Below are 115,554 nucleotides of genomic sequence, written 5' to 3' on the forward strand. Positions count from 1 at the left end.
CCGACCCTGTCTGCCTGTGGTGACATGACCATTGGGGAGTGGGCTGAGGCAGGATTCGAGGAGGCCTGTCTTGAGTGGATCCCTTTGGGGACGTGAGAGACTACCTAAGCAGACTGGGGGGGCGGTGTGGGCGGAAGTGATGCCACAGGAGCAGAAGGACCTTTCTCTGCTAGAGCAAGCACCTGAAATTGGAACTTCTAAGCTCTTAAACTGTGAGAAAATAAACTTCTGCTTGTGACAACCACCCATTTGGGGTATTTTTGCTCTAGCCCTACTGGGTAGGTAAGACCCCTTCATATGTGCACGTGTGTACACAGATCCAGAAGCTTGCCCTGCCCCACCCCCATGTCCATTTGCATACCACTGCACATTTGTGGGAAAAAACCCATTATTTTTCCATGAACACTTTGAAGCCCCCCCATCTACAGGGGTCTAAAACTGCATGCACGTGTATGCAGATAGTGTCCGTATTCCCATGCGGACACGGCACTCAGGGCAAATTCAAGGGCTGAGTGCATGGGCGCCCCCTCATACCACGGACGGCGCGTCCACTGGCTCCCACACTCAGGAATTCACTGGTGGACCCTTGGCTTCCAGGACCAGTGGGCTGCCTTCACCTCCTCTGCCTGTCCCTAACCCCCTCCCTGCCTCATGACAGGCAGCTCCTGCTCTTGCCAATTCGTGTCTGCCTTTGGCTTCCCACCCCCCCGGGGGTCCCCAGATCCCTGATTAACCCCCTCGCTAATTGGTCACCAGCCCCTTGACTTTGCTGCAGGCCTTCGCGGGAGCTGGGAGCGAGAGGCTGCAAATTGGCCAAGCAAGATGGGTCTGGGGAATAGTGCGTGTGCGGCAGTGGTGGTGGAGGTGCTGGGAGCCCAGTGCAGTAGCAACATGGCAGGAGCAAGGCAGGGCACCCCTTCGACCAAGTCTGGGGGAACACTCGCATCACATTCTCCTCCAATTCCTGGGTATGGGCACATGAAGCTATCCGTGCACACACACGTGTGGCTGTATTCCACGCCCTCTGCACAATCATGAACAGATGCAGCATGCATACAAATATCCTACACAAATGCTCCTGCCAGATAGGCAGATAGCACTCGTGTGTGCACATCCTCACACGCAAACGCTCATCCGCACACACAAATGCAGTCACGTTTATGCCAACACACACTTGTATCCTATACATGCCTACGAACGTACCCCGAAGTGTATTTGCAGGCATGCACAAACACAGCCACATGGGAACTCCACACAAACATGCACACAACTCACGTTTGTGTACATGCCCCGTTAGACAAGCTACCAGGTGCCTGCAGGCTAGAGAGAACCCCTGCAGACCGCCTCTAGCCGGCTATAATGAAGCTTGAAGTCTGCTCAGCCTGCTGATGGTGGCAGGGAGACCCAGGCAGGTTCCACGGTGCCCTTTCCCAGCCTCCATGCCCAGACTTGTGCCTGGGGCCACCTGGCAGTCCCTCCCAAGCTTTTCGGCAGCCCTGGGGCTCCCAGACAGAAGGGTGGGTGCCCCAACGGTCGTCCTGAAGTACTCTCCCCAGCTCTGGGCCCCAGCCCACAGGGTCCTTGCTCTCTGGTAGGTACCTTCTCTGCTGTCAAGTTGCTGTGTGACCTTGGACAAGTTGCTGTGCCTCTCTGTACCTAGTTTCCTCCTCTATGAAACGGGAATGAAAGGTTTTGCTTGGCTAGTCCTCTCAGGTCTGCCGAGTCCATGGGGGTCACGTACACGCATGTACTTTGCTCAAGCACACACATTCTGGAGAGGTGGGACATCAGAGGGGAGAGGCTCTATGCACCCTCCCATTCAGGTCCTCGTTTAGATGAGAAAACAGAGGGGGCTGGGAGACTTGCCCTCTGACTTAGTGGGAGCTAGCTCCTCTGTACATGTGCATGCGGAGTGTGAGCATGTCTGTGCGCACACTAGTGGATATGTGGGCCAGCTCCTCATGAGCCAAACCCACTGTCAGTGACTTGATAACAGCTCATGGCGTCCCTCTAGGGTTTCTGAAACTATTTGGCTTTATGGGGAGCAGACAGCCTCACCTTTCTCCCAAGGAGCAGCTGGTGGGTTTGAACCACCAACCTTGCAGTTGGCAGGCCAACGCTTTCTTGGCAACACCTCCAGGGCTCCTTTTCTTTGGCAAGGGCAAAGGCCGTGGTGTGCTGATGTGGGAGGTTTCTCACGTAGGCGTCCTGGCCCAAACATTACCTGCCCTCCTGTCTTCATGGTACTGACCACTCTATCTTACCTTATGATTCCTTTGGGCCTTTTAACTTGCTCTTAAATCTTTTAAACACACCCCCCCTCCTTAAAAACAAGTTTCAATTCCAACCCCTGGTGGTCCTGCGTGTCGGGGACCCCCGCTGGGGTTACCACCTACTGGATCACCTGGTGTTTCTCTGAGGTGCCCTGGACTGGGTCTGAGCCACCAACTTTTCAGTTAGCAGCTGACTGCTTTACTACGGGCCCTCCTGGGACTGTAGTCTCCTTTGGACACCCACACTTCCTGGACATGAGGGGCAGCCCATGGGGAGCATGCATCCAGGAGGGAACCGGACAATCGCCCCAGCAGTTTGAGGCCACAGGGTGGCCAGGAGGGGGCAGTGAGGAGCCGACATTGATGCGGTGCTGCAGGGAAGCAAGGGGTGGCTCCGGAGAACTTGGTGTGAGATGTGTGCCTATGATGGTGTGTTGTCACATGGGTTTGCTGTGGCCTTGTCTGCCCAGGACGGGGATCTATGCAGTGTGTGCACCTGTTCCTGGCTCATTTATGCCACTCGTGTCTTTCCTACATACGTGTCTGAGGGTGTGCACCCACGAGTGCATGCATGCGTCTGTGTGAAGCCCCAGCCCCAGCCCACAGCCCGAGCCTGCACTTTGTGCCGAGGCAGCGGAGGGTCTCACACATACTTGTAGTTTTACACGCCGAGGGTACTCATCTGGTCCAGAACCATAGCCCATTCCTCTACAGGTAAAATCAGGCCCCAGGGGGGAGGTATACAACTGTAGGCTTCTAACATGCCCCCTCCCACACGAGACTATGATTCTAGAGCAGTGGTTCTCAACCCTCCTAATGCCGCGACCCTTTCACAGTTCATGTGGTGGTGACCCCCAACCACAACATTATTTTGCTACTTCGTAACTGTCATTTTGATAGTTATGAATCGTCATGTAAATATCTTTCATGTATTTTCATTGTTACAAATTGAACATAATTAAAGCATAGTGATTAATCACAAAATATGTAATCACACAGTGAAATATTTATTTCTAATGACTAAATGAAATTTTGCCTTGAAGCATCGGAAATGTTTTCCGATGTCTTAGGCGACCCCTATGAAAGGATCGTCCAGCCCCAAAGGGGTTGAGACCCACAGGTTGAGAACGGCTGTTCATCTAGATGGAGACTCGCTGGGGTTTCTCGCTGGGGGGAAAGAGCAAGGCCTGTGGCTTGAAACCCATTCAAATGACACCTCTGCCCCGTCGGCTGTGCCATTAGGAGACTGAAGTCTTTTCTCTGGGATCGAGTGTACGCAGGCATTGGCTGGTAGCGGGCGCTCAAGAAGGGCTCATCCTTAGGATCAGGCCAAAGGGGTGACGGGCCTGGCACAGGCTCACAGCTCCAAGTGGCAGAAGGAGAATTCAGCTCTAGCTTTCTGCCTGCCTCTCAGAACCATTCCTTCCCAAGTGAATCCCAGCAAGGGCGGCTCCCCACGCCACCATTTTGTCTTCTTCCAGGGCTGCTGGCTGGCTGTCAGTCACCAGCTTAGAGAGGCCAAGTGCTGACTAAACACAGGCCTAAGGCGGGTGGGGCGGAGGGGCTCAGCCAGGCCAGCCAGCCGGCTCCGCACCCCCCTCCCCTGCATCCCCACCTCCAGCGATGAGCTCAGAGCGGCTGGCGCAGCAGTTGCTGACAATTCAAAACTTCTGCCCCTTCTCCTGGGACGCCAGTGGGTGACTCTGAACAGCAGGCGTGACCAGCAGTCACCAACCCTGCTCCCACCCCTCTCCTGAGGGCCACCCCACTGTGTCTGCTCCGCCCGGAACTGGGTGTCTGTTCATAAATTACCCCGAGGGGCAGTTACCCGCAACAGCTGTGCTCGGAACAACCGCTGCTTCCTGGGTAGGCCATTTTTTTCAGGTCAGGATGTAAACCCAGCCCCTTGGCCTTCCCTAGGCGAGGGGCTTGCAACAGTGTAAATGTTTTCCGGATTCCATTGCAAGTCGTTCTATTTAAGGTAAGTTGCTTGGGTCTGAGAGGCAGCCAGATGTTGGGAGGCAGCATCAGCATTCAGCCTGTGTCCCTCTCCTGTGTGATCTAAGGAGTCACCAGCAGCACGTCAGGACACCCCCGCCCCAACCCCGTGGACCCTAAGGCAGTGCCGTGGGTCTGGGGCTCCAGGCCTCCCCACCTCTCCCTAAGCCCAACGACTTTCATCTCCAGCCCCACCAGCCTACCTTGGACCCACGTCCTGGTCACCACCTGTGACCACCAAGGATGACCCTGCCGCCATGCCGGTGTTTCTCCCACTGAACATAAGACACCGCAAGTGGCCAAGTGGCTAAAAAGGTTTTATCAAATTATTTAAAACGTTGGCATTTAGGTATTCATGTAGACATAGAGAACAGTTACATGGGACCTTAAGAACATTTGGGTACAAACACAGTATACCACGAGCCTGCCAGGAAACTCGCAGGCTCAGAGCCACAGGCTTTTGGGAGAGTTGGGGGTGCTTCTAGAGGCCTGGGGACAGGCGAGAGGAGGGGACAGGCAGTAGGTACGGGGCGCTTTCAGGCTGTAGCCCACTGCATTTGTGCCCACTCCCTACACTCCATGGGGCATCATCAGATGGTCCTGATAAGTATGCTGATTCCAGAGAGAACAAGGCACTTTGGGAGCATGACAGCTCACGCCCCTACCCGTACATCACTCCAGACAGCAAAGTAAAAATCAGTAAGTTTCTCAAGTAAATGAGCTGAATAAAGTTAATACAGTAATGATTGTTCCCTAGCTTTTCTGGACCCCAGCACCAAGCTTGATGCCCACCCAGGAAGCCTGACCTCGGAGTAAAAGTCCCCCTGGCTGGGAGGCAGTCTGAGAGCTGAGAGCCAGGCTGGGACACGGTGGGAATGCTAAGTGCGTCACCAAAGCCAGAGACCTGTGTCCAGGCTGGCACTGCGGAGTGGCGGGCCGGCGCCACAGTGGGATTTCACCTCAGCCCGGACAACAGTGCCTGAGCTCAGCAGTGACATTGACCAGGGTCGTTTCTCGGGGCACTGGAGCTTCCGCTGAGGAGAGCTTCTGGGGTGGGCCAGCTGCTTAGGGCTTCCAGCAATGCTGAGCCCGCCCCTCCTCCTGGCTGTGCCTTTGGAATGTACTCATCTGGAGACCCAAGGGAAGCCACAAGTCACTTCTGAGACTGCAGAGTGGACCAGGGGCCCCTGGGCCACAGGAATGGGGCAGGTCCCCGGGGCTGGCAGACCAGGAAGGGAGGCGGCTTCTTGGCTTCAGCTCCAAAGGTTCTTTATGGGCCATTGTTTCATACTGTCACCAGCACGGGCCCAATTTAAATAATCACTAAACTTTGCATTCTACGATTATAGGATTCTACAAACACAATTAGCTGCATTGGGTCTTTTCTCATCTTAAAGGGCTCTGGGTTTAAAAGGCTGTGTTTTTTGGTGCACATATGCATAAGTAGAGCCCAGAGGGCCTCTTGGCTGACTGGGTCCCAGCCCCCGAGCTGAGCCGGCTCGGCATGGCCGCCTGCTACAAAGCACCGAGCTTGGCTGCATGGATTTTAATGAGCGCGTCAGGCAGAGCTGTGCTGTTGCTCTCCGGGACTTGCAGATCATTACCAAACCAGCTGCAGGAGGAGAACACAGCACATCGGAACCCTGGGAGGTCACCGAGCTAATGATCTAATCCCACCTTCGCAGGCGGCGCGCCCCCCTCCCCAGCCCCTCCTGCCCCCAGCCTCCCTCTCTCCACTGTGGCTGCTGCCCATTCCATACGCAGGCCAACACCACCCCCTTCAAGGTCAGCTCAGAATGATAGAAAGTGGCGCTGGCTGCCTTTTTCCGGAAAGGAGAGGGGGATGGGGTAATTTAGTCAAAGCCATTAGGCCCAAACCCCAGTCTGGCCAGACCCCAGGGCTCCTATTTGGGAGACTCGGTGCCCTCCTTAGGCCTTTTTCTGTCACCACTGGGCGGCAGCCAGAGGGGAGCGCCTCCAGCCACCATGCCAGGGCTGGGGAGCAAGTAGCCCCAGCTTGTGTGTTTGTGGGGGCACATGAGCAGCCTTGTGCCAAAGACACCTGATCTGGGGGTGGGTGATGGGTGGGAGTACACTCTGGAGAGCCACAGCAGGAGGGCAAGCTGGCACCTACAGGCGTAGTCCCCACACCCAAGTTCAGGAACAAAAGCAGAGGGAAGGCCGCATTCAGCAGGGGCCTCGCCGCCATGCCGCGGCCGTGATTACTCTCTTTCCTCCAGCCGAAGGGGTTTACGAGGGCTTTGGCAATGATGACAACCATTTGCTGTGCAGGAGAGACAGAGCCCCGTCTCTTTGTTTCAGGGCTCAGAGAGCTGGAGCAGCAGATTTCTGCAGCAGGGGCTGCACAGCGGTCAGGGCAGTGGAGCAGCAGCCGTGCTGTCAGCCGGCACTGCTCAGTCTCTCCTGGGTGGTAGCACCTGTGTCCACGCTGGAAAGGGAGGGAAGGAGGGCCACCGTGTGCACTTGAGAAGGGGAGCTGGGAGCAAGGCGCAGAGGTCAGCTGCCTTCCCGCCCTCCTCCCTCCTGGCTGCCAGCGCCCCAGGCAGGTCTCTGCAATGGCTGCCACCTTAGGGGCTGAAGTCTCTACAGATGGAGGAGCCTATGGTGAAATTGGGGAATCAGAGAGAGCATTGCAGAGGAATTGAAAACAGCACCTGTCAATGCACCTCCCCCTTCCTTCCTTCACTACATCTGGGGTTCCCAGAAGGGCAGTTCCCAAGGCCATGTGGGTGGCTGGGGAGGGAGAGGAGCTGGGGCCAGCAGAGAATGACAGGAGAGGCTCTGAGAGTCTGAGCAGCAGTGGCAGGGCAGGCACAGGCCCTAAGCTTGGCTGCAGGGACCCCCAGCCTATGGTGAGGTCTGGAGCCCCACCGAGCCAAGACAGCTCTGTCCAGCATCCAGCAGGTGCCCACAATTTGGTCCCAGAAAGCACAGGCAAGTTGGAGGCAGGCCTCTGGGCTCTAGCTCTGTCACCATCCAACTGTATGACCTTGAGCAGGTCACTTCCCATCTCCAGGCCTTCGTATCTGTCGGTGGAAGTGACCAGGAAGTCCCGCCATCTTCCAGTGCTACATTGCTGAGTCTCAAAGCTTGGTTCCCGAAGGCAGGCCGAGGCTGGATCCCTGTGTGTCAGGGCTGGTTTGGTCACCAGTATTAGAGGGTAGAGCTGGGCTGTGGTACCTGAAAGCACCTGGGGAGGGGGGCCTGCGGAGGGAGGGAAGCGAGGCACTTACGGCATCCAGAAACCCCACAGTTCCCAGATGGGAAGTTGACAGGGGGCACCCTGAACAATGTCTTCAGGAAGGCATCATTTCTGGGCTGGGGGAGGGGGTGAGACATTCTTTAGAGGCTAGACACCTCCCCCGGAGAAAAGGCATCTGAGGCATAGAGAGGTGGCATGGTGGAAGGCAGCTGGAAGAGGTGGAAGGAGGTGGCTGGGGCCTGCAGCCTGCTCTGCCCTCTCTGCCCAGGGCACTCATACTGCTGGAGGGCTGGAAGAAGGCTGCCGTCCTGAGAGCAGCCGAGGGCCAGGGCTGTGGAAGAAGACCAGTCTGGAAATTGCCCTTTAGGGGAAGGCGTCGTCTCTAGCTTCAAGCCAATCGAAGGGCTCTGCTTTGAGGTTTGCTTCCCTTCAACAGGGCAGCTGAAGGGAAGAGGAAACAGCTACTCAACCTCAGGAGGCCCCGGCCCAGCTCGAGGGGTGGAGAAGGACAAGCGGATTTGGAGGAAGCACTTGGATACATCTTTGGTTGTTGGGGGAAGGCTTTGGCCCCTTGGAACTCCTCCTCCTCTCTTCCCTTGTGTGGCCCGTGGGTGGAGCACAGAGGAAAGCGGTGGCGGCAGCAAGGCGCACTAATCTGACCAGTCGTCCTCATCAAACTCAGAGGAGTCGTCCTCCGAGTCGCTGTACTCAACAGCAATGCGTCGAGACAAGATGGTGGCCACGTCGTTCCCAACGACATCCCGCTTCTCCTGTTCCCGCTGCTCCTCAACCCTGCGCAGCTGAAAGCCTGGAGGGGGGGGGGGGAGGGAGGAAAAGGGTTGAGCAGGTGTGTCCTCAGCCTCAAAATCCCTCCAGGATGGATGAGGGGGAGTGGCAAGCGATGGGAGGAGCTTTGGAAAGGACAGAGAAAGGAGGCAGTGTGAAAGAGGTGGTCCCTGTGCTAAAAGGCTTCCTCCTAAGGGTGTGTCTAGCAGGTGACCACCACAGCCCATCCAGCAGGCACTCAGTCTGTCCAGGAGCCAGCTGTCTACATGGTCTCTTCTGGACTCGAAGTCCCTTACAGAGCCATACATAGAAACAAACGCTAACCCTGTAGGACCAGCCATGGCCCCTGACGGTGAGGAGAAAGCCTGCTAGAGAAGTACCCCCAGGACGTTGAATCTGGGTTTCCTCCTGGAGCCCAGAGCTCTTTAGAGAACCTGGTGCATCTGCCTTAAAAAAAAAAAATGTCACTTACCCACAGAGCATCCAATCTCACAGAATTCAAAGATCCCAAGGTTAGAACTCTTTAACTTAAAATCAAGGTGGAAAGAATTTCAAATGTCTACCCCCACCCACCCAGGGTAAAGCCTTTCTTCAGGGCAATCGAAGGACTGGTGTCTGCATCTCTTCCCTCTCAATAAAAGCTGCTCTCTGGGAAGGTCCAAGAGCCCCCCCCGCCCCCCACTGGTCAGTCACCCCAGCTGCAGAGACAAGGCCCAGTGGTCCTGAAACACTTCAGGATTTACCTTGACGGATGGCTGAAAGCAGGTCGCTACGAGCGTCGCTCACCGGTGGTAAGGAGGACTTGGCCTTGGTGGCGTCCGGAGGAGGTGGTGGTGGCATGGCAGGTTGGCCATCGGCACCACTGAAAGGTGGAGGAGGGAGTCCGGGGGGAGGTGGGGGTGGGGGAGGTGGAGGGGCGCCTCCTGTGGGCTGGGACAAGGGAGGAGGTGGTAAAGTTGGGTAGTCAGCTGCTGGAGGTGGGGGAGGAGGTGGAGGAGCAGCAAAATCAGGGTGAGGTGGGAAAGATGGGGGTGAAGGTGGTGGTGAGGTCCCTGGAGGCCCGAATCCTACGGGTGGGGGCGGGGGCGGCACACTAGTCATTGGAGGGGGAGGGGGAGGAGCAGGGGGAGGGGCAAACCCAGGCTTGGGGCCTGAGGGAGAACCCAGGGGCGGAGCCGGGGGTGGGTGGCTTGGGCTAACCACACTGGATCTTTTAGGTCCAGTCAAGCCAGACCCCCTCTGGTTGTCTGCGGAGTAACTGAAACACAAAGAGAAAAAGACCCTCCATTACTACAAGGATGCAACCCCCCACTCGGGTGGCTGCACAGCGCTGTCCTGGGTTGTGCTCGCCAGAGGAGGACACCAGAGCGCTCACCAACACTCCTCGCGGCACGTCGCACTCACAGTGCGTACTTGGGGATGCTGCTGACCTACACAACAGGCGACAATACAGTGTACACAGCTTTTATGATAACGGGAAAACCCAATATTGCCGTGACCTGCTTTGTGGCTGACACTGGCTTTGCTGCCGTGGTCTGGGACAGACTCAGCGCGACCTGGGATGTTGGGTGTGTGCGCGCGCGTGGCTATCCCACTTCTCTCTGGTTCTAACAAAAAGAAAAAGCTGGCCACTGTCTGAATAGACAACCCAGTAAGGTAACGAACTCTCCATTGGCAGAAACTGAAGAGAAGCTGCCTGGAAGGTACAGACCTGGGACTTCCTGGTCAGGTCAAGGCTTGCTGCAATCTCCGCTTGGTTATCCAAGGCAGGTACTCACTCTGATAAGCCCTCCCCTCAGTGGCCCTTCTACCCGTGGGTGGCCGTTTCACGTGAGGACGCACACTGGAGTAAGACACTGCTCTCCAGGCTGTGAAGGTGCAAACTCTCCTCTGAGTTCGGGAAGGCAGGTGGAGGGCGCACCTTCAGTTTGTGTGGAAGAGGCTGAGAAATGGGTCTCAACCTGAGGCTCTGTGAAGAGGGGAACGGAGCAGGTTCACCACACTCCTGACCCAGTGGGCGAGAGGATCAGATATGCCCACCTGCAGCTGCAAGGTCTCAGACCACCTAAGAGCCCGAGGGGTTGTTTCTCCACCTGTTGTACCAACAGCCACTCAGCACAGTATCCATCTCGGGATTTTCATAGACTCTCCAGTCACAGCCAAGGACTGGGGGAGTTGGGGTGGGAAGGGATGCGGGTTCTCAACATAATCAGCCTCTAATTAAACAGCAGCCAAAGAGCAAAGCCTACCACCCTTTCACAGCTCTCACTGGTCAGACACCGGAACGGGACAAAAAAGAACCATGAGGCCAACAGTGGGGCCTGGGCAGTCTGCAGGCACATCAGCTACCCTGCCCCCGTCTCTGCCAGGGCTGCTGACCCTACAGACAACGGGCAGGTGACACTTCAGCAGCCTCCTTTTGTTCTGGAGATGCTACCTGGCAGTGGACAGAGCCAGGGGCAATAGGAGAAAGGTGGCTGTCTGCTAGAGCCCTAGGTACCGCACAAGGTGTCTGCTAAATCTTTCATGGGCAGCAGGCTTTATCACTTCAAGTTTGGTTAAAGCTAACTAAACAAAGTAAGGTAAGTAGGTAGCTCAGTTCAGGAGGGCAGAAGAGCCAGTGGTTAGCAACACAGGCTTGCTTTCTAGTCATGGTCCTGGCTCATGCTGGCTGTGTAACCTTAGGGGAGAACAGCAGCCACACCTCGAGAGCACTGAGCATAGTGACAGAAGACCCAGGGAGCTGCAAGAGGACATCACGAACACCATGCATAAAGCAAGCAACAGGCCATGAAGAAGGAAAATAAAGATCATAGTGGATGTCGAAAACTGAAACTTGGCTCTTAATCAGAGAGTAGCTAAGGCCAAGGGAAGAAATGAAGTGAATGAGCTGAGAAGATCATTTCAGAGGAGAGTTTGAGAAGACAAAGCTAGTTCGGTTTGATAGACAGTCGATAAGGTGCGAAGGTAGAAAGTCAAAAAGGAAGACCATGTTCAGCATATCTTACACTAAAGGATGAAAGAAAAACCCAAGCCCTGAGTTTTGATGTTGAAGATTCTCTGGGCGAAATACTGAATGATGCAGAAAGCACCAAAAGAAGCTGCACAGAACACACAGAGTCCCTGAACCAAACAGATGCCGCCGGCATCCAGCCACTTCAAGAGGCACAAGATGAGCAAGAGCCAATGGTACTGACTGAAGAAGTTCAAGCTGCACTGAAGGTATTAACAAGGCTCCAGGAATTGATAGACTACTCACTGGTATGTTTCAACAAATCTATGGAAGCACTTACTCATTATGCCAGGAAATTTGGAAGAGAGATGGTTGGTCAATTGACAAGAAGAGATCCATATTTGCACCCAATCCAAAGAAAGGTGGCCCAACAGAATTCAAATTATAGTACAATATTATTGCTACCACATGCAAGTAAAATGTTGCTGAAAATCAATCAACAACAGCTGCAGCAATACATTGACAAGGAGCTACCAGCAAGTCAAGCCAGATTCCAAAATGGACGTGGAACAATGGCTATCATCGCTGATGTCAGGTGGATCCTGGCTCAAAGTGGGTAATACCAGAAAGATGTTTACTTGTATTTTATTAACTCTGCAAAAGCATTCAGTTGTGTGGACCCTAACAAACTATGGGCAGTTCTGAGATGCGCAGGACTCCCAGGACACTTCATTGTGCTCATGGGAAACCTGTCATGGAGCAAGAAGCAGGTGTGAATGGGCATACTGAGTTAATATAGATGCTGAGCACAAAAATCAGAGAAGCGGGATAAAGGGAGAGAACGTGGCATCCGGATCAGAGTGAGGCTTACATTAACTTGTGCGTGCTTGCTGAAAGTGAGGAGGACTTGAAACACTTGCCGATGACGGTCAAGGACTGCAGCCAGCCTTCAGTCTGGCTTACAACCTAGTGTAAGGAAGACCGAAATCCTCACAACTGGATCAATAGGTAACCACGACAGATGGAGAAAAGATGGAGGTTGTCCAGGATTTTGTCTCACTTGGATCCACAATCAATGCTCATGGAAGCAGCAGTGCAAAGATCAAAAGACGCCTTGCACTGGGTGAACTGGCTGCACCAGACCTCTTTAAATGTGGAAAAGCAAGATTACTTTGAGGACTGAGGTGCGCCCGACCCAAGTCATGGTACTTTCAATCACCTCATGTGCATAAGAAAGTTGGACACCAAGCAAGGAAGACCGAAGCCGAAGCCTCAATGCGTCTAAACGACGGGGCTGGGAAAGCACACGCTACAGCACCTTGGACGGCCAAACGAACAAGTCTGCCTGGGAAGAAGTGCAGCAGAGTGCTCCTTAGAGGCGAGGATGGTGAGACTTCGTCTCATGTACTCTGGACACGTTCCCAGCAGAGACCAGTCCCTGGAGAAGGTACAGTAGCGGGGAGGATAAAAAGAGGAAGGCCCTTGGCAAGATGGACCGGTGCAGGGCTGCAACGATCGCCCCACCACAAGAACCACGCGAGTACAGGGTTACTATGAGTTGGAACCAAGATAAGGGCACCGAACGTCACCTCAAGAGGGCTGCTGTGTCAAGTATAACATAGACAGTGCTCAGCATAATGCCTGGCACATCCCGCATGGCTGATATAAATGATTTCTAGTTTCTAAACAAACTTACCTTAATTTATTTTGTCAGTTCTAGCCTAGATTTCAAATTCTTATATTGTTCTTGAGAATGTCTAAGCCACCTAGAGCGGGGAGAGGAGGTACTACTATTTACCTGAACTCTGCTGGTGGCGGAGGCAAGTTGTCCTCCGAGAAGGAGGGAGAAGGGGGAGAAGCGGAGTCTGACTGTGGTGGTGGCGGTGGGTAGCTGCCTGCATCCACGTTTTCAACAGAGCCGATGCTGCCATTCTGGTACACCAGGCTGGGGGGGTACCTGACAACAAATCCAATGTGGAGACTCATGAAAAGAGCCCAAGTTGTACACTCTTTTATTTTTAAGATACCACAGAAAAGCATTTGATACAAAAACTATTAGGAAGAAAAAAGGAAAACAAAACAACTCGCTGAAAGCATGCATTCTTTGCTCTCCTGAACTGTATGTGCTTTCAATGTTCTATGGTTCGACAGCCGGTTCGGCTGATTGTGATAGTGATGGGATTCAATCCAGATGATCAACACCAGGCTGTTTCTTTCTCAGGGTTGGCTCTTTCAAACACAGAAGTTCTTTTAAATTCTCTCCAGAATGTTCTGTGCAGCCTACACCTAAATCCCAGTCTGTCTTGTGGCAAAGAGTAAAGCCAAGCCCCACAGGCTGGTGAGCAGCACACATGTGATTGGTGCTCAGGCAGGTTTTGAGGTCGGCAAGCCTCTGGAGCGCTCAAAGGCCAAGGAGGCATTTGATTGCGCAACCACGAGGAGGGCAAATAAATGCAGGCTGCCGGGCGGTAGTTAGACCTGGTTACTCAGCCAGGTCACAACGAGCTGCAGATTAAAGTAGAGTGCTTGGGCATGTCTCCTGGAAACCTGCCCCTCCAAGCACTGGGCCTTGGGTGAAGTTGCACTGGGTGAACAGCTACCTTCCAAACAAGCAAAAATACATTTAAGTGTCAGCTAGAAAAGTCTGGCCCGCTCTGCTTCACCTCAACCTTTTCTGAAGAACTAGTCTAAGAGAGGCCCAGGGGGAACCGAGTTGGAAGGGACTAAGTGAACCAAATGCTGCTCCAATGTCGGAAACCCCCCCGCCTGGCCCCCGCAGGCTTAGGGCATTTCTCTAAAAGTTCACCAACAGCATGTCCGAGTGAGACCAGCCCCAAGCCTCCAGCCTCCTGAACAGGAGAATGGGGGTGACGCCCTCATCTTTCCCACCCCACTCCTCTAGAAAATAAACACATCATAGTTGGCATCCTGGACATGCTAGCTTATGACCTTGGAGTAACTGAACCTATGACAAAATGCCTGTCTGAGCACGATGGGAGCCGTAAACAAAATGGCCCTTGTCCTGGCAGGTGAAGAAGGCAGTGACGGTCCCGCAGAGCTGATCTCCCTGGGGAGAGAAAGCTTCCTTTTCTCTTCTCACCACCTTCATCACTCCTTTTTTTTTTTTAAATTTCGTCCTCACTCTTTAAGACAAATATCTGAATCCAAGAACAAGTGTCAGAAGTGTCAAGGTTTTCTTGGAAGAGCTACCCTAAAATCAGGACCAACTCAACCGTCCTTTCGTCACTCCTAGAGCCCAGCAGGGACGGGCAGGCTCTCTGCCGGCCAGGAGGCAATGCATTTCAGGGGAAATCAGGGCAACATTCATGCCAAGCAGTTGTGGTGACTTGGCTTTGAATGTCACATGGGTTGGACACCAGGATAAGCATCAAACCCAGGTTTTAAGATCTCCCCCCACCCCCCGCCCTTTAACTGTTGGTGTAATTTGGTATTGGGAAATGGGGTCAGACTGACATCTACTCTTTCTCCCCACAGGCAAACAGCTTTAATACTGCCGGAGAGCCCTTTCCCACACTCCCTCTGAGGTCTCATTCAGTCCCTTGGCGAGCCTTTCTCCTGAGACTGACACAGGCTGACTGAAAAGTTGCTTTCGTGATGTGCACCCATGACCTGTCTGGTTCTCCCCTCCGCCCTCCACCCCCCAACCGGCCTGGCTCTTAAGCATGGCTTTCAAGCAATGCTCTCGAGGCAAAGGGTCCCCAGACCACTGTTCTTCTAGTTTTTCCTCTGAGGCTCAGACATACAGGTATCTGGCAGAATAATTATGGGTACGAGAAGCCATGGCTGTCTTTTCAAGACCATCTCAGTCACCACATTTAAACTGCTGAGTATCTTGATTTATTTAGCAGTTTGCAAGCACCAGACGGATGTACTTTAAAAGTAGCTGATTAATAGTGGTATTGATTTAAGTCACACAGCCAAACTGGAGGGGTGTGAAAGGCATCATGACAGGCTGTAAGACCTGCCCCCACGCCTCCGGCCCCTTTAAGCACTGGGAGCAAGAGTACAAAAGCATCACTTACCCAGAAGGCCCCAGCTTTTCTTTGGGCTCCACAAATTCTTGTCCCATCTTCATCTTCTCCCACTCTTCCTTCCGCGTCTTGATTTTACGTGGGTTCACGTTCCCTCGATTTGGATTATCCTTCTTCTCTTTCTACAAGGAAAAGGTACAGAAATGCTTTTATAAACTCTTTCCAAAGTTTCTCATGAAAATCCTACCCATCTTCGTGGACATACACCCAGGAGATGATTTTGCCCAGACAACACATTTCAACAACTGCTGGGTGTGGAGAGAGACCGCGGATACCACTGACTCCCAGCCTGTGAGCAACATTTGCTGAGTCTCAGGCTCGGCGCTACAGGAAGTCCCACCACGCTAGGGAGCACATTCACGCTTTTGAACAGCTCAGAGTTTTAGGAACGTAGTCAACAGTGAGCTGTTATTTGCTCTGCCACAAAGTTCAGTCAAGAAAGATGAGAAGCAACGACAGCTACAGATATCTGTGGCTGATAGAAGGAAATAGTTAATTTTAAAAAAAGAAAACAACAATGAATTTTTCAGCATGTGCAGCTGCACTAGCCCCTGGCGGTCTCTCGGGCCTCCCGGTAGCCATGCTAATGGGATTACGAGGTTGTGCTGGTAGGTCACATACGTGCACACACTGCTGGAGGTCTGAAGGGAGAAGCCGACCTCCAGAAACTTGGCATCTCCCCCCCACCCAGGAGCAAAAATGTAAGCCGCCCATTGCCAACCCAACACTGCCAAGCCTCCGACCGATCTTTGAAGAATGAACAGAACTGGCGGGGAAGGGCCCAATCTAGCTCAAGTGTCCAGCAGAGCCAGGTGCAAATTGCAAGAGAAATACATGGTGACTAGAAAAGTCAATTTCTAAACCTCCGCCTGAATATACTCAATTGTTAATGGTACTGGGGGCGGGGCAGGAGGAGAACAAACACATTTTTGTGTGATTTATACTTTCATCTTAGTGTGGACATGATTTTTTTTGCGAGTTTCACCTGGCATCCAGGCAAGCAGCCACTCGGAAGGATTACTTCACACGAGACTGGCTTCCTTTTTATTCCCCTCCACAATCGTGCCTACTGATGTGCAGAACAGACGCCCCTTCCCCTCACCCTGTGCTTTCTCTTCTCTTTCATGATATCCTTGGTATCCTGCACCATCTTCTCCCTCCAAAGATCAAAGAAGTACGAAGGATCTGTGTAGAATTTGAGTGCCTCTTTCCCATCATCCCTGGGATAGAAATGAAGACAAGTAGCTGTCAGTAGACAGATGGGCTCCCAACCAAATCCAATATTCCAAACACTTACCATATAGCGGTTTTACACTGAAGAGTAAGAAGTCATTCTAATCGATGGCATGTTTCCTCTCCACTGCAGCATTCCAATGCCCCTGCACAGCACACCTTAGCTTACCTGGCTTTTTAAGAACCTTGGCTTTCCTTTCCTTCCTGGGAGAGGAATGGGGACTTGGCATGGTCAGGGAAAGATCATGCTTTGGCAGCAGGCGTCCTGATTGTTTCTAAAGATCTGCATGGTCACAAGCACCTCCCTGAGGACATCCAGACATCAGAGGACGTTTCTGGCACTGGCTCCCCTTTCCCCTACTAATTCCCCAGAACTCTCCAGGAAGCAGCAGTAGCTTTCCACCCACCTAAAACCTGTCCATGTGTGTTCAGGTTCCTATTTGTGCATACAAGTACATAGGTGTACACAGGAACATGTATGTGTACACAACTATTATTTCCTGCCAAACATAGCTAACTAACGTTTTCTACCTTCTTGTTCTTTTCCAGACAAGGTCAGCATCTAGTCACCATCCCCCCAACCACAAGGGGGCCCCAGTGAGAACAGAGGCCAACTGTCTAGAGACCACAAGCCCTGACCACACCCAGTGGCTGCAGCAGTAGTACAACACCAGCTACCGAGTGTCCACAGCAGGGTTATCTGTGCCAGACGCCATGGTCCAGGCTGGGATGCTAACCCACACTCACTGTCTAGAAAGCGTGTGCTTAGCGGTGGACATTTGTTTCAACTTACTCTGAATGGAAAGATTCAGGTAAGAGCAGCTAGAAATTTGGGGAGCAAAAGTTGATGCTAATGGAGGAGTGACTCAGAGAGGGTGAGACCAGCTACACAACTTGAACATCATCAAGGTGACTAATCTGTACCCGTAGCAACCGTTGAATTGGTGCAGGTTTTGCTGTGTATATTCTCGACCATTACAACAAAAGACTCAGAAAGGCAATTAGTTCTGTTCCCTGGACTCCAATCCCATCACAACATACAGAAATCATTTTCAAGTCAAACATTTTTACATTCCACTGTGTGCTTCTGTTAAGCCAAGTCCAGATAACTGAGAGGAGACACTAATTTTGATAGGAAAATACTTTTAACTAGAAAATGATATTTTCTCATCACCCTTCCACACAAAACCTTTTATCAAACTCTTTCCAACACTATCAGGTTTTCGATCTCCTTTCCTATAGGCCCCCCGCCCAACCCAGGCTGACTAACTGATGGAGCCCAGAAAGTCAAAACCTCTGTCCAGTGAGGCTGGCGACCCCCTCAGAAAACCAAGGAGCACACTTCGTTTCCACATAGCAATATCGGAAAGAAGCGATGCACTTCGCCCTGTCTGTGCAAGAGGCTACCATCTACCATGCTCGTGTTCCAGGTTCTAAATCAGGCCATAGTCCTTGAATTTCACAAGTACACACAGGATGTGTGTACATCCACACACACAACCACTCACATTCTCTCTACTTAGCAGTGTACCCATGGTCTCACAGATGAGATCTGCCTCCAGCTATCTGTAATTACTTTTTATCTGTTCCAAAGATATTTATGGATGCAAGCAAGATAAATACTCACGTTCTGCCTCTGGTCATTGTTTTTTTGTTTGTTGTCTTTTGCAGCATGACAACACTAACTTAGTCACGAGACTAAGAGGGGCTTCAGAGTGTTTATAAGGCTATCTTCCCTTCCAACTGCAGCCTGGGCAGCATAGCTCCTTTCAGAAGGGAGTGGTGAAGCGTGTACAAAACCAGGCCAGTGGTACTCATCGGGCAAAATGCCAATGAAGTTTTCGAAAGACCCCGCAGGACCCAGAGCAGGCAGTCCACGAGGCTGGCCCTACTAACACACTCAAACATCTGGTGACCTAGTGCTTTCCAAGCAAGTGGGAGCCTTGCTAGAAGGTCGCTCTTGGGATCCATGTTACAGGATGGCCTCGTAACAAAGGCCTTTGGTTCCCCAGTAACTAAATCCCTCGGATGGAGTCCGAGACAGACCTGGGCTGTAACAAACTCTATGGCATGCGATGCTTTAGGCAACTTTCAAGAAACAGTCATTAACTTCAGAAACCAAGTGAGAACTGTCCCTCCGTGCACTTCCTTCAGCCTCTGTTGCCACAAACTACTTTGGTGTAGTTGGTGAGCGGGTTGATACAATCCTCTGATGTAAACATTTTTACGTTAAAAAAATACAGTACTCGTTACATCTAAGAGGGGGTGGGGGTGCAGGGGGGCAGTCACTAAGCCAGTTGATACCTGTAAGGGGAAAGGTTGTTGAGCGGCGGTGGAGTATCACAGGTGTTATATGTTTCAAAGACAGGAACTGGGAGAGAGTTTCTGTCAAAGAGCTTCTGATCTTGAACAGTCGAGCTTCGGAAGGCCTTGCGGGTGTTGATTCCTTGCAGAGACACTGAGAGAAGATGGGAGGCGTCAGAAAATGGACGACAGGCTATGTGAGCAAACACTGAGTCACACCAGTCAGAGAGGCCTCAGCTGCTGCATTTCTTGGCTGCAGCCAGGCTTTTCCTTTTTTCCCTCCCCCTGGGGAAGCCCAACGCTGTCAGCAGCCCAGCCATTTCAAGACTGAACAAAATGAGGCAACACAAAGGTTTACTATGTGGCCAGATCTAGCAGGCCTCTCCTGAGGAGGAAAGAATCTTCCAAGTACTTTTATGGTAGCAAAATATGATTTGGCGAGGGGAAATTAGAGGAAAAGGGAATTGGGGGAACGGGAGAAAGAGAGAACGTGTGGGGTGGGGCAGAGCTAAACAAAACAAAACAAAACTTTTTTCACACCAGCCAGGCATATGTCACTTCAAAGCAGAACTCCACAGGTCTCTGTGATTTCTCCTCTTACTTTTTATAAATCAGGTGAAAAAACTTTCAAGAGTCTGCTCAGCAGAGCCTGCAAATGCTGAGCTCAGCTTCCTCACCTTCTTCTTCCTTGGGATCCAGCTGAGTGACTTTAACTTGTAGGCGGTCGACCCGCTCAGCAAGGGAGCTTACTCGAGAGGCAAAGGTATTTGCCTGAATAAAGAGCTCTCCAAAAATGTCCTCTGCGTATTTACCTGGGAAGAGTAAAGAAATCAAGTCACTCGTGCAGATGGTCAAAGCCACTGGCTACTAAGGACTGTAGGACAGCATGGGCTGTATACAGGTACATACCTTCCAGAGCGTGGTCAACTTACACCTGGTCCATAACTCACAGAGCCTTTTTTGCAAACACTAAACAGTCATGAAACTCAAAACAGGCTACATATGTCTAAAGGTGTTACTACAAACAATGAACCCTGGAAGAGTGGACAGTGGGTCGACATGCTTGCCTCCCCTCTTAGCTGCTCTAAAAAAGCGCCTTGTAAAATGCTTCTAGAAAACAGATTGGACATAAATAAAACCTTTTAGGCATCTACAATTAGCATGCAAAATAAGAAATTATTTCCTTAATGGAGACTCAAAAGTACATTGAACAATGATGAGTTGTCGTATCTTTGAGGCCTTTAACTTACCAACAACCCACAGCAGAGACTTACACCTTCTTCTAAGGAGTGAAAAGGCGATGTTATGCTCTATAACCAACTGCTTCCAGTGTCTTTGCTGTAGGTCATGATCCCAAGGAACAAATGAAAGGCTGAAACCTTCAAGCTCTCCTGGAAAAACTACAGGCCAGTGCTCTCTTTCCCCAATGTCATTCGTTCCTCCCCGCCCCAAGGAAAGAGTTCCTTACTTTCAACCCTGGAACGCACGAGACTTTGCTGGCAGAGAAACAACTGTCATTTAATGCGAACTCCACACTGTCATTCCAAGCCACAAGGCATATTCCTACTAGGAATGACAAATGGTGCACATGAATAAATATACGGTCTGAGCATCTTATGTGCAAGGTAAAGGTAGGCACAAGTGGCCATGCTCAACCAAGAGAATGATTTAAACTAGGAACTACTTCTTGGCTTCTACATTTCAATTATGCTTAGTTCATATTTGAGAAGAAGGGAAAAAAATTGCCCGAGAGGCTAAAACTGTCCCCTTTGGGGTGAACTTTGGCCCACTTTCCTGGTATGGTATTGCCTGGAGAGTAAGGATGAGCACAATCAAATGTAAACCCTGGATGGCTGGTAAGTGTAGTCAACAAGGAGTGTCTAATCAAGGAAACGGGCATGTATACCTGTGTCTGTACCAGCAAGTCCATGCACACAGAATGGTTTTATGATCTGAACAAACTCTGGGGCCCTCCTGGGCTCTAAGGATCAAATCAGTGACTGAGCCCCGCTTCTATGTAGGTGAGGAGTCTGTCTGCTCCCTGTCCATAAAGTTGCTACATTCACATAAAAACCGTGCTTTATCGGGGAACAGGAAGGGAGGGGGGGGGAAATGAGGAGCTGATGCCAGAGGCTTAAGTGGAGAGCAAATGTTGAGAATGATGAGGGCAATGAATGTACAAATGTGTTTTACACAATTCATGTACGTATGTATTGTGATAAGAGTTGTATGAGCTCCTAATAAAATGATTAAAGAAACCAAAAAAAACCATACTTTATCATGCTCAAACAGACAAACATGCAAAATTATGTGTGGGGTATGAACTAGGCTCAAAAATATCTGTTAACCATCCAGCCCTTCTGGAAGAAAAGAAAACCCCAAATCTTACTCTTAGGTCACCAAGTGAACACAAGGACTTCTGGAAGGGGCAGTGATACTTAGGAGTGGTGCTGAGTGCGGCACAGAGCTTTTCAAGATAAAATCCTACAAGAACTCTGGTAACAATGAGAAACCTGTTGTAAGGGGACATTGGCCATAAATAGTATTTCAGACTCTCGAACCATACTGTGACACAGGGAAGGCTTCTAATCAGAAAACCTGAATGTATTAAGTCTTGGCTCTTTCTATTTATACCTGTGTACACATCAGCAAGTCAGAATGTTTCTGCCTCAGTTTCCTCATCTGTAAAACAGGGATACCATGTCTGTCTTAGTAAATTGTCATAAGGATTATATTGGCAAATTCTTCTACATATCAGATGACGTAGGAGAGTACGGACTAGCTATCTAAATAGCCCAAGGCGTAAACTTAAAGGAAATTTTAAATGCTATCCCATCAGTAATCTAGTAGTCCCATTTCTTCAAGTGCTAGAAATTACTTCAACCTCTGCAAATGAAAGTATGACACTTAAATAGGAGAAAATCAAAGTCCTTGTACAGAGTTCAATTTCATCCATTCAGATTGCCAAGGCAGACCCACTATCTATCAACAACGCACATAAACAGATACCACATTTTGCAAATTTTAAAAGCAATTAAACTTTTTTCCCCTTCTCAGTAGAACTCTTCAAATGAACTCTTATGTGAAAGCCGAGTAGGTAAAGCTCATTTTTTGAAAAATGTGAAGCTACTCTTGTTGAAGTCTGAGTGGAGTGCCCCACCCCCACCCCTCATACCTCGCCCCTCTACCCAACATCACAGCGTGATTTCCTAATGGCCCACATGGGACTTCCATTCTCTTAGGTGACCAGGATACCCATCAAAAGTGCTGGCTGGTTGTACTTACATTTCCTAAAATATAGTGACTTAATATGTGAAATGCCAATCTCACTGCATCGAGAGAAAATAAGAATTCTGGATGTGTTATCACAAAGCCAGCTGTGGCTATGGAATGGTGAGTGTTCTGCTTTTCCATTCCAGAATCAGACCTTCCTAACCACTAGACCAAGCAGTTCTGGTTAAAGAACAATGCACAGGAGGCCAAGGGCATGAGCTGGTTTACACTCCTCTCTGCCTCATGAAATTCTAGTCATCTTTCAAGGGCTAGTTCAAATGCAGCCTCTTCAGTGAGGCCTCTTTGCCCCACCCTCTCCTCACCTGTAGTCCCAACTCACCACAGGAAGTTTTCCTTCTTCCCCTGTCTTCTCTGCACCCAAACCAAGGAAGGATACAGAGACTGCCTCATTCTGAACCAACTCACCGTGGACTGGCTCTTAAAGGAAGGCCCGCTCTAGGAAGGGCCGATGGCACAGTGGTTGCCCACTGGAGGCCAGCAGTGGGAACCCTCCTTGGGAGCAACTTAGGCTTTCTACTCTCCAAGAGTAGACAATGCCGAAACCCACGGGGGCAGTTGTAGCCTTTTTACAGGGTCAGAACTGACTCGATGACAGTGAGGTTTGTTCTTAGTTTTCAGAGAGAGAGGAGGCTAGGCAGCATTGTGGGTTAGCAGTTTAAACATGCCAGCTGCTCTCTGGTAGGAAGACGAGACTGGAGAGCAGATGCTTTGAGAACGAGGAGGGCAATGAAGGTACAGATGTGCTTGACACAATGGATGGATGTATGGATTGTGATAAGAGTTGTATGAGCCCCTAATAAACCGTTTAAAAAGAAGAAAAGAAAGATGAGGCTGTCTGCTCCTGTAAAGATTTGTAGTCTCAGATACTCAAAAGAACAGTTCTATCTGTGCTATAGGGTCACTATGAGTTGAAATTGATTCAATAGCAGTGCATTTCAGTTTATACAAGACATATGCCGAGGTTCAAGGATAAACAACACATGGTTTCTACAGTTAGACAACTTTTCATTTTGTGTAAGAGATAGAGATACTTCTAATATAATGTTGTAGGTAACCGTGGAGCTCAGAAGAGGTGATCCTCAGGTGGGCCTTGGAGGACTAGCTACAGGGGGTGGCTAGGCAAACAAGGAGAGCAAGGCTCTCTGGGCAGGGAACGGTTGGAGCACTAGCCTCTCAGATCTACCAGCTGTTAATTCATCCTTCCCTTAAAAGGAGCTCTGGTGGCATCATGGGTATGCCTTGGGCTGCAATCTGAAAGGTCAGTCGTTAAAAATGGAAGAGGAGACTTTTCTACTCCCCAAAGGGGCAGCTCCACTCTGTCCTACAGGGTCGTCAGGAGTCAGAAATGACTCGATGGGAATGGTTTTCATGTAAAGGGAACTTTAAAAAATATTACACCAAATAAGAGAAGAGGGGCTTTAGAGCATGGGACTAGAGAGTAAAGCAGGCCTTGGGAGTCTTTCACCACCAGGCCAAGGAAGCGAAGAGTACTCCATAGTGAGGAACGGGGGAGAGAAATGACTCCAGTTTGCACTTATACTTAAAAGCACAGAAACACACACACTTGGGGGAGTTATAAAAGTTAAAACAGAACTGACTTTTAAAAAGTGGAACAAATTAGAATTTCAAAAGTAAAAAGGGAGATTCACATGTTAGGCAGATCATTCTGGCAAGGAGCTAGAGGCTAGGGCTAAGAGAGACGAGTAAGAAAAAGGGGAGCCAGGGTGAGGGCAGTAGTCTAAGTGAGAACCAGAAAATGTCTAAGTCAGGGAGTGCTGGCAGAGACAGAGAGCAAGGGGAAGAACTGAGCAGCCTTCAGGAAGGCTAGGCTTAAACAATAACTAGGCTGTTTACGAGCCTCCATTTCTTCATCTGTAAAATGGGAACACCATCACCTACCGACATATGGTTACTGAGTGAATTAAATGAGATAATCTATGTCAAGATCCTATCACCACTTGGTATAAAGTAAGCAATCAACAAATATAAGCTCCCTTCTCAGCCTGACCTCATCTCTTAAGAATTATTTTTCTATTCCCTGGTAGATTATGAGCGCCTGAAAGACAGGAACCATTTCGCATTATTGCTGTTATCTCCTTAGCTTCCAGCACATAAAATATGTTCAAAACACATTTAATAGCTGAATAAAGGTCTGTAAGCCCCAGAATGTGAGGAAAGCTGGCTTCCTTTGGCACAAGCTAACTCTGGTCCCCAAATCCCCTTCTTTAGGACAAGAGTGGTCTGATCACAAGTGGGCGACTGGCAGCCATCAACACTACCCTGGAAAAACACCTGAGAGAGAGCATAACTCCTGCTGAGTGAGAATAAGAAGCATCATTAGCTAGATGTCCTTTGTCCTTTGGAGAAGGAACCACTGTGTGATTGACTTCCACCCATTTGGCCTTCTTACGGTGACAGCAGCAGAAATGATGCTTTTCAGCAGCAGCAGCAGCAGCAAGGCCCCTGTGCTTCCTAGTCAGCCGCACTGCTGCTGCACTGCTGTCAATGTCCCTTTGTGTGAGACAGGCACTGGCAGGGTTTCATTTCTTTGTGACGCCCCAGCCAGGCTTCTCTAAGCCCTGGATCAACTAAGCTGCCTGCTGCACTAGGTGAAAGCTTAGGAATCTCAGACCCCATACATCATCTGGTCACAGAGCTCCGTCTCTGTCTCCTCAGGCTCCTGTTCTAAAGGCAGGGCCTATTACTATCTAGGGGAACACAAGCATTCTTGATATCTCACTGCCTTCATGGAGGGCAGTGAGGCAATAGGAGGGGGGAAGTGCCTGAAATGATTCACACCAAGATGCTTTTGCTAAAAAAGATCACTAAAATGGCATTTTGATGGAGGTTCTTTGGGGACCTGGAGTGGCATTAGACAAATGCAAAACCTGCCCAAGCATCTGCCCTTCCCATACCTTAGCTTCAAGCAAACAAAGTCAGCTTGATTCAGAATGAAGTCCAGACCACATGCCTGTACCCCACCCAAGGAAGTCTCATTCATTCTTGCCAATTAAAAAACCCCCCAAAAAACAACCAACCAGAATTACAGTTGAGCTAGCTTTTCCTCAGCTCTAACCCCCACCTTCTTAGAGAAGAATGACTTCAGTCACCATTTGTGTCACTGTGTGTGCACGCAGCTTGCAAAACTTCCAATACCCCAGGGACTGCAAAAGTAATTTGTACCCTGAACTTGGACCTGGGGGCTTGCAGCAGAATTAAATGTGTACCAGGGTGGACAAGTCAGCCAGGATCTCTCTGAGTGCACGTCTGCTTTGACTCCTCTTTGCGAAGCAGGGAGGGCTGGTAGATAAAGACTATTGGCACATTTGAGTCTTCAACAAAGTCAGGCCACGTCGAACAGCTCGTGCAATTAGAGACATGTTCCCCGACCCACCACACTGCTCTGAGAGCCTCCCACTTCACAGAGGATTCTGCTGTCATTCCCTCTGCAGTTTCTGCTGCAGCCCTTCCTGCCACCCGGCCCACAGATGCTTTGGAAGCAGGTGGAGGGGGAAGGGGAGGAAGGAAGCCTACAGGGTTGTGAGAGATGAAGAAAGGGCGTTGAGGGGAGAGTCTGTACCCCAAAGGAGCCTCCCTTTGGGGAAGGAGGTGGGCTACATTTTCGCATTACCTAGGTAAGGCAGATGGGGGAGAAATAGGCACACAGGAGGAGAAGGCAACTAAATAAAGAGCACCAACGACCCCTGAGGGCAAAGCACAGGCTCTCTGAGGCACTCACTCAGGCTGCCCAGCTGTCGGATGACATTTGCCAGGGTGATGTTGGTCTTGCATTCCAGCTCATTTCTAGTGCTAGGCAACGTCTGACGGCACAGGTGCCTTGGCTCGATGTTCCTCGTTACTAACGGCATGGTGGACCTGCTTCAGGCTATGTTCTGAATGATGAAAAACAACCTAAAAAAGAAACAACAGGAAAGTATTACTCAACCACAAATTCCAGGCACACTAAGGTTGTGTCTTTTTTTTGGTTTTGGTTTTGCTCTGATCTAAAACAGCTTTACAAACTCTTTTCTCCCTGACCCATCTTTTCTTTTAAGCCCCTTTTCCTACAGCTCTGCTGTAGGAAGGGTTGCTGGTTACATTTAGAAATTCAGAGCTGATGACTGCTGGATGAGGTACACGGATGGCATAAAAATCTTAAAACAACAACCAGTGCTCCAGCCAACTGGAGTCTCCAGAAGCAAGAAGGCATGGTCAGGGAGCAGCCTGTCAGAAGGCACTGGGTGACAGAGCCCCTTCTTAGGGTGTCAAGCCAGGGCAGATCAGATTCTAGGCCACCAACCGAAAGGAACAGAAAGAAGCTTCTGTCATTTGCTAATCTCAATAAAATGCACCAGTCTGCATCAGGACATACCCTCTGTCCCTTGTCGGGTGACTACTAATGCACAACTCAATACAGGCTGCCAGGGGTTATTAGCACTACTAGAGTTTAGTCAGTAAATTGACAGAATGAAAGAATATCAAAAAAATTTTTTTTACATGTTCAATATGTCAAACAGGATGCTGAACAAACTATGCTGTAAAATTCCCTGGTCTTTCTCTTCTGCCCTGCAGCTCCGTTTCTCCCACCCATCCGGTTCAATACACCTGGGCCAAAGGGCTCTTAAGGCAGCAGGAAGTGTCCGGAGCAGATCCGGATCCTTCCAGTTACTGTTTCTTATCCTGCCAAAGGAGTCCCCTTCCCTAGGAAATCCCCCAGTGCCTCAGCTTCATGCTGAGCTATTGTTTTACCTGAGTCCTAGCTTTATAAGACTAGGAAAAGATTTTAGTCTTAAAAAAATTAACATAACCCAATGCACTGGTCCTGTTTCTCTGGTTGGAGGAGTGAAAGCAATCTACAATGTGCTGGCCAACATGGCAAAGGTGAAGCATAAAGGTAACGTACCTAAACCCCGAATACGGAAAGCTCCTCAAAAACGCAAAGCAGAGGTTTACTTACATCAAATCTTAAAACACCAGCTCATCACCAAAAGTTGATTGTGAAATCAAAATATTTAAACCAAATATAACACCACAACTCTTAAAAACTAACCAACACCTGACTAAAAGGAAAGAAGAAAAAATAGACACCCCAATTCTTCAGGCTAAAACAGGGAATAGAACCCTCTGGAACAGACTACTCCTTGTTATGGACATTTTGATCTACTAAGGGTAAAAATAAAACAGGAAGCCAGCAACTTGGGGAACAAGATTTCCTGTCACCAAGAGCAACAGTCTAAGAACCAAGAGAATCAGCTGTTTGCTAAGAACTTTGAACCTCCCTTTAATAGTGACTGTGTGGCAGCTGTGCCTATCTTTGGGGTGCAGAGGTGTTTCCTGAATATTTGTCTAGTGTCTAAGGAAATAATTTCCATTCTGCTCCTCTGCTAAATTCCCCTTTGACTCAATATCTCTTTCTAATCCAAATCCTGGGCTTTCCCTTCCAGTTTAACCCTTCTTTAACTTAGTGTACACACTAACAGGCTCTAAGATGCCATCCTCAGTAATAATGGTTAAAAGAGAGCTTTAGAAGAGACAAAGGAGATAGAAAGACTCTTTGCCATACATCATCCATCCGTAAATCTGGATGGCCCTAGATTTCCAAATACCAGTTTTTCTGGAAGAACCTGAAATTCAGGAGTGGAGTCAGCTCTGACTAGAAATAAGTAATATTGGCTACCTGTAGACTCAACTAAAGGAAGCAGGCCACCATGAAATTCTGGGTTGAACCTGGCCACTGATAGAGAATGCTGAACAGTTTCTCTGGATAGCTTATGGAAACTGGATTCAAGATGGTTAAGTAAATACCAGATCTGGGGAGGAGTACAATTTCTACCAAATCAAATGGAGTTAGTGATTTACCTGGAACCAAGTTTTCACAAGTTTTTTGGTTTCCTGCTTGCCAAAAAAGACAGTTTCAATTACCAGCTAGAAAGTACTTATGAAATGACAGTGTGTCACTATCAATCAATTTCTAAAACAATTACAAAAGCATATCTACTATAAAATGAAAAATATAATTTGTTTTAAAGCCATGATTTCTTGTTCTAGAGAAATCAATACCTGCATCACTCACTGTTCATTTCCCTTTCAAGATAGTCATGGGTTGGTTGTATTTTGCATAAGAAGTCTGAATAATGTATGATCTAAATCATAAAAGTAGCTTGACCAAGAAAAAGAAAATGTTAGAGAAATCAACATAAACTTAGAACTGGGCAAAGACTTCAAGCTTACTCTCAATTCATCTTCCAGTTGTAGAAAACACATGCTATTAAGAGTTGAGACATACTTGGGTTGGAGTCTTGACTATTAACACCTTACACACCTAGTTGTGTATTCCTAGGGGATGTTCTTGGAGACATTAAATAATTTAACTTTAAATAATAACCATAATATAACATTAAAAATATAACCTTATAAAATGCTCACAACAGTGCATTCATTTTTCAAAAGAAGTTATTTTTACTTCTACAGACCCTGGGCAAATCTATCTTTAGAATCTTTTTAATCACTGATAAATATTTAAGAGATTGTTAACTACAGACTTATTAATGGAATAGTGATATTTTTGAAATTTTAAGATGAAACCCTAGACTTCAATGAAATTTGGTGGTTTGGAAAGTTGCTACCAGCTACGCGATTGCTCATCTGAACCAAAGAACAACCGAGTAAAAGGTGACTATTTCCTCCAAGACTGGGCACGACCATTCTAGATGCCAGAAGAGAGGTTAATCCATTACAGACAGTGGAAGCCTGAAGGGCATTAGGTGGAAGGCACTTCTACAATCAGTAGCATTTCAGTGGAAAGTATGTGGAGCATTGAGGGCTGGTGAACCCCTAAGGGAAGCATGGAAGTGGCACGGGCCAATTTACATTCTAGACAGACTATTCTAAAGGAAGTACAGAAGTTATATTTGGCAAGAGAAGGGCAGTGGCAAGAAGAGCAGTCGGGAAGCTCTTTACAGGCTGAGAGAGACTGTGGTAATGGAGAGGCCACCAGAGCTAGCTAGCACATGTGAACTAAGACACCAGACTGAGACTGCAGGCAAATCCACTGCTTGTTTCAGCAGTTATGTACAGTGTGTTCACAAAATTATAAAATGTATGAATCTTTATAAGAGTGGCAGGAAAAGAGCTAAATTGTTCGTGCCACTGACAGAACTGAAGAAAATTAAGGTAAAACCACATAATTGGAAGTTTTGGGTACATCAAAGAGTGAAATGTCCTGCCTCTATAAAATCAATAAAGGTCTTTGCAGATATACTTTACTTTGGTTAGGGAAATTTCATGTTTTAGTGGTATTTGCTAATTTGGGGATTTAAGAAAGTCTATTTTGGGGATATTACATTGGGAAAAATAAAATTAGAACCAATCTCAGAAGATCAAACATATAGGAAGGTAGATTTCAATTTAGTTAATTTTTAATTAGAGCTGTCCTACATTAGAATAGGCTCTTTTAGAGATTATATTGGTTAATGTTATATGCCAAGATCACTAGGTCATGAATCCCAATATTGTGTGGTCATCCTCCATTTTATGGCATGATGTAATCATCCTCCATTTCACATGTTGTAAATACTAACCTCTATGTGAATGTGGCAAGATTAGTGTGGGGTGTAAAATATATCTTTACTCTGGTATAAGGGGAGTTTCCTGGGGTATATGGCCTGCATCTCTCTCTTTCACACACGTACGCATACACACACATATTTGAGTCCACAGTTTCTGCAGCTTGGTACTGACCTGCTGATTGTGGGTCAATCTCTGCAAGCAGGTGAGTCTAGAGAAATGTCCTGCAGACAGTGTGATGCCTGCAGATTTTGAATTTGCTAGTCTCCACTATGACTTGAATCATTTCCTTGAGCAAGCTTGCTCTCCTCTCTCTCTCTCTCTCTACACACACACACACGCACACACACACACACACACACACCCTCACTGACATCAAGTCAACACTGGCTCATACTGACCTTTATAGGGCAGGGTAGAACTGCCCCAGTGGGTTTCTAAGATTGTAACTATTTATGGAAGTAGAAAAGCCCTATCTTTCTCCCACAGAGCAGTTGGTGGTTTCAAATGGCTGACCATGCAGATGATAGCTGGATTTGTAATCATTACACCACCTGGATTTTACACACACACACACACACACACACACACACACACACGCACACACACACGCACAAAAGGGCTTCAAAAACTTTGTGGAAAATTCCATTTATTTATGAACTTGTTGAAGCCCCTTTATGCATATTCATAAAGGAGAAAACAACTGGGATGGACAGTTCCAGCGGGGACATGGGAGAGGGGTAGGTGGGGGAAAGGAAGTGGGTGTTAACAAATCCAGGGACAAGGGAGCAAGTGATCAAAATAAATGACGAGGGTATAGGAGGCCTGGCAGGGCTTGATCAAGGGCAATGTAACCAAAAAAAATTACTGAAACCAGAATGAAAGCTGAGCATGAGAGTGGGAAGAGTAAAGTAAAAGGAAATAGAGGAAGCAACTAGGAGGCAAAAGGCATCATAGAGGTCTAAATACAGGCATGTACATATGTAAATATATTTATATGATGATGGGGAAATAGGTCTATACATATATTTATAGGTTTAGTAGTAAGGTAGCAGATGGACATTGGGCCTCTACTCAAGTGCAAGAAGACTTTGTTCTTTCTATTACACTGACATTCAATGATGCTCACCTTACCAACATGATCACTGAAGACAAAGCAGGTGCATAAGCAAATATGGTGAAAAAAGCTGATGGTGCCCGGCTATCAAAAGAGAGAACGTCTGGGGTCTTAAAGGCTTGAAGATAAACAAGCGACCCTCTAGCTGAGAAGCAACAAAGTCCACACGGAAGAGCACACCAGCCTGTGTGATCATGAGCTGTTGATAGGATCAAGTATCAGGCATCAAAGAACAAAAAAATCATATCACTGTGAATGAGGGGGAGTGCGGGGTTGGGACCCAAAGCCCATCTGTAGGTAACTGAACATCCCCTTACAGAAGGATCGTGGGGAGGAGATGAGCCAGGCAGAGTGCTGTGTAGCAAAGATGAAACATACAACTTTCCTCTAGTTCCTAGTGCTTCTCCCCACCACTATCATGATCCCAACTCTACCTTACCAATCTGGCTAAACCAGAGGATATACACTGGTACAGACAGCAAATGAAAACACAGGGGATCCAGGACAGATGGACTCTTCAGAGTAAGAGTGGCGATGCCGGGAGGGTGGAGGGAAGGTGGGATAGAAAGGGGAACCGATTACAAGAATCAACATATAACCCCCTCCTTGGGGGAGAGACCACAGGAAAATGGGTGAATGGAGACATTAGTGTAAGACATGACAAAATAATAATAATTTATAAATTATGAAGGGCTCTTGAGGGCAGGGGGAGGGGTTGGGGAGGGTAGGGAAAAATGAGGAGCTGATACCAAGGGTTCAAATAGAAAGCAAATGTTTTGAGAATGACGAGGGCCACAAATGTACAAATGTGCTTGACATAATAGATGTATGTATGTATGTATGGATTGTGATAAGAGTTGTATGAGCCCCCAATGAAATGATTTTTAAAATAAATAATGAATACAGCAAGCCTAGGGACTGTGAAGATAGAGGAGGATCAAGCTCCTTCTCCAGACCTAGAGTCTAGAGTCACTTGATTCCCCAGAACAGTGGGATCTAGAATGGCCTTATCCTAGGAGGTGCCTAGGCAGATCCAGGAGGTGGCGACCTAAAGAAGTCCAAAGGTAAAACTGCCTTTCTGAGCCTTTTCCAGACAGACATTCAGGCCCAACCAAGCAACAATGCCCATCTTCACCCCTCTTTTCAACCCAAAGGGCTTAAGTCCAAGTCCGAGAACAAATACAGAATCTGAAGGTATCACTGCTTGGCTGTGGCCTGGCAGCATACTGACCAGTCTGCACTGGGATCTAAGCTTCTAACTAGAAAGTGGATGCAGAGCTCTGTCAAGTCCCCTTAAATCCTGAGGTTTAAAGTTTATCATGAAATACTGACACATCATACTGTGGAATAATTGGGTGAATGGCTCTACCAGAGCTTGAGGGCAGTGTTAAGTCAAAAGGAGACTTTGGCATTCATTCCGCTCTCTGAACTTTCACAGTCCTGAACCCAGTAGCCTGGGCTGGGTGGAGGGCTAGTAAGTTAGGGAAGAAGATATAAGAAAAGGGTGCTTATGAGAGGGAAGGAGGAAGCACTTTGCCCCCCACACAGAATCCCTGTTATTATTAGGAAAGAGGGCAGATGACTGTTCGTTTTTTGCAATGATGCTTGTATTAGCAATTTACTAAAAATAAACAAACAATGCTTCATTTAGAACCAAGGTAATAAGACTTGCAAATTCTATGGTTACATCCTCAAAGCAAGCTATAGCAATAACCACCACAACAGAAGTGCTTCTCAAGGTAGTTCCTCTTGGAAACACAAGCCCCAGATGCTGATCAGCAGTCGTGGGGCCAGGGACATGTAGGGGAGACGTGGGGGAGATGTGTGCAATTTGGACTTCTGCTTTCACTTCACCATTTCCCACTGTTGTGCAGTTAACAGCACTTTGGATGGGTGTGTGTGAATGGAGGTTTACTTATACAAAGCAGTTTTCTTTCAAGAGGTAGATATCTTTATGTTAAAGCATTCGCATTCCGCAGGTGCTCAAGAATGTCAACTGAAAAGTCAAAACAATCATCTGCAGTCATGACGACAGCAGACACACCGGCTCTCTTCTTACTGTAATCTGTCTACTAAATTGGCAGAAGTATGAATTTATTGTTGCATATAGCAGTCTTCACTACCATGCAGCAGCCACAAGGAGGAATGCCTCATTATAGACTTAAGCACACACCCATTTCCTGTTGAAATACAGGGTGGGGCAAAACCTGCAAATATAACCAGACTCCAAACACAAGGAACTACTGACAAATCAGTTTAGGTCACTAGTGTTTAAAAGAGCTGGCAAGACGGAAATGGAACTCCTGGGGTGGAGAGAGAAAATGCCTGACCGGGAAAACCAAGAAAAGAGCTAACTTTTAATTGAAAACCAGGAGAAGTTTCCAAATTCAAACCAGTTCTGGATCTACATTCCATAAACATACGGCTCCTTCTCATCTTGATTCGATTTGGGACAGCAGCCTAGGTGACAGTTTCTACAGTGCACGCCCTTATTCCTTGAGCACAGCAGCTATCTACCAAGGACCATCCACACCTGGTAGTCCCAGACCTTCCCACCATCTTTTGGGGCAATGCTACCTTTTGCTGTTCTCTAGTCTCTAATCATAGCTTTACTCTCAAAGCTAAAATTGGGGATCACTTTTACCTTCAAAATTGGGTTTCTTCTAGTATCAACTTTTCCATTCAAAACCGCCTTTTAACTGGTTAGGCTTTCTTTGTAGCAGAACCCATCTGGTTGTCCAAAAGAAAATATCCTTAAACTGTGAGCCAGAAACCTACAGTCTAGCTTTTAATCTAATGATGGCTGGCAACCTGGGAAACATTTTCAATTCACCCCTCTCTAGTTCAGCTATGAGCTACACTAAAATCTGCTTGAGAGATGCTGTATGAAATTGAGATTTCTGTTTGCAAAGTATTCTGAGTGCCTAAGAAAAGATTTATTCACTCAAGATAGTTTTTGTATCTCCATCGTGGCCCAAGTGCTCTGTCACAGATTCGCTTAAATTATGCAAGATCTACAATGCTGTCATTCATTATTTTCAGCAATAGAAAGAAGTTCATTTTCACTTTCCCAATCAAATGCCAACTTCTAGGAATACCCAAATTAAAAGGGTATGGTTTGAAATACTTCAAACTACCTATCTAAATGGGCTTACTTTCACTCGGAGTGGATAAATATAAATTTTAAGAGCATGATTTTACTCATAAATGGAGAAATCTTCCCCCTAACATTTCAAGTTCTCAATTTCTTTAAGCAATAAGTCATCAATTGAACATTAAATTCACACAGGGATTTAATGTGAAAACAGCCACCAAGCTGCTCTGAAAAACAAACACCCACACACAAAACCAAATTAAGTATCAAACCTCAACAAATCAGCACAGAAAATTACTAGAAACGTGTCAATAACTCATACATACTCCCAATAAAGTACTTCATTGGCCAATTTTCCCCCTTTGCATGTATAACCAATGGTAGAAGAGTGCTCTCCAGTGGGTGGTGACTAAACATTTAAGAGATAAGAGGGTAGATGTAAATGCATCCTTCTACAAGTACCTCGGCTGAGTCATGTCAGTCACTGGGAGAAATTCAAGGAGTCCTGGTGGCATATTGGGTTAAGTGTTGACGGCTGCTAACTAAAACATCGATGGTTGAAAGTCACTAGGCGCTCTATAGAAGAAAGACGAGGCTGTCTGTTCAATAAAAATTCACAGCCTCAGAAACTCTATGGAGCAGTACTTTAGGGTTGCTATGAGTTGAAATTGACTTCGTAACCGATAGTGGGTTTTGTTTTGGAGAGGAAGGAAGGAAAATCTTGGCATGTGCCCAGTCCAAATACCAAATGTCCAGTATCAGACTGGAATACACAGCTGGTTTTTAGAGTAGGGTCTCTCATCTGGGCCTAGGCTGTCACCTCCCTTTCCTGGTTCAGATTAGATACACAGGTGAGTTTAAAAGCAAAGGAGGAAGGAGTTCGTTAGAGCCAAATCCCTCATCAGGCACAGAAGTAGTCTCATTTCATCCAGCCAGCTGTCTGGCCATTTTAATCTCTCTATGCCTTCACTTTGTATTTCAAGCTTTTCTCTACAGTGGCTGGAATGGAAAGGCCAAAGAAGAAACTGACTTTACACAACCGAGAAAGGCCAGGAGAAAAGAAGGCTGCAAAGCAACAACAAAAAGAAAATTCAGCAAAATGTTGTGCTGACAGCTCAGGGCAATATACAAACACACCATGTGGCCATGGAGAAGCAGCAGCCCTGGGATGTGACTGTTAATACACCAACTTAAGTGAAGAGAGCAACCTACCAATCACAACTACATCTAAGCAACAGGGAGTGGAATTATGGCGCAAACTGCTAAGCAGTTCCCTATCAACTATTCTACCCTGCCAGTTGTAACAAGAATTCATTCCTGAGAAAGTGTCACACACTCATCTGTCACTAACAGCCCAGCTGCCAGAAACTGACTGCAAGTCAGCAGCAAAGGGCAGCTGTACATCTACTTCCTCTCACAAGGCCTAGTCACTGCTCCAAATGGGATTAAAAAAAAAAAAGCCATTGAGCGGAGGGGAAAATAGTACCTATTCGTTACTTCTTAGCCTCAGTTTACTACGTACTTATAAAGCCTTCCAAATCTCATTGACAGCGGGGCAGAGCAGCACGACTGGGCTTTAAGGGACAGAGGTGCAAGTTTCAAGCTAGCACTGCCACTTTATGGCTTTGGGGATGCTGGAAGGCTGAGTCATCTCTCAGTTTCCTCCCCTGTCAAATTAGTATAATGACCCTAGTTTGTAAGGCTGCTGTGTAGAAAAATTAAATAATGCGTTAGGAAATGCTTTAGCACAGTGCCTGGCCCAGACTAGATCATTAAAATGGCAGCAATAGTAGCGGTGGTGGCACCACCAGCAAAAAGACTAATAGCAGGGCTTCGAACAGGTTCATTTTAGTTCAATCCCCTGCTGAAAATTTGCATGTCCATCCCTACGAGCCCCTGCCATCAAGCTCATATAGATTCACAGAGACCCTATAAAACACAACAGAACTGCTCCTGAGTTTCCGGGACATTTTTATGGGAACAGACAGACAGATAGTCTCATCTTTCTTTTGCTGTGGGACGGCTGGTGGGCTTGAACCACCAACCTTTGGTTAGCAGCCCAACACTCTGGTGTGCCACCAGAGTTCCTTACTGAATTACAATCTACATTTTAACAAGAACCCCAGGCGATTCTTATGTTTGCCTGGGCTGTATAAGAATAACTTGGGGGCTTAATAAAATATAGCCTCTTAATAATCCTATCTGGGTTGTCTATCCAAATTCTCAGCAGGTGGTCAAACAGGACCAAATTAGTTCAAAGTGCTGAGTACTATCTAGCATCTATTTAGTATAAACCACCTTGTCCTGGAAGAAGTACAGGCAGAATGGTCTTTTAGGAGAGCGATGGTAAGGTTTTCTCTCACATATTTTGGAGAAGGACATCATTCTTGGCAGGGTAGACAGCAAATGAAAAGAAGATACTCTACGAGATGGATTCACACAGTGGTGGTAATAATGGGCTCAAGCATGGCAAGGATTGGGAGGCTGGCATAGGACTGGGTGGTGTTTGGTTTTGCTGTACACAGGGTCGCTATGAATCAGACTAGACTCTGATTCGACACCTAACAATAACATCTAGCACTTAACTATCTGCCAGGCACTATTGTAGTACATATTTTAGATGTGATTCTCTTAACCATTAAATGAAACAGTCTCTGAATTAAGTTCCAGGTTTATTAGTGGTTAACCACAAATTATAATACTCATCAATTATTCTCTGAATAGTCACTAGAAGACACAAGTATAAAATCCCTCCCTTGACTCGAGCTGTTAATTTAATTTAGACAAAAAAACAGTGAAGTAGCAATATAGTTTTTAAAAGTTCAATATAGAATACAATAGATGTCACAAGACAAAACATGATTATCAAATGAGCAGTACACTCAATAAGAATAAAAAGGGTAAAAAGATAATTGTGAACTAAATGGTCCTGAACAGACTTCTGGGAAGAGAGATCTAAAGTGGGCAGAATTGGGATATAAAGAAAAAAGAGGGGAAGGCCCTCTAGGGGTGTGTATGTGTGGTGGTGGTGGTGGTGAAAACCCAGAAATCTTGAACTCTACCACTAATTACTGATGGAAAAGTCAAAACTCCACTGGGCTTCTATTATTTCACCACGTAAAATAAGCCACTGATTGTAAGAAGCATCACGATGATTCAAGAAATGTTGAAATGTGAAAAAAGTACAACCATAATCAATGAAATATAACATCCCCCCCATACCATGAGGATTGGGCAAGATGGTTTTTAAACATTTTCTTCAATCTTAATATGCTATGTTTAAGTATGTAAAGGAAAACATGAACATACTACTGAGGAGATAGGTACCCAGGCTCTCTCATTTTAATATTTGCCTTCATAAAAGTTTGACTGTTTGCTAAAACTTGAGTAATCTCTTTTCAGCTTCCACGAATGTATTTAGAATAGCTATTGTAATGTCCATGGTTCTGGTTCTATCATTTGAGTCTTTTTTAGCAAATTTTTCCCTCCTCGTTACAGTCCTTATTTTCCAGTGTCAGCATTTCTAGTAACTTTGGGTGCTGGACCTCTGTTAACTTCACACTGTTGGGTATCTGGTATTGTCTTCTAGGATTCTGGCCTTTGTTTAGGTAGTCAGTTATGCTCTTTGTGGTGTAGCTTAGAACATATATGAGGCTTGTTTTTAAATTTTGTGAGGGTGGATCCAGACTATGTAAAATGCTTGGGGCCCACCAAAGAAATTAAGACAGTTTGTTGCCAGTGCAAATATGGTACATAGTACCTTTATGTGGGTTTTGTTGTTGTTGTTAGGTGCCATTGAGTCAGCTCCCACTCACAGAGACCCTATGTATAAGAGAATGAAACACTACCAGGTCCTGTTCCATACACACAATTATTTTGTCTGAGCCCATTTTTTGGTATAGCTCCTTCTTCCACAGAACTGTCATATAGTGTCCAAGTGCCTCAGCCTCTCGAACTATAATCTCTTTTTAGCTCAGCAAGACTACTGTGCTCTTCTTGTGACTCCCTGCCCCACTGTAGTACACAGTGAAGACTGCATCTAAGCAGAAAGTCATGGTTTACTCTTCATTCTTCTTTTGCTCAGGAATAGTAGTCCTGTTCTGTCTGTTCAAGTGAGGACTGATTTCCCTTCTAGTTTTGCAAGGCCTCCAGTAATAAAGAGATATTGTACAACTCAGATTAGTTATTTTTATTATCTTTAATAAGTATATACCATGCAGTAAGAGATAAAATGAGTAATTAATCAGAGAAGCTGGATTATATGCAAACAAATGCAATGCCAGAACTGGAGGAAGGCTTACTAACCATCTGAGATATGTAGATGAAACAACCTTGTGTGTTGAAAGTGAAGAGGACTTGAAGCATTTGCTGATGAAGATGAAGGATTGAAGTCTTCAGTGTGGATTACAAGTAGAAATCAGTGTAAGGAAAACCAAAATCCTCACAACCAGACCAACAGGCAACATTGTGATAGAGAAAGGGTGGAAGATGTCACAATTTCATCTTGCGTGGATCCACAACCAATGCTCATGGAAGCAGCAGTCAAGAGATCAAAAGATGTGTTGCATTGGGTAAATCAGCTGCACAAGATCTCTTTGGAGTCTATGGTAAAGCAAGGGTATTACTTTGAGGACTACGGGGAGCCTCACCCAAGCCATGGTGTTTTCAATTGCCTGAAAGGCATATGAAAATTAAGACATGAATAAAGAAAACCAAATAAACATCAGTGCATTTGAACTATGATGTGGGTTAAGAATATTGAAAAGTATCATGAACTGTCAAAAGAACAAACAGATCTGTCTTGGACAAAGCAGAGCCAGAATGCTCCTAGAGGCAAGTTTGGTGAAACTGCAGCTCATGTAATTTGGACATGTTATCAGGGAAGACTAGACCAGCGGTTCTCAATCTGTGGGTCGCAACCCATTTGGGGGTCAAACAACTCTTTCACAGAGGTTGCCTGATTCATAACAGTAGCAAAATGACAGTTATGAAGTAGTAACGAAAATAATTTGATGGTTGGAGATCACACAACATGAGGAACTGTATTAAAGGGTCATGGCATTGGGAAGGATGAGAATCACTGGACTAGACCCTGGACAAGGACATCGTGCTTGCTGAAGTAGAGGGGCAGAGAAAATGAGGAAGGTCTTTCATGAGATGGACTGACACAGTTGCTGCAACAATGGGCTCAAACATAAGAACAATTATGAGGATGTCGTGGGATCAAATGACGTTTGCTGTGTTGTACATAAGGTCGCTATGAGTAGGAACCAACTCAGCAGCACCTAACAATGATAGCAGCAAGAGGAAAAAGTAGATGCCCTGACAGCAAATGAAAAAGGTACTGCAGCTGCAAACAGGCAGACTGTCAGCACCCGGAGAATACAAAGTGCGTGAGTAACACACAGAATTCATCTTGCATGATCATAATTGATGACAATGACAGAAAGTCTCTCTTTGGTCACTTGTGAGCTAACAGTCCTTTGGGTCCTTACCACACTGAAAAATGTGTGTAGCTTGACTTGGTGAACCAGAGGCATGTTCAAGTCAAGGAGAAGCTAAGGTTCTCTGATTCACTAGCTAAAAGACTTTACGACTGGCTAATTTCTTTGCGTTTCATCTGTAAAATGGGGCAAAGAAAACCTACCATATATACTCGAGTATAAGCCAAGTTTTAGAACATTTTAAATGCCGTTTCTGTGGTAAAATTAGGTGCCTTGGCTGATATTCGTGTAGGCTTATACTCGAGTATGTTCGGTACCTCATAGGCTGATTCTAAGACAAATTGAGACCACCTATGGAAAGCTCCTAGGGGAGTGCCTAGGACCCCGTAGGTACTTGGAAATGGTTCTCATTGTTATGAATTCAAAATAGTCCTGAGATTTTTTTTTTACTCACTTCCCAGTAGTAATAAAATAATCCAGAAGGTAAAGTCAAATTAAACAACATCAAGCATTCCACAAAGGGCTTCCCTAACAGGTCCTTTCTGGTATCAGCGGAAGCTCAAAGAGGAGGTGGGCCTATTAGCTTCTGATACAGGCTCTTTTAGAACGTGGTGAGAAATGCAAAGAAATAAGTGTACACAGGATAGCTCGCATTTATATTATCCCAATTTTTCTTTTAGGATTATGACCAAGAGTTATCAGTCTTCCAAATCATAGCCACTCAAAAGTCAATTCCATAATTTCACTTTATATTCTTTGAAAGCAAAATAGTCTCAAAGGCATTATCTTAAATGTGGTATTTCATTAAGAAACAAACAGATGAGCTAGTCAGGGTGCAGTATAGCACTGATAAAACACACAACTTTCCTCCAGCTCTTTGGTGCTTCCTTCACCCCACTATCATGACCTCAATTCTACCTTACAAATCCGATTAGAACAGAGCATGCACACTGCTACAGATAAGAGCCCCGTAACACAGAGAATCCAGGATAGATAAACCCCTCAGGCCCACCAAGGAGAGTAGAGATACCAGTAGGATTAGGGGATGGTAGGTGGGAGAAAGGGAAAATAAGGCTCAATCTAGAACCCCCTCTCAGGGGGGATAAATAATGGGAAAGTGGGTGAGGGGTGATGGAGGATGATGTAAGATATGAAAATAATAATCTATAACTTATCAAGGGTTCGTGAGGGAGGGAGGGCTAGCGAGGGAGAGGGGGGAAGAAATGGGTAGCTGATATCAGGGACTCAAGTGGGAGGAAAATGCTTTGAAAATGATGATGGTGGCGTATGTACAAATGTGCTTGACACAATGGATGAATGTATGGATTGTGAGAGATATAAGAGCCCCCAATAAAAGTATTTTAAAAAGAAAAAAAAACAATCTTTCATCTTAAAAGCCCAAGGCAAATGTCACTAAAAAGACTCTTTACAGTCTTTTCTCCCTCTCTAAAAAGTGCCAGAGGTTTACTCTTTTATGGCGGCCACTGCATTCTATTTGGTAGCCCCTATTTGTATTTTTGTGTACCACTGAGTACAGGAACTGAACATCCTAACAGAAGTATTAGCAACAGAAGCCTATCTGAGGCCAAGGGTGAGAATCTTAGAATTTCATTGTATCCTATAATCTGCTCAAAGGAGTGTTGAGTTCCTAAAGTGAGATAGCTATTTATTGATTCGCATTTTCTTGAATGGCTCTCCTCCTCAGAAGTCTGATTTCACAGTTGAGAAAATGAAAACTCAGAATTGTTCTATAACTTTTTCAAAGTCACACAGTTAATCAACTTTCAAACCCATCACTTCCCAAAGTTCATGTTCTTTCCATGAAACCACACTGACTCTGCCCATGCGTCTCATCTTCATGCATCATCAAACCTGACTAGTGTCCTCCAGCCCACCCCCAAAAGACGGTGCATGCCAACACAAGAAAGTTCCTGACATATTTACCCTAGAACTGAAACGGTGTTAATGAGGATAACACACTCTCCTCGCTACACCAGTGTTAGTCAGCTGCTCAAGGGGCTTCAGGCCTGACACTTTAAACAACACCAACACTAGCTCATTTAAAGCGCTGCCTTCAGATGCTGTTGCTTTCCAAACAAACCCATTTCGAACAACTGTGCATTTGGGGTTCTGTCTGGCAGGCTACTTTTATCTACCGGTTCCTTGAGAATCACTGTAAGCTTCATTCTCTGCACACTGTTCAGCTCAACAAATCTTGTCAGCAGGGATTTAAAAATATACATCTAATCTTTCATCTACTTTTACAATGAATCAAAATATACTCTTAAGGCTAATTCCTAAATGGTATATGTATATTTTAAAATAATAGTCTTCTGACCTGTTTTTTAAAAAGCACAGTCGTTTTCCTATTTAGCCTAAGTCAAGATAATTCTATCAGAAGTGAGTTTGCCCTCCCCACCCCATCTCTTTTAGCAGATGGGGAATACTGAAAAGTCCTTTTAAAATTATTAAATGTAAGTAGCTCATTAAATATAATCCACTTACTTTAATTGTAAAAAGGAAGTAATTACAATATGTACATGTATTCTTGCCTAGTATATTTAATATCTTAATCTTTTCAGCATTCATATCTTAAATTAACCTCTGACATTAGAAAAATCCAAGAAACTGATGTCTTTTTAAGTACATATACATAAAGCTTTACTTTATGAATCTTTGTTGTGACTTCACCCACAAACAATGTGAGTGAGAACAGTCCCACTCCCACAGGGAGGGTAATTAAATAAATACCACCTGCCCTAACTGAACTGGTATTTCTTGTCTACCATAAATCATGTTAAAGGGTCTGTTGTAATTCTAATGTCACAGGGGCAAAAACTAAGATGAATTCTGTGACATTCCAATCATCACAAAGTTTTACTTGGGAAGACAATGTCAAGACAAAATGTGTTTGAATTATGTTTTAGTATAAACTTCACTTTCCTCTAGTTGATTCTGACTCTAGTGACCCTACAGGACACTAGGTTTCCAAGACTATAGATCTTTCCAGGAGCAGACATATTAATTTTTCTCCCATGTAGTGGTTGGTGTGTTTGCATCACTGACCTTGAGGTTAGGTGGCTAATGCTTAACACAGTGTCACCAGGGCCTACATTTTCTGTTATCTAATTTATAGGGTCGCTATGAGTCAGAATTAACTCGATGGCAGTGTGTGTGTGGTTTTATAATTTCTATTTAGTTACTACAAATCACAGCTTCCTGGGACCATCTCAAAACACTTGCTCTCTTGGTCTCTGACCCCTTAAGATTGCTACTAAATTTCCCCTAGGCAGTCATCTGGTTTTGGGGTTTTACTGTAACTTTCTGGGTGACCAGGGTAAATAAAGTGCATGGTCAAATCTCTATGAACTGCTTTGAAAATGGGTTCTGCCATGGTCTGTGCACTGAAGTTCTATTAAAATGGAGGAAAGCGCCTTACACAGATGAACTAAATTGAGCTTTGTTTTTCTACCTCCTACCAAATTCCAGCAGAGTACTTTATGTTATGACTATGTATTTAGAAAAGTTACAAATATACTTACATAGGCAAAAACACTGTCCAGACTTTAGAACAAGCAAGAATGATAGGAATATTGTACAGGTAAAAACCGGGGCCATGTTTGGACAGAGCCTTCCTTCCAAAACAAAAGGTTCTATTTAAAGTACTGAGAATCCTGTGTTTCCAGTAACTCTCAGGAATTTTGTTGAAATAGATTTTTCCTTTTCAGACCTTGTATTAATGAGCCAAAGGTGTAGCTCTGTCTTGCTCATACTATTTCCCAAAACAAATTAATGAAACAGGTGAAGCTGGCTGTGACTAACTCCTCTGGTCATTCGGCCTGTAGCCATGTTGGAGCAAGCAATTCCCAACCACATAAGCCTGGTTTCTGCTGTCATCAGCTGAACTACGGAAATCTATTCAGTGCTCTTAGCAGATAGTGACATGGGTCGCTGTGGGGTCCCTCATCCCAAACACTGTAATGGGTTCTGAACAGTGACCAAAACTCTGCAACAGCAATAGAGCCCAATACCTGATGATGATCACAGCCCTCCAGAAGGGCAGCCCCGCTAGCAGAACACAAGAAGTAATTCTCAGGTAAAGGGTGCACCGGCAGCTAAAACCGAGTCCTTTTCAAAATTTAAATGATTCAAGTTTCATCTTGAGAACACTGGTATTTTTGTACAAAATATATCTTATTAGGCCAGCCCTTGAAAGTTAAAAAGGTGTCTTTAAATGCCTGCTGGCCTAAAATTGCCATGTTCTACGCTTTAAAGGGATTGATTTTCTGGAAAAGGACAATAAGATGCCAAATTCTGTTCAATGAAGATCAGCATACTCTTTGGTGCACCTATATTCTGCACCTGTGGAGGAAAAAGAATGAGACTGGCTCACACACCCCAGAAGGAAGATGGTATTTATGTGGGCTCTCCCTAGGACCTCTTTGGCAGTGAATGTAAAAAAGTCCTTTTTTTGAGGCTAAGAGGCGGGCTCAGGACTTTCAACTACCCATTCAAGCAGGGTTACTATTCCCCACCTCCATAATTAAGTTCCCTTTCCCACTCTCCACGCATGCATGAATTGCAGTGACCCTGACATGGGGGTCTGACATTAGCCTTTGGAGGTCATTTAAAATCTCCTCCTTCCCAGCTGCCGTAAAAGCAATGCATCATCCAGTCCACAATGCCTGAGTGTGGGGTCTGACTAGCTGGAACTCAACGAGGGTCAACTAATGGAGAAAAGAAAGGCAGCTCCACACTCAGGTATTAGAAAAAGAACCAAGTAAAGAAATCAAAGAGGAGAAAACTTTGTTACTTGAGGGCAAAGAATATACAGATGTGCTTTACACAATTGATGTATGTATGGATTGTGATGAGTTGTGTGAGTCCCTATTGATAAAGGTCGTTCATGATATGGCCCCTTTATTATGGTCAGTCCCACGTGCTGTGACTTACTTCCACACACATAATACTCCCCTCACCTCACTCCACCCCTACTTCTGGTCACTATTCTTCAGCACACTTCCTGCTCATTTGCTTTCATACATTTGCTCAAATTCGCCCCTCCCAACTTCTAAGGTCTTCCAAAATTGTCCTGAACTGAAACATTTCTTGACTCACCTTGCTCCAAACGAGGTTAGGGGCCTTCCTTCCCATTCCTCCAAACACCCTATTGGTCCTCTAAATTTTCACAACAACTTGTGCATACTGATACTACTACACATTTAAATGACTGGTTTCTTTACTTACTCTCTCACTAGACTGAGGTCCTTGAGGCTGGTGGTGACCTCAGCCATCTCTGATCCTTCTGATTACCACTGTGTGAGGCACAGTGAGAATGCTCAGTATTTATTAAATGAATGAAGCCAGATGGTGGCTCTTGTGCTCTGACCCTCATTAAGGTAAGGATACACTAAGGGTAGTGGGTGTGTTGCCTTAATTAATAACCTTTACTTGATAGCTAGGTTCTGATATCCATTGCAAGGGGTATGCAGAACTCACACAACATTCATGATTAAAGGATTTTTTTTATTAAAGGATTTATTAAGGAAGTCAACAAGTTGTGCTGCCAATGAGAATTGCACAGGATTGAGTTGTTTCTCAGGACGTGTTATAAAGTTCTTTCAGGGCTACTAATAAAGGCCCAAAGAGGCAAACCACACCGCTGTTAACCTCAACCTGCTGGTATTGGGCTCAAGCTCCAGGGATCAGCAAACCCAGCTCCCTGAATAAAGTGCCCAGAGACACCCCACTCCAATAGGTCTCAGGCAGAGGGCACTTCAGCTCCACTTTGATGGGCCAGCAAGCCCAACTTACCCAATTAAGTGCCCAGAGATACCCCACTTCAAAAGCTCAGCCCTCCTACACAAAAGCACTCAACTTGACTTGCTCTGGGGGTTGGGAAGTCCTTCCCGCTGCTCCGTGCTCTCGCTCCTGGTTCTGCTGCTGCTCCTCTGATGGCGTAGCTGTCACCTGGATCAAGGAGGCTCACTGAGCAGGGATCTCAGGTCCAGAGGACGTGGTTCACTCCTGGCTCTTGCTGGTAATGAGATCCCTCCTCCTGCTTCTCTGAGGGCTAATTTTATACACACTATTACTCACAGATGAATCTTATCAGTAACTCCCCTCAGTCTTAGCAGCCCCATGCAAGGAAATGTTTGGTGGAAGTAAGAGATTTTGGCTAGAAGAACCACATTAAATAATGCACTGACCCTGCACTGGGCCCCACTAGTTTTTGCACTGCTTCTTGAGGGAAGAGTACCTTGTATGAAAAACCCAAGTTCAACCTCTGCATTAGAACGCCTAGCTGTGTACCAGGGTCACTTATCAAACCCAGGGAAATGATCCAGGGGTCCAATTTGGGACAGAGTAGAATGAAAAGATAAATTTTAAAACCAAAGCCACTCTTGCCCAACTGAGCTGCCTGCCACTGACACTTCCCTTTTATTCATGCACTTTAAACCTCTTACTCCCGACTGTAAAGAGAGGAAATTGATGAGTTATCAGCCAAAGGAGATACATTTCCAAAAAGGCTACAAGTCAGAATAGGGTAAGTCATGAAAATTAGCCCGTCCAAAACTTGAAAGCAATCCAAGCTGTCATTAAAATCTCTAGGCACTTGGCTTAAAAATGTTAATATGTCCCTGAACCATTCCATTTCCTCCAAAATCAGCTTTTATCATCTCTCCCCTTCAGTACTTCTCCCCACTCCTATCTCCCCACTGTCATGCTTCTTTCCTTCAGAGAGGTGAACTCTTTGTGGAAAGCATGCCTACCCTTCTGAGACTTGTGCAACAGTACAGAAAATGGATAGAGCTGGTAAGAAGCGGACCAACAAACTACTTCAAATATACATGAGACTGTATCAAGTTCTAACCTGCTGCTGGTTTGTTCATTCAACAAACCCATGTACTGGGCCCAATGCTACATCCTGTGGCTATAGTTCAACGCTGCCCCTATGGAGCTCACAACCCACTAAAGCAGACTGACAAAGGTTTCCTGGAAGAGATGACACCTGAGCTGTGTCTTTAAAGAGCACATTAAGATTCTGCAGTTTAGAGGAGATGCTCCAGGTACAGGGAGCAGCATGTGCCCAGGCAAACAATGTTCCAGAAACAGCAAATAGAAATGAGCTGTGAGACAGACAAAAGTTTTGTATGCTGAACAGAGAACTTGAAGAGCCTACTAAACAGTATACCAGCCACTGCCAACAAGTGTTTCCAAAGCATCAACCTTTATTATCATTCATACATTTCATACAAAAATGGAGTAGCAAAGACACGAGGGTCATTTGAGGGAGAATTTCTGGCTTTGGACACGTTGCTCTAGTCTCATCCGGGCAGGGCTCTCCCATCAGGTGCAGCAGCTGCACTTGTCCGATGCCCCTTTGCAGGAGTCAGAGCAGCCACAGGAGCCACCAGCGGCACAGGAGCAGTTGGGGTCCATTAGGAGGGAGATGAGGCTGGCGGCCCCACGTCAAGTGTGAAAGCAAATGCTAGCAGGTGGAAGGCTTCAGCTGAAACTCTTTTATGGAAGCAGACGGACACAATTTTCTTTTGAGCAGTAGCTGGGTTTGAATCTGTTAGTCTGCAACTAAGTCTGCAACTAACTTTAACCACTGAGCTACCAGGCCCCCTCTGAAAGCTATAAAAGTTATTAAACATTGAGGTTGGGGAGTGTCACACCTGCATTTGCATTTAGAAAGCTCTCTGGTAGCAGTGTGCACAGTGGACTACAGGAAGAGAATGGCTGAGGCAGTAGTCCAGGTGGAAGTACTTCTAAGTGATGGGCAGAATCAACATAATGAGGGAATTGCAATATGATACAGAAAGTGCCCTGAATTGTTTAAGGCCAGGCTCTGCCACTGATAAACTCTGTCCCTGGAGCTTAATCTTGTTAATCTCTCTGGGCCTCAGTTTTTCTATTCTGAAAAGTGTGTTCATGTATAAAAGAAGAAGAAGGAGAACACTAAACTAGATCAAACTTTCTATGCTTTTTTCCTTCATGTTTTAAGATTACTTATAGATACAAAAAAGTTAATATATGTAAACGATGGGTATGGGTTGGGCTGTTAACTGCAAGGTCAGCAGCTTGAAGCCACGGGCTGCTTTTCGGGAGAAAGATGGGCTTTCTATTCCCGGAAAGAGTCACAGTCTTGGAAACTCACAGGAGCCAGTTAGTTCTACCCTGTCCTACAGGGTCACTGTGAGTGAGTTTGGTTGTTCCTCAAGAATTAGTAAGGAATCTTGGTAGCACAGCAGTTAAGTGCTCAGCTGCTAACCGAAAAAGGACAGCTGTTGAACTCGTCAGCCGCTCCCTGGAGAAAAAGGTGGCCTCTGCTTTGGTAAGGAGCTCCAGCCTTGGAACCCTTATGTTGTTCGGTGTGCTCGAGTTGGTCTGGCGCATAGAGACCCTGTGTGCAACAGAAGACGCAGGGTCTGGTCCTGTGCCAGCCTCACAAGTGCCCATCAATGCAACCTTTGTAGGGCAGTTCTAGTCTGTGCCGGAGAGCTGCTCATGAGTTCAAAATATTTGAAGGCAATGAATTTGGGTTTGGGGTACCACCAAACATGACAGCGTTTCCCATAACCACCTCCTTCCCTTCTCAATGAGATAACCACTGCTCTATTTCCCTTTAGAATTTTATCTCATTTGTATCACTTTAGCACAGTGTAGCATTATTTAGTTTTACATCTCTTAACTTTAAGGACTTGTGTATGTTCTCCTTGACTTTTTCATTCTATAACTTTTTAAGAGTCACCCATTTTGCTACAGATATAATGAACTCATTTCCACTGCTACATAGTATTCCATTGTATGAGCATATTAAGATTTATTTATCCAACCTAATGTTAATGGCATTAGTATTTCTTTCAGTTTGAAGATTCTATTTTTGGCTATTCAGTGGTGTGATTGTAAAATACTTTGGTATGTACGTGCAGCTCTTCTTCCAGATATGTAAAAGTAGTGTGGCAGCAGTAGACCTCAAGAGGAGAAAAAACTACCATCAACATTAGTTCAGAGTTGATTACTATGAGGTGGAGGTGAGTCCTGCTTGCTTTCTGTAACTTTTTTTTAAAGCTAATTTTCACACAGTCTGCACCTCCCATAGCACTCTGTTCTCTCCGAGGTTTAATAATTCATTGCAAGGCTACAAAGTATTCATAGACCATACTTGCAGTTACCGGGTTTATTAAGGAAGTAATAGATTACAATTTGGGATCGGGATCAGGAAGCACGTGAGCAAAGTCTCTTTTTCAGAACAGGGCAGCATTTAGCTCCTCTCAGTCATACAGAGCGGAGAGGACAGCCTGCAACCTTTAGTCTGGCCTCTGCCCTGCTCTTTAGTTCTGTTAGTCAGAGCTTGAAGGGAACCCACTCGGTCAGAAAGCTTCTGACTTGGAAGTGCTCAGCACTTACTTACTGAGTAGGTGTTCCCCTGGAGCCTCCTTGCTCCACTGACATCTCATAGCAGTCTCCCCCTAGTTTTGCTACTATGCTTACTACATTGCTTTCTCCAACGTTACAGCTAGCTGTCTCCTGGGTCTAGGAGGTTCTCATCAAAGAGACCCAGGTCCAAAGGGCACCCTCCATTTCAGGATCCTCTTCTTGGTGGTGGTGAGGCCCCTCTGCCACCTCTGGGACGACTCAGTTTAAGCTTAGGATGGCAAAACTCATCAACCCCCTCCTTAGGGTCCCACACCTCACATGCCTAGTCCCATTCCTGCAAGGTTTATCTGCACTGTTAGCAAACAGTCCAACCCCTTCAGTAAGCTACAAACACCTTATTTATAGAGTACTTTCAATCATTTTGTAGGAATCACAAGATTATAAATTAGACAAGCCACATTAAGGAACCTCCTGTACCTTAGGGTGGATTACCTAAGAGTAGAATTGCTAGGCCACAAGGTATACACATCTGCAATCATGAGGTACATTACGTCCTTGGGTTAAGAATGCCTAGCTTATACACAACTCATGCTTAAACACTGCTATACAACACATAGTATTAAAATTTTGAGTTACTTAATAAAATATATATGCAGTTAATAAAGAATACAGACTATTTTGTGACACTCGTAGTTAAAAGTGGTTAGTTAGAAGTACTTGTTAAGTGTTTTATATATATGGCAAGGGGCAATATATACAAAGGGGCTTCAAAACGTTCTCAGGAAAACTCCATTACTTTTAATTCCACTTTTCCTATCTTTTTTAAGCTCATTCATTTCTACAAAGACAGACACTTGGAGCTAAATAATAGTCCTATGTACCTGCTTAGACTTCCTGACAAAGTTGACTTAGGAAAAAACTCAATTCAAAACCTGGGGACTGCCTACAAGGCCAAATTATCTTGCAAAATGGTTCTGTGCCCATTTACATCCCTGGTTGCAGTGTTCTGGTTGCTTCCTATCCTTGCCAACATTTTTTGTCTGATTTTCATTTTTGCAAATCTGATGGGCAGAAAATATTGTATCACTGTGGTCTGAATCTGCATTTCAGATTTTTGTAAGAATAAGATACTCTACTTTTCAAAATCCCTGAGCTCAAGCCCCTCTCTCAGGGGCTGCAGGTTGTGGCATCACTTGCCTCCCACTACTTAAACAAATGAAACACTTCCTGAAATACCCACCATTTTCTTTTTCCCTTGGCTTCTTAAACATGTATTGACCCTTCCCTGCCCAGTGCAAATGTACTGCTTCCACCCTGACTCTGCTATGAAGAAATTAATCAAACCTTCCTGATCCAATTGTTCTTGTTATTAGTTGCCACAGAATCAGCTTTCAATTGACTTAGTGATGCCATGCACCACTGAAATAAACACCCTGATCAGCCTTGTGCATCTCCAGCACCACAGTTGTGAACCGTAAGGCTTTCATTAGCAATTTTTGAAAATAAATCACCAGTGTTTTCTTCCTAGTCTGTCTTCATTTGGAAGTGCCACTGAAGCCCGTCCAGCAAATAGGAAGCCTCCAATGACAGAAGGGTGGTCAGAAAGGGAGTGGCTGTGTATGAGGTGCATTAGATGGGAAATGAACCCTGGTCTCCTGCATGGAGTCTTCTAATATTGAACCACCACTTAAACCTTTGTTTCAAATGCTGTTAGGTGCTGTTAAGTCATTCCCAACTCACAGTAACCACATGCACAACAGGATCTTTGTGCCTGGTCCTATGCCATCTTCGTAATCATTGCTATGCTTGAACCCATTGTTGCAGCCACTGTTGTCAATCCATCTTGTTGAGGGACTTGCTCTTTTTTTGCGGCTCCTCTACCTTACTAAGCATGATATCCTTTTCCAGGGACTTGTTTCTCGAGACACGTCCAAGCACATGAGACAAAGTCTTAACATGCTTATTTCTGGCTATACTTCTTCCAAGACAGATTTGTTCGTTCTTCTGTCAGTTCAAGGTACAGTCAATATTTTCTGCCAGCACATAATTCAAAGGTGTCAATTCTTCTGTCTTTTTTATTCCCTAACCAGCATTTGCATGTACAGGAGGCAATTGAAAACTCCCAGGGCTTGAATCGGGTGAACCCTAGTCCTCAAAGTGACATCTTTGCTCTTCAACTCCTCAAAGACATCTGCTGCAGTCAGTTTGCCCCACATTATTTGATTTCTTGACTGTTACTTCCATCGGGGTCGAGTGTAGATCCAAGTAAAATAAAATCCTCAACAGTTTCAATCTTCTCTCCATTTATCATAATGCTGCATATTGATCCAGTTGTGAGGATTTTGGTTTTCCTCATGTTGAAATGTAAGCCATACCAAACACTGTAATCTTTGATCTTCATCAGTATTTCAAGTCCTCTTCACTTTCAGCAAATAAGGTTGTTTTCTTCTGCATATAGGAGATTGTTAATGAATCTTTCTCCAATGCTGATACTGTATCCTTCTTCATATAGTCCAGCTTCTCAGATTATTTGTTTAGCATACACACTGAATTAGTGTGGTGAAAGGATACAACCATGAGACACATTTTTCCTGGTTTTAAACACCACAGTATCCCCTTGCTCTGTTCAAACGACTGCCTCTTGGTCGGTCTATGTACAGATTCTATACATGTACAGTGATGTGTTCCCCAGAATTCCCATTCTTCACAGTACTATCCATAATTTGTTATGATCCAAAGGAAAAAGCATAGTCAATAAAACATAGGCAAAAATCTTTCTGGTATTCTTTAGTTTTAGCCAAGATCCATCAGCAAATTATATACCTGAAACCTCTTCTGAATCCAATTTGAATTTCTGGCAGCTCCCTGTTGAAGTATGTTTTTTACTTATTTCCAATAAAATGTACTTTATTAATTGTAGTTACATGATCTGGTGCCAACTTGAGACTATTAAGAGTGAAGGGGTAGAGTTTAGCCTGTCAACCAGGTCACAGCTTGATGACTTCATTTGAAGGCATTAAGGAGATAAATAGCTCGCTGGAAGTGGGACACACACTCTGCTTCCTCTGCCTGCGAGACATTCCTGTTGACAAGCCACATGGAGCTATGCTGATGGCAGCCAGAGCCTTAGAGCTGGAGGAGCCACAGGGAGACCCACTTCAGCACTAAAATGCTTCTTCCACCACCATGGATCCAAAAGACTTTCCACCCACTGGCCTGTGAACTTCCACATTTGGCATCATTGCATGTGCTGAGTGAAGAGGAATTTACAGACTGGTATAGGACATATGGGCTAATATTGGACTTACGGACTTGATCTGGACTGGGCTGGGATGTTTTCTTAATGTACAATTACTCTATGACATAAAGTTCTCTCTTACACACTTAAGTGTCTATGAATTTGTTTCTCGAGTCAAACCAGACTAACACATTAATCATATTCTTCAATAATTTCCACATTTTGTGGCACTACCTTTCTTTGAAATACATACATGGATCTCTGCTGTTTAGTTGGCAGAAGAGTTGTCTTTCAAATTTTGTTAACACAGATCAGTGGGCACTTCCAGTATTGCATCCATTAGTTGAAACATCTCACTTGGTGTTCCATCAATTCCTGAAGTCTTGTTCACTGATGCCGTACAGCTTGGACTTCTTTCAATACCATCAATTCTTAATCCTGGTATAACCTCTTGAAATGACTGAACATCAACCAATGCTTGCTGGGGACAGTGACTCTATATTCCCTCATCTTTTGACGCTCCCTGCATTGTTCACTATTTTGCCCAAAGAAGCCTTCAAAATTGCAATGCAAGGCTATGATTTTTTTCCTTCAGTTCTTTTAAACTTGAGAAATGCTGAGTGTGTTCTTTCCTTCTGGGTTTTTAATTCTAGGTTTTTGCACATTTCATTATAATAGTTTTCCTGAGTCACCTTTGTAATCTTCTGTTCAACTAGTTTACTTCATCATTTCTTCCATTTGCTTTTTAGTTACTCTGCCTTCAAGAACAAGTTTTCAGAGTTTCTTCTGACAGCCACTTTTCTAATGTCTTGTATTAATAATGATGTTTTGTTTTCTTCATATATGATATGCTTGATGTCATTCATCCCACTCATCTAGATTTTGGTTATTAGGGTACAATGTACTCAATCTATTCCCGAGGTGGTCTCTAAATTTAGGTGGGAAACACTCAACGTCAAATTTTGTCTTTTGTGGTTTTTAGTTTCTCCAGTTTCAACTTGAACTTGCAAGAGTAATTAATGGATGGTCTGTTCTACAGTTGGCCCCTGGCCTTGTTCTAACTTCTCCATCATCCCTTTCCACAAATGTAGCTGATTTGATTTCTAGTATTCCAGTCAGTGAGATCCATGTGTATGGCAAAAAACAAAAACAAACCCCACAAACCTGTTGCCATCAGATCAATGTCAACTCATAGCGACCCTATAGGACATGGTAGACCTGGACCTGTGAGTTTCTGACACTGTAGCTCTTTAAGGGAATAGAAACTCTTTATGGGACTAGAAAAACCCGTCTTTCTCCCAAGGAGTGGCTGGTGATTTCGAACCACTGACCTTGTGGTTAGCAGCCCAACTCGTAACCACTATCCCACCAGAGCTCCTACCCAGGTGTACAGTCACTATTTATATTGTTGAAAAGTTATTTTCAATACAATATTCTGTCATGTGACCTCCAATACCATTTCTATCACAAAGGTCATACTTTTCATATCCTCCTTCTTTTCCAAATTTTACATTCCAATCACCAGGAACTATGAATGCATTTGATTGAGTGCTTGTTCAATTTCAGACTATAGCAGAAGTTGATAAAAATCTTCAGATTTTTCATCTGTGGCTTGAGTAGTTTGGTGAGTAAATTTTAAAAACATTTGTATTAAGAGACCTTCCTTACTACAGGTATATAGATACTTCAGAATAGATCTTGAAATGTTCTGTTTGACAATGGAAATAATGCCATACAAAGGGGGTACCCCTCCGAAAACACAAAACAAAACAGAATGTGCTAAGCAGAACAGATCTCTCACAGCTCACATTTTTCCCACTAGGAGAGTATCAAACAACTCATTCTTAATTAGCGCACCCAGTGGTGTCAGCTGGGAAGGTTCTCTCGGGTCACTGTGAATTTTTTCATAAAAGCATTTCACTCAAATCCCGTTTTTTGTGATGGCTAGTTTAAAAGGACAGCAGGGGGAGGAGAGAGTCAAGATGGTGTCTAGGCAGAACCACCCACCCAGTGTTCCTGATGTTAGATCAGAAACTTAAGAGATAGACATGGGAAGCAAGCCTGAGGAGAGGTCAACAGGCCCGGTGGTTTGGGGGGAGGAGGAGTCAGGGGAAAAGAGCAGTGAGCAAATAATGCCGTAGACAGGGGAACAACTAGGGAATTGGAAGGCAGCAATGAGGGGGACTTAGAGATTCCAGTGGTGGTGGAATAGCAGCACTCTAGTTGAGAGGAATTACTAAGTGGCAGGACAAGTGTGATGGCAGGGCAGGAAGAAAGTAAAAGGAGACAGAAGACCCAAAACAAAACATATTGTTGAGAATGAAGGGAGTGGGGGGGGGGGGGTCGGAGCAGAGACCTAAATCCCATCTGTAGACAATAGGACATTCCCTCACAGGAGGGTCACAAGGAAGAGATAAGTCAACCAGGGTGCAGTATAGCACCAATGAAACCACACAATATTCCTCTGGTTCTTTGAGGCTTCCTCACCCGCTCACTATTATGACCCCAGTCCTGCTTTTCAGTTCTGGCAAGACCAGAGCACCTACACTGTACAGATAAGAGCTCACAACACATGGAATCCAGGTCTGATAAACCCTTCAGGGGCAGAAATGGGAACAGCAAAACCAGGAGGGTAGGGAGAAGGTGGGGGGAGGTGAGGAGGAAGGAAAAACCGATTACAATGGTCAACACATAACACATACCCTCCAGGGGGACAAACAGAAACATGGATGAAGGGAGATAGTGGTCAGTGTAAGATATAAAAGATATAAAAATAATTATTATTTATAATTTATCAAGGGGTCACGAGTATGGGAAAGGAAAACAGAGGAGCTGATACCAAGGGCTCAAATAGAAAGTAAATGTTTAGAAAATGATGATGGCGACATGTACAAATATGCTTGATACGATTGATATATTGAATGTTAAAAGAGCTATAAGGACCCCCAGTAAAATAAAATAGCGTTCGGCTGTGAAATTTTGTTTCCTGCTTGGTGGTATGTGTTGGGGGGGGGGGGGGTGTCACAGAAACTTGTGGTTTTCTCATTTCAAAAAAAAGGTGAAATGTTGATTAATGATGAACCTCATTCTGGACATCTGTTAACTTCCTGAAAGGCAAAAATGTCTACTCATAGTGCTTTCCATCAGGTCAGACTGTTAATCAAGCTTTCTATTTAGAGCAGCGGTTCTCAACCTGTGGGTTGCAACCTAAGACCATCGGAAAACACAAATATTTCACAATATATAATTATATATTTTTGTGATTAATCACATGCTTTATGTTTAATTATGTTCAATTTGTAACAATGAAAATACATCCTGCATATCAGATATTTACATGATGATTCATAACAGTAGCAAAATTACAGTTATGAAATAGCAACGAAAATAACTTTATGGTTGGGGGGGTCACCACAACATGAGGAACTGTATTAAAGGGTCACAGCATTAAGAAGGTTGAGAACCACTGATTTAGAGGTTGTGAAGATACTGTAACGGTGTAGGATAAAAAAGACCTGATTTGTGGTAGATGGGGGACTAGTTTCGCCACCACAGTGCCCCTGCTCATTCAGCCATCTCAGTGTGCCAGTTTTGGGCAAAGAAGCAGCATGCCTCTCTTGCTCCATGCACTTTACTCCCCTGACCTTTCTCCATGGGACTTCTACACACACACACACACACACACACACACACACACACAAACACACACACACAGAGGAACATGAAAGGACAGCGAGTTAATGTAGAAGAGGTGAAAAAAAAAAGAAACAGATGAGTTTGAAAATGTTTCTGAGAGTGGAGCCACAGATTTGACAAATGTATTAAGTGTAATAGAGAGTACTTTGAAGGTGATAGGTTGTTTGTAAAAAAAAAAAAAGTGAACACATAGCTTTGAAAAAATTCCAGTTTGGGGGGTACCCCCTGGTACCTATTTAATGTCATCCATGGCATAGGAGACCATCTAAGACTGCCTGACTCAAAATGGCAAATACCAGTCCATTTCAGTTCACTATTGCCTAGGCTATCGATCTTTATACCCTCTATTTTATATCTGATGACTTCCAATTTTCCTAGAGTCATACTTTGTACATTCGCACTTCAATTACTAATAGATGTTTGCAGCTGTTTCTTCTCATTTTGAGTTTTGCCACACCAGCAAATGGAAACCCTGAAAGTTTTACCGCAACCACAGTGAAGCAGACAGTGACTGTATTTCAGCAAGGCAGCTCTTCCCTGGTTGTAGTTGAAGTGTCTTCCAAAGTGAGGGGCTTATCTTCCAGCAGACAGTGTTCCTTTCTAGTCTTACGATTTCCACTGGGTAATTCTTTCCATAGATTACCATATCACTTTTCCTAGTCTGTTTTAGCCCGGCAGCTCTGCTGAAACATGGTGACCATGCTTGCATTTGAAATACCAATGGCCTCCAGCAAACGCCAGCAGCCCAAGCCAAGGTAGCAGTACAAACTAGTCTACTCCTAGTCCTGGATTAGTCTCTTTGATAGCACCAACCCCACATTCCACTTCTAATGGGGATTGATTACTTGTACTATCTTTTAAATCCTGGGGTCTGAGCAGCATTTTTGACATCCATCACCCCTTCATCAAATACTGGATAAGTGGATAGAAAGATGAACAGAATTTGCTGGAGTGGGAAATCTCCAAGGAAAGGTTCATTCTGACTCTTGCTGACTATGAAGAAAAAAATGAAAGAAAAGCGTAACAATCAAGGTCTTCTTAGCAGATACTCATGCCAAGAAGGCAGAAAGTGAAAGTCATACGGTCGGTCACCTTCTTTTAATGGGGGCAATGGCATGGAAAAGAAGAACTTAAAACTGACTCTATAACCCTCAGTGAATCTTCAAAGTTTGATAAAAATTATTTGGACATGGTTACTTTCTTTGGGAGGACGTGTTTAACTAAAGCTTAAGGTTAAATGTATGTAATTACTGTGTTGCTGTTTGCAGGTCAATGGATTCTGATGAAGCATGGTGATTCTTTAAGATGGATAAGAACTGTTAAACAGGACTTCCCGGGTTTATAACCTTTCTGGGAGCCGACTGCCAGGTCTTTCTCCTCCCTTGGAACTGCTCATGGGTTAGAACCACTGACCTTTCTATTAGCAGCCAAGCGCTTAACCATTGTGCCAAGTTTTCTATTCATTTATTGTTTTATGGAATAAAGGCTAGAAGAACAGAGTAATGGCGAGATAAGGACCCAGAAATAAAGATGTAGAATTTAACAATATTGTAACATTTCCACATGTCCCTGTGCTTCTAGAATATAAGCCACTTTTGGACAGGGGCAAGTGTATCTATTGTAGTTCTTTGCACATGCATTCTCAAAAATATTTACCTTCTGGAATCAAATTAAAAAAATAAAAAGGATCACTCAAGCCATCAGGTGTTTTATTATTTTCAAAATTGATTTTGATTAATACATGGCTAACTTGGATGATATTTGTAATTGTCTTTAAAACAGATATTTTATATTAAGTGAAAATTGATCATTGCATAAGCCATTCTCATTCAAGAAACTAGATGGGGGAAAATGCCTATATATTTAAATAGTGTTATTAACCGTATTCTTTTAAAAATCAAGATAAATAAAAAATGTAATGGCTGTGAATTACAAAATATAGTTTTAAAAAACAAAATGTCTCTATTCATAATATAAGCACATGTAATGATTTGAGAGGGGGAGAAGGCATTTCCATGGTTAAAAAAACAAACAAACCCCAAACTTATGCTAATCATTTGTTTTAATACACTCCTCTAAACTTTATATCACATTGCTAATTAGAAGGGAAACAACCAATTTAAATTTCAACATCCTTGCCCTGTCCCACCCCCGTCCTGCCCTAGTGAGTATGTACTTGACTAAATATATATTGTATGAGAAAGCAAAGAGGTAGTTTTATTAAAAAGAAATCCATACCAAGTTACACTGGGATATTTTAAAAACTTATTCAGAGATTTCCCCAAAAGTACTAGTCTTCCACCAACAAAGGATAAGGTTTTTAATTGGATATAGCTCTAGGAACATGTTACTGTAAATAAATACAACATTAGAAGAAGAACGGCAATGGAAACTACCTGACCACCAGATGCAATGAATGATAAGCAAGGCCTTTGGGTTCTAGATTGGCATAATTCTTTTAACAAACATCAGCACAGCTCTAGTACCATACCACAAGGCTGGATGCCAATTATCTGTGGGGCGCTGATGGCAGTTGTAGTCCTCTGCCACTCTAGTCTAAATTCAGATGCGCTTATCAACTCCTTTCCTTGTAGAAATCATGTTATAATAAAGATGCTTTCATATTTATGGTTTTAAATGTCAATATATATTTTTGAGTAAATATGTTTTTGAGAAATTCCTGCTGGTATTTTTTTTAGATTTAGAGGAAATGAAGTTTGACAAAGATTTTTTCCCCAGGTGGGCTGGAAGGAAGCAAAACAATTAGCAAAATGCAAAAGATGAAAATGTATATAACCCTGAAATCTGTTGATAGAAGAGAAAAAGCTTGCGTACTATATAAACAAGAATCCATGGTAAATAAAATTCAATTATAATAAAGTAGTGATCATGTCCTACCACATCAGTTTTCCCATCTGTAAGCTGGACAAAAGAAGAGTAAATATACACTTTATATATATATATACTTAAAATTCTGAACAGTAGCTAGCATAATGCAAATGCCAACTTCTTTGAGGAAATGACATTTGCCACGTAAGGTAGAACTGTAAGATAATCTGGTGCCAATTTGAGACTATGAAGAGTGAAAGGGTGGAGTTTAGCCTGTCAATCGGGTCATAGCTTGACGACCTCATTTGGAGGTGCTATGGAGATAAATAGCTTGTTGGAGTCGGGACACATTCTCTGCTTGTCTCCCCATGAGATGTACCTGTTGACAAGCCACATGGAGCTAAGCTGATGGCACCCAGAGCCTTGGAGCAGGAGAAGCCACATGGAGACCCACACCAGTACTAAGATGCTTCCACTGCCACTGGATCCACAACACTTTTCACCATGGGCTTGTGATCTTCCTGCACTCAGTGTAATTGCATGTGTTATGTGAATCTGAAGAGGAATTTACAGACGGGTACCGGATATATGGGCTAATACCAGACTAATGGGTTGATCTGGACTGGGCTGGAATGTTTTCTTAGTATACAATTACTCTTTTATAGAAAGCTCTTTCTTTACACATGAGTGTCTATGAATTTGTTTCTCTAGTCAACCTGGATGAACACAGGAAGTAACTCTTTAGACACTATTTTTATGAAAACCTCTATAAAATATATTATATATAGCCAGCATTTCTTAAGCATAGTATACTAAATATAACCTTTCTTGTAACTCAACATCCTCAGATTAGTAATGGTAGTAGGCAATAAAAAACAAGTTGAAGTCAGTGGTACTTCAAATGTGAAAGCTATAGGTCTGCAATGAAACAGCTACAAAGTTCATGAATCTCCTCCTCCTGCTGCCGTATGTCTAATCATTAGTGTATATTAGTGCATCGAAGCCATAGTAATATACATTCTAATAATACTGTCACACAAAGCTTCTGCTTAAAAAGCACTTTTACCATTTCTCACTAATTCAATAAATATATCATTTGATTAGCTGATTTGAATATTACAGTCTGTAAGATTAAAAATATACATGCAATTCTCAATTGTGTATGTGTGTGTCAAAAACTACAAGAGGAAACACATATGCACAAGTAAAAAAGTATTGCTGCTAGGACTCTAATTGACATATATGGGTTATTTCAAACAGAAACCGTTTGGAACATGTGTTTTCAACCAGTGCGTGGGACAAACAGACTCTCTCAGTAATGCATTTGTCTTGTCCTCATTAGGGTATCTTAAAAAACAAACCACCCTCCACATGGAAGAACACACCAGCCTGTGTGATCGAGTGGTCCCGAAGGGATCAGTTATCAGGCATCAAAGAACAAAAAATCGTATCACTGGCTGCACACCTCCATGATAGGATCGCTAAAGACAAATGGGTGCATAAGCAAATGTGGTGAAGAAAGCTGATGGTGCCCAGCTATCAAAAGAGATAGTGTCTGGGGTCTTAAAGGCTTGAAGGTGAACAAGCGGCCATCTAGCTCAGAAGCAAAAAAGCCCACATGGAAGAAGCACACCAGCCAGTGCGATCATGAGGTGCCAAAGGGACCAGGTATAAGGCATCATGCAAAAAAAAAAAAAAAAAGATATGTATATGTGTGTGTGTGTGTGTGTGTGTGTGTGTGTGTGTATACAGTCAACCTGGATGAACACAGGTTGTATATACACACACACCATATTGAATGAAGGGGGAAGTGCAGAGTGGAGACCCAAGGCCCAAGTGTCGGCCACTGGAGATCCTCTCATAGAGGGGTTTAGGAGAGGAGATGGGTCAATCAGGGTGCGAAGGTAGTACCGATGAAGAACACAGCTTTCCCCCAGATCCTGGATGCTTCCTCCCCCAAACTACCATGATCCAAATTCTACCTTGCAGGGCTAGATAGGGCAGAGGTTGTACACTGGTACATATGGGGGCTGGAGGCACAGGGAATCCAGGGTGGCTGATACCTTCAGGACCAAGTGTGTGAGGGGCGATTGCTGGGAGAGTGGAGGGTGAGTGGGTTGGAAAGGGGGAACTGATTACAAGGATCCACATGTGACCTCCTCCCTGGGAGATGGACGGCAGAGAAGAGGGGGAAGGGAGACTCTGGATAGGGCAAGATATGACAAAATAACAATGTATAAATTACCAAGGGCACATGAGGGAGGGGAAAAGGGAGGAGGGGGAAAAAAAGAGGACCTGATGCAAAGGGCTTAAGTGGAGAGCAAATGGTTGGAGAATGATTGGGGCAGGGAATGTGCAGATGTGCTTTATACAATTGATGTATGTATATGTATGGATTGTGATAAGAGTTTTATGAGCCCCTAATAAAATGTAAAAAAAGAAAAGAGGTGAAAGAAAAAAAGAAAATGATTAGGGCAAAGAATGTACAGATGTGCTTTATACAATTGATGTATGTATATGTATGATTATGATAAGAGTTGTATGAGCCCCTAATAAAATGTTTTAAAAAAAAAACAAAAAAAACACCCAATCAAAACAGTGGCTTCCAAGGGAACTGCTGAAAGGCAGAAAAGTCAGCTCAGATAGTGGTATGGCAACTGTTTGGGGATTTCAAAGGAGCAACATTGATAAATGTTCTCCATCACCGGGCTTACTATCAAGAAGTTTTGTTTCTTATTATGAACAAGTTGTAAGAAAACGCTATTGGTGAAAGAGCAGGAAAGGTACGTTAAGGAATTTCTTTTCATCACAATTTGGCTGCTTAGTCTTTGAGGGTAGCCAGGGCTGCCCTATGAAATTTTTATTGGGAAACTAGATCTTGCCCCTTCAAAACCTAATCTTGTCCTTCACATTTCCTTTTGTTCCCAAAACTCAAAGAACACTTAAAGGATTATGTTTTGAGTCCTTTGGGATGTCAAAATGGCTGTTTGGAAGTGGTGCAAATATGAAAAGGGGCAGAATGCCTCAGGGAGGGCTATAGAGATGGAACCACCTTCAGAAGGATATAGACCTAGATGTTGGATATATCGAGAAGCAATAACTTTAATTTTGCTATTTTTGTTTAATAAAGTTTCTATAATTTTAGAGCAATGCTTTTTTACCTAGCCCCCATACATACCAAAACATTTGCCAATTCAAAATTTTTATTATGTACAATTCTGTGACATTGGTTATGTTCACATTACACAATCATTATGTTTCCAAATTATTTCATCATCAGTAACAGAAACTCAGTGCCAGTAAGCAAAGGCTGTCACACCTTACCCTCCTCTTTAGAAAAAAATTAATTCGGATTTAATACATATATATCATTCCATAATTTAATCATGTTAAGCAAAATTGTACAATTGTTACCACAAACATTTTCCAAATACCCTCCTCTTTTCTACTCGTGGTAACCACTAATTACCTTTGGTCTCTACATACTTGCTTTATTTCATAAGTGTAAGTGGGCTCACATTTGTCCTTTTGTAACTGAGTTATTTCACTGCTGAAAGAGAGGAGGGCTTGAAGCACTTGCTGATGGAGATCAAGGATTGCGGCCTCCAGTACGGATTACCACTCAAAGTAAAGAAAAATCCTCCTAAGTGGACCAATAGGGAACATCATGATCAATGGAGAAAAGACTGCAGTGGTCAAGGGTTTCATCTTACCTGGATCCACAATCAGTGCTCACGGAACCAGCAAAACGTGCTGCATTACAAGATGGACTGACAGTGGCTGCAACAATGGGCTCAAACACAAGTACAATTGTGAAGAAGGCGCAGGATCTGGTGGAATTTTATTCTGTTGTGTAGGGTTGCTATGAGTTGGAACCAACTTCACAGTGCCTAACGTTTTCTAAGTCTGCCCATGTTGTGGCATGTATCAGGACTTCATTTCTCTTTATGGGCTGAGTAATATTCCATTGTGTGCATGTATAACCACAACCATTCATCTATGGATGGTCATTTAGGTTGTTTCTACATTTTAGTTACTATGAGCAGTGCTGTAACAAATATGGTATACACATATTTCTGCTTTCAACACTATGGTTTATATCTAGGATTGAGAGTCATCATATGGCAGCTCTACAATTTAAACTTTCAGGAACTGTCTTTTCAATGGCTACACCATTTTACATCGAAATTAGCAAATAGATGACGTTTTCAATTCGCAACTTAAGTTATTCTTTATATGTGGCCTTTCTGGTCCTGGGTTTATAGTTTTGCCGAGATGCTTTGCCAGGCCACAGTCTTGAAAAGGGACTGAACAGTTTACTATGCAAATAAACCGCTTATGCCTACCCAGGACACTGATCCACATGTGGTCTTGATGGAATGACTAGATTTACAAAGGGGCTGAGCTTGAGGGGACCTCACTATAAAACCATCAAGAAAAACCTGGAGCGGAGGACATCCTTTAAGTCTGGGGCCCCTGCACTGAGAATATCCTACACCTAGATGTTAAGAGCTATAAAAGATGGAGATAATGAGAGATGGTACAAGTGGCAAAAATCAGACCAGTGTGAGACAGCTGCAGTGGGCTTCCTAACTCACAGAGCAAGAACTGAGTGCCTGCAATCAGGAGGCTTGCTGCTGAGTGGGTGCTTCTGGGTACACTTGATGATGAAGTCATAAGAGCTGTAACACCTGCTCAACTGCGATCCCAAGACAGGTCCAGACAGGCTGATGGCAGAGGCCTGACTGAGAACCAACTTGCAGGCAGGCACAGCCAAAAAGCACATGCCCACTTTCAGGCACAGGGAGAAGAAGCTGAGACCTGTATTGGTGGCAGATGTCCTCAATGACGAAGTATAACCAGTCTCCTGAGTTGTTCATGTTACCTTGAAGTTAATTGTTTACTTTCCAATAAGCCGCATACCTGTTAGGATAGCTTCTGAGTCCTGTGAGGTGTTATAGCAAGGTACTGAACCCAAAGATGGAAGGATGAGTACTCTGCGAAGGGAGAGTAGTTGGGATGAGAAATGATGGAGTGCTACAGTAATTTGGGAGAAGCTGGACATTTGGGGGTTGTTATTTATCTAATCATTTTATTGGGGGGCCCTTACAACAATCCAGGTATCAATTATGTCAAGCACATTTGTACATATCAGCTGTTCAAAGCCTAATGGCAATGGTTGGGGTTTTGGTTTAATGACTAATGAGCGAGCCATGGTGACACAGTGGTAAAAGCTGACAGTGGAAGTCAGTAGGTTAGTGGAACCCACTGGGTGCTCCATTATGAATGGGGTGTCACAATCAGTTTCCATAAAGATTTACTGCCTTTGAAATCCTATGGGGAAATTCTACCTTGTCCTTTAAGGTGACTGAATAGCAGGGGTTCTATTTGAGGTTTCAATTTTATTTGACTTCTTGCATTTTTTCAGGCATCTCATCCTCTTTGGTGAAATAGCTATTCAAGTTCTTTCTCCAATTTTAGACTGGTTGTTTGTCTTTTTGCTGCTAAGCTGTAGAAGTGTTTATATATGAGGAGGTGTCCCTCCCAAAAAAATTGGAATTTTTTTCAAAGCTGTGTAATTTTTTTTAACAAAACAATCTTATCACCTTCCAAGTACTCTCCATTACACTTAATGTCAAATCTGCAATTCCATTCTTGGAAACACTTTTCAGACCCATCTGTTTGGATGGCTGACAGCACCTCCCGTTTTTTTCTTTACCTCTCCTATGTCGTCAACTCGCTGTCCCTCTTCATTCACAGAAACAAAAAGAAGCCGCAAGGAAGTAGATTAGGTGAGTCAAGTGCGTGGGGCAAGAGAGGAATGCTTTTTTTCACCAAAAACTGGCACACTGAGATGGTTACGTGAACAAGTGCAATGTCATGGTATGTCATGGTGACAAAACCAGTCCCATCTGCCACAGATAAGGTTTTTTGGTCACACGCTGTTATACAATCTTTTCAGAACCTCTAAATTAAAATGTAGGCTAACAGTCTGACCTGGTAGAATTAACTCTAATGCACAAGTCAAGATTTTCATCTGTTCGAGAAGTTGGTGGGCATCTAGAATGAGGTCTGTAATCAATCGACATTTCACCTTTTTTGAAACGAGAAAACCACTCGTACACTTGAGTTTATCCCATAGCATTCTCCTTATAAGCTGTGTTGAACATCACAGCAGTTTATGCAACATTTTTCCTGACCAATAAACAAAATTACACAGCTGCATGTTGTCCTTTTAAATTGGACATTGGGCCTCCACTCAAGTACTCACTCAATGCAAAAACACTTTGTTCTAGTAAACTGTCATTCCATGATGCTCACCTTCCAGACACAATGTCTGAAGACAAATGGTTGCATAAGAAAATTTGTTGAAGAAAGGTGATGATGCCCGGCTATCAAAAGATACAGCATGTGGGTTCTTAAAGGCTTGAAGGTAAACAAGCAGCCATCTAGGTCAGAAGCAACAAAGTCCACATGGAAGAAGCACACCAACCTGTGTGAACACGAGGTGGCGAAAGCATCAGGTATTAGGCATCAAAGAACAAAAAAATCATATCATTGTGAATGAGGGGCAGTGCAGATTGGGGACCCAAAGCCCACCTATAGGCAACTGGACATCCCATTACAGAAGGGTCATGGGGAGGGGGTGAACCAGTCAGGGTACAGTGTAGTAACAATGAAACAATTTTCCTCTAGTTCTTTAATGCTTCCTCCCCGCCACTATCATGATCCCAATTCTAGGAAATGGAAACACAGGGAATCCAGGACAGATGATCCCTTCAGGACCAGTGGTGAGAGTGGCGATACCGGGAGGGTGGGGGGAAGATGGGGTAGAAAGGGGGAACCGATTATGAGGATCTACATATAACCTCCTCCCTGGGGGACGGACAACAAAAAAGTGGGTGAAGGGAGACGTCGGACAGTGTAAGACATGAACAAAATAATAATAACTTATAAATTATCAAGGGTTTGTGAGGGGGAGGGTGGGGAGGGTGGGGGGAAATGAGGAGCTGAAACCAAGGGCTCAAGCAGAAAGCAAATGTTTTGAGAATGATGAGGGCCACAAATCTACAAATGTGCTTGGTACGATGTATGGATGTATGGATTGTGATAAGAGTAGCACAAGCCCCCAATAAAATGATTTAAAATAAATAATCGGCCATCTCAAAAATAAGGTGTGGGCAAAACTGCTTTTATGAAAAAATTCACTGTGACTATAGAGAACTCCCCAGGCGACGCTACTGGATGCACTAACTCACAACAAGTTGCTTGATGCTCACCAAGTGGGAAACATGCATACTATAAAAGCTCTGCTTTGTCCTGTACAATTCCAGGGGTTTTCTTGGTACCCCTCATATTCTGTATATTAAACTTATCATATGGTTCCTAAAAACCCCAAATTTTCTCCCAGTTGGTATAAAATTTGAAAATAACTTATAATTTATCAAGTGGTCACATGGGTAGGAGGGGCAGAGGGAAGTTAAAAAGAGGAGCTGAAACCAAGGGCTCACATAGAAAGTAAAAGTTTAGAAAATAATGCAGGCAACAAATGTACCAATATGCTTGAAACAACTGATTTATGGGGTTTTTTTGTTTTAAATCATTTTATTAGGGCTCATACAACTCTTACACAATCCATACATACATCAATTGTATAACGCACATTTTTACATTCACTGCCCTCATCATTCTCAAAACATTTGCTCTCTATCTAAGCCCCTGGCATCAGCAGCTCCTCATTTTCCCCCTCCCTCATGAACCCTTGATAATTTATAAATTATTATTTTGTCATATCTTGCACTGTCTGACGTCTCCCTTCACCCACTTTTCTTTTGTCCGTCCCCCAGGGAGGAGGTTATATGTAGATCCTTGTAATCGGTTCCCCCTTTCTACCCCATCTTCCCTCCACCCTCCTGGTATCGCCACTGGTCCTGAAGGGATCATACACCCTGGACTCCCTGTATTTCCAGTTCCTATCTGTACCAGTGGTCTAGCCAGATTGTAAAGGATGTATGGATTGTCATAAGAGCCACTGATACAATGATCTTTAAAATTTTTTAAATTTCAAAAATAAAATAAATTTCTCCGAATCTGTCTGTTCATTTTGTTGAGTTTTTAGTTTTAATCACCTCTCTCAAACAAACAAAACTTGCTGCCACTGAGTGGATTCTGACTCAGAGCAACCGGGCAGGACAGAGTAGACCGGCTCCTGTGAGTTTCTGAGACTGTCACTCCTTCCAGGAATAGAAAGTCTCATCTGTCCCCATTTACTACCTACAGATGAGGCAATTAAGGCCAAGAGAAGTCAAATGAATTACTATGGGCCACAGAGCCAGTAGGCAACAGTAAACTGTAAGGGACATTACTTCTGAGGTAAGTGAATATAAATTCTGGAAGCTCTTTGCCAGTTTACTTATAGATGCAAAGACCTGTGTTCATTGGCTAAACTGCCAAACGTCTGGCTTTCTGATGCCCTTCCTTTGCACTTTCTAAAAAATTCTTCTTAGAATTTTATGGAGGTATTTTCTTAATGTAGACTCTATACAATTGAAACTTGAAATAAATTCAGACCTGAGCTGAAGTTTACTCTTCTCTAATAAAGAAAAGTCTAGCTAAAGAAACGATGCAAATAAGATTACAGGGAGAAATGTTTAATGAGCTGTTTTTAAGCATTTCAGGAGTTTAATTTACATACAATTAAAGTTAAATTGCACATCATTCTCAGCTATTCATTAAACCAGGTACTAGGACCACTACTAGGCAAAATAACCCACTAACACTATTAGCCTAGATTCAGTTCCTGTATGAACTCGGAGGTAACAGATGCTCCTGAAGAAAAACAACATACAGTACTCTCACTAGGATATCCCCCAATTAGCCCAAATTAATGAGGTTTGATTGTACCTCCAACGATCATCCACAAAATCTATTCCCCTCACTCCCATGACCTAGAGTAGGAGCTCAAAAGTAGTTAAACCACCTGGCCTAGAAATGAGGTAGAGGAAGCAAGACAGAACGGCAATGACACAGAGATAAAAACCAGGGGGTGAGGGTTCTATGCCAGATTCTGCTACAAAATCTGTGAACCTGGTTAAATCACCTCTTCTCAGGGTTTCAATTTTTTTTCATCTACACAATTAGGAAGTCAAGAATGTGGTCTCTAAGTACAACTCACTAGAAAGACCCAGAGATCTTTGCAGAAAGGACAGAAAATATGCAAGTGAGTCTAAAACACCTTATAGCAGAAAGCAAAAAACACTATCAACAACTATGCAGCAATGTCAAAAGGAATCCAGAGTCAGCTTGAAAAGGCTGGCAATGGTCGGTCAGAGGTGGAACGACTTGAACCTAAGTAAGAATATTTGTAATAAATTGGAACACATCATCTATGTTAAAATCACAAGTTCAAATGATGTTTTAAAAAAGAGAAATAAAATTTTGGAGTATCCCAGAGAGCCAACTAATCATTTGAAAAACTAGTAATAAAAGGATAAAGAGAAAAAAGTAAATTACTTTTATTGTTTCTCCTACATTATCAAACTTAAGGGTAATCAAAATACTGATGAGGGGAAATTTTCCTTTACTCAAGTAAAAAGCTAAAAAAGAACAAATGATAGAATATGAGTATTAATATTTCATAAATCGTGTTTGGTGACTATGCCAAGGCATTTGACTGTGTGGATCATAACAAACTATGGATAGATTGAGAAGAATGGGAATTCCAGGAAACTGCATTGTGCTTCTGGATCAAAAGGCAACTTTGTAAACAGAATAAGGGAATACTGCATGGTTTAAAATCAGGAAAAGTGAGGTTCTTCTCCAACGGGGGGGAAAAAAATCAGGAAAAGTGTGCATCATGGATGCATCATCTGCTGTATTTATTCAGTTTGTACGTTACAAAAATAGTCAAACTGGATTATATAAAGAAGAATGTGGCATCAAGATTGGAGAAAGGCCATAGAGATAATAACTGAGGCAAGGATTTAGAAGGGAGGTAGGAGTCAGGGGTGGGAGATAGAAGGTGAAGGAGCTTGGGGAACAAGCAATGTATGCACGAGGAGGGAGAGAGCATTTGAACTGATTGCGATTAAACAACTTGTTTTCAAAGCGATTTATCCATGAAAAAGAGAAAAAGTTGTTCTAAAATTGATTGGAGTAATGATCTATCATATTCTTGATATGACTCAACTATTGAATTGTATGATATATGGATTATGTGTTAATAAAACTGTAAAAAATGATTGGAGAAAGGCTTATTAATAACCTGTGATATGCAGGTGACACAAGTTTGCTTCCTAGAAGTTGAGGAGGACTCAAGCGCTTGCTGATAAAAATCTAAGAATGCACCCTTAAGTCCTGACTGTGCCTCAACGGAAAGAACAAACTCCTCACAGCTGGACTGAAAGGTAACGTCATGAGAGGAGACTGAAGGTGCCAAGGATTTGTCTTGCTTGGATTCATAACCAATGCTCATGGAAGCAGCAGTCAAGAGAGCAAAAGACAAGTTGCATGGGGTAAATCTGTTACCAAGACCGCTTCAGAGTATTGAAAAGCAAGAATGTTACTCTGAGAACTAAGGAAGGTATGCCTGACTCAAGCCAGAGTATTTTCAACTGCCCCAGAGACAAGTGAAAGCTGGACAATGAATAAGGAAGATCGGAGAATTCATGAATTTAAAATGTGGTGCTAGCGAAGAATATCAAAGTATCATGAATTGCTAAAAGGACAAACAAATCTGTTTTGGAAGAAATATGGCCAGAGTGCTCCTTAGTGACAAGGGTGGTGAGACTTCGTCTCATGGTCTTTGGACATGTAAGGAGAGACCAGTCCCTGGAGAAGGACATCATGCTTGGTATAGTAAAGGGGCAGCGAAAGAAACGCAGGCCCTTATTGACACAGTGGCTACACCAATGACTCATGCACAGGAACAACTGCGAGGATGGTGCAGGACAGGACAGTGTTTCTTTCTGTTGTACACAGGGTCGCTATGTGTGGGAACTGACTGACAATAGCACTAACAACATCATTTGATAAATATTATTTGCAACCCCAAAAGAGACACGTGGACCTGGTGATGGAACCTGGACATGGACTTGGTGATGGAAGTGCAGTCCTGCTGACAAAATAAGGACCTTGATCCAGGGCAAGCCAAGCTCTGGGCTGGCCAGAAGTAGCCACGTGACTGTTGGAACTTGAAATGAGGCTAATCAAAACTGTATGTGCTGGTAAATGTACAATACACACCACATTTCAAAGACTCAGTATTAAAAAAAAAGAACATAACACATCTCAATAATTTTTATATGAAAAAAATTTTTTCATATGGATGTTAAAGTGATAATAGTTTGCATCCAATTAGTTAAATCAAATGTATATCATTAAAATTAAATTTACATGTTTTTTAATGTTCCTACCCAAAATTTTCATTTCATCTGGACTTTCATATTTTTATTAGACAATGCTGCTCTAGACCCAACAACTAGCTTACAGAACTACAAGGGGATAAAGGAACATCAATAAATCATAGGAATTCAATTAGCAAAATCCAGAATGGGGCAATTACAGAACAAGTTGGTTTCTAAAACAACACAGCAACAACAAAAAGTAAAACTAAAAGAGAAAAACAAAAAGATGAAAAGTCATTTTAATAAGGCAGAGCCTCGAGTCACTGAGACTCCTTGTGTGCCACAGAGTCCTGTGTGCCCCACAGAACAGAGCGGAACTGCCCAAAAGGTTTCTCCTTTAGGCTGGGCTCGCTGTGGGCACAGATCCCCAGTCTTTTATCCCAAGGAGCTGCCACTACCAAGCACAAACTGCTGCCCTTTGCAGGCAGCTAAGCACTCCACCATTGTACCATCAAGGCTCCAAAGGACACGTGAAAGTCACCTAAAACAAATCAACGGACAGAGCTTATTTGGAGCCAAATTCAAGTAAACCATATGCTTAGAAAGGATGGACGGTAGGATAACAAGCAGGAACAATAAGAAAAACAATTGTGGAAATTTGAACATTAACAGAGCATTTGATGATCTGCTGTCATTAAGGTTTATTTATTAAGTTTGCTTGTTTTAAGGTACTGCAGTTACAACGTTTATTGATTTATTTTTATCATTTTATTGTGAGCTCTTACAGATATATAACATTCCATAGTTCAATCACATCAAGTAGTATTGTACAATTGCTACCACAGTCAGTCTCAAAACATTTTATATTTTCTTGAACTCCTTGATATCAGCTCCCCTCCATCTGCCTTTGAAGACCTCCTTGTTAATTTATGGTAGTCTTTTTTTTAAATCATTTTATTTGGGGCTGGTAGGACTCTTATCACAATCCATACATACATCCATTGTGTCAAGCACATTTGTACATTTGTGATCCTTATTATTCTCAAAACATTTGCTTTCTACTTGAGCCCTTGCTATCAGCTCCTTATTTTTCCCCTCCCTCCCCGCGCCCCCTCATAAACCCTTGACAATTTAGATTATTTTGTCATGTCTACACTGTCTGACATCTCCCTTCACCCACTTTTCTGTTGTCAGTCCCCCTGTGAGGAGATTATATGTAGATCCCTGTGATCGGTTTCCCCTTTCTACCCCACCTTCCTCTGTCCCTCCTGGTATCACTACTCTCCTTATTGGTCCTGAGGGGTTTATCTGTCCTGGATTCCCTGTGTTTCCAGCTCTTATCTGTACCATGTACATCCTCTGGTCTAGCTGGATTTGTAAGGTAGAATTGGGGTCATGATAGCTGGGGGTGGAGTGGAAAGCATTAAAGAACTAGATGAAAGTTGTAGGTTTCATCGGTGCTATATAGCACCCTGACTGGCTCTGCTCTTGTGACACGTCTGTAAGGGGATGTGTAATTGTCTACAGATGGGTTTTGGGTCTCCAGTCCACACTCCCCCTCATTCACATTGATATATATTTTTAAAATCATTTTATTGAGGGCTCATACAACTCTTATTAAAATCCATACATACATCTATTGTGTCAAGCACATTTGTACATTCGTTACCCTCATCGTTCTCAAAACATTTGCTCTCCACTTAAGCCCCTGGCATCAGCTCCTCATATTTCCCCCTCCCTCCCCATTTCCCCTTCCCTCATGAACCACTGATACTTTATAAATTATTATTCTGTCACTATCTTACACTGTCTGATGTCTCCCTTCACCTACTTTTCTGTTGTCTGTCCCCAGGGAGGAGGTCATATGTAGATCCTTATAATCGGTTCCCCCTTTCCACCCTACCCTCCCTCTACCCTTCTGGTATTGCCACTCTCAATACTGGTCCTAAAGGGATCATCTGTCCTGGATTCCCTATTTCCAGTTCCTATCTGTACCAGTGTACCTCCTCTGGTCTAGCCAGATTTGTGAGGTAGAATTGGGATGATAGTGGGGGGGGGGGGGGAGGATCCTCTGGTCTAGCCAGATTTGTGATGTTAGTGGGGGGGGGAGCATTTAGGAACTAGAGGAAAGTTGTATGCCCCATCGTTACTGCACTGCAACCTGACTGGCTCATCTCCTCCCCGCAACCCTTCTGTTAGGGGATGTCCAGTTGCCTACAGATGGGCTTTGGGTCCCCACTCCACACTCCCCTTCATTCACAATGATATGATTTTTTGTTCTTTGATGCCTTAGCACCTCGTGATCACACACGCTGGTGTGCTTCCATGTGGGCTTTGTTGCTTCTCAGCTAGATGGCTGCTTGTTTACCTTCAAGTCTGTAAGTCAAGACCCCAGATGCTATCTCTTTTGATAGCTGGACACCATCAGCTTTCTGCACCACGTTTGCTTATGCACCAGCTTTGTCTTCAGCAATCATGTCGGGAAGGTGAGAATCATGGAATGCCAGGTTAATAGAACACAGTCTTCTTGCACTTGAGTAGAGGCCCAATGTCCATTTGCTACCTTAATACTAAACCTATAAATATATACACATAGATCTATTTCCCCATTATCATATATAAATATATTTACAGATGTACATGCCCATATTTAGACCTCTGTAATGCCCTTTGCCTCTTAGTTGCTTCCTCGATTTCCTTTATTTTCCTCTTGTCCCACTATCATGATCAGCCTTCATTCGGGTTTCAGTAATTCCTCTGTTACATTACCCTTGATCAAGCCCTACCAGGCTTCCTACATCCTCCCTTGCCATTGATTTTGAATCACTTGTTTCTTTGTCCCTGGGTTTGTTGACACCCACTTCCTTTCCCCTGCCTCTCCCTCTCCCATGTCCCCTAGGACAGGGCCCCGTTGTTTTCTCCTCCAGATGGTATATCCTACCTATCTTATCTAGATCGACCTGCAGAGATAATAATATGCATAAAAAAGACAGAGCAAAACAAAGCAACAAAAGAAAACAAAACAACAACACACTCAAAAAACCCAATGACAAAGAAAAGCATGTAAATAGTTCAAGGTCTGTTTGTTGACCTTTAGGAGTGTTTTCTAGTCCAATCTGATGGGGTACCACACCCTAGCCAAGTTTTATTTTTAAAAGCATATTTATCTTTTATAGTTACGTACTAAAATCAATTGCAATTTAAATGATGTCTGGGATGTGTTTTAAAAGATTCCAATGTGGGTGAAGGAATGAATGGTAGTATAGATGAAACAGGGATAACAATGAGCAAGTGATCTCAAATCGATGGTGAAGAGGGGATATAAGATGCCTGGTGGGGCTTGATGGAGGGCAATGTAGCCCAGGGGAATTACTAAAAGCCAAATAAAGATTGAACATGATGGTGGGACAAGAGGAAAGTAAAAGGAAATAGAAGAAAGAACTAGGAGGCAAAGGGCACTTATAGAGGTCTAAATACAGGCAAGGGGACATGGGGGAGGGAAGGAGAAAAAATTAGGAACTGGTATCAAGGGCTCAAGTAGAAAGAAAATGTTTTGAAACTGATGGCAACATATGTACTAATGTGCTTGACACAATGGATGGATGTATGGATTGTGATAAAAGCTGTATGAGCCCTCAATAAAAGAATAAAAAAGAAAAAAAGGACTGACAATGAGTTAATTGTTAAAGGAAGGAAGCCAAGTGATGGGCATGCAGAGGTTCATTATATTATCCGCTCTACATCTGTATATGGCTGAATTTTTCTATAATAATTTTATGAGACAAGCAGATACATTTTTCTAAGGACACTACAAAATCTAAAAAAATAAATCGGGTTAATTAAAGCTCTAGAGACGTTTCAAACTAATTCTCTGCCTCTAGGACACACTGAGAGATTATCTTACTAACAAATATTTACTGATAAATACTAAGTGCAAAGGTCATAACATTGGTAGAAGACACCAAAATACAGGAAACAGTTTATGCTTCAGGAGAGTAGTCATATAGGAAAGACGAATAAAATATATAAAGATAAAATGGAAAGTAACTAATCTATTATTTAAGTACCCTAAGTAATGTACTTCTGGTTAAGGACTCACAAAAGGCATCACAGAAAAGGGTCCTGAAAATGGGAAGGATCTGGACACACAGAGACAAGGGGTATTAAATCAAAGAGGGACCGTGTGAACGGAAGCAGAGAGGCAGAAAATAATGAGACATGTACGGCCAAAGCAGTGGGGACAAAGATGGAAAGGCAAGCTGGGGCCAGACCACAGACTCTTGAATATAAGGAACAGTCTGTACTTTAGTCAGTAAGAGCAGAAGCCACACACTGAGATTATAGGTGATAAAATATGGAAGATGTTATACATCTCATCTACACAGAGTGGAACAGAATGGAGCTAGTGAGGGAAGCTGAAGTAGGAAAATAGGGCAAAAGATCAGAACTAGAGTAGTGGGAGAGATACCGAGGAACTGAAAGGGTCTTTGCAAGGAAAGAAATAGGAAATTCAGGATGGAGTTGATAATAACTAAGGTTTTACATCTGGGTGAACTGGGAGAACAGTGGCACCAATGTCTAGCATGTTAGCAGACCTATAGAATATTTGAGTCAGGATGAAGAGCAGCAAGTTGGTGGGCAGGAATGGAAAAGATAAGCTTAATTTTCTCATTTTATTCTATGAAGAAGTCAAGGCTCTGGTAGACAAAATGCTGCCCCGGTATGCTAAGCATTTTACTTAGAAATGCACTCCTTAAAAAAAAAAAAAGACATGCACTCCACTAGGGAAAGGTTCCAAAGTATGAAATCTACAAGGCTGTAAAGACATCCCCCATGCAAGAGCACAATCTGCTATCAAATCACTGCCTCCTGAAAAGATAGTCCAAGTAAAGTCAGAGGTGCACACAAGATGCAAGTCTGGAACCAGAACTCAGTCCTAGAGAGATTTGGGTAAGACATGAGAATAGATGACTGTCCAATACAAACAAAATTGTTAAGGGAAGCAAGGTCAGAGGACAAGGCAGAGATTAAGAAGGGCATATCAGGAAGGCAGGAGAACAAGAACTTCTCTTAGCTGTGTCACAAAAGTTGTTTCCAGAAGGAAAGAAAACCTCAGTCCTTGTCTTCTTGATTTCTTTATCTTAAAAGAAAGAAGAAAACCCAAACTCACTGCCATCAAGTGGATTCTGACACCTGTATAGGACAGGAAAGAACTGTCCCTGTGAATTTCCGAGACTAAGGGAGTAGAAAACTTTCTCCTGAAGAGCAGTTGGTGCTTTTGAACTCTTGAACTCGCAGTGAGCAGCCCAACAAGTAACCATTACACTAACCATCAACAAATCCTATTAGCTGTACCTCCAAAATACAATAGAGTCCAAAAGTATTGCTACTCAGGTTCTAGTTCATACAAGGACAGGGTTATTCCAAACAAAACTTGTTTTAAAATGTCCCTGCAATCAGCGAAAAGCTGCACAGAGTTCTCTCGGTCATGCTTTGTCTTGGTCTTGCTAACTTTTATTTTGCCTCAAAACGAAATGTCCCATCAGTGGCCTCAAAGGGATCTGCTGGGTCAGTTCAATTTAAGACTGAGCCAACTCTGGGGGCACAGGGGCTTTTTTGAGATTTCAAAAGGGTAGCCTTGATTTTCTCAAACATGGGTTTATTATGAAGACATTAAGAAAGCTGAAAACTGCACCGGGGGGAGGGGGGGGAGGAAGGCCAGCAAAGTTCCACCAATTCACCTGTTCGTTCTTCATGAGTAGCAAGGACTGTCTGTCCTTTAGAATGCCATTGGGAAACCTGACCCCAGCCACTGAACAGCTCTCTGCATCCCTCCCCGCTCAGACTTTTTATTTCCCAAACTCAAAACACAGGTAAAAAGAAACATTAAAAAAGAAAAGGAACATGATTTGACCCCCTGGAAGATACTAATATGCTATTTTGATGTGGTGCTAATCAGAGGGAAGAATTCTTCAGGGAAAGGTCAGAGAGATAGAATCAACGCATTCAGAGAAGGATAGACTATAGATGCAGGATTCTTTGAGAAACAACAGCTTCACATTTTGATGTGTGTGTTTAATAAAGGTTTCTATAATTTTAGAATATTGCTTTTATATTAATTTTTAAACACCCTAAACATATCCCCTTCTGTTCACCTCTCTTGCCACCAACCTAATTCAAATCTCCATCACTACCTGGGTTCTCCAATAGTCTTCTGCTCATTCAATTCAACCTGTTTCAATCAATTCCTTCCCCCAGCTAATCTAATTCTCCTTGAAGTTACTATATTAAAATTTTTTAAATTGAAGTAATCTCATAAGTCCCTGTTTGAAATGCTTTAACTGGATATTTGAAGATAACGGGGCATGAAAATGTGAATACAGCTATGTACCAATAGGGCTATTTCTTTTAAAGATATATGCTGACATATTTACACATTAAATGAAGTTTAGGATCTGCTTCAAAAATAATGATAATGGCAAATACTTTTAAACTCCTTAGAAGAAGCCAGTATTATCCTGATATCCAAACCCAACAAAGAGTTGTTTCATAAAAATGAAAAAATAGCTTAGCAAAGACCATTATCAAAAAGTAAAAAGATAGATAACCAACACAATGAAAGAAAATAGTTGGAAATCTACTAAGGATAGAAGATATAAAAAACTTAAGGATAGAAGATATAAGGATGCACAAAGGACTTGAGTAGACATTTCTCCAAATAAGTTTTTTAAATGGGCATTAAGTGTATGAAGAGATATCCAGCATTATGTGTCACTGGGGAAATGCAAACCCAAATTGCAAGGTTGCTAAACAAAAGTTATTAAACAAAAAAGACAAGAAAAATAAAACAACAAATGCTAGGGAGGATGCACAAAACTTATCGGAATTCTCATACATTGCGAGTGAGACTGTAAAACGGTGTAGACATGTGGAAAATGACTTGGTGGTTCCTCAAAAAGCTAAACAAATTTACTAATGTTGTTGTTATTGGTTATCATCAAGTCAATTCCAACTCATGGCGACCTTATGCATATATGAAGAATAAAATCGCCTGGTCTTATGCCATCTTTATGGTCATTGTTGTTTGCGTCCCTCAACCTGGGAAGCTCAACTCCCAGCACTACATTGGATAATGTTCTGTTGTTACCCATTAGATTTTTCATTGATTGATGAAAAGGCCTGGTGAAGTCCGCCACAGCTTCCTTCCTACTCTGTCTTAGTCTGCAAGTGCTACTGAAATCTATCCATCCCAGGTAAAGTGATTCTGCTTCTATATGAAATACTGGCAGTAAAGCTGCCAGCATCATAGTGACATGCAAGCCATCACAGTACAACTAACTGACAGATGGGCAGAATTTCCATATTACCCAGAATTTCAAACCCAAAGGATTAAAAACAAGATTTCAAACGCACATTTAAACAACGATATTCTTAACAGCATTACTCACAAAAGCCAAAAAGTGGAAATAACCCAAGTAACCATCAACAGATGAAGAGATTAACAAAATGTGGCACATACATAAGATGGAATGTTATTTAGCAATAAAGGAGTGAAGTACTGACCCATGCTACAGCATGGGTAAACCTTGGAAATGAGCTAAATGACAAAGGTTAAGACACAAAAGGCCACATATTGTGTGTTTCCATTTATAGAAAACATCCAGAAGAGGCAAATCCGTAGAAGTATGTTGATCAGTGGTTTGCCTAGGGCTGGGAAGAGAGAGAGGGAGATGGGGAGGAGTTGCTCATGGGTATGCAGTTTCCTTCTAGAGGGATGAAATGCGCTGGAATTAGTCAGTGGTGATGGATGAATAATCTTGAGAATATACTAAAAGGTCAACTATATTGCATGCGTCCTCAAACTGCGGCCCGCCGAGGACGTTTATCAGGCCCGCCAGGTGGTTTTGCCCCATTTGTTTTTTTACTTCAAAATAAGATATGTGCAGGGTACATAGGAATTTCTTCATAGTTTTTTTAAACTACAGTCTGGCCCTCCAACGGGTCTGAGGGACATGAACCAGCTCCCTGTTTAAAAAGTTTGAGACACCTGCTATATGGTATGAGACTGATATATCAATTTAAAATTTTAAAGTTAGAGAGATGAAAGCCTATGTCCACACAAAGACTTGTACACCAATGGTCATAAAAACTATGTGTAGGGGGGAGCGGGGAGGGAGGGGGAAGGGAAAAAAAGGGAAACCGAGCTGATTCCAGGAACCCAAGTGGAAGGTGAATTTTGAGAATGATGAGTGCAACGAATGTATAAGAGTGCTTTGCTCAATTGATGTATGTATGGATTGTGATAAGAGTTGTATGAGCCCCAATAAAAAGATTTATTAATTTTTTAAAAAAGAATGAAACTTTGTGTTAATAACAAAAAACTGTAAACAACCCAAATGTCTATCAAAAAGTTGAATGAATAAACATTGAGGTATGGTCACATAATAAATTAATACTTAGCAATAAAAGGAACATGTTATTGACAGGTGCAATAACATAAATGAATCTCAAAATAATTATCCTAACCCAAATGACCCAAATCCAACAGACCAAAAAGCATAAAAAACTAGAGTGAGTATTACATAGAGTGGAGACATTCATTATCTTAACTGTGGTGGTGGGATCACTAGTGTATATTTATAAAAAGTTCTGGGGGAAAAAATAAAATAAAAATGTAAAAAGGAAAAAAAGAAAGAAAATTCTGAAAGATTAAAAAACATGACAGATGCAGGTCGGTGGTTGCCTACGGAGAGAGGTAGGGGCAGGAGTAATTATGCTACACAGGGGCAAGAGGACACATTCCATAACTATGGTGGTATGTGCATGTCAAAACCTGTCAAATGTTAAATATATGCCATTTATTGTATCCAAATAATACCACAAGAAAATCTGTTTTTAAAATAAGGAAAAATCATTCATTTCTAGTGTTGAAACTACTGGAGTCCTACAGACCTGATAACATTTTAAAATAAAAATCACACTGTTAACAGTCGGGGGGAAAAAATACCACAAAACATAGACAAACATGAAGGGCATTATGTTAAGTGAGGTAAATCACAATTCAATCTCAAAAGGACAACTATTGCATAAGATCATTATTTTAAGTCGAGTAAACATTTTTTCATGAACAGAAAATTATTTTGATGGTTACCAACGGTGGAAGCAGAAGGGTGGGTAAATCACTCATGAGAGGATAGACATCTATATTCACTTGGGTGAGAGGAAGGCACAAAAAAAATTGTTTTTAAAAAGGTAATTTCAAACTAAAAAGTAACAATAAGGGAAGGGTCTACAAGAAGAAAAACATTTAATCATAATTGATCATTACTGAAATTGTTGACTTGGGGTGGCAGATACAAAATAATTCATCATACCATTCTCTTTACTTTTATATATGCTTGAAATCTTCCATGAAAAACTTGTCTGGACTCTTAGTGGGTTTTCCCATTATATTTAAAAATCTATACATAAAACTCAACTGTCCTACAAAACTATGCAATATCTGGTCCTACTCCTCTACCCCTGTAATCACACACCATGCCACCCTGCTCACTAACCTACAGTGACACTGGCCTCCATCACTCCTCAGAACACACTGAGGATTCAGGGCTTTGGACTTTATGGTTCTTTTCTTCACCTCCATTTGGATTTGTTTTGTTTTCTTTTTTTAATCATTTTATTAGGGGCTCATACAAGTAGTCACAATCCTTACATACATCAATTGTGTAAAGCACATTTGTACATTCATTGCCCTCATCGTTCTCAAAACATTTGCTCTCCACCTAAGCCCCTGGCATCAGCTCCTCATTTTTTCCCTCCCTTCCGGCTCCCCTCTCCCTAATGAACCCTTGATAATTTATAAATTATTTTGTCATATATTGCCCTGTCCTGTCTGGGTCCCTTCACCCACTTTTTTGTTGTCTGTCCCCCAGAGAGGAGGTCACATGTAGATCCTTGTAATCGGTTCCCTCTTTCCAACCCACCCTCCCTCTACCCTCTCAGGATCGCCACTCACACCACTGGTCCTGAAGGGATCATCCGTCCTGGAGTCCCTACGTTTCCAATTCCTAACTCTATCAGTGTACATCCTCTGCTCTAGCCAGATTTGTAAGGTAGAATTTGGGATCATGATAGTGGGGAAGGAGGAAGCATTTAGGAACTAGAGGAAAAATAGTATGTTTCATCGTTGCTTCTTCCATGTGGGCTTTGTTGCTTCCGAGCTAGATGGCGCTTGTTTACCTTCAAGCCTTTAAGACCCCAGACACTATATCTTTTGATAGCCAGACACCATCAGCTTTCTTCAGCATATTTGCTTATTCACCCGCTTCGTCTTCAGCAGTTGTGTCGGGAAAATGAGCATCATAAAATGCCAATATAATAGAAGAAAGTATTCTTGTATTGAGGGAGTACTTGAGTGGAGGCCCAATGTCCTTCTGCTACCTTAATACTAAACTTATAAATACATGCACATAGATCTATTTCCCATGCTCATATATATATTTGCATATGTACATGCCTGTATTTAGACATCTATAAATGTCCTTTGCCTCCTCGCTCTTTCCTCTACTTCCTTTGACTTTCCTCTTGTGCCACTATCATGCTCAGTCTTCATTTGGGTTTCAGTAATTCCTCTTTGTTACATTATCCTTGATCAGGCCCTACCAGGCCTCCTACACCCTCTTCACCACCAATTTGGATCACTTGTTCCCTTGTCCCTGGGTTTGTTAACACCACTACCTTTCCCTTCACCCCCCTTCTCCCATGTCCCCCTGAACTGTCAGTTCTGTTGTTTTCTCCTCCAGGTTGTTCATCCAGCCTATCTTATTTAGACAGACCTGCAGAGATAATAACATGCACAAAAACAAAACAAGAGCAAAACCAAGCAACAATATACAACAAACCAATGACAAAAAAAAGGAAAGAAAAGCTTGTAGTTAGTTCAAGGACTGTTTGTTGGCCTTTAGGAGTGTCTTTCAGTCCAGTCTGTTGGGGTACCATGTCCTGGACCCAAAGTCCATCTCCCGCATTCCCTGGGGACCTCGCCGCTGTTCCCTTGCTGTTCTGTTGCACTCCCTTAGTGTTTTGCCTCAGTGTGGTAGGATCAGATCGGGCTTAATTCTCACACTGTTTCTGGTGTTGTCCCCTGTAGGGTTATGGGTCAGTGAGGGACGTCATGTCTCATAGTAAGGCCGGCCATGTGGTCCTCTCTGTGGACTGTCTGCTCTAATCGGGATGGGTTTGTTTTCATTCTTCAGTTGCAATCTGTCACTTTCTGAGAGAGGAGCCTTTTCTGACCACACCTTACACAAGTGCCTCCCTTATTTTTTATTATGCATGTTTGTGGTTCTTGGTTGTCCTGAGTTACAGGGTAGAACTGTTCCATAGGGTTTTCTTGGCCATATTCCACACAGCTGCTGGCTGGATTTGAACCACCAACTTTTAAAATTAGCAACCAATCACAAACCATTTGTTCTATCCATACTCTATGTTATTTTCTTCCTAAGGAATCACCATTTCATCATTAAAATAAATATGTATTTACCCAAGACTTTCTAAACCACTTAAGGGTAAGGACTTTTTGTCTCTCATGGTCACTGTGTTGAATACCTAGCACTTTGCAAATATTGTTGTTATTGCTAGTTTCTGTGAAGTTGCCCCGAGTCATGGAGGCCCCACGTATAGTCAACCTGCTCTATAGGGCTTTTTCAAGACTGGGATCTTTCATAAGCCATCACCAGGGCTGGACCTTAACCACTTATGCATTCAATAAAGGTGCTGAATGCTAAACTAATAACTTCATATTGGGTCTTACTCAGAAGCCCTGGTGGTGCTGGGCGTTACGCTTGGGCTGCTAACCACAAGGCCAGCAGTTTGCAACCACCAGCTGCTCCACAGGAGAAAGAAGGGGCTTTCTACTTCCATAAAGAGTTAAGTCTCTCAGACTCACAGAGGTAGTTCTACTCTGACCTATAGGATCACTATAAATTCGCATCAACATCAGCAGTGAGTTTGGCTTGGGTTTGGGGTATTGTTGTAAAATATTTAATATAACAAAGACAACAGAGAACCTACTGTGTTAGGCATCATGTAACACATACATACACCTTGCATGAGAAGATATATAGCAAGGAGACTGAGAATTAAATAAGCAGAATTTAACAAAAATCAAAAACATACCTTTCCAAAGGGTACACTAAACAGTAAATAATTATTATTTTAAAATATTATTTTTTCCAGGACAGAATCCATTTAGAAATATAAATAGAGATTCTGATAGTCTCTTCTCTGTATAAAGATGTATACACAAAGAGTTCCCTAGAATTCATGCTCAAACTACTTACAATTAACATTTTCAGAAATGTCTCATAATAAAACTATCTAGTGACATCTTCCCAGTCTGCAGATGACACTATAGCAATAGAAGTACAATGGTGCAAGATTTTGTATGTCCAGAAATACGGAAAATAGCTTCTACGTAGGAAAAAAATAAGGGAATGCAGTAATGGAAAACTAATTCAAACTACAATTATCAGATGAGGTGCTCTAAGCTACCTGTTACAGGAAGGAAAGGGGTTCAGAGTTCCTGGGCTATATCCTGAATTCAGCTACAAATAGGCAACAAAATCTGGCTGTTATTATGAAAACCCTGGAAACACAGAACACATTATCCTAACCTTGAACAAACCAAAGTGTATCTGTACCTAGATTAGAATGTACAGTTCTGGTCATCATAGCACAGGAAGGGCAAAACAGACAGAGAAGGCCCAGAGAGGTTTTCAAAAGGCCCAGAGACAGAGGGCCTTCTGTATGTGAGATTTTTTTTTAATAAAGAAATACAGATATATAAAGCATACTTTAAAAGAAACAAAAGGGATGAGAAATGGTAAATTAAAAAAATAAAATAAACTTCAGCAGCAAATCTTAGAGGCCACAAAGTAGACCAAAGTCTAAAGAATAAAGTATATATATATTTTTTAAATCCCTACTGCCAATCAATTGATTCCAACTCATAGTGATCTTTATCATTTTATTGGAGGTTCGTACAACTCTTATCACAATACATACATACATTGTGTCAAACACATTTGTACATTTGTTCCCATCATCATTCTCAAAACATTTGCTTTCTGCTTCAGCCCTTGGTATCGGCTCATTTTTACCCCTCCCTTCCCCCTCCATCACAGCGATCTTAAATAGGGTTTCTGAGGTTCTGAAAATCTTCAGATACAGAGAGTTTCATCTTTCTTCTGTAGAGCAACTGATGGATTTGAACCACCGACCTTGCAGTTAACAGGATAATGTTTACCCAAGAGTGTTATTGGGACTTCTTTTCATTTTTAAAGCCCAGATTCAAGAGTCAGAAAGAGAAGAACTCTGAATTTTCATCCCACACAGTTTAGCTGTGTGGCCTTAGACAAGTTATGTAACTTCATCGAGCCTCACTTTTCCCAACTGTACATAACCAATTTAAAGAAAGAGGATGAAGACATATACACTGCCTGGCACAAAGTATATACTTACTTTTCAGAAGCTATAATTTTTATTAGAACCAATAAAAATTGCCAGTTTACGATCCAGTTCAGTATTTAAAAACCAAAAACCTCATTACACAGGTGGGAAGTACAGAGTGTAATAAAATAACTCAAAGATAATCTAAAAAAAAAAAAACCTTAAGAGGTGCCACTTCCATAAAAACTCCTAAGAAATATGAATTTGGGGGAACATAGTCCTAGATTTTGAAGGTGACATTTTCATGCCTTCACCTCTATAAACAGTCCTTTGGAAAGTGGTAAAATACAGAATTATGGGCTAGATGATGTGGCCAACCCTGTATGACATTCTTAAATTACTGAGCTAAGTATTGATGTAATTTAATCCTTCAAATACTCCCCTGAGACTCTATTATTTTACAGTAAAATGAGATCAGTCTCCATTTTACAGATGCAAAAACTGAGGCTGTGAGGTTGTCACCCAAGGCTACAAAGCTAGTTAGGTGGAGTCTACATCTGAACCCAGTTGAGCACCCTCTAAGCTACTAGGATGGGCTGGCTGCCTCCCGCTCTGCTGTATGAGAGGTTGGGTATTAGGTATGCCAAAACAAGGTGACAGGAATACACAATAAATGTTAAAAAGGTGGCCTATAAAGATGACTGAGACCTACTAAAAATAAAATGCATATATATCCCAAAAAATGTGGCCTGCTAGGACCAGTCCAGCCAAGCTCAGATTTAGGGTGGCCGCAAGAATGAATCATTATAAAATGACTGATAAATGGGGGTCGGGGTAAGCGATGGGGTGACAAGTATACTAGAAGGAAAGCCTAAAAACCTCTAGCTATCTTAGTTCTATGGTAATAAAGTACACAAAAACAGAAAATGTATCAGAATACTAACTGGTGAGATTATATGTAATTCTTATTCTCTGCTGCATATTTTCTTAATTGGGCAATTTTTTTATATAAAGAACATTGATTACTTTCATAATTGGGAGAAAAACATAAAAACAAAACTGCAGAAACTTTCACTCTTTATTTACTTCTGATTGTGTAATTTGTTGCAATGAGAATGTATTACTTTCGTGATTTCAAAGATATTTTAAAAATAAATAGATCTAGGCTGTTAGAAAAAATACTAAGTAAATTACATGCAAATACCAAAGCAAAAACATGAATGTGACGCAAAGCTAAGCAAAACAGGCGCTGCAGTTTGTTGGAAAGAACTCTAGAGAGGCATTTTCGAGACTTGGCTTCATCGGTAATACACACCGCAATATGGATGAATCTCAAAAACTTTATGTTGAATAGAAGAAAAAAACAAAGCTAAACTCACTGCCACTGAGTCAATGCTGACTCAGCGACCCCCTGTAGGTTTCCTAGGTTGTAACTGTTTACAGGAGTGGACCCAGTCTTTCTCCCGTGAATAAAAGGTGGACACAAAAGAGCACATACTACCTGACTTGAGGACAGGCAAAATTACTATTTGGAGGCAGAACCCAGCACAGGGGCTATCTAAGAAGAGTGGGGGGTGACTGGAAGGGGGTACTCTAGGAGGGAATACTGGGGAGTTTTGAAAATGTTCTAACTCTTGATTGGGGTCTTAGTTACAATGTTTATATATGTCAATATCCATCTAATTACACACTACGTTCTACACATCCTACTGTATGTAAAATTTAACCTTTAAGACAGTTTATTTTTGTAATTGCTTTAATAAATCTTTTTTTTTAATTTTCAGCGGTTTCATTTACTAGTTGACTAGCTCTGAGGAAGTTACTTTATCTATTCTGAATCTGTTTATTTCGGTGGTAGTCTCCTCCGTTCCATGCAGCAGACCAGGGGTTCTATTCTGGGACAATGTACCTCCAGCACAGCCTGAGGCTGTCGGGGAAGGCTTGCATGTTGTCATGAAACCGAATAGGTTTCAGGTAAATGTCTAGTTTAAGACAGAGTAAGGAATCTGACGATCTGCTCCTTAAAATCAACAAATGAAAACTCTAGAGCAAACGATAAATGCAGGAGGGTGGGGGGGAGCACTAGAACTGATGATGATGATGTACACACAAGTTTTTAAAAGGAAATTTAACCATGGAAGTATGATATGTGAACATTATATCAAGAAAATTACTAAAAAGAAACCAAACTTGACCAATGGTTACATGGGTGAAGGAGAAAGAGGTGTTGCTTAGGGTGGTGGAATAATTTGTAAAAGGGTATCAATAATGTGGGGAGAGGGGGGAGCGGGGAGGGAGGGGAGAAAAGAGGACCTGATGCAAAGGGCTTAACTTAAGTGGAGAGCAAATGCTTCAAAAATGATTAGGGCAAAGAATGTACAGATGTGCTTTATATAATTGATATATGTATATGTATGGATTGTGATTAGTTGTATGAGCCCCTAATAAAATGTTAAAAAAAAAAAAACAACTATTGGAAAGTAAAAAAAAAATATGTTTGATACATTTGATGCCTGGATTGTTATAAAAGCTGTAAGAGCTCCCGATTTTTTTTTAATGGGAAAATAAACACCCAGTAAATGATTTCAAAATAAAAGGTATCAATAATGGTTGTACAACATGAAGAGTATACTCAATGGCACTGAACTACCCATATACAACTTGTGGAATTGGAGAATATTTTCTTGTGTATAATTTTGCCACGTTTAGAAAAAAAATAATTACATGAATAACAGATAATAACAGTAAGTTCAAGGAAGATGATGTTCTAAAATTGAATGTGGTAATAATTGTATAACTCTTCTTGATATGCCTGAATTATTGAATTGTATCATGTGGAAGAAGTGCAAATAAAACTGTTAAAAACAAAAAACCTCTACAAAAGTCATAATGGTTCAATTCTGAATAAGATTGCCATAAATCAGGAGTCAAGCAATCACCACCAACAAAAAGATCTCTTTTTCATTTCAAGTGCTAAGACATGAACAACATAATACAGATCCAAATGGGAGCACCATGGCTCACAAATCATCATCCAATGAACACTACATTCACAGGGAAAGTGGGAGCAAGGTTGTTTCCACAGATGCTTCTGGTATAAGAAATACTATTCTGTAAAGATGACCGTTATTCTCCAGGGGCCTGTCAACAGGTGAATGGATAAATTATGGTGCATACACACAATAAACTACTATTTGGCTAGTAGGTGAAATTAAAGCTGATACCTGCTATAGTATGGGTGAAGCTTAGAGAGTATGCTGACTAAGTCAATCCCCAAAGAAACAGCATACAATTTCATTCACATTAAAGAGTTTCCTGAAGCAAGAGAGGAGATTATCAGTCGGGCTGTGGAGAAAGCTTGCTGACGGCAAGGGTACCGCTGCCTGCTCTCCTATTTGGGTCAAAATCTGAAGCACAAGAGATTTGGTTGCTATGCGATCTGGTTGCTGCTCATTTCCATGGCCAGGACTGAACCACTTGGAACTGTTTGAAGTCCTGCTTACACCAGAAATATCCCCTGAAGTCAACTTAAATCCAGTAAAAAAGTCTTCCTTGAGCATTATGATCTTTTATGAACTATCTACATGAGAACAAATTCACAACAGCAACTCAAAAGATGAGATGGGAACCTTAGTGGGCAGTGAATTTCTATTATAAGGAGGGAGGACCAAGTGAGAAAAGGCAGTAAAATGGATGTATGTGTAAGCATACAACTCCAAGAATGTAATCAGTACATGTAGAAACTATTTAATTGTGTGTATTCTGTTATGTATATTCTCAAGATTAATATGCTAAATACAATTTACAAAGAAAAATTTTCTAGAGGGAAATCTCCTTACAGTCAGTTCCCAATCAGGAAGGAAAGGGAACAACCAGGGGCATGATCCAGGATGTCAAGACCTCCTTCTACACAGTTAAGCAGAATTTCTCAAGACCTACTTTGAAGGAGAGCTTTTAGACTGAGCACTTGCTCTAACAATCAGGAGAGGAAAAGGTTTCAATTCTAATTACTTCAATAGAGAATTGCTCTTACTATTTTCCTATGTCAATTATAAGGTTTAAATTTCACCATGAGCCAGTATGGCATTGCTGTATGAAAGTCTACAAGTGTGTAAATATATAAATGCATATATCCATTCATATGGAATGAAGTTAACTGCTCCTTCCCAAAAGGGCTACTTACTACAGTCCAAAAACTAGAAACCTAATTTTGTTCAACAGGAATTAATCTTATAACTAAGGGGGTATGGCTCAAGCTTTTTTGTATTTTACCAAAAAAGAAAAATAAGAGTTTGAAAGGTAATAATAGCACCAACACTGTTTTATAGCCTCTCAGACTGTTTATTAGGTTGTAGACATCATGATGAAAGCAATTTTTCTGAGATACTTCCATATCTGAACATTCAAGCATCCAACAATTCTTGTTCCTATTCTTCTCTTTTCTAATTCAATTCTGTTTGATTTCCAAGTTAAGAAGTGTGTTTCATTTGCATAAATAGTAACTATTCTAAGATTCCATTCATAACTATACATTTGAATTCTCCAGAGTACCATTCATAACTTCAAATGGAACAGGAAAAAATAACACTCATTCAACTTCACTTTAATAGTGACTAAGACATGAATGACTATAATGTGGAGGATTGGCCAAAGGAGAGGCGGAGTCCCCAAATGTTACTACTGACCTGTCATTCCTTTTTTAATGCTCAAAGGACCCAGGGACCATTATTACCATGACCAATCTATCACAAAAGTATGCTGAGCTGATGAAGCGAGGCCATTAGCTAAACATGTTTATACAGCATCTATGCTGTGGCCTTAAAAGAGACCTAACCACCACAAAGGTCAAAAATCAGCAATGAACAATCCTAACAAATTCCCTAGAAAAGTAACGTTGGCTAGTTTAGGTGTCAAACTCCACTCAGCTCTGAGCTTTTCCCACAAAGTCTTTTTAGGCAAGGTAGTAATATTCTAAATATTAAGCTGTGGTGGAAATTAAATTTATGTATTATCTGCATAATTAATCCAGCTAACTGTACAGCTCTACAACCATAAAGTTTAAAACAGAATAAAAAAAACAAGGGGGCTCTTTTAAAGTTGGCACCTCTTGTTTTCCTTTCTTTGACAGGCGACTATACAACCAGGTAGAAAGAACAAAGAGAACTCCCATGAGGATGTCTATACTCATTCACTCTCCCACTCTGATAGTGCTTCCCAACAGGGGGCCATCTGACAAGTCTGGAGAGGTTTTTGGTTGTCACAACTAAGGAGGCTGGGATATTACCCCTACCTAGTGGGTAGTCAGCTAAATAGCCTACAAAGCACGGAACAGCTCCAACAACACCAAACTATCTGGACCAAAGTAACTTAAGTGCCAAGGTTGAAAAACTCAATCTGAAGGCTCAAGAAAGACCTACCTCTCAGGCGATATTTAATAGACACCCTGTAAGACATTTTTTCATTTAAAACATGAAAAAATAATCTAGGGTTCATGAGGGAGGAAGGGAAAAAATGAGAAGCTGATACCAAGGGCTCAAGTAGAAAGAAAATGTTTTGAGAATGATGATGGCAACAAATGTACAAATGTGCTTGACACGATGGATGGATGGATGGATTGTGATAAGAGTTGTACGAAACAACAATAAAATGATTAAAAAATAAATATTTGCTGAAACGAAAAAAAAAAACCCACAAATTAGATGAGAAGCCTAAAAGAATGCAACAAATGAACACAGAAGCTATAATTTAAGCAGTATTTGTAATTGTGAATGCTGATCATAAGAATTTTTTTCATAAAAGAATTTTTTTAAAAAGACCAATGCCTTCAGGAGCTCACAATTAGGTGGGTCAAAGAGTTTTCTAGACTTGTTAATTTGGCAAATTTGATGTCAGATTTGACAATGTGGTAAGTGTTTTAACAAAGAAAACACATACAAGAGCCACTCAACTTTTCCATGAGGCCTTCACAGAAGAGATTAAGGGGCCCTCAAAGCACTATGGGTTAGATGTTGGACTGCCAATCGCAGGGTCAGCAGTTCAAATCTACCTGCTGCTCCAAGAGCAAAAGACAAGGCTGTTTGCTCCCATAAAGGTTTACAGTTTCTGAAATCCTATACAGGTTTTGAATTGATATGTAGGCGGTAGGTTAACCCAATTCTGATGGATAAGAAAATATCTTATTTCACAGTCTATATACATTTTCCCAGAGAGCCAGATTTCTTCAGTCAACAAAAAAGCTATGGAGTGCCAATTATGTTCCATGCAGTTAAAGGTTGCACAGTTATGCACAACTACTACTGGTTAAAAGGTTAGTGATTCAAACCCTCCCCAAAGCATCTAGAAGGCAGAACTGATGGTGTGCTTCTGAAAGGCCACAGCCTAGAGAACCTACAGTTCTATTCTGCACACATCACGCTGACACAAGACAAACATGATTCTAAGGCAATTAATTAACCACATGTGTTGCCAACCCAGTAAAATAACAACTTTCTGTTTCTTCCCTTAGCACCACTGTCACTGCCACCAATTTACTCAAATCCCTAAGAATGCCAACTTAGCAACTACTACCCTAATCAGAAATGTCACCCTGAGGACTAAGGTGCACCTAACCCCAGCCATGGTATTTTCAATCACTTCAAATGCATGTGAAAGCTGGATCATGAATGAGGATGGGTTTGATGAATTTGAATCCATGTTGGCAAAGAATATTCCAAGTACCATGTACTGTTAGAAAAACACAAATCTATCTTGAAGAAAATATTTCCAAAATGTTCCTTAGAAGGAAGGATGGTGAAATTTTGTCTCATACTTTGGAAATGTCAACAGGAGATACCAAAACTCGGGGCCATCGAGTCAATTCTGACCCATAGTGACCCCAAAGTACAGAGTAGAACTGCCCCTGTGAGTTTCTGAGACTGTAAAAAGTCTCGTCTTTCCCCCAGAGCAGCTGGTGGGTTCGAATTGCTGACCTTACAGTTAGCAGTCCACACATACCCCACTATGCCACCAGGGTTCCTCAGGAGAAACTGGTCTCTAAAACAGGGCACCATGTGGGGTAAAGTAGAGGGACAGAGAAAACACGAAGACCCTCAACAAGAGGCACTGCTACAGTGGCTGCAACGATGGGCTCAAACATAACTGTGAGGATGGCTCAGGACCCAGCGGGGTTTTCTTCAGTTGTACACAGGGTCACTAAGAGTAGGACGCGACTCAAGGTCACCCAAAACCACCACCTCAACCAACTCTAGTCAGGAAGGCCACAGACTGACTACATTCAACCTCCTGCCTACGTCACCACTCTAGTCAAACTATGGGGCCAGATGTGCCAACTGCTAAGTATGTGGTCCTCTCTTTTCACTTTATGAAAAATCTGTGTCCCCTCCCACTCTACCCAACCTAGGCCAGAACCCCACAGGGATTACTCAACAAATATTTATTGAACATCTGCATTACACTTGTCCAAATAGTTCTCAACAGTGGCTATATATTGAATCAGAGCTCCTGAGCTAGATAGATATGTATACTATTTAAAAGATCGATTAGTAATTCCAGTGCAAGACAAGCTTGATATCCACGTGTTTGGTTTTTCCTGGGGAAAGGGGATTTGTTCTGTTTTGGTTTTGACACTCAGGTCTTTAAGCATTTTAGAATACAAAAAAAGTACAAAACAGTTTCATGACAGGGTATCTTGGAATAAGAGTCTGGCCCACTAATTTATTATCCTTTTGTGCTTATAAAATTGAAGTTAAGAGTGTCTTTATCCCAATCCCATACTGTCCCCACCTCTAACTCCTGATACACTGTCCCTGATACTCATCCTGATATACAGACCCCTTCTCTCTCCCAGACAATAAAGGTAAGTACTGCTCTCAGGAAAGATGGGAGAACTGAATTGAGGAAAGGAGGAGAGATGGAATTAGGCCCTCACACTATGTGATATCCCTCAAATACAAGCTGTAATAGAACTTCCTCTAAAGAGAAGCAATAGTTCTTCACCCTCCAACCATGCTCATCTGCCTTACTCTATAGAAGAATCCAAGAAATACCGTTAAGTGGCCTGCGTTTTGGTAAGTCTGCTTCTACAGACCCTTTGCCATTTAAAGAAACCACAAAGTCATATGGCTAGTAAGCTTGGTTTCTCATATAGCCTCAATTAATCTAAAAATACTCTAAATTAAATGTAGTTTAGTAAACCCCTTACTAAAGCTGAACAAATTGTGGAGGCTTCATACATCAAAAATAAAAAAAACTTCCCCATGCTCCACAGAGCACCGTTGACCACATATTCTAAGGCCACCCAAAAGAAAACTTGCTGTGAGATTCTACAAATGTGATCTACAGAGCCTCGCCTAATTTTAGCCTTTCTGTAAATGACACAATGGAAGGAGATAGTTCTCTGATTGCTACGCAAAAATGATGAGCTCAAGACCCTCTATATTACTATTTTAGAGAAAGAGGAGGATGTTATTCTAGCATCTGAAAAGAAGATCAATGAGGACCTTAGAAAGTTAAGTTTTGGTCGTTCGGAAAAGCGCACACCTGGTACATTTTAGTTAGAGCAAGATTGTTACGTGACACAAACAAGCATCTTCGATGTTAATTCTGGCTTTTAGAGCCTAATTTTGAAATCAGCTTGGTTATACAATACTTTGCCCAGTCACTCTTTTTGTCGTCACGTAAATTTTACCCACAGAAGTCCACAATCCTTAACTTCAATTTCAAAATCCAAAAGGCTGTGAAAACAATTTTTAATATAAATTATTCAGACAGCAAAATCTGATGTGAAATGACATGAGGCTACTTATAGCATTTATTTATCCCAATTGGCACAGACATTCAGGCATTTTACTCCAGAAATTGCAATGTGTTTGATTATGGGGTGCAGCCCCCTGCCTCTCCAGGAAAGGTACAAAACACACAGTCCGTGTACCAAATTATTTTCTAAAATGCCCTCGCTCTCAATTCAGAATCTCATCTGGCCCCAAGAACCTCCCACCCCACCCTCAAGGACTTTAACAAGGTAAGTGTGGACAGGTACAGCCCTAAGGAGACTGTGTTCTCCTTAAACAGAAAATACTGAAAATGAATGCAGACTCTTCACATGCAATAAACTCATTTATTAACTATCACACACATGCCTAGAAAAGGGAGCATTAAAAGACTTTTAACACATGTCAAAAACTCAAACACAACAATTATGTCGTACTTCAAATGAGGGTGATGTGTGCAACACCCAATAGCTAGATCAATTCCTCTTAGGTTGAATCTCACTGATTCAATCACAGTTAAAAAACAGGCAAAGACTAAATTGGTAATTCTGTCAAGAAAGAAATAATTGCCCATTAATAACTTAGCAAAATGTTCTGCTGCTGTTTTGTTGTTGTTTATATTATCTCAAAAAGTGTATGGTTCACAATGATTTCATTCTAGAGAATATATGACTTTTTCAGTGAAAGGGTAGCCTCTCTGACAGGGCCGGGGCCAGCTCACAAAGGTGTTGGAACGGGAAGAAGGCTTTCTCAGTCCCTTCCTTCCTTCCTCCTTTAGTCGCAGTTTTCTGGTTTTAGAGTTTCAAACAAAGAAATCCATATTGGCTCCACAGCTAAGAAACGCCCTCCTTTCTCAGCAACTTCCTCTCCAATGTTCTTCCCCACCATTAACATACTACCATTTTGATTAGCCAGAAGCGCCAAGATTTGGAAAAAGGAAGGACTGTTCTTTGGGGTGTCCAATGACCTCCTACGTCAGGGCTCACAATCTTTGCCCTTCTAGAAGACTGATAACAGGCACAAAGAGTGAAGTATTACTCAATCAGAGGCTATCTGTTGAAACTTTCAACCCCAGAACCCAGAGAAAGCACAACTGACAAACAGGAATCTTCTCCCATCTCAAAGACATGTGGCCTTCTTAGGTGGCAGACAGAACAACTTTCTGGGGTGGCACCACCCTGAACCAAGAATCCAGTCAATAGCTGGTGAACTTTCTTCTACTGGCCACCCGGCTAGGACTCCATCTGGGCCCTCTGCCGTTCTGACACAGTTTTCAAAGTGACGTTTACAATTTCCAAGTGATCCTTTCCAATTCACACATGGAGCTCAGGGAGCCTTTTAAAGGCCTATCCAGGGATTACTACCTAACTGGTCTCCATGGGAGAAATCAAGTATCTAGGGCCAACCACCACACAATCTGTGACCAAGCAAACGTTTCCCATTGTTATCTTTTAACTAAAATGGAACAAATAAGAGTGCCGGTGGCACCATGGTAAGTGCTCAGTCAGCAGTCCAAACCCTCCAGTGCCTCTGTGCCTCTGAAGTGACACTTGGAAACTGGGATAGTTCTACCGGGTCCTACTGAGTCAGCAGAGTTGGACTGGACTCCACAGCAATGGAGAGCCGAGTTGGGTTTATCTTTCAGATGGGCGGTCACTTCCTCTTGCTCAATAATTATCAAAGGAAACACCTTAAAGTTGGTAAGCTCCGGCACCTCACTGTGGGACCTTGGGCACGTCACGTAACTCCTTGGAAACTTACCTTTCCCCTCAAAGGTTGCTGTGAAAATTGAAGTAAGTAGCGCACAGTGGGTGCCCCACACATGTTCTCCCTCCTCCACCTCTTCCTCCTCCTCTTTCCCTTACTGACTTCTGGGCCTGAATTCTAGGCACAACCCTACAAGGCTCCAAGGACTGCTTTCCTCTTCGAAAACTTCCCAAGCTCAGGGACAACCTAACCCCACCCCATCATGGTCTGGGAAGCACCCCAACCCCCTTAGCCAACTCTTCTTACTCTGCAGACCATCCTGAACCTACACACACAACGTACACACGCACGCACACCTACAGGTTCTGTGCTCCCCTCTCCCCATGCGCCACCCCACAATTTAGCAGGCCTCAGCCTGGGAAAGAACGCGCCCCAAATCTCAACCCACCACTGGGATTCGGCCGTGGTTTAACAAATGGGAAAAGTGCGGCCCAGAGAGGGAAGTGACTCGCCCAAGGTCACAAAGTGGCAGGAACAGATCCAGTTGGGGCACTTTCGCAGCCCCGCCGAACCGCGAGCCCCCCACCCCGCCCCGCCCAAGTCTCCTGGCAGGGAAGGGGTGGTCTCGGGTCCCCCCCACGCTGCGCTCCCCGAGGGGAGAGGAAAGGAGTGGGGTAGGACGCCACCTCGCGCTGACAGCTCGCCGGGCCTCCGCCGCCGGCGGCAGGAGCCACGGTGCCCACTCCCTGGGGACCCTGCGCGACTCGGGCGGGGCGGCCCGGCCGGGCCTGGCGCCTCACGGCGGGACGGCAGGGCCGCCCGATGGGACTTGTTGCTCACCTGGCCTCGCGCGGGCGCCTCCCGCGACAGAAGGACCGGCCGGCCCCCTCGGCTCCGCCGAGAGTCCGCTCCCGCGGGACGCCTCGCGACCAGCCGCGCAGCCGGACCCCCTCAGCACACTACGCCCCCAGCCGCGCGCCGCCGGCCCGCATCCGCCATTACGCGATTCCCCGCCCTGGGACGCGGCCACACCCCACACGCGGCCCTGATTGGCTCTCTGCCCCAACCGCCCGCGGCTTCCGGGTATTCCATTGGCCTGCGTGACATGCCAGTTAAGCAGCTACGCAAACGACGTAGTCCAGCCCGCCGTCCCGGGAGCTCCGCCCGGGCGACTTCCGCAAACGGAGTAAACAGCAAGGGGCAAACCAAGCCGAGTTTGGGGGTGGGGGTTGGAGATGAAGGTAAATCAGCTCCTAAATTTAAAGAGGGAACATTTCACTATGAGACTGTAAAAACACACACAAAGGGGAATGAAAGATGAATTCTCCTGGTTAGAATTCAAAAAATCAGTGAAGTGGAAGGAAAGGGCCAAACCCATACATTCTCTGTAGCCACCCCGCAAGGTGCAGATAGTCTTGTCTGGACCTCCGACCCCGCAGAAAGTAGGGTGGGGAACCAGAGAGTGAGTCATAGACTCCAGGCAGGCACTGAAGGTTCCACCCATCTGGGCAAGATCTTGGCACCTGAGACTGGGAGCAGGTTCAGAAAACAAACGGAAAAAAAAAAAAAAGAAAGAAAGAAACCAAAAAAACAACCCTTACCCCTATTGACTTGATTCCGACTCATAGCGACCCTGTTAGGACAAGGTAGACCTGTGGAGACTGTAATTAACTCTACAGAGTAGCAGAAAGGCACATTAAGTTGGGTCACTTCATTCTATGGTCCCAGACAACTTCCTGAAGCTGCCTGGGGTTTCGTTTATGCCCTGCTCCAGCCCCAGCGCACCTTACAGACTATAATCGTGTGACAGTTAGCAAGGAGATCTCATTTGGGTTTTTGAGAACAACCCTGAAAGGCTGGTCTTCATTTTGCAGAAGAGAAAACTTGAGTCTCAATGATGTGTGACTTGCCCAGGGTCATTCAGGGAATTGAAACCACTCTTTGTCCTGTGACTTCTGTTTCTGTATTTATCCCTTCCAGACCAGGTGTCCCCTGAGAAAGACTTCTTTTCCATCACCTGAGCATTCCTGAGAAGGTCTTGGGGATGCTCGGATAGCCCCCCCCCCATATCTCTGGTCATCATAGGTTTGGTACAGGCCAACCCTCAGCTACTTGTCAATGACCAAGGCTCCTAGAAACAGTGTCCTTTGGGGTGTGCCTGAACTGGGGTGGCTGGGAGGTGAGTAAAGAATTACAGCCAGTCCAGGACCCATGCAGAATCCCAGATGAGGACACAGAAGCTCCAAGAGGGGCAGTGATACCATTGTGGGCCCTCAGCAGGGCAGCTTCCATGCCAAGTCCTACATCCAGGTCTTACCATTCCCAGACCAGGGCTCTTTTCACGGCAGGATTGTTTTGCCCGGAAGGGCTGGCTTGGCTGGAGTTCTTAGCTCTTTTCCCTCTCTGGAAAAAAAATAAATAAATAAAAGGAAGCCAAGAAAGGATTGGGAGGGGTAGCAGCCTAACATTTTAGAAGGGCAGAATCAGCCAAGCGGGTGTGGCGTTGACCCGATCCTCTGAGGCGACTGAGTTGGTGACCTCTTGGCTCAAATTGGGACATGGGGGCTGACAACCACGGACAATCTCAATCCTGACCACTAGGGTCTTTGGGTGCTCAGCAGAGTGTTATCGTTTGTTTGGGGCTCTCAGGCTAATTAGGGATGGAATCCCAGCTCTGCTTTATAAGCCTTACCTTGACCCTGTGGATGCAAGCATGGGCTCTAACCTGAGGCTGGCAGTGCAGGCCTGGGGCTGTTGGGTTTTCTTCTGTTATGCAGAATCTGTGAGTCAGAACCCAGCCCTCCTCAGCACCACACAACAAGCCCTCACTCCAGAGCCTGGTGATGTGGCAGGAAATCAGTCAACCACTCAAGGCTAACTGACAGATCCTGGGTCTGTATCCACCAGCTGCCTGCTCGTGAGAAAGATGTGGCTGCCTGCTTCCATAAAGATGCCGCGGTTGGAAACCCTATTGGGGAATTCCATTCTAGCCCATAGATTCCCTAGGAGTTAGAATCAACTGGATGACAATGGGTTTGACTTTGAGAGGTGAGGTCAGCCCTCATCTACCTCTCCTCTAAAATGGGGACAACTGGGCATTTTGTGAGAACTGCATGAGTTAATGCAGGAAAAATTAATGAGTTATGTGTGTAAAATGCCTCGTGCTATTGAGTCTTCCTTCCGTGAAATATTGTAAAGCACCCACCACATGCAGGGCGACCTGCCAGGGTAGCGGTGAGCCCAACAGACTCAGACCCTCATGGATTCTACAATCTGCTGAGGAGGAAAGTCATTAAATGATTACACAAAGCAAAATATAGTTAGAAACTGTGATAAGGAACAAGAAGGCAAAATAGAATGCTTATGAGGATCATGGGGGTGGGGGGTCAGAGGAGACTTCCCTGAAGAGATGATGCCTTGGCTGAGTTGGATGAATAGGGCGGAACCAGTCAGCAGGGAAGTGGGGAGAAGTGTTACAGGCCAAGAGAAAGGGTCTGCAGGCTGCTGTGGCCAGTGGCACTGGGGAGTCAGGGGAAACAGAGCACACAGGTCTTCTGAGCCATTTGGGAAGATCATGGTCATTATTGAAGGGAGGGAACCTAGCTTTGAAAGTGAGACTGTTCTCCAGGGGTCTCTGTCCTTTGAGTTCCTGGAAGGAAAAAGCTATGAGGCGGGGCTTTAATCTTGGCTCTGCCCACTTCGAGCGGGCGATGCACCTCTCTGTGCTTCAGCCGTGTTTCTGAGAAACGGGGAGCGAGAATGATAAAGAACCATACGAAAAAATAAAAAATAAAAAAAAAAGAACCATACGAGAGGGGCGAGGATTCGATATAGAAATGCACACAAAGTCTCCTGGACCACGAAAGGCCTTCTATAAATGGGGCTCCATCTTCCCTGTTGGTAGAGAGGCAGAAACATTGGGAGAGAACTGAGGCAGAGAGTTGTACACACACACACACACACACACACAAGAAAGTAAAAACACCACTGCCATCGAGTCAATGCTGACCTGTAGTGATCTGTGAGTTTCTGAGACTGTAACTGTTTATGAGAGTAGAAAGCCCAGTCTTTCTCCTAAGGAGCTGCTGGTGGTTTCGAACTGCTGGCCATGCTGATCACAGCCCAATATGTAACCACTGCCCCACCAGGAATCCTGACCCTAATTATCAAAGGAGACTTTGTGGCCAAGGAGCCTTCCTAGCTGCCTGACCTTGAGCATGTCATTTCGTTTCTCAGCACCTCGGTTTCCTTACCCAAGGCGATTATCATCCTTTCTATGTTCCAGAGCTGTGACGATTAGAGAGATGATGACTGCGAAGCACTTAGAATGGTGCACACCATAAGCTGGGTTGAATGCTAACTCTAATATATATCAATAATAGCTGTTACTGCTTCTACTGGACATGAAGGCTGTGGAGCTATGTTTGAAATTTGGCTGTCAACAAGACTCCATTTCCCCTTTTAGGCAATCAAGATGGACAAACTGCTCTGAGAGGGCGGTGATCTATATCCCAAATAGGAGTAGTATTCTGCACTCTATTGATTTATAGAGCATTGACGGTGGGACAGGCATATGCCAAGTGCTTGATATCCCCTAAGGAGCCCTGGTGGCAGAGTGGTTGATAACTTGGGCTGCTGACAGCAAGGTCAGCAGTTTGAACCCCGCCAGCTTCTCCGAGGGCGAAACATGAGACTCTTCTTCCTGTGAAGATTCACAGGCTGGGAAACCCTACGGAGCAGTTCCCCTCTGTCCTATTGGGTCACTTGATGGCAGTTGGTTCAGTTACATGTATTAACTCGCTGAATCCTTATAACAGTCTTATAAACGAGGTCCATTGTCACCATCTCCACTTTACAAAGGGGGTCAAGGAGACCCAGAGAGATCAAGTGACTTGCCTGAAGTCCCCAGTCAGGAAGCAGCACGGTTGGGATGGAAACCCAAGCATGGAATTTGAGGATGCCGCACTTGAGGGGAAAGCCCCCCTTCTTCTTCTACCCAAGGAGTTAGAGGTGTCACCTGGAGGAGAACTAAGATCAGTCTGCACTAGTAGTGAGTCTCCAGGTTCGACAGGCAGACTCCTGTTCCTTTCCCACCTAGTCTCCAAAGTAACCCCTGCCTATTCACTGTCCCCAGAGGCTGGTGAGAGCAGGGGCCAGACCCTCTTTCTCTGCAAGAGGAAGCAAGCGAGAAAGCCATTTATTTGGAGTCACCAGAACTCAGTCTGAATCCCAAAGCCACCACTTAATGACTCTGTAACCTTGGCCAAGTCACACAGCCTCTCTGAGCGGCTCTGAGAGGGCGAGGACAACCCAGCCTACAGGGCTGCTCTGAGGAGCAGAGGAGGCGGGCCTGCATCCAATGTAAAGGCAGTCTGCACACCAGCCAGTGCCGTTCAGTGTTGCTATGGGGATGGCAATCACTTCTGCCAGCTTGCCCACTTCTGGAAACAGACCTGACTTCTAGCCCCCAGCGCTGCCTTTTATGCCCTGTGTGAGACTCACATAGGCTCGCCTGCCGAGCCTCAGTCTCCTCATCTGTAAGATGGAGTGAGGCGGGCCCATCTGGAAAGCTGCAGAGAAAACCCAATGGGAGGGTACACGGGAAGCCATTCACCAGTTCCTGGTACAGAGAAGCAGGGCAACATCAGCTAAGGGATTCCAGGGAAGAAACAAAGAAGACCAGGGACCAGAAAGAATCACTCTGACACCTTCCCTCCCTCCCTCATTTCCGGGGGAGAGGGGTCCTCTGAACCCAGGAGCATCTCCAAGCCCAGCACCTTCCCTGTGGCATCCTCAGCTCTGGCTGGGGCTACTGCATCTCTGTCTCCACCCCCCACCCCTTTCTTTTCCCTCTCTCTCTCTCTCTCCCTCTCCCTTTCTCTCTCTCTCTCCCTCTCCTCTCTCTAGTCAAACAAGTTCTTCTCCACTGAGCAATCCCAGGAGGCCCTGAACCTCAGTTCCAGCCAAGCTCACAGGCTTTCCCCGCCTCCACATCCTTAATCCACAGCCTTTGCATTTGCCATTCCTTCCACCTGGAATGCTCTCTCCTCCCAGAGCAGAGTGCCTTTGATGGGAAAGAGGGGGTTGCTGGAGGGGAAAGATCTGGAATGATGCTCCCCCACCTCCTCATTCCCCTCCCCTGCAGCCCCCACACTGCATGCCTGACCTCCCCCCTCCCAGCGTGGGGGCTGAGGCAGCTGGGGAGGGGAAGGAGAAGGGGGAGGACTGGTGAAGGGCCCTCTGTGGGGGGTTTTTCACCTGCTCAGAAGAGGCAGACAGAAATGAAAGCTCTGGAAAAACGCCTGCCACTCTACTCCCTGCAGCCCCAGCTTGGTGAAGCCTCCCTGCCTTCCCACGGAGCCATCTTCTTTCTCTCTTCCTCAGCCTCCTGCAGGCAGGTGCCACCTTCTGGGAGCATGGGCAGTGGGGCCAGAGGAGCCTGGGTTCAAATCCCACCCTTGCCGCTTACTCCCAGCGAGGGACCTTAGCAAGCTACTCACCCCACTTGCTAAGGCGCTTAGCAAGTGCCTTACTAGGCGCTTCGCGTCACCTTTTGGTAAAGGGGGCTAGCAGTTGCCTCCAGGCTGCTGTGAGCCTGGAGGTGGTGGATGACGACTGGCGCTGCAGGCTCAGACCTGGAGATAACGACTCTTGACAGCACACACTCACAGCACCTTGCCTGTGTGCTAATATTCTAGGTCATTTCTGGTGGGTTAGATACTATTACTATTCCCATTTTACAGAGGAGGAAACTGAGGCATGGAGGACTAGCTTTACTTGCCCGAGGTTACATAGTCGGTAAGAGGCAAAGTTTCATCTGTGCGCTACCACCCCCACACCGTGGCGTGCCCCCTGACGGTGCCATGATTATTGTCATTACGATGTGTTTGTACCTGTACCTTACTGACTCTACGTCCTCAGTAAGTACATGTTATTCTCCATCCTCCCACCTTCAACATCCTGCCTGCATTCTACCTCCTCCGTGACATCTTCCAGTCTATTTATTTGACAACCAGAAGTGAAGTAGTGGCTGGCTCTAGCCAGGCCTGTACAGGACACTGGAGCCCCAGGGATCAGACTCATCCAGGCCCTGCCTTCCTGAGGCTCCCACTGTGATGAGAGAGAAGACACAGAAAACAATTGACAATAATATAAGAGAGCTTAGTGGCCCTGCAGTAGCAACTGGGAGCTCACAGAAGCAGAGCTGAACTCAACCAGAGGCTGGAGATGGTTTAGTGAGGGCGGGGTCATTTGGACAGGGTCTTGAAGGGTGAGTATGAGTTCCTCAAACCAAATTATAAAGTGGAGACCTAGAATAGGTCTACATAAGAGGGAATAGGTGCACAAAGGCTGGAGAGCAACATGTCTAGGGTTAGTTCTGTGTCAGGTCCTATATCTGGTACTTTGGGTACAGAAATGGGTAAATATGAAAAAATAATAATAAATTATCAAGGGTTCATGAGGGAGGGGGGTAGCAGGGGGAAATGAGCTGATACCAAGGGCTCAAGTAAAAAGAAAATGTTTTTGAAAATGATGATGTACTTGACACAATGGATGGATGGACGGATTGTGATAAGAGCTGTCAGGGTCCCCAATAAATGATTTTTTAAAATGGGTATATATTAACTAGGTCCTCAGGGAGTTTAACAGACTTGGGTAAGGGAGGGGAGCCAACAAATAAAACAGAAGTGTAGGAGCCCTGGTGGTGTAGTGGTGCCGAGTACAGCTGCAATCTGCATGGTCAGCAGTTCGAAACCTTCAGCAGCTCCAAGGGCAAAAGACTGGGCTTCTACTCCCGTAAACAAATGCACTCCTGGAAACCCACAGGCGTCGCTATGAGCCAGCATTGATGGATGGCAGCGAGTTTGGAGGTTGGTCGTTATGACAAGAAAGACCAAGAGGTGCCAAAGGAGATTCACCGAGAAATCAAAAGCTATCTGGAGAGATCAGTAGAAGTTACTCAGAAGCGTGGATGTCGACACTGAGAAAGATTGGAACCAGATTATGTCACCTATTGCCGCCCAACCCGTGTATAAATGCAACAAAGTATACTAACAACCAGACCAGAATCTCAGGGGACACCAAGGTCAACGGGCATCTCATAGTTCACATCTCCATCCTATTTGGTGATTAACAAATGGTGTCTTAGAAGCTCATGAATGACCATCTAAGGGGCAACTTTGGGGCTTTCCCCATCCAGAGGTCCATGGAGTGACGGGGATTGAGAGACACTCGGAAACCATTAGTCTGTGGATGAATGGCCTGTGCAAACCGGTCTCCACAACCCTGAGACCAGAAGAACTAGATGGTGCCCGGCCACCCCTCCCAAACTGCTCTGAAAAGGATCCCATTAGAAGGCCCTGAGTAGGAGAAAGATGTGAAACAGAACTCAGAAATCATAAAAGAAACCAACCTTTTTGGTCTCTGCTCACGGGACCCCCAAGACTATGCTTCTTAGTCACCCTTCAGATCTGGAACTGAACTCTACACCCCACCCAACACCCCCTGCCGCAGAGGCCCCTGTTAGCACAACCAGCCATTTCGGTGCAAAAGGACAACCTTTACCCCAGGACAGAAAGTTTGGGAAGAAGGAGGACAGGAAACAGGAAGCACAGGGAGGACGTGGGATAAGCGATGGTCCCTTGAGGGGGTGGCAATGGTTGAGCTGAAACAAAATGCAACACTGTAACAACCCACTCGGGAAACCTTCCCCCAGCGCTAACAGTAGAGGGTAATACGGTAACAGTGATAATCCGGAAGCCATCTGGAACCCCAAGGAAGGCCTGGTGTTTCCCATGAACACTGCTTCATGTTTTTTTTTTTTCCCCACAATGACTGGTTCATGTTTTTGTTCAATGATCAGACATCAAATTACTTGCAAAACATTCTTTAGTGCTCCTGCTCTGCTGGACCTGCTTGCGCAGCTCTTGGGGAAACCGGAACAGTCAGAGGGCGCTGTCAGGGGAGAGGTGGGGGAGGTGTTGTCAGGGAGTAAAACACCCCAAGTCTTTGAGTCCGCCCTGAGTCACAGTGACCCTGGGGGTGTCAGCGGAACTGTGCTCCCTAAGCAGTTCAAGAACTGATTTTTCCCCCGTGGATGTAGGCTGCCAGGCCTTTCTTCCAAAGTGCCTCCGGACGGAGGGCAACCACCAGCCTTTCAGTTAGAGCAAGCCTGCACACATTTCATTGGCAAAGGTCCAGAGGCCAGAGAAAAGCCAGCGCCCTGAGGAACAGGCACATCCACCTTCCACCGATGCTGCAAGGTAGTGAGGAGGGTCAGGTGAGGATGGAGGGGTTTGCACTGGATTTTGGGGACACTGGGGAGGCAAAAGAGGATTTTCACAGGGAGCTGTCATCCTCTGATGTTCCTCTTGCAAGATCACGGAAGGTTTCTGAAGACCTGTGTAAGGGGCGAATGCACTCATTCACGCACCCATGCAAAATCAACACAAAGCCATTTCCCATGCCTACTCTATGCCAGGCCGGGCGTCTCTGGCAGCTGGTGGGGAGCCCGTCGGTGGGTTGTGGAGTGCCACCCCTGCTTGGACTATGAAAGTGGATGCCAAGCCCTGGGCAGCACCATGAAGGCACAAACGCCGTGGAGCCGGTGGGTTCAAAGTAAAACATCCTGATCCTTAGAAGGTGGCCAAGTGGGCAGAGGGGCAGGCTGCAGCCACCTCCACAGCGCCACCCCTGGGCTGGCTCAGCCCTGCTTGGCCTCACAACCCGTCTTCGCCTGCCTCCCAAAGCCAAGCACACCCTGGAGGAGAGAGATGGGGGCCAGCCAGGCTTCTCCCCCCAGCCTTCCTGGCACTTGGAGCCAACCCCGCTGAGGAGCCAGAGCTTAGAGAGAGGGATTAAGGAGCTCCTTGCTTTTTTGCCTAAACCATGGCTGCATTCTCTCTCCCTCCCTCCCTCCCTCTCTTTCTTTTAAAGAAAAATGTTCCTGTACAGGCACCCAGAGGCTGTTGGAGAACCGGGAAAACAAGCCAAGAAACAAGAGAGGAAAGAGACCACGCCTTGCCTGGCAGATTCCTAATGGCCCAGGAGACCTGAGGCTTTACAGTGGGAGGCGGGAGGGGGCTGGCTCGGGTGGGAGGGAAGGGCAGGCCGAAGGACAGCCACTTGCTGGCCGGTGACCTTGGGCGGGCTGCTGCCTGCTTCCCTCTGGTGAGAATGGGGAAGAGGGAGGCAGGGGCAGGGTTGGCCCCGGCTGAGGTCACAGGAAGGCCCCTTCCAGCCTGAAACAGGATCTCGGGATGTGGGGCCTGCCAACCTGCAACGACCCTGGGCCAGCCCAGATGAAAGGCTGCCTGTCCCCAGTTTCCGGACCCCCAAGGCCCCAGAGCCTCAAACTCTGAGGGCAACAAAGCTGCCGCAGCTGACTGAAACCAGTTGCTACCCACCTCCGACCCCACTTTAGGTCATCCCAGCCTCCCTCTCCCAGTTTACAGAGGACACTCTGGGCCCAGAGAGGACTGGTGACCTGCCTGAGGTCACACAGCAAATTGGAGATTGAGCCAAGACTCACCACAAAGCTTTCTTGCCTTTTCCAGAAACTGGCTTGCCTGGGGGCTTACCCTAGGGAGTCAGAGAGACCCACGGTTGGGGAGCTATGTCTGTTTAAAGTCACACTCTTTTTTTTTTTTTTAAAGACAGAAAGTTCCTGGGCCCTGCCCTGAGCCTGGACTTGCTCTGCTGGCAGGGGAAGGAATGCAGTCCTGGCCGCCACTGCTGCCGGTGGCCAGCACCACGGTCTCAGTTCCTACCGCCCCCGCCCCAGCAGGCTAAGGGACAAAGGCCTCTTCTCAGGCTTGTCTCCTCCAGCCCCTGGAGCAGTGGGTGGAGCCTGGGCAGCAGAATCCATCACTGGCCAGTGAAGCCTGGGTGTTTTCGCTCTGGGCCTCGGTATCCTTTCTGGAAAATGGAGGCAAAGTATCTCTTGGTGTTATTTTGAGGCCCCAAGGAGGCCATGTGACAAACACTGACCGCATGATACCTCCTGCTGCCTGACGGTTTGCCTATTCCTGTCCCCTCTGTCCCCAGGAGCCTCTCTCCCACCCTCCTGCTTCAGCTGTCCAGCCCCCACTCACTCTGTTCAGCTCCGGGCTCCAGCCTGGCTTCGGGAAGCTCTCCCTCACCCTGCAGACTCCACTGATCCTTCAGGGTATTTATCATTGTTGTCATTAAGTAATTAATTTTGTAATTGGATCTGTCTCCCCACTAAAATGTGAACTCCGTAATAATGACAGCTAACCTCGGATGTTTACCTGGTGCCAGGGCTCTGCATGTGTGAACCCATTTACTTCACGCAGCCGGCACTGTTAGCACCCCATCTTACAGACCAGGAAACCGAGATGAATGGAGAGGGTCCATGAACTGGCAGGATGTCATCTAAAGCCGCCAGGAGACTGCGGCAGGACTCAACCCAAGTAAGCTGTCAAACCAGGAATCAAATCCAGAGCCCACCTGGCGCTCTCCATTCCAGCACCCAGGAGGCAGGGCCCCCTGCTGCCTGCTATAGGCCCAACATCTGCACACAGGAAGGGACCCCTGGATGGGGAATAGGTGGTGCCTGCGTGCACATGAATGTGGGGAGAAGCAAGCCCTTTCCAGGGTGTAAGGCACACTGGTGTGCCAGCGGGGACCGGCGCAGGGCTGCCAACGGCAAGGTCAGTGGTTCAGAAGGACCAGCCGCTTTCCTTAGGAGAAAGAGGCTACCTGATCCTGTGAGACTTACAGCCCCAGGACCCTCGGTAGGGTCATTGTGTGTCCAAGCTGACTGAAGGCAAGGGGGTTGGTGTCTGGAGGAGCTAGTCTTGCCTGGGTGCACGGCATGTGGGGCAGTGCCATGAGAAAGAGGTCCCCAGGGCCCAATTACCCGGCTTCCTTCAGGAGCAGATAAGCCAAAAGCCTCCTGGACCCCTCTCGCCACTTGATCTGCCAGAACCAATCAGCCGCCAGGTTCTCCTCTGTCTCCCCCATGCACCCCTTTCCCCACACTTCCACCCTCATCATTCCCCTATTCCTGCAGATTCCTGTCTCTTCGAGGTAGGCCTGCGAAAACAGAAAGCTAATTATGCGTGTCACCCCTCTGCACTCCTCCCCGTATTAATGAACCTCCCATAGCTCCCCTGTGCTCTCTGGAGAAAGCCCACACTCCCTATGGAGGCCTCCTCCCACCACCTCCTGCCTCACCTCTCATCCCTTTCCCCCACATGCACTGTGCTTGGCAGAATGGGAGAACATGAAAGTAGACCGCCGTAGGTTCAAGTCCGGGCTCCACTACTCACCTGCTGTGGCATTTTCAAACAAATCTGCCCCCTGTCTGGAAAAGGGGCATAATTCGAATCCTGCTAAGAGTCACTGTGAGGACGAAATGAGCACATAAAACACCTGACCCTCTCAGAAGTCACTGCGCGTCTCATACTCTCCTCAAGAGCACTCCTTGCCCGGCTCAAACGCTACCCGTCGAAAAGAGCGTGGATCTGCTATCCAGGCTCCCTTCCCCCAAGCAAAATCATTACCCAACGGCACATCGCACCTCTAGAGAGCACTTAACCTCCCTCCGCATACATACTCACTGCCATGGAGCCGATTCTGACTCAGGGCGACCCTATAGGACCGGGTAGCACTGTCCCTGTGTGTTCTGAGACTGTAACTCTACCCGAGTAGAGCCGTGGCCCCAGCTTTCTCCCAAGGAGCGGCTGGTGGTTTCAAACTGCTGTCCTTGCAGTTAGCAGCCCAGTGGTAACCACTATGCCACCAGGGCTCCTAGAAAGCACTTGTAATACTTTATAATAGATTATTGTTGATGACGTATGTACCTCTCCTTCCCCCCCACTCCTCCAAGAGTTCCCCTGGAGGCAGGGGCAACACCCTGTCAGCCCTAGCAGCACCTGGCACCCAGCAATGCTCAGTAAAGGTTGGGTGACCTGAACAGTCACCACTTAGAGCACCTTTCCCCGGGCGCCCAGCAGGGAGGGGGCATGGGCTGAGCCATGCCACAGCTGCTCGCCCGCCCGAGGAGAGTACCAGAGAAGCTCTGGTGCAGGTATATTGGTACGTGTGTGGGAGGAGGAGTGGGTGGAAGAACCTCCTGACCTCTGGGTTCTGGCTTCCCAGTGGGACTCCTGAGCCCTCCGAGGAAGGCAGAGGGAAGAGGAGGTGAGGAGGCCCAGTGGCTGAGAATGGGGTGAGGTGCAGTAGGCACTGGGGCGTAGGAGGGCGTTGGCAGACTCCACTTCCTCTAAGACCAGGGCTGGGCCAGGCAGGACAGGGCCCCGCCTCACCTTGGCACCTGGATTAAGTGACTTTTCAAGTTGTAAAACTACATCTTGATTTGCAAGGGAGCAGAATCCAAGCCTGGCCTTCCTTGTCTTGGTGCTGGGCAGAGGGAGGTTATGTGGGGGGTGGGGTGGGGGGATGTTTCCCTCTCTTCCTGTGTAGGTAACCATCCACAATCCGGGGTCCAGCAGAAATGGTAACTCTGGATTTTGCAAACCCTGGGAAGATCACTCCAACCCCAACCATGCTTCAGTGGTGGCCACACCCCTTACTGAGAGCCCTTCTCAGCTGCCCAGTGCCCTAGGGGTAAAGTCCCTCACTAGTCACCCCATCGCCAGCCCACAAAGGCCCTGGCCCAGCCCACCTCCCGGACGCGCTCTAGCTTTTCTCTCTCCCATGGCCGCTGCTCCTCCCGGCCTTTTCTCAGTTCTTCCAGCACACCCGGTTTCTTCCCTCCTCGGAGCCTTCACACATGTGTTTTCTGTGTCTTGAATGTGTTTCTCGGTTGATTTTGTTTTATGGCCAGAGCTTTTTATGTCCAAAGAAATCTTTGCCTTTGCCAGTGTCGCCAAGATAGGCCCCTATGTTTTCTTCTAGAAACTTTCGAAGTGTTCGTTTTCACATGTAGGTCCATGAGTCATCCTGAATAACTTTTTGTGCACGGTGAGAGGCAGGGGTTGAGAATCACTTGCACTCTTCATTTCTGCTTATCACGGCAGTTCAGTTTAAGCCTGCCCTCCACTGAGAAGCCTTCCTGGACTACAGCCAACTGACATCAGACCCTCCCACTTACGCCTCTCCTTTACCCCAGCCCTCATCACAGTCGTCCTTGAAGTGGTCATGACATGATTTGTGTCAGTCAATGTTTTGGTGTCTCATCTTCCCCTTCCACTGGGGTTCCATGAGCTCAGGGCTGTGACTACCTGAAACCACAACAAAGAACTCTTTACTGAAATATGGGTGCAGAAGTGGACAAGTGTCAGAACGTCCAGGTCAATGACGACGACGACTCAAACTGAAAATAGGATGCCCGTGGAGCCAGTGCCCCCGGTCAAGAAGCAGCACTGGAAGGAAGCCTCTTGTGTCCCTTGATACAGTGACTGGCGTTTTGACCCTTACATTCCTAGCATCCAGCACAGGACCTGGTGTTAGAACAGCGGGTCTCAACCTTCCACTGCCGCAACCCTTTCATGCGGTTCCTCATGTGGTGGTGACCCTCCAACCATAACATTATTTTCGTTGCTACTTCATCACTGTCCTTTTGCTACTGTGATGAATCATCACGTAAATATCTGATATGTAGGAGGCATTTTCATTGTTACAAATTGAACATAATGAAAGCACAGGGATGAATCGCAAAAACAGTATGTCATTCTAGAGTGTGAAATATTTGTTTCTGATGACAAATAAATGAAATTTTGTCTCAAGCATGGTGTAGCATGGGTAACAGTATGCCGGGTCATCGTAGGTGGGCGTATCTGCTTGTGGGTGGACCTGCTTGGAGACTATAGAGGAGCGGTGTCTCCATTCCTAAGACCATCGGAAATATGTGCTTTCCCATGGTCTTAGGCGACCCCTGTGAAAGGGTCATTCGGCCCCCAAAGGGGTTGCGACCCCCAGGTTGAGAACCGCTGCCTTAGAGGGTCTCAGAAACTCTTCACTGAATGAAGAATGGATGCTGCTAACCAGCTCCATGGGAGCTTGAGGCTGTCCCTGCTGCTTTCTGGATCTCAGTCTATCTCTGTGGAATGGAATCAGACTGAGGGAGCTGGACTAATCTCTTTGGGGGCTTTTCCAGATGTGCCATTTAGGACAAAATTAACCCCCCCGGGGGTCCTGGCAATCCATTGTCCTCCACCACTTTGATCTCCTGCCTGAAAAAGAGGGCTTGGGAGACTAGAAACTTATTCCACATAGAGAGCCAGACAGGACTGGCTCTCAGAAGACCTGGGGTTGAGTGCTGGCCCACCTCTGGGTGACCTTGGGCAAGTCCCTTCCCCTCCCGGAGCCTCCTGGATGTCTTCACCCATCAAATGAGGGGTGCGCTGACCTCATGACCATGAAGAACAACCAAGCTGGCTCCAGGCCCCTGAGTGCTGGGCTTCACTTCCTGGAGTGTGGGCAGCTCTGCCTCCCGGCTCCTCCCTGCCAGGCACTGTGGGGGGAGAAGGGGGCTCATGGTGTGATAACCGCCCTGGGGAAGACTGGCCAGGGGGACCCAATGTTCAGCCAGGAACCAAATGGAAAATGGGCTAATGGTCCAAGTGATTCTCTAAGTGTGGGGCTGAAGGGAGGGGGCCCGAGTGTTCCAAATGTGGGGAGGAGCCAGGGGTGGGGGAGTGGGGGGGAGCAGACAGGAATGGCTTTCTGCGGGGAGGCCTTTGGAAACTGGCAGGGCACTGGAGGGGTGCTTCCCAGCAATGGGAGGAGGAAGGAAGGAGGAAATTGGGTCCAGGTGACTACAGAGCAGTAGCTTGGCCAGGGGCCTTTGAAGAAGTGGGGCTGGGAGCCACCTCACAGCTGAATGTGGAGGAGCAGCAGGGGTGCCGAGTGCCTCAACCCTGGGAAGGCACCATCTTCTAGGGCACTATTGTGAGCTCAGGCCAAAGAGACCTCTCTCTGGGTTGTCCCCCGGGCAAAGGATGAGGGGCAGGAGGTGGCCCCAGTACAGCTCCTTCCATTTGATGTACTCAGACACCTTCAGCTTGGACCACATTTCTGCCTGCTTCTGGCGTTACAACCAGAGGGCACCCCGAGCACCCTGATGGAGGCAGAGGGGCTCAGAAACCAACCTGGTTCACAGGCCAGGGTTCAACACAAATAACTCACTGCCATCAAGTCCACGGCGACTCACAGTGACCCTCTAGGACTGGACCAAAGAACTGCCCCGTGGATTTCTGAGACTGTCAGTCACTCTTAATGAGTAGAAAGCCTTGTCTTTCTCCCTCAGAGCTGCTGCTGGTTTTGAACTGCTGACCTTGCAGTTAGCAGCCCAACAGATAACCCACAGGAGCCCTGGTGGTGTAGTGGTTACATGATGGGCTGCGATCCACAAGGTTACCAGTTCAAAACCACCAGCCTCTATAAGGGAGAAGGACAGGGCTTTCTGCTCTCAGATAGAGTTACAGGCTCAGAAACCCACAGGGGCAGTTCTACCCATTCCTATAGGGTTGCTATGAGTCGGTCTCGACTCCACAGCAGTGAGTTTGGGTTTGTTTTTTTCCTTAATGCAATCTACGACATACACACACACACACACACACACACACACACACACAGACCCGGCAGTCTGTGACTGAGTTCAACTGCCAAGGCTCAATTCCCAGCTCTTCCATTGAGAGGCTCTGTGAACTTAAGCAAATCCCTAGACTCCTCATCTATAACCAAACCCACCACCACCAAGTCGATGCCAACACATAGCAACCTTACCGTACAGGGTAGAACTGCGCCTGGGAATTTCCCAGGCTGCCACTCGCTATGGGAATGCCCCATCTTCCTCCCACAAAATGCCTGATGGTTTTAAACTGCTGACCTTGTGGTTAGCAGCTCAATGTGTAACCATGGTCCCCTTCGCTTATCTATGAAGTAGGATACTAATATTAGTGTGAGAATTAAAGGGGCCTTGGTGGGTAGTGGGTGAAGCACCACCAGTCACTCCCAGGGAGAAAGATGAGACAGTTTGCTTCCATAAAAGACTGACTGTCTCAGAAATAACGCGGAGCACAGACAATCCACACTGTCGTGTAGGGCCACACTGAGTCAGTGTGGACGGGGTGGCAGAGGGTTTGTCAGCATAAAATAAGATCATAGAAAGTACTGTCACCCCTCAGAAGCCAGTAATAGGAACAGGCTTTGGGAAAGTCCCTCGTCCAGGGTGGGCAAACTTTTTGAGATGGAGGAGTCAATCCTGTCCCTCACAATTTAAAAATTATTTGAAAGCCATAAGTACACTTTAACAAATGAATGAAATCACTGTTATCTGAATAATATCCTTTAAATTTTTCCATTTTAATTCAGAGACACATATGGCCTGAGAGCCGAAGTTTGCCCACCTCTGCTCTAGTCTGAGCCTTAGTTTCTTTATCTTTCAAGTGGGAGGAATCATTTCTGACTTTCTGGACATTTTAAAGACCAATCAAGGCAAACTGGTCCCTAATAAGAGTGGCTCAGGGGTCTTCCTCTTCCTGTGTCTCCCCCCACCCCCACACGCCCATTGTGTGTTCAGTCTCTGTTGCCCACACCCAATTAAACAGCTGCCCCTGGGCCACTCCTCAGGCCAAGGAATCTGCCCTGGCCCTGTGCTTTGAACTATAGAGCAGAGGCGCACCCAGATCCTGAACCTGGCTCTGGAGAATCCACAACCCTGGCTACTCAGAAGTGGCCTAGAAGAACTTGGGTTGGGCTCCCGGTGGCCATGTCTCCTGGGCTACATTCTAGGGAGTGAGCCTTCTGAAGCACAGGCACCCTGAGTGAGGGTCCTGGTGGCATGGGCCTAAAGACAGTACTACAAGCTAAGTGACAAAGCCTGACAGGGAACATCAGAGACATTTGGGAAAGTGTCAGAATGTCTGTCATTAACCTCATACCTCTGAAAGGCAAGAAGCACTGAACCCATTTGGAAACTTGAGTCAAAGAGTAGAAGTCACTTGCTCAGAGTACCTATGGCCGAGCGGACATTCAAAGTTGGAGCTGTCTGAGTCTGAAGGGTGGGCATCCCGAAGTCACCAAGAGACCCTTGGAAGAGCCGGGCCGGGAGCCAGGTCTCTGGACTGGGAAGAATGTCTGTCCTAGGATAATGGCCAGACCCTCTCAAGAGGGGGACTTTTAATTCACCTCAGAAAACTGTCCCAAGTTATTTCTTCATCCTCCACACATTTACACACACACACACACACACATCATCATCACCACCACCACCACCCCTTCTTGTTGAGCCATGAACTGGGCCCTGGGAGGCCCCAGATGAAAGCTTGAGAAACTGAAGGTGAGAGAGTAGAAGTCACTTGCTTAGGGTTACAACGCTGTACCAATGTGCCAGACTTAGACCTTGACCTCCGTGGGCTACTAGTCTGTTGGGGGAGGCAGATAAACCCAAACACATTTCCATCGAGTTGGTTCTGACTCATAGTAACCCTACAGAACACATAGAACTGCCCCCACAGAGTCCCCAAGGCGGTAAATCTCTATTGAAGCCAACTACTGTATCTTTCTCCCATGGAGCTGCTGGTAGGTTTGAACTGCCGACCTTTGGGCTAGTCACTGGGGGCTTAACCACTGTGCTCCAGGGAAGCAGATACATAGCTTTAAAAAAAACCAACTTACTAATTTAAGAATAGGGTGTAAGTAAGCACATGAACTATAGCATCAGCCTGCCTGGGATTGAACCCTAGATTCCTTATCTATATTTACCTTTGGGATCTGGGCCTGTCACTTAATCTATGAGCCTCAGTTTCACATGATGGGGATGATGAGAAGATATTTTCTTACAAGACAGTCATGAGGATGAAATAATAATATAAACATGAAATGCTTACATACCTAAAGTAGCTGAGAAAAAGAAGTGTTGAGGAGTTTTCAGCTGTCAGTTAGGCCTGGGAAACAGTGAGATTCCCTGGGAGAATGTTTGCCCTCCACTTGGTGGCGTTAACACGTTGGGTTGTTAACTGCAAGGTCGGCAGTTCAAACCTCCCAGCCACTCTGAAGGAGAAATGTACAGTCATTTCCTATAGAAATGTACAGCCTTGGAGACACACAGGGGCAGCTCTGTCCTTGTCATATGGGCTTTGACCCCACGGCAGTAAGATCTTGGCTGTGAGAGACCAGGGTTCGATTCTCAGCCAAGTGCAGTCTGTCAGTGTTATGTTTTGTTCTGCTACGAAGTTGGATCAGTGGCCATGGAACTTCTAGATGAAGATGGATTCAGAGAGTTACTCCCAAAATCAGCCCACAAAACCTCCATGCATATCAACAATCACAACAAAAATAAAATAAATTGTTAAATTTTAAAAACTCCACCCCAAACCTACGGATTTTCGCAATGGTCTGAATCTCACATGCTCGTGGGGCTGCGCTTTGCTGTTCTGGGTAAGTGGGGGCTGTCGGGAGTCGGAGACAACTTGACAGCGGTAAACAAGTGAAGCAAGCATAGAGGACCAGGAATCATCAGTGGAGGCCGCTTGGTGGAGGCCAGGGTTGGGCTATGAAGACTGGAGAGCTCACCTGGTGAAGTGGGGGAGGGGGCTGGAGAAGGAGGGGTGCTTTGTGGTCCAAGACCCTAGGTTGGGAAGGCCAGGAGCGGTTTGGGTGCGGCTGAGCAAGGTCACTGGGAGGGGGAGGAGGAAATGAGGCTTGAAGGGCCTGTGCGGCCATGCAGCTGAGTTCAGACTTAAAGGGCTAGGGAGAAGGTGCAGGATTTTCACAGCCAGGAAGGGATCTGACTGTGCCTATTTTAGAAAGGTGATTCTATCTGTCGTGTGGAGAGCGAACCGGAAGGCAGATGTCGGAGAGCAGATCGGCTCAGTGCTTCCTGTGGGCAAAAGCCCCCAGCGGTCCTGGAGCTGCCTCTGGATCAGGCTGTGACCTCTCTTCCTTCCCGCCTTCCCATGGGCTGTGCTCTTTCCTCTGCTTGGAAGAAGCTTGCCCCACCCTGGGCCTGGCTAACTCCTGGTCCTCTCCAGAGCTCATTTTAGGCAGCACTTCCTCCAGGAAGCCCCCCCCCACCCCACCCGCCGCAGACACCCCACCAAGTCTAGATCAGGTTCTCCTGCCCCTCCACAGAACGTGTCAAGGAGCACGTCACATTCCTGCTCAACGCTGTCTCCACAGGGGCTCAGCCTACAGGGGCCACTCCATTCAAGACTGGGTGACACACTGTATCAGTGATGAATGGAGAAGACAGTAGGAAGCAGGGGCTGGTGCCGGAGTCCTAGTGGAAGCGATGGGAGTCTGGGTGGTGCAAATGATGTGCACTCCGCTACTCACTAAAAGGTGGGCGGTTCAAATCTCTCCAGGGGCACTGCAGTGGAAGAAAAGCCCGGCAATCACATCCATGAAACGATGACCATTAAAATGGCTGTGAAGCACGGCTGTCCTTGGAAACCCGGGGGGAGTCTCCTTGAGTCAGAGGCAACTGGATGACAGCAGGCTGCGTCTTTTCGTTGAGGTGGGAGAGGAGAGAGGGAGACAGAGTGGACAGGACACAGAATGGATGAGAGGGGAGCACAGACAGAGGTGACAACAGATGGCTCTGAGGTTTCTCCCGTGGATAATCAAGTGATGGGAGCCACCAGGAAGAAAGCGCTGGGTGGGAGGGGGAGGGGGGAGCAGCAGAGCAGAGCCTTCCCATGGCCAGAGACTGGGCTGGGGGTGGGGGTGGGGGGCTGGCATAGAATGTGTGTCCTGCCATCTGCCCACTGGTGGAGCCTCATCAACAATTTGTGTCAACAGGGCAGCCACCATGACTACTCTGGTGAGGTTCCCCCCACTCCACCTCACTTCATACCCAAAGTTACCTGCTTCCAACACCCCCTCTCCATCGTCTTCCCAGGCCCTGTTATGCGTAGTGTGTCCTCCTCACTAGACTGGAAGCTCCATGGAGCCAGGGAGCTCACGCACTTTATTAACCATGGATCCCTTACCTTACCAGCATGCTCCCAGGCCCAGAGCAAGGGGTGTGTGAATGAGGGAATGCATGCCTGAAGCAAGGTGGATGCCCTGCTGAGGGACTGGACTCTTCTCCGCAAAGGGGTGGGAAGCCATGGAAAGTTCCTAAGAAAGGCAGTCTCAGGATGTTGCTTGTGTTTTTGCGGCTGTGTGGAAGATGGATTGGAGAGAGAAGGCAGGATTCGGGGACGGTGGGGGGTGGGGGTGGTTGCTGAGAAGCCATGGAGGAGATAAAGATGCAGCACCTGGTCTGGGCTTGGGAACACCCCCCGCTGCCTGAGTGCCCCAACCCCCTCCCCACCTTCCCACCCTGGCCAGGCCTGTTGTCTCTGATCCCAGTGGCGGCGGTGGGAAGAGCAGGGCTAGCCAAGCTGACACTCACTAATCACGGCCCTCACCCCAGAGCCGCACTGACTGTCTGGTCTCCATGGAGACACGGCAACCTCCGGCCACTTGTTAATGGCAGCTCAACAAGGCTGCGGCAATGGGGGGGGGGAGGTGGGGTTGTGGGGGGGGGGGGCGCGTTCCTTAGTCCCGCACTGACCTCATACCAGCCTGGGCCTCTGCAGCAAACCTCAGGGGCATTCAAGTTGGGGGGACAAGAGAGAGGCTGGTGGATGGGTGGTTCCACGCCCCTTTGTGCCCCCCCCCTCCCTTGGCACTGCCAAGCAGTGAGGGCAGAGGCTGCCTCTGCCTGGCGGACTCCTCCGCAGGGCTGCTGGGAAGCTGAGCTCATGCAGGTCGCTCAGGCAGGGCCAAAGGGCTGGAGGGGGATGGCGAAGAGAGTGGGGAGGGGCCCTGCCCACATCCCACACAAGAGCAGAGTGGAGGGGGAGGGGGCACTTGCCT

At 45.1% G+C, this 115,554-nt stretch overlaps 1 protein-coding gene across 2 annotated transcripts; it reads right to left on the reverse strand.

Annotated features, from left to right (window-relative positions):
- Positions 1 to 4,571: 4,571 nt before the first annotated feature.
- Positions 4,572 to 94,772, reverse strand: WASF2 (WASP family member 2). 2 transcript variants are annotated; one of them, XM_075552981.1, is made up of 9 exons: positions 94,597 to 94,772; positions 25,856 to 26,028; positions 19,500 to 19,634; positions 18,823 to 18,976; positions 16,388 to 16,505; positions 15,277 to 15,407; positions 13,032 to 13,190; positions 9,024 to 9,538; positions 4,572 to 8,302 (listed from the first exon to the last, which is right to left on the reverse strand). In XM_075552981.1, exons 2-9 carry the CDS (start codon positions 25,983 to 25,985, stop codon positions 8,145 to 8,147), a joined length of 1,500 nt encoding a protein of 499 aa, XP_075409096.1. In that variant the 5' UTR covers positions 25,986 to 26,028; positions 94,597 to 94,772; the 3' UTR covers positions 4,572 to 8,144. The 2 variants fall into 2 exon arrangements, with proteins under 2 accessions (XP_075409096.1, XP_075409103.1); XM_075552988.1 differs by lacking the exon at positions 94,597 to 94,772 and adding an exon at positions 64,809 to 64,832.
- Between the last annotated feature and the right edge of the window lie 20,782 nt (positions 94,773 to 115,554).

Source organism: Tenrec ecaudatus, chromosome 1 (genome assembly GCF_050624435.1).
Source record: "Tenrec ecaudatus isolate mTenEca1 chromosome 1, mTenEca1.hap1, whole genome shotgun sequence".
Classification (NCBI taxonomy): domain Eukaryota; kingdom Metazoa; phylum Chordata; class Mammalia; order Afrosoricida; family Tenrecidae; genus Tenrec; species Tenrec ecaudatus.

Bases quoted from the DNA above. Each gene is read 5' to 3' on its own strand.
- WASF2 (XM_075552981.1), bottom strand. From the start codon at position 25,985: ATGCCGTTAGTAACGAGGAACATCGAGCCAAGGCACCTGTGCCGTCAG. The intron at 13,191-15,276 runs GTAAGTGATGCT...ATTTGTTGTCAG, and splicing joins GAAAAGCTGGGGCCTTCTGG to GTACCCCCCCAGCCTGGTGT. The intron at 8,303-9,023 runs GTAAATCCTGAA...CCCCCCCTCCAG, and splicing joins GCTTTCAGCCATCCGTCAAG to GCTTTCAGCTGCGCAGGGTT.